Source organism: Hyperoodon ampullatus, assembly GCF_949752795.1.
Source record: "Hyperoodon ampullatus genome assembly, chromosome: 11".
Taxonomy (NCBI): domain Eukaryota; kingdom Metazoa; phylum Chordata; class Mammalia; order Artiodactyla; family Ziphiidae; genus Hyperoodon; species Hyperoodon ampullatus.
In genome coordinates this window covers 20,228,409-20,366,814 of record NC_136924.1, presented here as the reverse complement: position 1 = coordinate 20,366,814, position 138,406 = coordinate 20,228,409, and the positions used below count along the sequence as shown (strand labels likewise).

At 42.0% G+C, this 138,406-nt stretch overlaps 5 protein-coding genes across 5 annotated transcripts; 3 read left to right on the top strand and 2 right to left on the bottom strand.

The window, feature by feature from the left end:
- Positions 1 to 3,165: 3,165 nt before the first annotated feature.
- LTA4H (leukotriene A4 hydrolase) lies at positions 3,166 to 30,265 on the top strand (the record flags this gene model as incomplete). Its single annotated transcript, XM_079714245.1, has 19 exons — positions 3,166 to 3,177; positions 4,364 to 4,494; positions 6,377 to 6,497; positions 8,802 to 8,870; positions 11,750 to 11,854; positions 14,422 to 14,474; positions 16,872 to 16,944; positions 17,215 to 17,355; positions 18,543 to 18,566; positions 19,058 to 19,128; positions 19,583 to 19,694; positions 20,249 to 20,393; positions 21,359 to 21,462; positions 21,894 to 21,964; positions 24,175 to 24,229; positions 25,939 to 26,034; positions 28,503 to 28,585; positions 29,239 to 29,343; positions 29,983 to 30,265. The coding sequence occupies 19 exons, from the start codon at positions 3,166 to 3,168 to the stop codon at positions 30,098 to 30,100; spliced, it is 1,689 nt and encodes a 562-aa protein (XP_079570371.1). The 3' UTR covers positions 30,101 to 30,265.
- A 4,480-nt stretch (positions 30,266 to 34,745) lies between these two features.
- HAL (histidine ammonia-lyase) lies at positions 34,746 to 57,960 on the top strand (the record flags this gene model as incomplete). Its single annotated transcript, XM_079715264.1, has 20 exons — positions 34,746 to 34,992; positions 35,685 to 35,745; positions 35,852 to 35,879; positions 36,216 to 36,290; positions 36,383 to 36,455; positions 36,548 to 36,614; positions 36,908 to 36,945; positions 37,792 to 37,917; positions 40,539 to 40,678; positions 42,547 to 42,594; positions 43,246 to 43,393; positions 44,388 to 44,483; positions 44,581 to 44,639; positions 45,515 to 45,595; positions 48,011 to 48,076; positions 48,153 to 48,318; positions 50,839 to 50,973; positions 55,324 to 55,432; positions 55,533 to 55,602; positions 57,820 to 57,960. 20 exons carry the CDS (start codon positions 34,746 to 34,748, stop codon positions 57,958 to 57,960), a joined length of 1,974 nt encoding a protein of 657 aa, XP_079571390.1.
- A 6,931-nt stretch (positions 57,961 to 64,891) lies between these two features.
- Positions 64,892 to 81,395, bottom strand: AMDHD1 (amidohydrolase domain containing 1; the record flags this gene model as incomplete). Its single annotated transcript, XM_079715036.1, has 9 exons — positions 64,892 to 64,979; positions 66,519 to 66,679; positions 67,285 to 67,378; positions 72,090 to 72,214; positions 73,189 to 73,414; positions 75,486 to 75,763; positions 77,728 to 77,792; positions 79,170 to 79,276; positions 81,259 to 81,395. The coding sequence occupies 9 exons, from the start codon at positions 81,393 to 81,395 to the stop codon at positions 64,892 to 64,894; spliced, it is 1,281 nt and encodes a 426-aa protein (XP_079571162.1).
- A 237-nt stretch (positions 81,396 to 81,632) lies between these two features.
- CCDC38 (coiled-coil domain containing 38) lies at positions 81,633 to 128,106 on the top strand (the record flags this gene model as incomplete). Its single annotated transcript, XM_079714244.1, is given in 21 exon segments — positions 81,633 to 81,669; positions 81,786 to 81,915; positions 89,542 to 89,644; positions 92,122 to 92,287; positions 93,966 to 94,030; positions 95,618 to 95,781; positions 95,893 to 95,973; positions 107,483 to 107,531; positions 107,533 to 107,587; positions 107,590 to 107,628; positions 112,091 to 112,148; positions 115,253 to 115,322; positions 116,874 to 117,025; positions 118,305 to 118,348; positions 118,351 to 118,445; positions 122,310 to 122,315; positions 122,319 to 122,419; positions 122,421 to 122,496; positions 123,484 to 123,685; positions 125,769 to 125,890; positions 127,993 to 128,106. Coding segments are annotated over 21 exon segments (1,929 nt in total).
- Positions 128,107 to 129,174: 1,068 nt separating this feature from the next.
- SNRPF (small nuclear ribonucleoprotein polypeptide F) lies at positions 129,175 to 137,001 on the bottom strand. Its single transcript, XM_079715744.1, has 4 exons — positions 136,873 to 137,001; positions 134,834 to 134,959; positions 129,907 to 129,971; positions 129,175 to 129,305 (listed from the first exon to the last, which is right to left on the bottom strand). Exons 1-4 carry the CDS (start codon positions 136,873 to 136,875, stop codon positions 129,239 to 129,241), a joined length of 261 nt encoding a protein of 86 aa, XP_079571870.1. The 5' UTR covers positions 136,876 to 137,001; the 3' UTR covers positions 129,175 to 129,238.
- Between the last annotated feature and the right edge of the window lie 1,405 nt (positions 137,002 to 138,406).

Sequence of the window (138,406 nt, the reverse complement as noted above, 5' to 3'; positions counted from 1 at the left end):
CCGCCTGCTTTGCGCATCCCTCGGTGCTCCTCTGCAGCCCGCAACCCGTGTTCTGCACCTCCTCTTCAGCCCACACTCATTTCTCAGCGCCCCCTTCTTCAGCCCCCACGCACCCCATATCGATCCCTCCCAACCCAACTTGAGTCTCTGCAGTCCTTCCTCACCCACTACGTATACCTGCCTTCTCCTCCATCCCTTCCCCCAAAGCCTCCTTCCCAGTCCCTGGACACATCCCAGGGCCCATTCCACGCCCCGCTTCTCACCCAGCGCTCAAGTTTCATTTTAGCACGAATCCCTCTTCCCCCGCTAATCCTAGTTCCCAGCGCTAATGCCCCCTGTGGTCTCCCCATATCCTCGGCCTGCAGCCCAGAACTCCCTCCTCAGGCCCCAGAATTCTTCCAGTCCCCAGTGCACCTTCCTCAGTCCATAGTCTCAGCTAAGTCTCGGGCCCTATATCCTGCCGATTCTCAGTCCCACCTTTCCCTCCCAGGACCCTTTATTTCAACCCGCAGGTCTGCCGGATACGACCGATCACCGTCTCCCTGCCAGTTCTCAACCGCCCTAGAGAATTCCCAGCCCTGCTTTGATACTTGCAGTCTCTACTTTCTAACTCCACATGCACCTCTCTCTGGGTTCATGGTCCTTCCTACCTTTGATTCTTATCACTCTTCTCTTCTAATAATTTAAGCTCTTCAAGCTTCCTAAGGATGTCTCAATACAATTTATTAATAGTTGGTTCCCAGAAGCAAATAATATTGCGCTTCTTAGAAAATGACTTCTACAAGCTCTCTAGCCACTTGAATGACAAAAAACTTGTTTAGATTTGTGGAATGTTATTAAATTATTTTATCTGTACAACATAACCTGTTTTCAGTGTTCTTACTCAAATTGTCTGATAGTATTTGGATTGTACCTTTCACCTGAAGAATTTCATAGATAAGCATTTTAGAAATAAGAGGAACAGGAAAAGGCCAGTCACAATGTATTTTGCATAGAGTAGTGTGGCGATAGCTACCAAAGCCCAGCAATAAGCAATCAGATAAGGTATGTTGTAGACTTGATGGAGGGAAATGAATAGGGTCAGTTAATTGGGCATAATAAGTTTAGATAAGAGTTGGTGGTTTTCATGATTTATTCCTGCTTGAGTAATAGGCCTGTATTTTGAGTTCATTAATATGAACTAATATAGCATGTAACTTTCTTACTTTGTGATTTAGCAATTTGCTAATTATGATTTGAAAAATAGGTCGACTCCTCTATGTATTGATTTGCAGTCACCACAAGTACTATAAGGAAAATAATTAAAGCATTATAAGCAAGATGATAACTATTCAGCATTATAAGCAAGATGATAACTATTCAGCATTATAAGCAAGATGATAAGCAAGATGATAACTATTTCCCTATAGGCTGTACTTTGGTCTGCTTCAAGTGCCAGGCTATCATTTATTGCAGACAGCTTTGCCCAGGCAGGATCAGCTGAACTGAAGTCCTGTTTCAATGCAATCTCTCTTTTTATTAAAAGAAGGTGAACTTTGATAGTTTATCACTGCTTAATATGACCTTGCACTCTCACTTATTTATAAAAATAAAACCTTTACGTCTGTTCCATGAGTAAGCAAGAGTCAGGGCGCTTACATTTTGAAAAGAATGTCCCTTCAATGTCCCAGTCTAAAAGCCTACCTGTTTTTGCGTTCCCCAAATCTCAAGAGAAGATTTTTAAATTACTAATTCCAACTTGTCAACTATCCAGTTTCCTTTGTTTTTCTTTCTTATTACTATTATTGATCAATTGCTTAATAACATTTATCAGTGAAATTTGAAGGGAAATTTCTTAAGTAATTTGGGAGTTATAGCTGAGGTGAGGACTTGAGATATAGAGCTTAAACATTGCATTTTCTATTTTCTCTTGGTCCAGGACTTGCTCCATGCATTACTTGGCATGTGCTGTTTCTCCGGCACTGTGTTAAACCCTGGGAATGCAAGCCTAAGTAACTTTTTTCTTTTTAAGAACCCTCAGTCTAATGGAGAAATAACTCATTATAATGTGGTACAGTAACTGCTACTGGAGAGGGTCGGGCCAACTGTTATAACAAACACAGAGGATATGAAAATGGTTTCACAAAAAATAGGTATAGTAGTCTTCTGATTCAGAACAGATTTGAGAAGTTTAGGAAATACAGAAAATAGAATGTGTTCCACTGGGAAATGACCCAAATAATTCACCGTTATGGTTATGAGTAGTATAAACGTAAGTAGTTTATATACATAAGATACTCCAATCAAGTTTTTACAACAAATCAGATATTCAGAAATAGGTGCCAAAATATAACAAAGGAGCAACTTATTCTTAAGCTATAAAATCTAATATTTCTGAATATGCAAATGCAGGAAGATATATCAGTCTAATTTAGAGTAAGGGCAACAGTTGAGGGACCCCAAAAAAAGAGAGTACCCCAAAAGAAATAATTGCCCATTGGGAGGGAAACAGATGATACTCATAACAAATTTGGCTGCTCTTAAAAAAAAAAGAAAAAGAAAGGGAAAGAATAATACAACCAGGATGGACATTTCTTCCCAACCAAAAATTGTTGACTCTAGAGAGAGAAGAATAAAATTGTTAAAATTTCCTGAGCTTATCACCACAGTTGACTGATACAAAAGAAAGGTGACTGGAAAGTGGCTGTTTCTTGGCAGTCTAACTCCTCATGCTATTCCAGGCCAGATTTCAAGGGAAAGATGCCAGAGGTAGGAAGGTTAGTGAGCGGTTCTAATAGTCCAGGGCCTGACCTAGGGTGGTGGTAGAAGAAAAGAACAAGTATGAGGACAGTGTAAAAGAAAAACTTGTTAACTGGCTGTGCGAGATTGGGAAGTGGGATCAGTTGTGGATTAGTTGAATGTTTCAAACCTTAGGTAAGTTGAGGATTTCCATCAACGAAATAGAGAAATCAGCAGAGAGCAAACTTAGGGGACACAGTGGTGGCTTTGTTTTTAGAATTTCTAGAAGCCTATTGAACATGAGATGACATTTCCCATGGAAATGTCAAGCAGGCAGTTAGAGATATCTGCTGAAGTCCTGGGCAGGGGATGAAGCTATGAAATAGACGGGTAGTCATCTGCACAGAGGTTCTAGGTGAAGATGTGGGCATGAGTGAGAACTAGGGAATGAAGAATACGGTAAGAAAACCAAAAGGCCAAGGCTAGCACATAGGGACGTATCCATATTTAGGAGTTAGAAAGGAGGGGGAGGAAAAAAGCATTAGACAAGGAGAACCATTGATGCGTAAAGTCAAAGCAGCCAAGGAGAGGGCTTCGAACAGATGCTGCGGTCCATTAGGGCTATGAGCTCGGCAGAGGTCAAGGTTACTGAACAGAAAAGACCTGCTGTTCAGGAGGACTGCCCTTTCTGTGGCAGAGGAGCTAGAAGCCAGATTGAAGAGGGGCAAGGGAGGAGAGATTGATGAGGAATTGGAAATAGCAGCCATAGATTGCCCCTGAAGATTAAGAAAGGAAGGAGAAAAATAGAATAATTATCAGAGTGGACAGAGGATTGAGTGAAGTTTTAAAAAGAATATGGAAGGCTGGTTTAGGTTGCTTGGAAACAGTCTTGTGGCATAGGAAGATTGAAGATGCTAGAAAAGTAGTTGAGAGATAATGAAAGGGTATGGTTTCTAGGGCTCAGGTAGAGGATTATTGGGATGGAAAATCCTCAGACACTTGCTGACCCTCCCTTCCTGCCCAGAGCAGTTGTCTTTAATCGGCCATAGCAAGTATATAGGCTCTCCCACTCCTCTATTGGGTCATTTGGTTACACTTGCCATACCATGTTGGGCTTTTTCTAGATACACAACAGCAGTGAGGTACAGTCTACTTATTTGCCTAACAGGTGCCAAGGTTTGTTTTAATTTGGGGATATATGAAAGTAGTACAGAGCAGTAGGACTATATGAATTCTAGGTAGAAATATATGGTAAGATATATTGAGGAGTCATGATGAAAGAAACAAGTTATAGATGGATTTTTTCCTAGTAGAGAAGTTAAGTTTTAGGAGACAGAAGCAAAGGCATTTTAATTTAGATCTGACTTTTACTTAAAGCTGGGAATTTGTGTGACTGTCCCAGAATTACCTAACAATATATATGCAAATCTTAGAGCCCCCCTCCAAATTTAGGGAAGTTTAAAGTCCCATGAATTGGGACCTATGCTAACTTTCAACTCCTTTAATTCCTGTCTTTCACTATCTTACTCTCCCTAGGCAACTAGTTCTACTCTGTAGTCATTGTAGTTAGCCTATGTGCTGTATTAGTTTTCTCTGGTGCCTAAAACTATATTCTTATCATATAAAAATATTAATTTAATTCTAGATTCTGGATACAAAGGACCTTACAATAGAAAAAGTGGTCATCAATGGACAAGAAGTCAAATATGCTCTTGGAGAAAGACAAAGCTACAAAGGATCACCAATGGAAATCTCTCTTCCTATCGCTCTGTGCAAGTACGAATGTTCTCATCTTTCTCTTTTATAGCTAAATAAGGGGGATATATATTTTTATTTAATTTAGATTTTTTTTCATTTCCTATTTTTAGTTTGTGTGTATGTAGTAACTGATACACTACTCCTACCAATCTGCTGTTCCGATTGAGGCTTATAGTGAAAATTATATGTTCTTAAGATAGTAAAGAAATTCATTGTATAAGATACTCCAGAATAGGACTTTTGATAACTGTTAACTTCTTTACTCATCATTTTAGTAATACCTAGAGTGATGGTGGGAGCACGCCACTTAAGGAGGCATTTCAGAATCACCCGGGAAGCTTTACAAGCTGCACATTTTTCACCTTCTCCCAGAGGCCAGCCACTTTTATTAATGGAATAACAACAGTGGCAAACATAGAACCATTTCTATGTACTTAAAAAGTGCTGGAGGGCTTCCCTGGTGGCGCAGTGGTTGAGAGTCCGCCTGCCGATGTAGGGGACACGGGTTCGTGCCCCGGTCCGGGAAGATCCCACATGCCGCAGAGCGGCTGGGCCCGTGAGCCATGGCCACTGAGCCTGCGCGTCCGGAGCCTGTGCTCCGCAACGGGAGAGGCCACAACCATGAGAGGCCTGCGTACAGCAAAAGAAAAAAAAAAAAAAAAAAAAAGTGCCGGAGATGTATTCTTTCATCTAATCTTTATAGTAACCCTTTGTGGTATGATCTGCATTTTAAAGACGAGGAAAGGGAACCTCAAAGAGAGAAGGTAACTTATTTAACAAAATGGTAGCCAGAACTGTCATACTGGGAGTATATCCCACTCCTAGATATACTGGGGAAGGAAAAAAGGGTCGAAAACCATTGGCCTAGAACAAGGTCAATCTACCCCACCTAGGGCTTCCCTGGTGGCGCAGTGGTTGAGAGTCTGCCTGCCGATGCAGGGGACACGGGTTTGTGCCCCGGTCCGGGAAGATCCCACATGCCGTGGAGCGGCTGGGCCTGTGAGCCATGGCCGCTGAGCCTGCGCGTCCAGAGCCTGTGCTCCACAATGGGAGAGGCCACAACAGTGAGAGGCCCGCGTATCGAAAAAACAAAAAAAAGAAACAATCTACCCCACCTTTCAGTGGTCAGTGTTTTCATGCATTCTCTTCCCATTTAAGAAAAAGAAAGGAAACTCTCACACATAATTTGTGAGATCATTAACCATATTGTACAGATGAAGCAACTACCGCATAGGGATGTCAAATAATTTGTCCAAATTCACAGCACCAGTTAGTGGTAGATTCAAGCACAGGCACAGCCACTGGTCTCCAGGACTCTTGCTGTTTCCTCGTTAACAGTGCTACTCAATCTATCTGGGGTGAAGGACCAGTTTTTGTTAGTTCCAGTCCGCCACAGGCTGATACTTTTGTGAAATACAATAAAAATAAATTCCTAGGAAGAGATTAAATACAAACACATACATTTTATTATAGGTTCAACAGACATAAGAATTTATTCTCAAGTTCTTGACTTAACTTGTCCAGTAACAGTTTGCAGACTAGCACTACCCTACGTTATGCTCTGGCACCCACCACGGTGGTAGGTGAAGTTCCAAAATTATTTCTTCTACCTTCCCACCACTATAAAAGATTACATGATATCACAGAAAAAAAGTTGGGGTATTCAACTAATATTAATTCCTGTTACATCTTCATAAGCAGTTACCATGTAGAGAAAAGAACCCACAGGCTGGCATTCAAGTTGGAACATGTGAGGCAAACATTCCTAAAACTTACTCTCAATCAGTGATGAGACCTCGTAAAATATTATTTATATTATTTGTGTTATTTATGTATTATGAATTCAAATTTTAGTTAGATTGAATTGTACTCTACTAATGTATTTGTTCCTTTTATACAGAAATCAAGAAATTGTTATAGAAATTTCTTTTGAGACATCTCCAAAATCTTCTGCTCTTCAGTGGCTCACTCCTGAACAAACTTCTGGGAAAGAACACCCCTATCTCTTTAGTCAGTGCCAGGTAAAAAGGACTTGGAATGATTTATTATCCCCAGCTTATGCAGTTGAATGAAGCAAAGTAGACAGTGGTCTTATGGATACATGGGTCTTACCTAAGATAGTACTTTATTTTATCTTATATTATTAAAACTATATATATTTTCATTTATACCTGTCATTATTGACACATTCATATATTACTTTTAAAAAGAAACTCCCTTCAAATTTGAAAACATGTTTACCTAGATTGGACCATCTAGGTCATATTTATATTCACATCCTCAGCACCTAGCATAGAACTTGGCATAGAGTGAGAACTCAATAAATGGTCATAAAATGAAAGGAAAACATTGTTAAACAAAGTAGGTACCGGTTATGAAAATTGCTAATAATAAAGAAGGGGAAAGGGAAAGATCAGATTTCCCATTCCTCTCCAGACACCATTGCCCAGAGGTAACCACTGAGTTGGCGTGTAGCCTTTCCAGATTTTTCTTATACATTTACAAGTGTACATATTATGTAAATATATTGAATATACCTTTAAAATGATATGATTTAGACTACATCTGTTTTCTGTTTAACAACTAAGAATAAAGAACCACATAATTAGAGACAATCTGTCACAAGGATAATAAGTATCAAACTTTCTTCTGAAAAAAAAAGACTAATTCTTTTAGTAATCAAATAGTTTACAATTAAAGGAACTCGCTTCATTAAACATTGACTATATTTCCAAGCACTGTGTAAGGTACTTCATGTATTTAATCCTTTTAATATTCCTCTGTGATAGATACTATGGTGGGCTCACATTTGAAAACAAGTCTATCAAAAAGGAAGCAATGTTGACACCTGTATAGACGTGTTTACTTTCTATTGCCAACTGAAATTTTTTTTTCCTAAGAAACTCATAGTTCAGTAATCTGGAAGAGATATCCTGTTCTAGGCAAGAATGTACCAATTATGTACACTCTGTCTCTTATCTGATTTTCATCAGTAATTCGTATGGAATGTCCGTTGGCAAGAAATGCAAGATTTGTGAGTCAGAAGAATGTGAATTTTGAACATACTATTTCATTTCTTGTTGGACACAGTTTTTGAAATAGAGGAAAGAGATTTCAGTTAAATTAAGAAATTACTATAGTTGATAGGAAGCAGGTAGACATGATTTTGTTTGATGAGTTTGCTTACGGCCATTCTCTATGCATATTTTTCTGGGTTTGGTCTTACCCAGTGAAATACATATAAACCCCACCCCTGGCATTGCCGAGCCACATAACCAGGGACCTATAAGGAACCCTAAAGGCATGGTCTTGGAAACTTATTTTGGGAGAGAGAACCAGGTGGTTCTTCTAGTTCTCCTTAATCCATCTAGAGGTCATTTGGGATTTCCTATCTATGGAGAATCTATTAGATTTGAAGTGAAAAGGTTGGAGTTTGAGGATAGAAGGAAGTTTGCAGAGGCGTGAAGTAGGTCTGGGATTTATAACAACTTCAGAGAGAGATGTTAGTATCAGTGTTCCTTTAAGCTCAGTAGACCATCTCAGTGAGGCTGGGATTCCTTTGCTCACCAGCAATAGATGCAGACTTATCTGTAAACAGGCCAGGGTATAAAATCATAGGTACTCTGGTCATTCTTAATGGAACTGATCTTTATGACAGATTGATACGGAAGCAAAGAAACACTCTACATATTATGTGAATGAATATGTCTAGATGGTATTGAAAGAGACTTTTCTTTCTCCTTCCTTGTCTTCCTAGTGTTTACTTTTCAAAGTTTGCTGCAAGATCAAAATGTCAAGACTCTAACCACATTTCCCAAGCAGTGTTCCTTAGAACACTGGCGCCCCATTAGACGTTAATAATTAACCAGAGGAAAATGGGTTTTGTGTTGAAATAAAGTATGAGAATTCGAACAGGTTTCTTTATTATCGGTCTTTTCAGAGCGTTCAGGAGGCTAATGTTCCTAGTGACTCTCCCAGGCATGCAATATGCCATGGTTCTCAAATTTACTTCACCAAAGAGCCCTTTTTGTCAGGGTTCCTAACAGCTTCTCACTGGGCACTACTGTTACTCAGGAATCACTGCTTAACATTGCTTCATGCATCAGCTGAAATGTGAAGGTTGACCATTACATTAAAAGGGAAAACCAGATTTTTTTAATCCACAGATCTACTTTTGCTACTTTAAAAGAGCTGAAGAAGTGTGAGACATTTTGATCTTTAAAAGGAATGTGTCTAAGAACAATGCTGCAATTGTAATGATTTCTTAATGACTTGATTTATGAGACAGGGAAATAGCTGTTTCTTTTTTTTCCTCCCTCTCCCAGGCAATCCATTGTAGAGCAGTTCTTCCTTGCCAGGACACTCCTTCTGTGAAATTAACCTACAGTGCCGAGGTAAACATCACTGAAATTATTCACTGAATTAAATGATCCATACAATTATTTTAATAGGGATTACATTAAATCTGTGGATTTCTTTGGGTAGTATGGACATTTTAACAATATTAATTCTTCCAATCCATGAACATGGGATATCTTTCCAAAATGATCCATATAAGTAAATGTGGTATAAATGATAAGCAGAGATAAGAATTGAATTTTTTTTTTTTTTTTTTTTTTTTGTGGTACACGGGCCTCTCACTGTTGTGGCCTCTCCTGTTGCGGAGCACAGGCTCCAGACGCGCAGGCTCAGCGGCCATGGCTCACGGGCCCAGCTGCTCCGCGGCATGTGGGATCTGCCCGGACTGGGGCACGAACCCATGTCCCCTGCATCGGCAGGCGGGCTCTCAACCACTGCGCCACCAGGGAAGCCCAGAATTGAATTTTTATAGCTAGAAATACTTTACTTAATTAAATTCTACCTGAAATATGTTAGAAAAAGGCTATGGATCCCATTTTGAATCTCTGTTTTTTTTTTTTTTTTTTTTTTTTTTTTTTTTTTTTTTTTGCGGTACGCGGGCCTCTCACTGTTGTGGCCTCTCCCGTTGAGGAGCACAGGCTCCGGACGCGCAGGCCCAGCGGCCATGGCTCACGGGCCCAGCCCCTCCGCGGCATGTGGGATCCTCCCGGAGCGGGGCACGAACCCGTGTCCCCTGCCTCGGCAGGCGGACTCTCAACCACTGTGCCACCAGGGAAGCCCTGAATCTCTGTTTTAAAGGCAGTTTCAAACATAAGTATTAAAAAAAGGGGTGTCAGGGACTTCCCTGGCGGTCCAATGGTTAGGACTCCACAGCCGGGGGTGCAGGTTTGATCCCTGGTTGGGGAACTGAGATCCCACATGCTGTATGACGCAGCCAAAAAATGAAATGAAATAAAATAAATCATTCTGATTTTAAAAGGAATTCAGAATTCTGGACCTGAAAACAAGAATTTGGGAGCAACTCTTTTTAACTTAAAAAAATTGACATTTGTAGGATTAAAGTTTCTATAAATGTACTTTACAGCCATGTAACTATCTATCTAGGTATCCTAATGGGCATATATTGCAGACTTATCTGTATACATTTCCAACTTATTCTTGTTGTAGGTACTGCTAATCCTTTTAGGAAAAGGTAGACTATAATTAATAAATAAATACTATCCCAGAGGCTATACTTACTTAGACCAGGCAAATAGAATTGAGGACCAACCTATATTTATGGGGCCTTATTGATTCCCACATCGTTCCACAACCAAACCACCCCTAGCATAGTGCTGCAGAAAACTTTACTTGGAGGCCAAGAATCCCTGGACTCCAGTGCTTTGTGACCACCTAGAGTGGTGGGATAGGGAGGGTGGGAGGGAGACGCAAGAGGGAGGGGATATGAGGATATATGTGTACGTATAGCTGATTCACTTTGTTATAAAGCAGAAACTAACACACCATTGTAAAGCAATTATACGCCAATAAAGATGTTAAAAAAAAATTTTTTTTTAAAGAATCCCTGGGGCTTCCCTGGTGGCGCAGTGGTTGAGAATCTGCCTGCTAATGCAGGGGACACGGGTTCGAGCCCTGGTCTGGGAGGATCCCACATGCCGCAGAGCAACTAAGCCCTGAGCCACAACTATTGAGCCTGCGCGTCTGGAGCCTGTGCTCTGCAACAAGAGAGGTGGCGATAGTGAGAGGCCCACGCGCCGCAATGAAGAGTGGCCCACACTTGCCACAACTAGAGAAAGCCCTCGCACAGAAACGAAGACCCAACACAGCAAAAATAAATTAATTAATTAATAAACTCCTACCCCCAACATCTAAAAAAAAAAATCAATCAATAAATAAATAAAAATAAAAAGAATCCCTGGACTCTTCTCCACCACTTAATAACTGCATGACCTTGGGCAAGTCTTATGCCTCACAACCTCAGTTGTCTCATCTGTATAACCTATCACTGCCTAAATGAAGGGAGGAAGCAGAACCAAGGTATTTCCTGAATAGTTTTTAGCTCTAGGATCTATGGTTGTTGCAGCACTGATTCTGGAGGTCCTAATTCTGTGCCTGCCTCAGTAATAGCTTTGAGGACTGGGCCATGCAGGAAGAACATGAACGCCTAGCATTGTTGGAATGGATGTTTGCTAGATCATTAATACTCAGGTGATGGTCCTTTATTCTGGCATTCATTAGAAGTAAGACTTGGAGAATCATGGAGATAGGGTACACACTTAAGTGACCATACAGTTTGCCCCGTAAGGACCTTTTCCATACAAACTTCCAGAGAAAACTATTTCACATTTCTCAGCAATAAGTTTAAAAGTTTCTCACACTCATGACCCTTAAAACGTAGAATTTGTAACTCCAAGTTTATGCTTTAAATATTTAATTTTTCAGAATTGTATTCTCATCTAAAGTGAGTATAGCATCCTTTTGAATCTCTTCTGAGGGTGTGGAAGGGAGCAGGGTGGGTGGCTGCCATCGCCAGGCATGGTGCTGAGCTCTTCATTTATATTATTTATTCCTTGCAACAATCCTATGAAGTATTACCCTCGTTTGATGGGGGAAACTGAGGCTCAGGGAAGTTATTTGCCCAAGTGCATGAAGTTAGTAAGTGCAGAGCTGGGATTTTAACCTAGTTTCTACCAAATGCTCTTAATATGGGTGGATGAATGGATAGGTAGATAAGTCACCATCATTTTTAAAGAAGCCAGTTTTACATATTGCCAATTCTGTTTATCAAAGTGATACAGAGCAACGTATTGGGTTCATAGTCTATTGTATCGATAGTCAAAAAGCGGGGGGAAAGGTTATTTTACATAGAACTTTTCATTTATATCTTTATTTATATCTTTTCCTTCTCAATTAGGTGTCTGTCCCTAAAGAACTGGTTGCACTTATGAGTGCCATTCGTGATGGAGAAGCACCTGACCCAGAAGACACGAGCAGGAAGATATACAGATTCAGCCAAAAAGTAAGATCTTAGGGTCTAGATTTTGTGTTTTAGTTGGTGGTGAACTACAAATAGCTTTTACCCACCCAGAGAGCAAAATGGCTTTTGAAATATTTCAGAATTTAGAAAGCAGCTCCTGCTTTTTGTTTTCTTCATTTCTTTTTCTTTTGTGCTTTTAAAATATTTGGTTCTGCTAGCAGTGTTGTACTGAAGTAGGAGGGTGCTGGATAGGCATGGCAGGGGGCGTGCCTGATCCCATTTCCCTACATCCCAGTCAGTAGCAGGTTTCCTGTTTCTAAGTTACACTTTGACCTGCCCTGGTACCAGAGCTCCGGCGTGTGGTGGTGTAGTGTTTACAGATGGAAGAGCTGTCTTAGACCAGAAAGCACTGTTACAGTCCTTTTAAGTTAAAATTCCTAAGTAGCTGGTAGTTTGACTTGCATCTTTGACCTTTAATGAATTGTGTGTGTGTGTGTTTACTGATGCTTTTTAAAATATATATATATATATGTATATATATATATATATATATATTTTTTTTTGCTTTATGCGGGCCTCTTGTGCTGTGGCCTCTCCCGTTGTGGAGCACAGGCTCCGGATGCGCAGGCTCAGCGGCCATGGCTCACGGGCCCAGCCGCTCCGCAGCACGCGGGATCCTCCCAGACCGGGGCACGAACCCACGTCCCCCGCATCGGCAGGCGGACTCTCAACCACTGCACCACCAGGGAAGCCCTAAATATATTTTTGTTGGAGTGTAATTGCTTTACAATGTTGTGTTAGTTTCTACTGTACAACAAAGTAAATCAGCTATATGTATACATATATCCCCATATCGCCTTCCTCTTGAGCGTTCCTCACACCCTCCCTATTCCACCCCTCTAGGTGGTCAAAAGCACCGAGCTGATCTCCCTGTGTGATGCGGCTGCTTCCCACTATCTATTTTACATTTGGTAGTGTTTATATGTCAGTGCTACTCTCTCACTTTGTCCCAGCTTACCCTTCCCCCTCCCCGTGTCCTCGAGTCCATTCTCTAGTAGGTCTGCGTCTTTATTCCCATCTTGCCCCTAAGTTCTTCAGGACCTTTTTTTTTTTTTAGATTCCATATACACGTGTTAGCATACGGTATTTGTTTTTCTCTTTCTGACTTACTTCACTCTGTATGACAGACTCTAGGTCCATCCACCTCACTACAAATAACTTAATTTTGTTCCTTTTTATGGCTGAGTAATAGTCCATTGTATATATGTGCCACATCTTCTTTATCCATTCATCTGCTGATGGACACTTAGGTTGCTTCCATGACCTGGCTATTGTAAATAGAGCTGCAATGAACACTGTGGACATGCCTCATTTTGAATTACGGTTTTCTCAGGGTATATGCCCAGTAGTGGGATTGCTGGGTCGCATGGTAGTTCTATTTTTAGTTTTTTAAGGAACCTCCATACTGTTCTCCACAGTGGCTGTATCAATTTCCATTCCCACCAACCGTGCAAGAGGGTTCCCTTTTCTCCACATCCTCTCCAGCATTTATCATTTGTAGATTTTTTGATGATGGCCATTCTGACCAGTGTGAGGTGATACCTCATTGTAGTTTTGATTTGCGTTTTTCTAATAATTAGTGATGCTGAGCATCTTTTCATGTGACTTTTGGCCATTTGTATGTCTTCTTTGGAGAAAAGTCTATTTAGATCTTCTGCCCATTTTTGGATCGGGTTGTTTGTTTTTTTGATACTGAGCTGCATGAGCTGCTTGTAAATTTTGGAGATTAATCCTTTGTCAGTTGCTTCATTTGCAAATATTTTCTCCCATTCTGAGGGTTGTCTTTTCGTCTTGTTTATGGTTTCCTTTGCTGTGCAAAAGCTTTTAAGTTTCATTAGGTCCCATTTGTTTATTTTTTATTTTATTTCCATTACACTAGGAGGTGGGTCAAGAAGGATCTTGCTGTGATTTATGTCATAGAATGTTCTGCCTATGACATCTGGGTTGTTTCCATGTCCTGGCTATTGTAAATAGAGCTGCAGTGAACAGTGGGGTGCATGACTCTTCTTGAATTATGGTTTTCTTTCGTCCTCCTTAGCAGAACAGGTAACTAAGCCACAGTGGACAATTTTGCCCCTACCCCAGCTTCTGGGATTCCAAAACCTTCAGCATCCTCTCGTTGCTGGATTATTTTGTATGTCTCTCAGATATACCAGGAGTGGTTTTAAAACAAAGTTTTTTAATTCAAGAGAAAATGACAAGAAACTTAAAAGCATAGTTGCCTTTTTATACGTTAATTTTTGTGAAATGCTTAAAATGTACCTCGTAATACTATGTGCAATCGTGTTTTTCACATTTCAGAATCTTCCCTTGCTAATGGGATAAAAGGGAAATAGACGTTTTGAAATGTTTTTATATCGCAGTTTTGAACTATTTGACCCCCTCAAAAATGAGAACCATTTGAGAAGTACAAGAGGAAAGTAATCCACACTAATGTTTGGAGATTTGAAAGGAAATTTACTTACTTCTGAATATGAATTGTCTTATTCTGTCACATTTTTAAACACTAATTCGAGCATTTGGTGTGTGGTTTTTTTTGCCGCCTTTAGGTTCCGATCCCCTGCTACTTGATTGCTTTGGTTGTTGGAGCTTTAGAAAGCAGGTGAGCCTTTGAACACATTTTGAAGTTTATGAAAAGATTAAACCTTAGGTGTCTTGAACCTCTGTCAGGATTAATTGGTAGATCATTTTTGTATTTCTCAAGATATCAAGCCAACAGCTCTAGAAACATTCAAATCTAATCATGAAATGTTAAGTAACAAATTAATTTTAAATTTAAAAAATCTTTACCACTCACCCCTTAGACTTTCCAAGTATTATAGAATGAGCATGGTCTTACCTACCTTTATAGATCTGGAATCTAAGTTTGAACAAGTCACTTCTCATAACCTCCATTTCCTCATCCTCGAAATTATAATATCCCCTTTCCTACTTCATTGGGTGGTTATGTGCAACAAATGAGATAAATTATTTTAAAGCACTTGGAAACCTATAAATATTACAGATATAAGATATTTCGTTATAATTTTACCAGCAGCTAGAGTGCCCTTCTTTCTTAATTTCTTGTTTGTTCTTATTTCTAAACAACTGAAAATTAAGAATGGCTATAGTAATCACATTCTTTAAATTGCCAGGGATGTGGACACAGTGGACAAATCAGGCAAATATAGATTCCAGTTCCAGCTGTAGCAGTTCACTATCTATATCCTTGGGCAACTCACCTCTCTGAGTTTAACCTTCTTCGCCTAAAAACTAGAAATAATCATGTTTACTTCAAGGGATTTTTGTGAGGATTAACAGACCTAACATATGTAAAGGTCCTGGCCTATAGGAGGCACTCACTAAATGATAATTATAATAATTGTCACAGCAGCTGACAGTTATCAGGTCTCATTAGGTACCAACTCCAAGGCATTATGCCCTTGAATCCTCACAACTGTGTGGAATGGATACAATTACTCTTTCTCATTTTACCAATAAAGAAACTGATGTTCGGTGAGTTTAAATAACTGGCTCAGAGTCACAGAGCTAGGAAATGTCAGAGCCAGGACCCATCCTAGACCATCTGACTTTAGAGCCCATGCGGCATAGAACTCTGCTGTCTGGAGTGGCAGCTACTAACCACATGAGGCTTGAGATGTGCTGGAAGTGTAAAATACACACTGGATTTCTAAAGACTTCATATGAAAAAGAAGAATGCAAAATATTTCATTAATAATCTTTCCTGCTGATTACATGTCAAAATGATACTATTTTGGATATATTGGTTTAAACAAAATATATTATTAAAATTAATTTCATCTGCTTCACTTTGCCTTTTTTTAAAAATGTGGCTACTGGACAATTTATAATTACACATGCGGCTCTCATTCATTTATATTGGCTAGCACTGGTTACCACTGCTACTCACTGTGGTCTACAAACCAATAGCTTTGGCATCACCTGGGAGCTGGTTAGAAATGAAAGTCCTTGGGTCCTACCCCAGACCTACTGAATCAAAATTTGTATTTGAACAACCTCCCCAGATAGTTTGTATGCACACTGAAGTTTGAGAGGCCCTGCCCTAGAATCCACTGCCTCTCTGGGCCAGGATATCAAGGCAAAGACTTATTGTTTGGGGTTTGGCATTGCATAACAGTTTTAAGATGAAATTTACATGAAAAAAATATTTTTGAGTTCTAGTCCTCTATAAATGATATATAGTTCTATTTGTTTCTTCTTTTTTTTATTGTGGTTAAAAAAACCCCACAAAATTTACTGTCTCAACCAGTTTTAAATGTATAGTTCAGTAGTCACTAGTGTTAAGTATATTCATGTTGTAATGAAACAGATCTCCAGAACTTTTTCGTCTTGGAAAACTGAAACTCTGTACCCTTTAAACAACTCCCATTTCCACCTCCCTCCAGTCCCTGGTAACCATTGTTCTATTTTCTGTTTCTCTGAGCTTGACTACTTTATATACCTCGTAAGTGGAATCGTAGAGTATTTGTTCTTCTGTAACTGCCTTATTTCACTTAGCATAATGTCCCTAAGTTTCCTCCATGTTACAGCATGTGACAGGATTTCCACCTCTCTCTGTTTGTTTCTTCTTATTTAAAAGTGTTCAACCTTTAAGTGCATAACAGAGTCTACATCCACCCCCTTCTGGAATAATCTCCTACTGAGCCGTGACTGGGTTTCTATAGTTGTAAGATTGAGGGAAGAAACTAGATCCCTAAAGGTCTTACCAGAACCAGTAAGCTAACCTTTGGGGGCGCTTCACGTCAAGTTCTCACGTGGCCCAGACTGCACCCCCTTATAGACACGCAGACTTATTGCCGCATTCACAACAGGAGGTTCGTACCTCAGAGAAGCCGTTTAGCCTCACCTCCTCCTCATAAGCACGTAGTACATCACACTGCTTCTGTAAGGATTTGTGTACAACAGTTTAAATCGTTCCTAGAACCAGGTGAGTAATTTGCGTTGAATTTCATTTTTATTAAGCTTTTCCATTTTGCAGGCAGATTGGCCCAAGGACATTGGTATGGTCTGAGAAAGAGCAGGTGGAAAAGTCTGCTTACGAATTTTCTGAGGTTTGTCATAAAGTTCCCCTTTTTAATAACTGTGGTAGATGGTAGATTTAAGATTTTGAGTATGAAATGCAGTGCTTTTAAGTAATGTGGTAAAAGGATCTAATAGCATATCTTACTTTAGGTGTTTGCGGTTGATGCATTTTTGGGTATCATTTCCATTTGAAATAAGCATCATTAACTCATAGCCTTCAGAGAAAGCAATGTACACTTTTAAGAAATTTATTATGGCAATGATTAAGACATACAAATATATATACATTAATTTTCCAGACTGAATCTATGCTTAAAATTGCAGAAGATCTGGGAGGCCCATATATTTGGGGGCAGTATGACCTATTGGTCCTGCCGCCATCCTTCCCTTATGGCGGCATGGAGCATCCTTGCCTCACTTTTGTAACTCCTACTCTGCTGGTAAGTGTAAATCTTTCTTCATTTGAAGTTGACTTTTCCTCAAACATAAACCTAGATATGAAGAATCTTAGACTCCTAATAATAAAAAGACTTTTTTAAATAATAAAAGTCTTCTATTTATGTGGGCCTAGCCGCTCCGCGGCATGTGGGATCCTCCTGGACCAGGGCACGAACCCGTGTCCCCTGCATCAGAAAGCGGACTCTCAACCACTGCACCACCAGGGAAGCCCTAACCCTTGTTTCTTATTTGACTGCTTATTGTGGTTATTATCATCACCTCAACTTTCTAAAGAAAATAATTTGGCCATTTGGGAGAAAAGAACATGGTGTTCAAGGTGCTTTGGGATGCTGGGGGAGGAGGGCTGTGTAACAACAGTCTATTGATGAATTGTGTGTCCAAAGAAACTATACCATTTACACTTGGCATATAGGTACTGGTTAAAAAACAAAACTCAGTTTACCATAACTAGGAACGAATTAGCCCACAGTATATAGCTGTATTTTATATGCCTTTGTTCACTACTTTAAACCCTTCCTAGAACCAAGTGAGTAATGGATTAGCAACTAAATAAGTAAAACGCACTATAGGACACTACAGACTTTTCTTAAATATACTGCAGGTAATAAGAAGAGAATGAAGGTACCTAAGAATGCATAAGAGTGGATATAAAAAAATAGAAGAGGAGGGCTTCCCTGGTGGCGCAGTGGTTGAGAGTCTGCCTGCCGATGCAGGGGACACAGGTTCGTGCCCCGGTCCGGGAAGATCCCACATGCCGCGGAGCGGCTGGGCCCGTGAGCCATGGCCGCTGAGCCTTTGCATCCGGAGCCTGTGCTCCACAACTGGAGAGGCCACAACAGTGAGAGGCCCGCGTACCGCAAAAACAAAACAAAACAAAAAAATAGAAGAGGAGAAATGTTTCCTGCAAGTTAATTAGAGACAGGTATACTGGCTCCTGTGGTATTGGAAAAATTCCCAAGATTTGGGAGAGAAAGAATAATGCTATGTTTTAATCCTGCATTTAAAAAAAATTTCTTCAGTACATGTTGCTTTTGAACTCTTTGGAGTGCCACAGCAGAAATACAGTGGACCATAAATGGTGGAATACTATGTCTTGACATAGGCAGTCTTTTAGATATAGTCTGTAATTTGATTTCTGAAATATTAAGGTAATTTTCTTCTTTTTTAGGCAGGTGACAAGTCACTCTCCAACGTAAGTTAAGATTTATTATCATGGTCTTATCCTCAAGAAGTATTAAGTCAAGTGATTTTAAAATATCCATTGTGTCATTATACTGAAGACATGATTATAAAAGATAACTTGGGGATTCTAGTTGCAAGACATTACTACATAATCAGTAGGAGTTAACAGATTTAAGAACATTTTAAGGTTTGATCTCTTCATATGTTTATGAAATATTTTTTAATGGAGTGATGTATCCATTTATTATTTTCTAAATAATATTTTGTTTCTAATTTTGTAAACTATACTATACTTTTTTTATCTTTGGCTAAATTGTGATTTTTTTTTTTGAACTGAATAATTCCTTGAATATCTCAGCTAATGTTAAAAAAAACTTGAACAATGTGGAAAAAAATAAATTGAACAACGTGAAATTGGAAGAACTAGAATGCTTACATAATGAGTTATTTTAGGTTAAGATAATCAATTTCACCATTAATCACTTCTACTATTTCCTTTAGGTTATTGCACATGAAATATCTCATAGTTGGACAGGAAATCTAGTGACCAACAAGACTTGGGATCACTTTTGGTAAGATTTATTATTACTATTTCTTTATTGGTTCTTGTTATTGATCTCTTTCCCTGCCTTCCACCACCTTGAATTGTTTTGTGTGTATACCTTTGTTATCATCTCTTTGGTAGACAGGGATTTTTTTTTAATTCTGTAATACTTATCACAATGTCAGGCAGAAAAGAGGTTTTCAGTTGATGCTGTTTAGTTCCTGGTATGGTCACATTTTAATACATGGACACATAAAACCAGAGCCCTGGCTTCATTTCCCCTACTTCCATCTTCTGGGCTGGGCTTCCCATTGTTCTAAACTGAATGCAAGGAAGCCATGCAGAGCAGTCTGCTTAGACTTGAGTATTCATACTTTACAATTGCTTTGCTCTGTAGAAACAGCAAAAAGAAAATATCTCGTTGATTGCAGTGCCTTTTCCTCTCAGCTATGTCAGTGTTTTTATTTTTCAATTATTTTCAGGTTAAATGAAGGACATACTGTATACTTGGAACGCCACATTTGTGGACGGTTGTTTGGTGAAAAGTTCAGACATTTTCATGCTCTGGGAGGATGGGGAGAACTCCAGAATTCGGTAAATGAGTCATACTTTTAAAAGCATTCATCCCAAGTTGTGTAGGTGTTCAAAAATTCAGTTTGTAAAGCAGCTTTACTAAGTAGCAGTAAGAAAGTCATTTTTACCAGTGTGGGAAATCAAGCAGATACTGGTATGATGTTCTGTTGTTAGCTGTTAGTCATTATCTTGTGTAAGGTCACGTTCATGACCAGTAGGACCTCACTGGGGCTTTGCAATAATATAGTTGGTTACTCTGTTTGAATTTTATTTGGTGTATTTATGTCATTTTTAAATGCTCTCTCCTGAGAGCTGAAGTTGCTAACCAGGCATTAAAACATTTTTCTAGTCTTTTATTGAGCAAGAAATATCACAGAACCTTGCGCTAGTAGGCATTCCATTAATAGACTTCCAGAAATGTGTACTAACATATCCTACAGTTTCCAGTCTCTAGTTTAAGTTCTAAATTCCCCTAAAATTATACCACTGAGTGTAGTAACACTTCTTACTAGCTTGTGTACATGGTGGTAACCAGACTTCATATTTGAACATTCCTCTAATTTTGCGTCTCACAGATAAAGACTTTTGGAGAGACACATCCTTTCACCAAACTTGTGGTTGATCTGACGAACGTAGACCCTGATGTGGCTTATTCTTCAGTTCCCTATGAGAAGGGCTTTGCTTTACTCTTTTACCTTGAACAGCTTCTTGGAGGACCAGGCAAGCAGTTGGCATTTTCTGATTTTTTTGTTTTGAGGGTAATAGAAAGAATTTTTAACTGTTGCTTTTGCTCCATTTTATTCTTCCAGTTCATTTTTTATGTAGCTAAGAAATCTGTATTGTTTTCTAATGTTACCTCTCTACTTAAAACCTTGACTAACCTCTGCCTTCTAAATTATGCTGCTTGACTTATAAAAAGCTCGTCAGTATTTTAAAAATTAGGAAACTAGTATCTGCTCATTGAAAAAAATTTTGTGTGGTACAGAAATTTGTAAGAGTCATAAGTGAGAGTCCTTCAGTTTGGTGTGTATGGCTCCAGATCTTTTTCAAAGTGTAAGTGAACATAAAGACATATATAGATATATATATACATATAATTAATTACAGAAAATGGATCATACTATATATTTCTTCTACATTTATTTTTTAATTCAATAATATTTTACATACATCCTTCCATGTCAGAACTTACAAATCTATCTTGTGCTTTTTAATGCCATCACAGTATTTCATTATATATGTGTGCTGAGTTTACGTAACCTTCCCCATTGATGGGCATTTAAAAGTACTCTCTTTAGTCAATGGACTTTGGATGCCCTCCATCATCTGGATCCATTCTGTCTGTCCAATCTTATTTTCCTCTTTTCAAGTTATACAAAGATCGTTGGTTTTGGAACTTGTGTTGTGTATTCCTTTTTTGTGTCTTGTGTCATCCCCTTACCTCTAATTAGGATTTCTCTTCTGCCTTCCAACAAATTACGTATGTTCTTCAATGTACAACTTAAGTCCTACCTCTGTTTTTGAACATTCTTTTACTCTTAAAGTCCTCATTGGTTTCCCTATTTTCTGAATGTTCTCTGTTCTCCGTGGTTTGGTACAACGCAAGGCACCAAAAAATGTGTTAACTAATTACCTTTCTATTAATTGACTTCTTTTTTCTTTTCTTCTTTTTTAAAAACTCTTAGAGGTTTTCCTAGGATTCTTAAAGGCTTATGTTGAGAAATTTTGCTACAAGAGCATAACCACTGATGACTGGAAGGATTTCCTGTATTCCCACTTTAAGGATAAGGTTGGATTCTAAAACCTTTCTTATTGTGCATGCTCAATATATCTTTATTTAATGGCTATGTGTTAGGTTGATTTGAATTACTTAATAGTAGAATTAGTTTAGAATTTAAGATTCAATCTTTCATTCAGTGTTTTCCTGTTTAAAATGTGATCTCAACAGTATGAACTAATTGTAGAATTTTCCTATTTCAGAGCAATCTACAGGGGTATGTTTCAGAAATTTGTGTGTGTACTTAATTTTCCTATTTTAATTATTTAAAAGAACATTACTGATTACCATAAATTTATTTTAGAAAAGAGACATAGAAATTATCTTGACATGTCAGTGTAGACAAAATTATAGATTTGAGGTCCTAAAAGTCAGTTTTAGATTTTTTTTTTTCAAGAGAAAAGATTGTTCTGTAGCAAACTGGGTGTTCCTTCTGTTCTCAGGTTGATATTCTAAATCAAGTTGATTGGAACGCCTGGCTGTACTCTCCTGGACTGCCCCCTGTGAAGCCCAAGTCAGTACTTACCTACTAATGCTTTTCCTTCTCATTCTCCTAAATCCTAGAGCTCCTCAAAATATCTGAAAGGGTTTTATGCCTTCCTTAAGGTACTACTAGTTTGTGATGAGAGTTGAGCTCATAGGAGTTAGAACCTTAACCCTGAGGTCAAAAAAGTCATTTCCATGATACTATAAATATAAAATAGTACAGTTCATTGCAGGTAATTATTGAGTGCCTCCTTTCTGCACAAGGATGGTGAGAGATACAGAAAAGAAAAAGATATTGCCCTTTCCTTGAAAACGTTTGCAGTAAGAAAAATAACATAGAAGCATCATGTTCCTCATTACAACAGTGTCGTAAGTTACCACCCTCACTTCCAGAGGAGGCACCTGAGGCTTAGCTAGGGTAACGTGTCTTGCTGAATGCTGCACAGCAAGTCATGAGAATTGAGATTCAAATCCTCATCGTCGTAAACGCTCCATTACACTGTCTTTTAAACTAAACACCTTCCTCAAATCAGGGACCTGAACCCTGGTCTTCCAAGAATCATATCAGGAGATGCTAACTACTCCATGTTGCCGCCAGGAACTTGCTGTCCCCTCCACCCTGAGTACTCTTTACCCATTAATTCCAATCGCAACTCAAGAACCACTTCCTGGGCTTCTCTGGTGGCGCAGTGGTAGAGAGTCCGCCTGCCGATGCAGGGGACACGGGTTCGTGCCCCGGTCCGGGAAGATCCCGCGGAGCGGCTGGGCCTGTGAGCCATAGCCGCTGAGCCTGCGCGTCCGGAGCTCCGCAATGGGAGAGGCCACAAGAGTGAGAAGCCCGCGTACCGCAAAAAAAAAAAAAAAAAAAAGAACCACTTCCTCACGAAAGCATTCCTTGACCTCTCTAACTAGGTCAAGTCTCCCGTTTTGGGTTTCTCGGTGCTGTGTGTCGCCTCTTCACAGCTCCACAGTCGTAATCTTAGATTTGTGTGAGTGAGTATTAAGTCTTTCTCCTTCACTATGTTGAAGCACCGTGAGAACAGGGCTCATACCTGATTCCCTCATTACTTTTCTTAGGACCCTGCCCTAAGTAAGGGTTGCTTCCCCTCCCTGGGCTAATCCTTATTTAATTTGTTTCATTACAATGAGAAGGAAGTTTCAGGCACCAAGAAACAGACCAGCCAAAGGTCTTTTTTTTAACTCTCCTGGTGTTCCTTATGAAATCAGTGCTAAGTCATGTTCTAATTGAAGGTAATGAACTGCCTGCACAGTCGAGGACCTCTGGTCCCACTTGGTCTTGAGGGCAAACAAAAGGGCTTGCCTACTGTCCACAGCCTACTTCATGAAGATAAACTGGAAGCTGATTCAAAGAAGGTCACTGCTTTGACCCCTTTATTATCTCCCCCAGGGCACAGACTCTCTGAAAGCAAGTTCAGTGGTCACTTCTAATCAAAACTTATCTCATTTAGGCCCTGCAGGGCAGGTACCCCTCTGTTCTCTAACAGTAGCATTTCACAGCAAGTAAGCACGACTTATGGACAAAGAGGGATGTTTTACAAGAATTTTGCACACATTACATGGTCTCTTCCATTGCTGCAAAATGTATGATTTGTTTTCCAAGTTGAGAACGCATAAACCTTAGCACAGCTTGCTTTGCTTAATGGTCAGAGTTCGTGAATTCTGCTTTCTTCTGAAAAGAGAGGATCAAAATCACAAGATTTCGGAGTCTCCCAAGGGTGTCACTGTTATTTCCCCATTGTCTAGAACAGTGCCTGTCACATAGCAGTTGCTCGCAGATCTGTTGGACGTTTAGATGGTTGGAACGACAGAAAGGAAAGGCCACGAGAGCAAGGACTTGGTGGTGTTTACCATGTTGTCCTGAGTGCCTGGAACTGTTCCTACCATCCGGGAAACAATACGCTCAACTCAGCCCCAGCCCCTTCAGCATACACTGCAGAAGCATGTGACGGTCTCTGCTGAGGTGTTTTGGCATTCTCTCCAAAGAATAATCCAGGGTTTCATTAATTTGGCATCCAGTTGGATTTCTGTGTTCTTAGAGGATACCAGTAATCTTTAAGTCAAGTAGAAGATTTCCTATTTCCATCACTCTGGAGTTGTTTATCTTTATTTTCAAAGAACTTTGAAATTTAAGTATGTTCTGTAACTTCAAAATGGCATTGATGCAAAAGCATGTGCCTTTTTCTAAAATGTAATCTCTAATATTCTGAATCTTTGCAGTTATGATATGACTCTGACAAATGCTTGTATTGCCTTAAGTCAAAGATGGATTACTGTGAGTAGTAATGTATGATTTTTGACTCCTTTTTGAATTGTACAAATGTGTCTCTACTCAATGAAGTGGGGGAGTGGTGCTTTACTTATGAAGTCATGTATTTGGAGTTACTATTCCTAAGTCAAGTTTATCCAAAATGATATTATACCAGCCGTCAATGTGTAAAGTTAAGTTTGAGGGGGAAAACAAATGGATGTTGATGGTATTAGTTCTGATTTTTCTTGCTCTTAAAAGGCAAAGGGTTGGGGGAATATAGGCCTCTTAGAGGAGAGTAAGTGATTTTTAGGAAAGATGAATGGGCTCTTAGAAGAATAGATAGGGAGGTATGATAGTTTGCACCAAAGTTTGTCTGGGTGTGGAGAATAAGAGAGAGGAGTAGAAAGCTCCAGGTATTGGGAGACCCACGAAGGGTCAGAGGAAGGAAGAGAAACCAAATCAGGAGCAAGGCAAATCGGGAAAATGGAACAAGAAACCATGGCAAAAGACACCCTAATTTTAAATAAAATATAAACATCTTTTTGGAGATTCTCATAACATCATAACAAAGTTAGAGCATTACTGACTTTTTAGATCTAAGTTCAAGATTTTTTTGTAAGCAGATATAAAATCTAACAACGTCTGATCAGAGCAGTAGGCTGGTTGTATACATATGTACCTCCTCTGTCAATGCTTTGCCCTCCCCATCCCATCCTTCTCTCTACTCACCTTGCCCTGCCATGTAACCATGACCATGAATTTTGGTTTATCATTCCCCTGCTCTTTGTTTTTACCACTAATAAATATATCCTCAATAGGTAGTTTAAATTTGCATGTTTTTGAGCAGAGAATGAGATCTGTAAGTTCTAATATTTAGGTGAGGTTCTAAAGAGGGAGGAAGTTCTGATATTACGGGTGTTTTGAAGGGGGAGGAAGATGTAAAATAATGATTCTTTACAAGGATGTATATGCATACATTAAATTTTCTGGAAGGATATACATATTAATATAGGTTCCTGAGGAGTGGGACTTGGAGACAGGGAGCAAAAGCAAAGGAATTTTTCATTTGGTCCTTTGATTTTTTTTTAACCTTTGCATATATTTCTTTTAAAGTTAAAAGAAACCCTAGTTTAAAACTATTTTAAAAGATTTTTTAAATACTTATTTTGATAAGCTTTTTTTAATGTTCCTCAATCATTTCCTCAAAGATAATTCGCAATGAATCCTAAATTGAAAAGTACATCCCCACTTTTTTTTTTCCTTAAATGATTCCCAAGATTAAGTGGGGAAAACAGAATGTGTGAAGATGAAGGGAAAGATCTGTTTGTGGCCTTACGAGTTCATTAGTGTGATATTTAAAAGAATATACAATTTGATTATTTACCCAAATTTTCAAATTGGCCTATAACTAGTTGACATGCTTTTTGTAGCATTTCTTTGCTTTGGAAATCTACATATCGTGAATTGTACAGACGTTGTCAAAAGTTTCCTCCACTGTTACTATTAATAGTCTAATTTTTCTTAAGTAATATAGATTTAGGAGTCATATCAGCTCTTTAAGTTATAGTTACGCCATCTCAGAATGATTAAAATAGCTAATGTTCAAATTTATTTTTTATAATCTTATGCATCCTTGTATTTCTCTTTCTTAACTTTTACTTTTATGTCAGATAAACCAAGACATATTATTGAATCGTACACGAATGGCAGTAATCAGGCAACATTTATTTCAGGGCAAAGAAGATGATTTAAATTCATTCAGCTCAGCAGACCTAAAAGACTTCTCTTCTCATCAGGTGAATGAATTTTTAGCACAGATGCTCCAGAAAGTAAGTACTAGCTCAAAATATTAGAAATTAAAATGGGCATACAGGCACAGCATTTATGGTTGAACCCCACTTGGAAAAGATATCCATGTGGAAGCTAACAGAAAAAAATGGTTTGGTAAAATCCATTCGTTTACTTAAAAACATTTGTTGAATGCCTGCTATGTTTACTATTGTGCTGAATATAAAAATACGTAAGAAAGAAATATGCCGGGTCCTCAAAAAGTTTATAATCTAGTAGGAAAGGTCTCAAGTGCAAAATTTAGCAATAAAAGGAGGGATTTTAGGTGTCATTTGAGAAAAAAGTGAAGAAGGACTCCCTTCCAGCGGGGGTGATCAGGAAGGATTTCGGAGGAGTGGGGCTTGATTTGAGAAGAGCAGAGTCAGCAGGGAGATGGAAGGAGCAGCGAGTGACAGAGCGTGGCAGGAGGAGGAAGCCGTGGCCCTGGGAGAGAGGTTAATGAAGAGAACGCTAGAAACGCTGCTGGGATCTGATGTGCTGAGTCTTGAATGCCAAGCTAAGAATGTTAGATGTGATTCCAGGCAGTTGCAGAGGATTTTTTTTGCGTACGCGGGCCTCTCACTGTTGTGGCCTCTCCCGTTGCGGAGCACAGGCTCAGCGGCCATGGCTCACGGGTCCAGCCGCTCCGTGGCATGTGGGGTCTTCCCGGACCGGGGCACGAACCCGCGTCCCCTGCATCGACAGGAGGACTCTCAACCACTGCGCCACCAGGGAAGCCCCAGGATTTAACATTTTTAACAAGAGAGTCATCTGATGAAATGGTGGATTGTGAAGACCATTCCGCTGGTGTTGGGGAGGCTGGATTGACATGAGGAACGCTGGGGGTGTAGTTGGGAGACTCAGAGGAGTACAGGACAGGCAGGAGGGAGCTGGCGGGAAGGGAAAGAGCAGGGCAGTGAGGGGGAGAACGCACAGGATGGAGCATGGGGTTTGGGGACTGACTGGAGTGGGGGTTAACAGGAAGGAGTCCAAGCAGATTTGAAGGTTTCAAAGCCAGGTGACTAAAAGAATATGCGAAGCTGAGAGGAGATGCTGTATGTTGGGAGGGAGATAGTGATGGGGTCTTTACTATTACGTGACAGGGAGCTCTTAGGTCTAAAGACCTTGAGAGGGATGGAAGAAGACTTTGAACAGAATTTCCTATGGAACTGATGCAAAATGAGGAACAGGCATTTAAAGCAACGGGAGTCTTAGAGAACCCATTAGTGCATGAAGCCATCACTGCGGTTTCACACATTTCTGTAGCCCCGCCTGCCGTGTGGCCTGGAGCCACGAAGAGAAAAAGCATGATGCGCGGACTGGCGAGCAGGCACAGCAAACATGGGAGAGTAACGAGGTGACCTAGGAGGTGACCTTAACCAGCTGGCCTACCCGGATGGACTTGGGGATTGGTTCAAACGAAACAATCTGGGAACGGTCCAGCAGTCAGTGAGAGCCGAGTGTGGGGGAGCGTTCTGTAAGACGGGAAGCGGCTGGAGCGGGAGGTTTCCATCTACCTCGGGATTCCTCCGCCTGCATCCCGCGGGCACCGCCGACGCTCCGCCTGCCCAAACTGCCCAAACTGAGCGCTGCTTTCTCTCCTTCACCCAAGCTTGTGCTCCCTTTAGCGCAGGTTAACCTGGGCACGGGAGTTTATGAACCCCCTGAAACTGTACATACAACTTGGTGTTTATACGGTAAATGTATCCCACCCGCCTCAGGAAAGGGTCCGTATTAGTCATCAGATTCTGAAAAGGGTCTGTAATATAAAAGTTTAAAAACTGTTTTTTTGGGGCTTCCCTGGTGGCACAGTGGTTGAGGGTCCGCCTGCCGAAGCAGGGGACGCGGGTTCGTGGCCCGGTCCGGGAAGGTCCCACATGCCGCGGAGCGGCTGGGCCCGTGAGCCATGGCCGCTGAGCCTGCACGTCCGGAGCCTGTGCTCCGCAACGGGAGAGGCCACAGCAGTGAGAAGCCCGCGTACCGCAAAAAACAAACAAACAAACAAACTGCTATTTTGTAGGGGTATAGATCATTCAAAAGGGATTTCGGAGGAAACATACAAAGATAAAGCTGGGGGAGTCAGTGAGGAAAAAAACTAACTGTGATTGAATCTGGAGAACAGAATAAATTTAAGATATTTAAGGTATAAGGAAGAACTTGAAAGACTCTGGAGAGGTTCGGAAAGTTACTGTTTACATATACCAGGAAGTCTGAAGAGAGTACTTCCCATTTACCTCTCCATGTACCTCGCAAATTAACTTATCCCTTGGCTCCTAGCAGAATATCCTTATTCAGAATAAATTTGCACAAAATTTATTTTAGTGTGCATTTGTTTCTTTTATTTTTATCTAACTTATTTCTATTTTATAAAATATTGAGGATTTTAATCTGGCTAAGAATTTCTCTCCAGCTCCTTTCTTCCAAGGAATCCTGTTGAAATGATACATTATACTTCTTTATTTTGCTCTAGGCACCTCTTCCATTGGGGCACATAAAGCGAATGCAAGAGGTGTACAACTTCAATGCCATTAACAATTCTGAAATACGATTCAGGTACATCATTTTAACTTGTCTCTGTGGAAGAAAGTGGAAAACTAGTTTAAAAAGTGGAGAAAGGAAAAGCAGCGTATGAGACATACATGAGTCTTGAAAAATCCTTTTCAAATTTACTGCATCTATATACATAATTATAATGGTCTTTAAGGAATAGTTGCAATATCTGTAAGATGATAGTACTAATTTTTTTGTTAGAATTTATTCTAAGCTTCTCTTGCCTTTAAAAAAATTAGAATTAAGGATTCATTGGTAAATAGGCATTCTTCCTATTGGACTCTGAAATGGGAATAGTTAGAGATCTTTGATTCTGTTCATCTTTTTTAATTCAAATTTGTAGCGTGAGCTTAAATCAAAGTTTTATTCCTTCTGAAATTGCATATGTAAGGTCTATGAGCACCTACATAATCCAAACCTTTTAAAACGTATGATCTTTTTCAAGAATAAACTCTTCTTCTTTCTCTTCTCCAATTATTGAATGGTATGTATAAGGATTTGAGATTCTCAGAATAAAGACATAATATAAAGTGGTGTACAGTGTAACTATAATGGGATTATTCATCATTACAAAAGTAATTTTCAGGTATACCTGTCATATCCTGCTTCTTCCTCCTAATTTCCTACCCCATACCCCCTAAAAACCCTCCTTTTAGATGGTTACGACTCTGCATTCAATCGAAATGGGAGAAAGCAATTCCTTTGGCTCTAAAAATGGTGACTGAACAAGGAAGAATGAAGTTTACACGACCCTTATTCAAGTAAGAACCAAGTCTCACTATGCTTTGACTTTATATAAGGAATGGGGAAGAAAAACCTTAAACAGATGTTTTTGATGTTGCTAAAATACTTTGAAAAATGCAATCTAAGAATTAATACTTCTAAATATTTAAAATTTGAGATGATTCCATTAGTTTTTTAGAAGGATTATATATGGATTACCTATTATGGGCCAAATAGGGTTAGACCCTGGTGAAAAGGAAATAAATCGAAGATAATCTTATATACACAAAAAGATCTTTAAAAGCAAGTAGAAGATAATTGATGAGTAGGGAAGGACAAGAAAAAAGTGTCTGAAGTTAAATGCAAGAAGGATCAAACAGGTAAAGCCAAACCTTTTTGATTCAAATGTTGCAATAAGGTAGACTAGGTTGCTTGACATATAATAAAGGAATGCTTGGTAAAAGTGAAAAAGGTTGTATCTTGGCAACAAGATACAATTTAAGAATACCTCAGTGAAGTTGTTTTGACTATGAATTTGTCAGGAATTCTGAAAAAAATATAACTAAGACATAAATATCTATTATTAATCTGTTTGCTTTGCAAGTATAATAAAATTTGCCGAAATAAGTCATTATCCATCTTTCTTTCTTTTTTTTTTTTTTTTTTAATAAATGCAGGGACCTTGCTGCCTTTGACAAATCCCACGATCAAGCCATCCGTACCTACCAAGAGCACAAGGCGTGTATGCACCCTGTGACTGCCATGCTTGTGGGGAAAGATTTAAAAGTGGATTAAGGACCTGTCCATTGCTGATTTCAGACATTTCTCTTTTTAAAATTGAATTCATAAAGAAATATAAAATTTCAGCTCACACTGTAACTAAAAATGCCTTTTTAGTTTTGGCTTTTTATTGTTTGGTCAGTGATTTTTTTTTTTCATAAATAAAGCTGATCTATCTCCCCTCCCACCCCTAGTGGCATGTTCTTTGTAAAGTGAATTTTAGCAAAGTTTAACCTTTTGATTTATAAATGTTGATTTTTTCATTAATTTCATATTCATTTTCTCCCACTATGGTCACAAGATATGTCAACATGTTATTTACCTCTTACTTTAAGTTCTTTAATTTGCATCTGTTGCACACCAAAAATTCAACATAATTAGGACTTTGCTTTTTAAATAACCTTAAAGATAAATACTTGGTTAGATTTGCTCATCACCCAGCTGGTGGACATAGGATGAATTCCCTTACCAAAATGTATAAACTAGCGGGAGCACTCTGCTTTTCATACCCGGATCCACCTGCTGTCCTGTTTTCCTGACTGTTAGGGTCAGATGGCCAACCTGAATACCACTGCTTCTCCCCTCAGTTATACCTGACAGTCTATTCAACCAGCCTCATCTCCTTAGTGGTCAGCAAACTTTCTCCATCCATAAACAGCATACAGCACAGAGAAAGAAAGAGTTAAAAATAACAACTTTATCCAAGTGAGAGAGTAACAAAGAACCCCTATGAGTGTAATGCAGTGCCCCAGGGTGCCTCAGCACACAGTTTGGGAACCACTGTTGTATTAGTTAGGATTCTTTGATTGTAAGTGACAGCAACCCCAATGACTAGAAGTCAGAAAGGGAAAAGGAGGATTATACTAAGGATACAGGGTAGGGGGAGGTTGCCAGAATCTGAGGACAGACAGATGGGAACTGACACCAGGACAGCAGAGACATCAATACTCTTATTTCCCATTTCTTTCTCTCTCTTTTTTTTTTTTTGCGGTACGCAGGCCTCTCACTGCTGTGGCCTCTCCCGTTGCGGAGCACAGGCTCCGGACACGCAGGCTCAGTGGCCATGGCTCACAGGCCCAGCCGCTCCGCGGCATGTGGGATCTTCCCAGACTGGGGCACGAACCCGTGTCCCCTGCATCGGCAGGCGGACTCCCGACCACTGCGCCACCAGGGAAGCCTTTATCTCCCATTTCTGTCTCTCTGGTCTACATTGTATAGTCTGGCTCCCCCAGCTTTACTGTTGCCAATAGTTCTTACCACATGGAGAGACTGTCTCAATTCCAAACTCCCGAAGGTGAGACTGACCTAGCTTTCGTCCACCCCTGGCCAAATAAACTCTAGCAAAGAAAAATAGTGTCTTAGAGCATAAATGTGGGTGGGGGCATATCATCGTTAAATACCCTCCAGAAGTGCTAATGTAGTGTTTAAAAAAAAAAAAAGTCTTAAATAGGAGCAAACACTCTGGCCCTTCCTGTAATCCTGACTTCTCCCCTGTTCTCACTCTCCCAAATGGTTCTCTCCTTTCAGACATGTTTCTACACTACAATGTGCTTCTGTTTCTCAGGCTCTGCTCTCACTTGTCTCCGCGCCAGGAATATCAGAGGAGAGAGTTCAGCTCAAATCCCTGGTATGTAATCACAGTCGAAGTGATTAGACTTTAGCAAATCCATGGACCCAGGTGATGCTTTGGGAGGCTTCCCCCCCCCAATAAGTGTACCCCATACTCTAAGCTAATGTCATTTTTCAGCTACACTAATTAGTGATACTGAAAGTGAATTGGGGCAAGGGATGCTTGAGGGTGGTCTTGAAGGACGCTATGAAGGAGGAAGAAGGTGCTAAAGACAAATGTTTGTAGGGATTCACCTGGGGTCCACGCAGTAGAGTCTACACTTACTTCAGCTAATGAGCATATGTTGAATGTCTTTGTACCAAGCTGGATATACACATAATTTCTGGGTGAACAAAAATAAGTAATTTCTACATAATGCTAAAGAAGTAAAGCAACCCAGAGAGGGCCACTTACCCCAATTGAAGCATTTAGGGAATGCTTCCTGGAGAAGAGAAGGCCTAAACTGAGTCTTACGGAATAAGAAATATCTAGCCAAGCAAAGAAATTTGGAAGTGTGTTCCATCTGGATGAAGAAAGAATAACATAAGTAAAAGTATTGACATGGGTTTTTTGTGTCATTAATTTGGACAGAGCCAGTGGAAATAGCTTGTCTCTGCTCCACGGTGTCTAGGGCCGGAGCTGGGAATCCTCAAACAGCTGGGCATGACTCAAATTGCTGGGAGCTGGGATGATCAGGTGGCTTCTTCCCTCACATGTCTGATGTCTGGCCTGGGATTACTCAGAAACTGGGCTCCGCTGGGGCCAGCAACTGGAGTGCCCAAGTAGTTTGGGTTTTCTCATAGCACAGGGGATAGTTGGACTTCTTATTAATCTTCTTTATACATCTGCATTCATCACCAGAGAGTAAGCACCAGGAAGGTGGAGGATGTATCTTATTTGTTTCATTCCCGGCACCTAGCATAGTGCTTGGGACGTAACAGGCATTCAAGAATTATGTGTAGGGTGAGGTAATGGAGGAGGACAGAAACTTAAGGCGCTTCACATCTAAGGGCCTCAGTTTTCTGAGACGTAGTTGGTAAGGGCTTCCTCTGAGAATTAGAGGAGGTAGCTATTGAGAAGGTCCTTGAGGACGGGGTGGGGGGGTACTGTTTGGGGAACTCTCTAAGGGGGAGGGGCATTAGGAGGCAGGGCCACCATGTACCCATCACAAGACTTTTTTTTTTTCCATGCTTAAAACTTTTTAATGAAGATAGTTCACAATAAGTTTCAGAGTCCTAGCATAGAAGACTCTTGAATATTTGGCCCCTGCCTATCTCCCCATTTTTTTTTTTTTTCACAAGACTTTCTGTAGCAGAGCCTGCCTCTCCGGATGAACACAGATGGAAGTTTGTTGTGATAACCCCGGGGGGTGGGGGACAGGTGGCGGTTTATTCAGAGTGTAGGAATAGGGTTAGGGTTATAAAGGAATGTCAAAATGCTGAAGAAAGTGGTCCAGGTGAGTAACTAGGGGGCCAGCTTCCAAGGGAAGGAAGGGAGAAAGCCAGTGGGAAGTGCAAAGAAGAAGGCACTGACCGGGAGCCAGGTTCAAGGTCAGAGATGACTGACGTAAGGGGAGAACGGGAAGGCGAGGAGGCTGTGGTCAGAAGGTGGGGTACCGGAATTTAAGATTTCTTATGTGGATGAAATTCAGGTGATGACGAATTCCAGAGTGTGGTCAGGGTGTAGGTGGCTGAAGTGCAAGTTTTAATGAAGCTCAAGGAGGGGCAGATGTTTCTTTGTACACTTCCCCGGGAGGGTTCTGGGTGTGGGTGTTTTCTGTGATATCACAACTGTGTCTCTATTCCCAACAGAAGTCTGTTTTAGTGGAAACAGACTTTTCAGGATTTTTCCACTGGAGTAATCCAATCTCTAGACACTGGCTTACTACTAAAATGCTGCCTAGTTAAAACAGTGCCAACATTTCCTTGATTCCCTTTTCATGCTCTTCAGAGTTCCTTAATACTACTATAATGAATCGGGTGCAGGGAGCAGTAATCTGTGTTGAAGAAGCTTCCTTGGATTAGGGATATCCGTTTGGATACTATGATGAAAGAACATTTATAAAGCAATATAGGTATATATTAAAGTCCAAACAATAGTCATCACAAACACTTCCACAGCATTTCCATCGCACCAGGTGCTGCTCTAAGGGCTTTACATATACGAACTCACTTAATCCTCCCAAAAGCCCTTTGATTTCGGTACTATTATCATCCCCATATTGTAGATGAAGAAACAGAGTTCCAGAGAAGTCAAGTAACTTGCCCAAATGTCACACAGCCGGGAAATGGCAGGACCAGGATTTGATCCCAGGTAGATACTGCAAACACTGCAGTGAGGAAATTAGCCCCTTTGCCTTTTGATGAGGAAACAGAGGCTAATCAATAACTTATTGCTCCAGGCTAATAAGCGGTGGAGCTGGAGTCCAAGCACGGTGGCTGTCACCCAAATGGTGACCTTTAGTTGTGAAAATGACCTCCGGCCTTACCCTCTCCCTTTGTGGAGGGACGGCTTCAGAAAACCTTCCTAGTGGGAAGGGCGGAGTTGCCCAACACGTATTTGGGAATAAACAAATGCATGAAGATTGCCACACTCCCTGGTGTCACAGTTGGCCAGTGAAGAGCATTTTACAGTTGAGTAATTCCAGATAAAGACAGGAACATGGTGTTTATAAGCTGCCCTTAATGGAGGAGAACGCAGACAGAAACCAGGGGAGGGAGGCATCAGGGCCCCTGCGGAGACAGGGCCGGCAGCAGGGTCGGCAGGCTCTAGGACCGAGGGCGGGAGAACCCAGGCCTTGCTGGCCGCAGACCTGGACGGCAGGTGGCAAGGCGGGCCTGCATCCCGCTCTCCTGCCCCTCCCTCAGCTGCAAAAAAACCGAAGGGACACCGTGGGGCGCTCAATAAATATTTGTCCAATGCGTGAATGAGTAAAGGCAAGGGAGGGGGCGTGTTCTGAAAGCCTATCCCACTTCTCCCTGTCAACCACACCTCGGTAGTCATTCCCGGATAAAACTCTCCCCTCCCAGTGACTGTCGCCAGCGGACGACCATGCCTAGGTATACGGTGCACGTGCGCGGAGAGTGGCTGGCGGTGCCCTGCCAGGACGCGCAGCTCACGGTGGGCTGGCTGGGCCGGGAGGCCGTGCGGAGGTACGTCAAGAACAAGCCAGACAATGGTGGCTTCGCCTCCGTGGACAATGTGAGCTTCCTCATGCGCCGCTGCAAGGGCCTGGGCCTGCTGGACCACGAGGACCCGCTGGAGGTGGCCCTGGAGGACAACGAGTTCGTGGAAGTGGGTGAGTGGCCGGAGGGAAGGGGTGCGAATCACTCGGCCGGGCATTCCCGGGAGGGATGGTCCCTTGTCCTCCCCAATTGGGGGGGGTGGAGCAGGGACGATGGGGACAGGATTCTCGCACACCCCTGCGAGGAAGGCAGGAGTCTTATCCACCTTTTACAACGAGGCAGCCGGCTCGGAAAGGAGGAGACTTCTTACGAGTAGCAAAGACTAGATTTGAACTCGAGACCACAGGGCTGAAGCCTTTTGCAGTTACTGAATCATTCTGAAAATCCCTTTGCCCTTCAAAAGAACCTCACCAGACTGGAGGCCAGTAGCATAGATTTAAAACAAAATTAAATCTATTTTGTTTAACGAAACTATCAAATATTAAAACACATAGATTTAAATATTAAATATATTTAAAATATTAAATATTAAAACAATAGAGTTAAAATAAAGCCGGTGATGGGGATGGAGGTGGGGTTGGATCTTGAACTTTCATTTAAACCCTTTCATGCCTGCCTGGCACCTACATCTCTGCCTTTTGCTCTCCTCCTTTGTAAATTTAAAAGCATGAGAAGTCGTTTTAAAGCAGCCACTTCTGTAGAATTTCGAAGGCAATTGAAGACCCCTTTTCTTGGTTTACCAGTAACGCCAAAAGTGGCTCTCCACTGTGATCCCTAAGGGGTCTCTCCTGCATTCTTGTTTCAGTTATAGAAGGGGATGCCATGTCTTCCGACTTCATTCCATCGCAACCAGAAGGAGTTTACCTGTATCCTTCCCTGCAGGCTTGTTGGTCTGCTCTGGGGGCTACTGCTGCCAATGACGGGGCTGGGGCTTTTCCACACTACCCAGTATTTTCCTTTACCTGGCTACAGATACAGCAAATACCGGGAACCCGAAAAGGTAAGTTTCAAACCACTTCCTTTTTTTAAGAAAATTAAGTTCCCCCACCCCTCATTTAAGGAGGGGGAGGGCTAGCAAAATTTATGACCAAGCATCATCAGTGAGGACACGGCTTTATCCAGCTCTGTGTAATAGGGAAAGGCATCATGCTTTTCCACTTCTAATTTGCCTTCCTCAACCTCCTCTTCAGCAAGCTGTCTTTGTAACGAGCACATTAGTGTTTGATAGTAGTGATAAAATCTCTGACGTGTCAGAGCTTAATTCTGCTTCAGGCTTCCCTACTCTTTTGTTTGACTAAGCTGTTTGCACTCACGGAGATTCCCTTCTTTTGTGTAGTACATTGCCTTAGATGGGGACAGCCTGACCACAGAGGATCTGGTCAACTTGGGCAAGGGACACTACAAAATCAAGGTATGCTGGAGGGAGGGGAAGGACATCCTCTGACCTTTTTCGCGGCACGTGTAAATCTTTGACATGTTCAGCTCTGACCAATGTTTTCCTAGCTCACCCCCACTGCTGAAAAGAAGGTGAAAAACTCCAGGGAAGTCATAGAAAGCATCGTGAAAGAAAAAACTGGTACCCTTTTCTCTTTGTATTGCGCAGTTCTTTTTATAGGCTTAAAAAATGCCGCCTGTGTCTAACTGTATAACGTCTGGTTTTTATTCTAGTTGTTTACGGCATTACTACAGGTTTTGGGAAATTTGCCAGAACTGTAATTCCTGTCAGTAAGCTAGAGTAAGTTTGATTCCTCCCCACCAAACACACACACAGTCGCATGCCACTTATTCCCATTTTGGAGATTTCTTTCAACAACAGAAATAATTAACATTTGCCCCAATTTACAGATAAGGCGGGTGAGGCTCGGATTAACTCACACATGAGTTGATACAGAAAACACAGACTTGCTGGTTTCTTCCATTGCCCCATCATGCCTATTCTGTCCCTCCAAAGACTTAATTATGTTCCCAGCTGAGGGAACATTTTCACGGTGAGGTATCTAAGAGGGTTTTTTTCTCTTTCTCTTCCAGGGAGCTCCAGGTCAACCTAGTACGTTCACATTCTTCAGGTAACTCACTCCAAACATTCAGTGCCTCCTAGATCTTGTTTGATTTGAATGAAGTGCAGTGGGTCCTCGGTATCTCCGGGTTCTGCATTCCCAGATTCAACCAGCCTGGGATGTTGGCTGAATCCACAGATTAGGAACCCGCAGATGCTGAGGGCCGACTGTACTACATCACTTTATATAAGGGACTTGAACGTCCGGGGATTTTGGTATCTGCAGGGGGGTTGGGTTGGGGGCCCTGGAACCGATACCTGGACAACTGCGTAGCACAGTGTCAGGCATCCTTTAACAGCGTCCAGAAGCTAGCGGATTCCAAGGAGTAGGTGTCAATTCTGCTGCCGGGGGTGGGTGGGGGCGCGGAGATGGGGGAAGCAGAAAGCATCAGACAAGACCACCTTTCAACTGAATCTCAGAAAAAGGAATGGGCCGGGGGAAAGGATGGGGTTGGGATGGGAGCGTGAATACCGTCGTGCCAAGAAAGTGATGCAGTCAGGGGAGAAATTAAGGCTGGAACTCGGGGAGGAGTTGTTCGGGACGAGGTGAGACGGGGAAAGTCTGTCAAGAATCCCATCAGACTGCAAGAGAGCTTGTGCTGAGGAGTCCAGACGCTATTCTAAGGGTATTGAGGAGGGCGGGGCGTTCACTGACGCTTCCAAGAAGGGGAAGTGAGAAGGCAAAACTGGATTCTCATATCTGTCTGGAAGATGAGACTTGAAGAAGCAAGAGAATCAGGAGAGAAAGCAGTGCAAGTATCTGAGCCAAGACGTGGTGAGAAATTTGAGATGGAGACGGCTGGGAGAAGGGAAAGATTTTGTTTTTCTTGGAGAAAACATCAATTCTGTTTTGTAGGTGTTGGGAAGCCACTAATCCCTGAGAGATGTCGGATGCTCTTGGCTTTAAGGATCAATGTCTTAGCCAAAGGATACAGTGGCATTTCCCTGGAGACTCTCAAACAAGTTATCGAAGTATTTAATGGTAATGCAACAGATACCCAACTGACCCTCCGATGAGGCTGTGTGTGTACCACAGGTAGACTTGATTGACGGGGTGGTGAGAAATTGGTGAGAAAAGGAGACATAAACTAATGGAGATGAGTGGAAAATGAACTTGGCAAGAAGTAGGTTAGCTAGATGGGGGTGCAAGGTAAGAGTGAGGCAGACTCTTTCTCCTGTGGACTTTCACCCATTCTCTATCAGCCTTCACTTAGCATGTGGCATCTTTAAGACTAGAACAAGCCCCTTAAGTTCAGGGCTGGAGAGAACCTTGGATTCAGTGGTGTTTGAATGTAGTTAGAGAAGTTGCATCAAATCATCTGGGCAACATAACGATTCCTGGATGTCCACCCCAAAGACGGATTCAGTAGTTCTGGTTGGTGCCTGGGAATCTGAAATCTTCATGCTCCCCAGGGGGTGGGATAGCCAGACTTGAATAACTGAAATTCCATCTCTTACAAAGGTAGAACAGAAATATGGAGACGAAAGACTTGCTTGTGATCAGGAAGCTGTCTAGTGCCAAGACAGGAGGCCGTTCAACTCTTCGGAGCTTGCTTCTTGGGATAATTCTAGGGTGGAGATGAGATCTGACATGCGTGGGAGGCCATTGTCCCTTCCTGCAAATAAGGCTAAACATTCTAGGTCAGTGGAAACTTGGGGACTCTTTGGGGTGAAGGAGAGGGAGGAAAAGCAGGGCTGGGCAGTCACACAGAGCAAAACACATGCTAGATTTTCTGTGCTATAGGCACAAGTGACCTATAAATGTGATATGCCCATCAGTGAATAGCAATTGAATGAACAATATATAGTATACAAGGCTGTGCTGAACCAACCAGCAGTGATTCAACACCTATTTCTACTCCCACCCAGTCTGCCTGACTATAAGCCTAAAATCCCACGTAGTGCAACTTCAGCTGTGAATCCACCTGTGCTTTATGGGTGAGCCCAGGGTACCTCTGGGTCCTAGCGTTCTGAGAATTCCCCAGGGTGAACTATGACCTGAAAGCTGACCTGTGGGTGGCACTGCTTTGTCTTACTGACATTACGTAGCAGTTGGAAAAAAAACTGCTATCCGTAGTCTGACTTTACCTTGGAAATGTCGCCTCCTTTTTGAGTAACTTAATGGGAATTTCCTCCAAAACAGAAAACGTCCATGTATAAGTGCTGGTGAGGTGGCAGACTGGGTGACCAGGAATTGGGCAGAAGAGAAGAGAGCAAATTGACTATGACGTTACCTCCCCAGAGAACCCGTTAAAACCGTGGTGCACCTTATCTTTCTAGAACAATTTGTATTACTTTTTTTTAATGTATTTTTTAAAGTTTTTATTGAATTTGTTACAATATTGCTTCTGTTTTATGTTTTGGTTTTTTGGCCGCGAGGCATGGGGGATCTTAGTTCCCCGACCAGGGATTGAACCCGCACCCCCTGCATTGGAAGGTGAAGTCTTAACCACTGGACCGCCGGGAAAGTCCCTGTATTACTTTTCTAATGTAGACATTTACATGTTTTCAAACATTCTCCAATAGGGTTTTTTTTGTTTTTTTGTGTGTGTGTGGTACGCGGGCCTCTCCCATTGCAGAGCACAGGCTCCGGACGCGCAGGCTCAGCGGCTATGGCTCACGGGCCCAGCCGCTCCGCGGCATGTGGGATCTTCCTGGACCAGGGCATGAACCCGTGTCCCCTGCATCAGCAGGCAGACTCTCAACCACTGCGCCACCAGGGAAGCCCTCTCCAATAGTTTTTAATGGCTACATACACCCATCAGTCCTATGAAAGTCTCTTAATTTCCTATCTGGATCATTTTAAACTTTATGTTCTTAGAAATATGGCAGCAAAGAATAACAGCTAGCTCCTGATCACATCTTTAAGATACATTGCTAGAATTTCTAGAAATTTCTAGGTCAGATTAGAACACGCCCAGTAACAGTAAACAAAGAAATAAGGCAGCAAAGAATAACAGCTAGCTCCTGATCACATCTTTAAGATACACTGCTAGAATTTCTAGAAATTTCTAGGTCAGATTAGAACACGCCCAGTAACAGTAAACAAAGAAATAAGGCAGCAAAGAATAACAGCTAGCTCCTGATCACATCTTTAAGATACACTGCTAGAATTTCTAGAAATTTCTAGGTCAGATTAGAACACGCCCAGTAACAGTGAACAAAGGGGCAGAGGACCAAGGAGAAGGAAGAAGTGAAGGGACGAGGTGGTCGTTATGGGGGTACGGGCTCCAGACCACCTTTCTTCCATGCGTTCTGACCTTAATTCTTTATGTACAGCGTTCTCCCAACCCCTTCACACAGCATATCCGAGCGTGTCCTGGCAAAAACCTGTAACGCTTCCCGTTGTCCTCAGGATAAAGTCTAAACTTAACGTGGCTTACAGAGAAAGCTTTGCTCCCGGGAGGGTCCTCCTTCCTTCCCTCCTTTCTTTCTCTCTTCCCTGCCTTTCTTTCTCTCTTTCTCCCCGTCTCCTTTTTCTTTCTATAGCAGTTCAGCCAGGTCCCTTGAGCATTAGTTGTGCTTGAGGAATTGTCTTTCCCTAAAGCGAGGATGGCCAGAATGAAGTTCTCTTGAAGTAACCGGTGCCTCCTTCTCTCCCAGCCTCCTGCCTGCCCTATGTTCCAGAGAAAGGAACTGTTGGTGCCAGTGGAGACCTTGCCCCACTCTCTCATCTTGCTCTTGGGCTAATTGGGGAAGGGAAGATGTGGTCTCCGAAGAGTGGCTGGGCTGACGCTAAATACGTAAGATTTTAATAACAGCTTCCACCTGCAGTAATTTCCCGAGGCTGGACACCAGGTGTACTTGCATGCTTTCTAGCACTCCATCCTTACAGCAGCCCGACAAGGGAGCCAATGTTATCCCTAGTCTATGGCTGTGACAACTGAAGCTTAGAAGTGTGGACAGAGTCAGGAGCTCAGCCTTAGCGCAGTACAGATGTCAAACCAGGCAAGGCTCTTAGCTTCCATATGCAGCTGTCAGCCTTCTGGACTTGGTGACCACCTTGGTAAAAAGGTACAGCAGCCAGTGTCAATTGCGGGAATTTATTCTGCATCTAAAACATTTCCAGTGCCTATCCAGGAGGTCACATGTTGTTGCAGGTTTATTTACTTGCTGGTCTAATAGGTACAGAGCTGTGGATCATAGCACTGACTTACAACCTCGGGAAAGGAGGCTCCACTCCCCGCTTTCCCCCCAAGCTCTCATCTGGTGGCCAATCAGAAAGGCTTGTTTTTGATAAAGCTTTAACGTTTTCTTCATTCATCTCCAAATTCATCAGAGCAGCCCAAAGAATTGTTTGAAATGTCATCTCTGATCTCTTGCTGGGAGGAAGAAGTTAAGGGAACAGATAGGCCTTCGGGGGGTTGGGTTCTAGATCACCTTCCTTCTATGCAGACTGATCTTGATTACTTCTCTATGTACAGTGTTCCCACGACCCACTTCACACAGCAAATCCAAGCATGTCCTGGCCAAAACATGTAATGCTTCTTACTGTCCTCAGGATGATGTCTAAAATGAAAGTGGCTTACAAGAGTCTTGCTTGTCACATCCACACCCCCCAGCCAAATCCTTCCCCAGCAACATTGTACATCACAGAAGCGAGAGGTGGCCCGCGGCTGGAGTGCCCTGTGTCCTAGGCAGAGGGACCAGCCATGTCCCTTCTCCTCTTCCTGCTTCTGATAAGTCCTCTGAGAAACTTCCCTCTCTGCTCTTCTGGTTCTTTCCCCTATAGGCCCACCCTGTCAAGTCCCTTTTGCCCCTCCTTTGTGCCCTCCCAGCATCTTATGTGATTATTTTCCACGGAACCTTACCCACTTCCTACCTCCTGTTACACTTAACATACTATGACTGTGTTTGCCCTTGAGCTTGTCTGTCTCCATTTTTCCTACCCTCAGCCCCACTCCTGGGACAGAGTTAATCATGTGATAGATATTCTAATAAGCTTGTGAAATTGACAGAGTCAGTGGTCCTGCCTCTGTGTCTTCCTTCTTCCCTAGAGGGACCTTAGCCTAGTGATTGCTTTCACTTCTTTTATTTCAGGGGAAGATCATTCTGCCCATTTCCCCTCAGGATTCTGTGTCCATCTCTTGGGCCCATAAGTCCCTCTTCACTGGTGCTCACACATTTGCCATACAAGTGAGAAGCCCTGCTCTGAGGTTCTGCTAGTGTTCAGACAAGTAGGACGAGGGTGGAGGACTTTTTAGGTCAAGCTCTGGAGGCCAGGGAATGTGGACAGAGTTTGGAGCTCAGCCTTAGTGCGCATGCATCTGGATGTGCATCTGCTCAGGAAGCAGCAGTTAAAAAAAAAAAGTGAATCACTAAAGTGGAAACGGAATGCAAAGGACCTAGAAACCAACATTCAGGGTTGATTCTGTAGACACTAGCCCCGATGTAGGTACAAAAATTACTCGAAAGCTAAGTCTGCTTGCAGAGTAAAGAACGGAACCAGAGGATAGACCAGCGAAGATAAACAGAACCAATTCACATAGGTCTAATCTTTTATAAGACAGACCTTTGGGCTTAAAAATTCTTTTATTGGATTCCACATGAAATTAGAAATACGCTGGTATTTCATTTGATACCCATTTTTACCTTTTAAATCATTCTACAGGTCCTGGCAGCTCATGGATTGAAACCAATTGTTTTGAAGCCAAAAGAGGTAAGGAGACTAAGGAAAGTTTGTTCGTTTTAACAAATCTTTACTTAATAGCTATTTTCAGTCTTAATATCAGCCTCACTGGTTTCTTAAAATAAACATAGCTTCCACGTTTGCTTAAGTTGGGCACTGAAGAAAGGGCTCTGCCATAAGCACTGAAAAGACTCTTCAGGCCACAGATGCCTAGGGGTTCTCTTACAGAAGAACTTAAACTTCAAATCGGGATCTCTAAGGACCCCTAAAGATGCTGTAAGCCAACATCCCTTGGGATGCTCTAAGCCAAGAGTCTCGGACCAGAAATTTTTCAAGGTGTCTTATCTATAATGATGAGAAGTTGAAGAAGAAATGCAGCATAATTAAGAGCTAAAGATTTGATATGCCATCTACATTGGACCACCATTGCTGCCTTAATGACGGGGATACTTAACAGCTATTCCATTTGCTAGATTTATACTAATGATTTCACATATGATGGCACTTCATCCTTGCATACTTAAGTAAGCATTACTGCCCTGCACTTTAGAAACCATGGATCAACATCATTCAGCTGACAGGCTAACTTTTCTCTTATGAAAGCAAAAGATATGAAATCAACTCGCACATACACTTGTTACAACAAACAGCGTTAGGAAACTTCTCTCCCCTTCCACAAAGGGTCTGGCGCTCATCAACGGGACGCAGATGATCACCTCCCTGGGCTGTGAAGCTGTGGAGAGAGCCAGTGCCATTGCTCGGCAGGCTGACATAGTGGCGTCCTTGACCCTCGAGGTGTTGAAGGGCACCACCAAAGCCTTCGATACTGGTCAGCATCTGGCTCTTTTGTTGGTTTGCTCTTCATTCAGTCAGAGCTCAGGTGCGGGGGGGAGGGGAGGCTGGTCAAGGAGTTCAGACGCGGGAGTGGTGGGGGTAGATGGTAGGGAAGAAGAAAATCCAAGTGCCTGTGCCGTCGTAGGACTGCTGCAGCTTCACCTAGGTTACGCCACACTTGACCCTTCAAACGACCATGTTTCACAGACAAATGCTGACCCAGAGGGTTAAGTGACCTTCCCCAGATCACCAGCTCTGACTCCCATCAAACTACATGTTGTCTTAGGAATCTATGGGCAGGATTTGAGAACTAGAGTAGGATTAGTGCTGATCCCCATTTGAAAATCGGGAGAAAAAAAATTGTCGAAGTGGTAGCTTTTCTAGAAAATAATGACTTGGAAAGACTCCCTACTCTTGTATATAGTAGGACCAAAAAAACTGTCTAAAAATGACTTAGTTAAATTAGGCCACTATTGAGCTCCCTTCCATTATGAGCCTAAATCTTTTTAGGGTAGGCCCAGTGTCTTGAGTTGAATTCCCAAGAGATCTCAACACGTAGTTTGCACTCAGATATTTAAAGTAGAAAGAATAAAGTCCATAAGGAAAATCTTGCTTTGGAGTTAAGTTTCTAATCCTGAGTGATGGTTAAGGACCCCTGGACTTTTGAGGGCTGTGTCAGCACAGTGGATGGTTCTGTGCCAGTGATGGTAGTTCATTCAATATAAGAATTGCTCAGGGCTTCCCTGGTGGCGCAGTGGTTGAGAGTCCGCCTGCCGATGCAGGGGACACGGGTTCGTGCCCCGGTCTGGGAGGATCCCACGTGCCGCGGAGCGGCTGGGCCCGTGAGCCATGGCCGCTGGGCCTGTGCGTCCGGAGCCTGTGCTCCGCAACGGGAGAGGCCGCAACAGTGAGAGGCCCACATAACGCAAAAAAAAAAAAAAAAAAAAAAAAAAGAATTGCTCAGACTTTTCCTCTTTCATTAATTCTAGACATTCACGCTGTTCGCCCGCATCGTGGGCAAGTTGAAGTCGCTTTTCGGTTTCGGTCCCTCTTGGACTCAGATCACCACCCATCTGAAATAGCAGGTCTGGGCGTGCCTATGTGAGTGAGCTTATTTGCTTTTGGAAATAATTGGAAAGAACTGCTAACATGCCCCCTGCCATCCCTGTATCTTTTCCACAGAAAGTCACAGGTTCTGTGATCATGTTCAGGATGCTTACACCTTGCGCTGCTGTCCACAGGTAAACAAAAAAGCTAACAAGTTTCTATTCTTTCCCCCAGTTTGTCGGGATGGGGAATAGAAAGAGAGGAAGGTGTAAGAAAGTCATGTAATGGTCAGTGGTAGTCCAGGTTTCATTCCTGCCTCTATTAAAAATGATGTATATGTAATACTTCCACTTTCCAGTTATCGTAAAATTTCTGTTCTATATGGTAAGCTGCTTGTTTCCCTTTGAATTACTTTGCTCAACCCCTGTGTAGAGAAGTCCAACGGACAGCTTGTTGTTTTGGTTTAGTGCCCTAACTTTAAAAAATTCTTAGTAATAGCATCATCCTAACCAGTTAATGGAGTTTTACTGGCTCTACCTGTTACATAGAACTAGAACCAGTCTGCCAGGAACGTTCACGGGAAAATCTAACCACAATTCAAGGGCATATCCATGGTTAGATCTTAGCGGCATTTAACAGGCAGACATAAGCCATTATAAATGAATCTGTGAGTCATAACTTTAAATATAAAATGCAGATGACCTGGGTTGGCATGAGGCAACCTATATTGCAGATGTTCCAACTCATCTGCAAATGGCAATTAGTTAAGTGACGGACTAACATGCATCTCAAGAGTGAAACAATATTTCAGGTTGTACCAAGTTCCAATCTGTAGGGTACTAAAGAGTCCTCCCTAGCATAAATACCCTCCTGTCCTTGTTCTCAGCAAGTTCTGTTCTAGCTTAGCTAGATGGAAAACGTCTATGGGGAAGAATTGCCAAATTAGCTCTACAGTAAGAATAAATCCCAGTTTAAATGTTCTTGCTATTCTAATAAGAATATCAGACTATGTGACAGGGACCATTATCAGTGTCTTCCATGTATTAGCTCATTTGATCTTGTCTTTTAGGTCCACGGTGTGGTGAACGACACAATAGCATTTGCGAAGAACATCATTACCACAGAAATTAACAGTGCAACAGATAATCCTGTATCTTTTGATGGTTTACTAAGCTGTGATTATAGAATTCCAGCTGGTCATTTTAAGATCTAAGTGATCATTTTGTGTAGCCTCTCTGTTGCTCCGTGTCATAGACTAAGTACTTGGGCTCCGAGGTTAAATGCCTTGCTCTAGAGCCGAGCTGGTAAGTGGCAGAGGCAGGTGTGTGAACCTAGTCTCAGGTTCGGAGTCTAACGTGCTGTGCTTCCAAAACTGACAGGTGAAAGATTAAAAGGGGTATTTCCAACACTGGCTGCAGGGTTTCACGAAGACCACTGCCCTAAAACCCACTGCTGAGGTTGTTGGTAGAAGGATGAAGGTCTACATCACAAGTGTGATTGTAGAGACCCTGGGTAGGATGGCATTTATGTGAGCCTTCCTAGGGCTAGTGATACCATGGTGCACTAAACAGAGGCAACCTTTTTAACACTTAGCTAAGTATTGATCAAAGAGTTCTGGCTTTCCTCATCCTGAGTTTATTTCTGACATGGAGTTTACTCCAATCAGTGTTCCCATATTTGTACAAAGAACAGTAACAACGCTTCCGTCTCTCAAGGATGGAGCCCTTCTTTTCCTGGGTATCTCAGCGTCCTCTTGTTTTTGCTATGGAAGGTTCTGTGATGGCTTAGTTCCCCCCAGAAGTCGATGTGATCGGTCAGGAGGCACACAGGCAAAGTCTTCACAGAGACAATACTGCCTTTGAAGACCATCCAACCCCTTAGGAATCTATTTCTCCTATTCCACATCTGCCTCAGTTCTTAACATTGGAGAAAGTAGCCCTAAAAGTCTTGCACAGCCCGGGCTAGCAGAGAGCAGCTGTATAAGGTTTCTCACTAGACCTTTTCAATGTGGCTTCTCTGACAAGCTTACTTCAGGATGTGCGTTTTATGTCCTCTCAGGTTGTTTTACAGTTAAGTCAGACCCAAGCTAAATACCCCTCAACTCACTAACCCTCCTCAACACCATCCACCCCCAAATGGAGAAGTAGTTTTCATGAACTCCATGCATTCCTCTCTCATCCCTTATTTCTTGCACTGTAGAGCAGAGGTATCCATTCTACACTTACATAATTTAGACTTGAAAGGGTATCTTATGGAGTAATAAAAAGCAAAACAAATAAACAAAAATACCATTAAATTACTGGCCAAGGGAGGGAGGATCATTCCCTGCTAAATTCTTCCCCCACCACTTGCCTCAGCAAAAATTTCAGCCGAAAGTCCTTTACTTTCTCAGTGAAAGATTCTTAATTGTTGATGAATTTCCAGTTGGCTAATATTTGGGAGTTCTCCAGCAATACTGGTGTTACCCAAAAGAATATTTTTCTCAATCTTCTGTTGCATATATAGACCATCTATTACATAGTTGCTGGATATTATAGGAGTTAACTTCTAATTGCTATAACCTAATAGCCAACAAACAAATTTGGAACAACTAGAGAACAGATGTTGCTTAAGTTGTAAATTGGCACAGAGATCACTTGCTATAAGGATTCAGAGAATGGAGAGAAGACCAAGGCCTGTCGTTGGGGGCGGGTCCATGGAAAAGGGCAGGAGCTAGGTCTAAGAGGCTCACAGTTATATGCACAGAAAAGGGTAATTCCAAACTTGTTAAGTAACACATGCACCTCTACCTCTTTGGAAGTCAGAACCTTTCCTACACAGTGTGAGTTCCTAGTTAATAGGTTGTGAATAGTCTTTAGTCCAGTAGGTGAAAATTAGCTCTTTGGAAAGTCTTTTGCTGCCTTTGTCAGGGTTCCTGTTGACTTAAGTAAAATACATGATGGAGTGGAATGATCCCTGAGAGTCTTAATGTTCGGTGAGTCCAAAGTTGCCACTGACTTAAGGGGGTTTGCAATGACCTCTTGGCCACCATTTGCTGTGGACACTGGCACAGGATCAGTGAGTAGAAGGTTTGAAAGTTTTCCCAGAGTTGATTGTTCCAACAATTTGGTGGTTGCTCATCAGCAAAATCTTCCATTCAGCAGGTTCTTCGATGGAGCACAAGCTCGCAGTGCCCATTGAAGAAACAGAATTTGCTTTTAAACTGGTGTCCTGATTCTGTTCTTAGTTTCAGGTTATAAACTTTTTGAGGGCAAGTACTGACCACCAGGTTAGTAATGTTATGGCGCTTGAGGGTCTCTCATCCCAAGAGAAAACATCATTTCATGCTTCATGTTTCTTTGACCCCCAAGTTGGGTGGACACAATCATCTTTAAGGTTTTTGTTTTGTTCTGTTTACCTTTGTACCCCTTCATGTCAACACCTGCCTGTGGAAAGACTCTCCTTCTCTCCACCCTACCTTTGTACAAGGGCTACCACCTCAATGTTAGAAATGAGCAATTGGGGAAAGAGTTATACTTGAAGTGATCACCAAGTGTTCTGTGAAAGCCTTAACCTATTTTAAAAGATGGTCTTTGCCAGCAGGGGAGAGACTGTTTCTGGAGGAAACTTCCATGGTGAATATCCAGCCAAAGTAAGCTTTTTAGAATTGCTCCTGACCCTGAAAGCATATTCTAATACAGGCTAACTGAATTGAGACACTCTTTCAGGCCCTGGACTATTTGGCCATTGGCGTCCATGAACTTGCTGCAATTAGTGAAAGAAGAATTGAAAGGCTCTGCAACCCCTCCCTCAGCGAGCTGCCTGCCTTCCTGGTGGCTGAAGGTGGTCTGAACTCTGGATTCATGATAGCCCACTGCACGGCTGCAGCCCTGGGTAAGCACACTGCACTTTGCCCAGAATGCAAGCCTTTAGGTGGATACACCTAAAGGCCTTTCCATTTTACCTAAAAGTGTCACATTTTGTCTTTGAGATCTAACGTTTTCACCACCTCCATGTGCATCCTCAATACAAATGCTGCAGGTTTAGAGAAACAAATATAAAATAAAACCTAGGCAACATTATACTGAAACATAGTAACACACTAATGAGGTTGTAAATAAGGAGGTTTCCACGATTTCTCTGTAGGAAGCAATGTGACATCACATGTGAACTTCATCTTTGTCGTTTTTTCACTAATCTCAATTTGAAGATTATCAGAATGAAAAAGGCAAAAGATGTTTATAGCTACTGGTGAAACTTGAACTGATCCAAATGATTAAAGTTTGGATACATTCCATAAGACATACCAACCACTAAAAACGTAAGGATGTGATTACAACATGCAAAAATGCTTATAAGAAGCAAGATGCCCTCTATGAAAATTGAGCTTTAATACAGCAGATTTCTGACTCGAGACTGTAAGGGACAGAGAAGTAACATCGGAATAGAGACTGGCACAAAGGAAGTGCAAAGGGCTTCACTTATATTTACTCAATCGTCAAACAATACCAAGAGGCAGGTACTATTATTTCCTCCATTTCAAAGATGAATACTTGAACATCCAAGAAGTTAAGTGACCTACTCAATATTGCACAGCTAGTAAGAAGTAAAGCAGAATTCAGAGCCAGGCATTTTGGCTTGCAAATCTGTGCTCTCACTTCAATTAATGAGGATCTCTTTTTAATCAATATTTAATCCTAAAATATGGTTGCCAAATTTAACAAATAGAAATGCAGGCTGCCCAGTTAAATTTGAATTATTCAGCAAATTATCTGGTACTAAAAAATTATTTGTTTTTTTTTAATCTGAAATTCGAATTTAACTGGGCATCCGGTATTTTTTCTGGCAAACATACCCAAGAGGCAGGATAGCATAGTGGCTCATAAGAGCATAGACTCTGGGTCCGAATCCCACCTCTGCCCATTTACCAGCAGTGTGATATGGAGCAAGTCTTTTAATCCTGTTGACCCTCAGTTTACTCCTGTGTAAAATGGGGGTGATAAATTTACCCAACGGGGCTGTTTTGAGGATTAAATTAATGAATGCGTGGAATGCCTTAGAATTGTGCCTGGAGTGTCATGAGCACCAAATTAATATTAGTTGTTGTTACTATGACTACTCACCCCTTCCTCAGTTAAGTCTCACACTAAGACTCAACACAGCCAACAAAGAGCCACTGAGTTCATTTTCTGTCCAGTATTTTCTATTTACTCACTTACCTCCTTAGTAAAATATCCCTCTAAGGGGCAGCAACTTCTCACATTAACATGGGGGGTGGTAATTGATTTTCAGAGAAGCGTTATGAATTTGGGAAGCCTTGTTTGAATGTGTTTCGCTGCCCTAGCTGTCATCTGAAGTTGCTCAGCTTGCTTTCATTGTAATAAAACTGGTGGTTTTCTTTTTTTGGCCACTTGTATGTTACGTTTCTGAACAAGCCCCACCAAACCAGGTGATCCACATAGCAGGTTCAGGGGCCCAGGACTTGCAGTGCTGAAACCTGAAAGTTCTGGGCAAACCAGGATGAGTGGATCACCATTGTTTATAGTATATTATCTCAGGATCCCCTATAGCATAGAAAAGAACTGCAGCTTCACTCAGAGCTGCTCTCAAAGTTCAAAAAAAGAGGGGAAAAAACTCTTTGCGTTTGACCTTTCCCAGCTTCTGAAGCTGGGGAGAAGGAACTCTGTAATCTAGGTTCTTGCTACTTAAGGTGTGGTCCTCTGGCCCAAAATACAGCCATCACCAGCAATTTGTTAGAACAGCAGAATATCAGCCCCCATCTAAAACTCAACATTTGCACTTTTAACAAGACCAGCGATTCATCTGCACATAACGTTTGAGAGACAGCAACCTAAGCCAACTCTAGACTTCCCCCCACCTCCCCAAGACATCCCCGCAGTCATCAAGCCCTTGCTTAAACCCAGTACATCCACTTATGTCATCATTGAACAGTCTCAACTGTAAATCTTCTCGCTCAAGATCTGTGGGTCCAGCCTCAATCCCCAAACGCCACGCCTGAATTCTGACCCCGCCTCCTCTGGTCACATAATCAGATTGTCCTCCAATACCTGGAAATGACCATCACCTTTTTTATCTCAAGTCTCCTTGTCATGCTAAATGCTCCTAGTGTTTTCAACTTGGCTTTGTAATATGAGGGTTCCCATCCCGGTCTTATCTCAGAACTCACTAGAGTTTTAGAGTCCTTCTCACTTTGGGAAAAAAACAACAACCCAACCTTCTTCCTTTTCCCAAAGTAACTTTGGAACATCTGGTGCTTTGCTGACGACCAAGAGCTCCTGGAGAGGGTATCCCATGCTGAGGGGCACTTTGGGAAGCCATGTGTCACTTTGGCAATTTTTCTATTAGGAACACACATAAGTATGTCCCTAACTTAACTTCTCTGGCCTCTTGCAGTTTCTGAGAACAAGGCCCTATGCCACCCCTCGTCTGTGGACTCTCTCTCCACCAGTGCTGCCACGGAGGACCACGTCTCCATGGGAGGGTGGGCAGCAAGGAAAGCCCTCAGGGTCATTGAGCACGTGGAGCAAGGTAACCCCAGCCAGCCCGGGACGCAGGCCTCCCTGATAAACTATACGCCAGTGGGCCTCAGAGTGGGATCCCCACCGGCCGTATCAGAATCACCTGGGAACTCAGGGCCTGTCCCAGACCAGCTGAATCAGAGAGCCTAGGAAAGAGAGCAGAACAAGCTGGGTTTAGCAAGCCCTCCAGGTGGTTCTGATGCTCGGTGAAGATTAAGAACCACGCCTGCTGGCTAAGCCAGTTCATCAGCTGGCTTTTTTTTTAATATGAAAATTTTAAAACATATTCAGAAGTGGCGAGATGAGTACCAGGAACCTTCACATGCCTCACTCTAATTCAACAGTTAACACATTTGCTTCATTTTTTTTTCTTTTTTTTACTTTTCCCAAATTATTTTCAAGCAAATCCCTGTTGTCACGTTTTCTTCCTGCATGCTTTCTCTCTCAAATACAAACACTTTCTTATCCACCATGATGCCAGTATCACATCCGACAAAAATCAACAATAAGCCTTGGTATCATCGAGTACATATTCAAACTTTCCCCAATTATCTCAACGTCTTTACAGTTTGTTCAAATCAGGATTCAAGACCCACCTGTTAAACTTGGTGGCCAAGGTTTTAAGCTTCTTTTCATGGACAACAGTCCCCTCTCCTTTTTTTTTTAATTCATACCATTGACGAGTTAAAAAACCACGTCAGTTTTCTGACAGAGGAGGACGTTCTGGATTTACCTGTGAGCTTCCTTGTGGTGGTACTTCTGTGCTCTGTCCCGTGATTTCTTGTGTGTTGCGGTTGGTCCTAAAGACTTGACAAGGGCTTCCCTGGTGGCGCAGTGGTTGAGAGTCCGCCTGCTGATGCAGGGGACCCGGGTTCGTGCCCCGGTCCGGGAAGACCCCACATGCCGCGGAGCGGCTGGGCCCGTGAGCCGCGGCCGCTGAGCCTGCGCGTCCGGAGCCTGTGCTCCGCAACGGGAGAGGTCACGTGAGAGGCCCACGTACGGCAAAAAAAAAAAAAAAAAAAAGACCCACGTGAGAGGCCCGCGTACCGCAAAAAAAAAAAAAAAAAAAAAAAGACTTGACGAGATTTAAATCCAGCCTTTTCAGCAAAGAGAGCTCATAGGTGGAGCCGTGTTAAGTCAACCTCTTCACTGCTTGTTTGGTTTCTTAAAGAGAAACTGCCTTCCTTTAGGCATTGTTCTCTAAATTCCTAAATTTTTGCAACTGTATTGGAAGCAATTGGCTGACAAAAGAATACCACTATTTTAAGATAAATGTGAGAGAGCTGAGTATTCTTTTTTTGGTAACCGCTCTGTTGACATATAATTCATATACCATACAATTCACCCATCCAAATTGTACCTATTCAGTGGGTTTTAGTAGAGTTGTGAACATATCAGAGTTGTGAGTCAACCCCACAGTCAACTCTACAACATGTTCATCTTCCCAGAAAGAAACCTTGTGCCCTTTACCATCATTCCCTTCTCCTCCCTGTCCGGCCTGATTCGGGTGGAAAGGCATGTATCACTGAGCACAGTTGATTAAGTGGTGAATGAGGTGTTCTCTGCCCTCTTGGAAATTAGAGTCTATCTAAAGAGGAAGACATTGAACAACAACTTGGCAACTCTTTGTAGCACTTCACAAAATTCTGACTAAAGAATTGAGTTAGGGCTTCCCTGGTGGCGCAGTGGTTGACAGTCCGCCTGCCGACGCAGGGGACACGGGTTCGTGCCCCGGTCTGGGAAGATCCCACATGCCGCGGAGCAGCTGGGCCCGTGAGCCATGGCCACTGAGCCTGTGCCTCCGGAGCCTGTGGTCCGCAACGGGAGAGGCCACAGCAGTGAGAGGCCCACGTATAGCAAAAAAAAAAAAAAAAAAAAAAAAAAGAATTGAGTTATAGGAGGCTATAACTGAACCTGACCTAGTTTGAAGGGATGAGAAAAGGCATTTCCAAAGGAGTATTTATGATGAAGACCTGAAACGAATAGGGCCAGCTAGTTGGGAAGAGGGGAGCAGTATTTAATAAGGAAAGGGGATGTGTGTGCACAAAATACATTGCTCTGGGCTGCGTGGCAATGATGTACAGATGCCCACACTCAGGAAGGAGCTGGGATGGATGACGAAGGGGCAGTTCTCTACGTGGAGGCAGCTGACGGCCGCAGGAGGTCAGGTGAGAAGAATACCAGCAACAGGGAGGCGGTTGCCCTCCGGGGAAAAGAAGACCTGAAATGTTACCAGCCCACGGGAGGAAGGAGGGAAAACTTTTCAAAGGGAGCAGCTTAAAAAACCCAGTGTGGGGACTGCCCTGGCGGTCCAGGGGTTAAGACTGGGCGCTTCCACTGCAGGGGGCGTGGGTTCATCCCTCTGGCTGGGGAGCTAAGATCCACGTGCCCTGTGGCGGTCCAAAAAAGAACAGGAGTGAGAGGGAGTCTGAAGCCCCAGCACGGACATCAGTCAAGGCCAGGGGATGGTGGGGAGGTGGGACGGAAGGGGATGTAAGGTCAGGAGAAGCAGCCTTTTCTTAGTGAAAGGGACACAGGTATAAATTAGCCTCAGATGTCCATAAAGTGAATAGCGTCAGTTTTGAAAACTTTAAGAACGTCCTTGAAATATATCTAAGTAGAACTATTACTTATTTGCTCAGGATGGTTTTAGTTCATGTGACTCATACTCTGTTAAGGTGAAGAAAATATTCATGGGAAACTAGAAGGTACTTCCACGATTCTAAGGATATTTTAAGTGTATTTAAATTTTTGGAAGGGAAGGACCAAGGTGGTTATTAGGCCACTGAATATCAGCTTATTTCAAAATAAATGAGAATTGTATTTTTTAAAATCCAGGTAAATCAAGATACACTGAACCCTTTGCATCTGTATCAGTGAAGTGTGTGGTTTTTAAATCCCATCTGATGGCATCAGGGAGAACTTATGGTTGTAAGTGGCAACAAAGAGCAGTTAGCAGAATGCTGGGAGATGGTTACTCAAGGTTTTCCTGACATGTTTCACGTTTATCTTGCAAACCCATCTAAGAAGCTGTCTGTTATATGCATTAGCAAAATCTGCCATTTTCCTACTCACATTTCTCCAACCAAGAGGCCAGGTCTGTGTCATGTGGGTGAAGGCAAATCGGGAAGATTAGCCAGTTCTGATCTTGAGCTCCAGCTCTATGAAATAAGCATAAGCACTTATTTAATAAGATGCCTTACTTCTCAAAGTTTCCAGTTCCTTACGTGTAAAGTGAGGGGACTGGACTAGAAGATGTGAAGTTTCTTCCAGGTCCTAATGGATTCTGTAACTTCATCCTCTCCCATTGTGACCTGTCTGTACTCACCAGAGTTTGGAATGTGCTTCATAAATTTTAAGACAAGAAGTCAAATGTTTTGGGGTTTTTTTGTGTTTTTTTTTTTTTTTTGCGGTACGCGGGCCTCTCACTGTTGTGGCCTCTCCCGTTGCGGAGCACAGGCTCCGGACGCGCAGGCTCAGCGGCCATGGCTCACGGGCCCAGCCGCTCCGTGGCATGTGGGATCTTCCCGGACCGGGGCACGAACCTGTGTCCTCTGCATCGGCAGGCGGACTCTCAACCACTGCGCCACCAGGGAAGCCCTCAAATGTTTTTAATACTCCATTTTGGTTAACCACTTAAATTGCCTCTAAATTGTCTTCTTGGCAAATAACAGAACCCAAAGTGGTTTAATTTTGAATTGTATTTCTATAAAAAATTCTTCATTAGACTGTATCAGATGTAGAGAGATTTAGATTTCAATATTCAGAGTGGATCTCAAGGTATGGTACATTCCACAAGCGTTCATAGCTAGGAAAAGACAGTGTAAAGACGGTTTTATCAAGAATCTTAAAGTTGGCAAGATGCCAATGGCTAGAATTTCAGTTTTAGTGGATTTGGGAGCCTTTAAGTTTGAAGGTTTGAAACAGACATTGGAGAATTAGTTCCAGGGCAACCAAAGACTCATCTGCTCATTCACTGGCTCCTTCAATCCTTTGATGAAAGTCTATCTGCCAGGTATTTCAGGCCATAGGGAACAGCAAGACTGAAAACAAATTAAAATTTACCCGAAGGTGGAAATAGGAAACAGGTCATCCATCTTGATCAGCTGAGGGCAGAAGGGGAAAGCTGATTTACCTGGATAGTCCTCCCCTTCTCACCATTAAAGATGCAGCCAAGGGGTTAGAAAAGCACATTTAAGATGGTAACCAAATACCAAGGGATCTTCATTCTCCCCATAGACTGGGAGAACCAACCATCTGTTAGTTGGCTGGCGATGGCCGTCAGCTTGCATGGGATTTATATCCCTCAAGCATGAAGTCAGACTCTAATCAGCCGTCCCCTCGTCCTTCCTTGTTTCAGTGCTGGCCATCGAGCTTCTTGCAGCCTGCCAAGGGATAGAGTTTCTACGCCCTTTGAAAACTACCACTCCACTGGAGAAGGTCTATGACCTGGTGCGCTCAGTTGTAAGGTAAAGTCAAAACAGATTCCTGGAAAGTGACACTGTTTTAGAACTTTGAACCCTGGCAGCAGTTAACGTTGGCTCATGGTTTGATGTGCTGTCTCTGCAGGCCCTGGATAAAAGATCGCTTCATGGCCCCAGACATTGAGGCAGCGCACAGACTGCTCATAGAGCAGAAGGTAAATTGGCTACTTGGCTTAGTTCTTAGTTTGGGGTCGTTATGGGAAAGCAAAGTGGGAGTGGAGAGTGGAAAAACATTCATATTCTTTTGCTTCCTGGCTGTTCCTTGGAAGTGAACCAAAAGGTACTCATGCAACTTTCAGGGTCACTAAGAAACTATTTGATACACTCTTAAGTGTCCCATGTTGCACCCAAACATGGACTATCTAAGGATTAGAAGCTGGAATGAATTTTAAATGGAATTTGGGGACAAGTATTTGTGGGAAGAAAATGAGATAAAAGGTTCATGGATCCCTCCCCATCAAGAAGGTTCTCTCTTATTAAAAATACATTCTCCTTCTGTAATGCTATCGCCACCACCACCACCTGGTTCAGTGACTGCATAGACCTGAAGAGAAAACAAATTTCCCGAGTTTTTATTCAAAGGGATCTGGATGTGTCTAGTGCACTGGTGTGTCCTTCCCCATCACACTGGGTGAGATACAGGGTCTCTTTATTGCTTCTTCCCTCTGGCTACATTGACTGCAGACGCGTCTGATAGGGACAGATGCCTAGAATGCGGACTCATTTTTAAAATATAGTTTTAAAGTTCTTTAAGCCTTTCATTTGTAGGTATCATGTTCCCTAGAATTGCTTGACTTTCCCCTAGAACCACTGCGCTGCTCTTGGGGAAAAATTTTTTTCCTTTGACCTTCACCCCTGTCATTTCTAAGTGTTCCCTATACCCTTTGAGGGGAATTCCCTTGCTTGCTGCCAACTTTGGTGCTAGAAGAGAGGTGTGTGAGAGCTCAGCCTTTTTTAAAATTGAAATAGGATTGACATATATCATTATATTTGTTTGCAATATAATGATTTGACATTTGCATATATTGCAAAATGGTCACCACAGTACGTCTAGTTACCATGCACTACCACACACAGTTACCATTTTCTTCTCGTGGTAAGAACTTTTAAGATCTATTCTCTTAGCAACTTTCAAGTATACAGTGCAGTATTATTAACTATAGTCACCAAGCCGTACATGACACCTCCAGGAGTTGTTTACTTTATAAGTGGAATTTTGTACCTTCAGACCCCCTCCACCCACTCCCCCAAACCCCTGCCTCTGGCAACCACCGATCTGTTCTCTGCATCTATGAGCTCATTTTTTTTTTTTTTGTAGATTCCACATGTAAGTGAGATCGTACGATATTTGTCTTTCTTTGTCTGACTTATTTCACTTAACATGATGCCCTCAAGATCCATCCATGTTGTTGCAAATGGCAAGAGTGCCTTCTTTTTTCAGGGCTGAATAAAATTCCTGTGTGTGTGTGTGTGTGTGTGTGTGTGTATCTCACAATTTCTGTATCATTCATCCATTGATGGACACTTAGGTTTCTTCCGTGCCTTGGCTATTGTAAATAGTGCAGTGAACCTGGGGGTGCAGATATCTTTTCAAGGAGGTTAGCTTTTGAAAGAATACATTTTCTAAGGTAATACAAAAGAATAGGAAATGCTCCTTCCCTGTCAGCGGCAACCAGATAAAAAGCAGCTATAATATAAACGAAAAGCCAGACTTTAGTTTGAGAGATGTTATGCTTGAAAGGAAATAGGTTGGTGGGTAGAGGTAAACACTAAACAAGGCTGTGAAACAGTGCTTTTCAAACTGAAAAGTGCACGTGAATTTCTAGGGGATCTTGTTAAAGTGCAGGTTCGGATTCAGTAGGTCTGCAGTGGGGCTGACATTCTGACTTGTCCCAAGCGATGCTGATGCTGCTGGTCCAGGGGCCATGTTCTGAGTAGCAAGGGTCCAAAGAACAGAGGGCATGTGGCATGGAAAGAGAGCAAAGAGTGAATCCACTGCCTCTTATCATTTAAGGCTTGCCTTAGAAAACGCACAGTACCATCCTTGAGTGACTTTCCTTAATTCCATCCACACTGAATTCGCTGGGTTTTGTTTGTTTCCTGGCTTGTTTTGCTTTAGAAGAGTAAGCAGCTGAAAACCTTCATGGTAACTTTAGAAACATTTTGGACTTTGTATTTTAAAAGCTGTTAAAGCAACCAAAGACTCATTGACAGATCATGTGTCAAATGGCTTATAATAAAAGCAAGCAAACAGCTGCTGTGTTATCTAGTCAGTTAGAGATAATGTTTTGACTTCACATGAAGTTGATGTTTAATGGCATGTGAAAACAATGTGGTCAACACTTTGACTTTGTTTTGTCCTTGCATTTCAGGTTTGGGGAGTAGCTGCGCCATACATCGAAAAATACAGAACGGAGCACATTCCGGAATCAAGACCTGTTTCTCCAACAGCATTTTCATTGGAATTTCTGCACAAGAAATCGACCAAAATCCCAGAGTCTGGGGATCTTTAATGCTTTTTGTCACGAATTAGCAGATCAGATGGTACTTAGTTTAACAGCAAACAGTATTATGCTGAAGGAGAGACCTGAGAACTTTCTCAGGTGGATCAATCAATTATATAATTCAGTTCTAATACCTGCTCTGGTTAGGCTGGTGACAGTATTACATTTACTAAATCTAGCACTGGTTACAGATGCAGCTGGTGTTTCCAGATTATAGGAGTTTTCTTGTTTCTTAACGAAATCTACAGGCCACTCACTCTAAGGGTGAGAAGACTAACCACAACTGCATGGACCTTTGACTCAATATTAGATGAACTCAAATCTTGAGACAGATTGATGGCATTGTTTTCCAAAAACATTAGACTTTTGTGAATCTTTTTTTTTGTTTTGGGTTTGTTTGTTTTGTTTTGTCAAACTCTCCACTAGTTAACTTTGGCTGATTGTACTGTGCCATGCTATGATGAATGTTCCTTAATATGTCTTTGTAAACAATACTTTTTAAGACATAATTAGTTCTTAAGCTGCTTTTTCTTTTATTCATTGAATCATAGTAAAGAATAGTCAATAGGTCAACAAGAGATTCTGTGTAAAGGAGTTAAGGAATGAATATAAAGATTGCTGTTGGAGTGGTTCTCAGTGAATTGTGCATTTCATATTTATCAGATGTCACTACACATATCAGAAAAAGGATTCAGATGCTTAAACTGGAGTAGGAGGTTAGTGTTATTGCTACTTTACCATGTGTTAGTACTCTATTCACATTCTTGTAATAACCCAGCTTAAGACGCCTCCTCATTTCACAGCTAAGGAATCTGATGTTCAGAAGTGAACCAACCCCCTCTCTATAATGGTAATCATTAAAACAAGGCCCCGTTGACAAAGGTCAGATGCGCCCTAGGATGTTACCCAATCTGTTCCCTCCCCTCCCCCCAAAGAAGATAAAGAACCTCCTGGAAAGGCTTAAGTGTAATTGTCCCGATGAAGGATGGGTCACATGACTTCTTGGCTTCCCGAAGCTGTGACTTTGCACCCTTCTGTGCAAACATGAGCAAGGCGCTTTCCAAGTGCAGGAATGTGAGACCATGGCTCTAACAACTGCAGCTGGTCAAGGAAAGGACAGGCACACTTGCCAGCTTGCCTACCTGATTACAGCCTTTTCACAGTGGAGTCTTCTCTTAGGTTGCAGCCTGTCCACAGGAAAGGTAGAGACAGGAGTGCAAACCAAAATTCAGTGAAGCAAAATGTGCTGAGGAACCTGTTTGCCAAAAGGTGGTTCTTGATGCTGTTCTTTGCTGAAATGTAAACACACAAATGAAGTTTATTCATTCTTATCCACGAGCGGCAGTGGAGCCAGTAAACCCAGTGGTTTGATGGCTGTTCGTCACTGGTATGGGGCGGGTTGGTTTCCCACAAGCCCGCGCAGTCCTCTGGGGCCCTCTGTCATTTTCTATACAGCTCTGTACTATGCCATCAAGGGAGTTTCAAGGTAAATGTGGAATAAACTAAGTCTCAATTGTCTTATGTCATTGCTGTATTCTTAGATTTTTATAACAAAGTTTAACACTTTGTCAGGGAAAGGTTATTCTAACTGCAGTTAATTACATTTCTGAAAGATTTCGTCAGTGAATGTTCACACGGTACAAAGTGTCTTTAGAAAATGTGATTGATTCGGTATACATTCTCTCTCTTCCCCATTGAGCAGCCCAGAAGAGCTGGAGGCATCATGATTTCTGCCCCAGTGAGCTCACCTGGGCTTCTTCACCTGTTCTCTCGGGGCAGCCACAGAGCAAACCCCAAAGTGCAAGGGATTTTCAAGCTTCTTTTGTGCCACATTTGCTAATGTCCTGTTGGCCGAAGCAAGTCACGCATCAAGCCCAAGTCAGTTTGGGAGAGTAACACACAAGGGCGTGGGCGTGTGGTTTGGGGGCTGTAGCTGTCACAGTCTGCCGCATGCATGAAATTCTACACATAACCTGAAAACTTCCCAGGAAGCTACTTTTCATTACTACTTTAAACTTGTGTCTCCTTTCTGAATCTGGTCCCTGGATTATTAGCTTTTTTATTAAACCTTCTAATTATCTCATGAATAGCATGATCATTCTGCATTTGGGGGTTTACTTTGGTTGAAGGTATTAACTTATTAGATGGAAACACTGAAATTATACCAAAAAACAAAACCACAAAAAGAGTTGGAGGAAATTCATTTCAGCTCAGGGCACAGGCCTGGTTCGTCTCAAGGGGGTCCCATTCCCTTTACTGAGTGATTAGTTCAAGAGACAGCGGAGGTTGCAATTTGGGCCAGTGAGACAGAAGACTTTTACTGCAGGCTTGAGAAAACGCTTTCTCTCCTGAGAGCCGTGACAGCCAGGCTTTCTCCCTCTCCTGCTTGACCCCAGTGAGAAGGCACAAAGCCCCTCTGACTGCTGCGAGTCAGCCACACCTGGGGGGACCTGGCCTTGGGGCGCCGCCAACACTGGAGGACAGAGCAGAGGGAGGGAAGGGATGTGGGTCTTCAGGATCACAGAGTGGCTGCGTAAACCACTCCCGAAGCCTGTCCTTCCTGTGAAATTCCGAGGGGGAGCTAATGAACTTCCTTATTTTTTTTTTAATATCTTTATTGGAGTATAATTGCTTTACAATGGTGTATTAGTTTCTGCTGTACAACAAAGTGAATCAGCTATATGTATACATATATCCTCATATCCCCTCCCTCTTGCATCTCCCTCTCACCCTCCCTATCCCACCCCTCTAGGTGGTCGCAAAGCACCGAGCTGATCTCCCTGTGCTATGCAGCTGCTTCCCACTAGCTATCTATTTTACATTTGGTAGTGTGTATATGTCCATGCCACTCTCTCACTTCATCCCAGCTTACCCTTCCCCCTCCCCATGTCCTCAAGTCCATTCTCTACATCTGAGTCTTTATTCCTGTCCTGCCCCTAGGTTCTTCAGAACCATCTTTTTTTTTTAGATTCTATATATATGTGTTAGCATACAGTATTTGTCTTTCTCTTTCTGACTTACTTCACTCTGTATGACAGACTCTAGGTCCATCCACCTCAGTACAAATAACTCAGTTTCGTTCCGTTTTATGGCTGTGATATTCCATTGTATATATGTGCCACATCTTCTTTATCCATTCATCTGTCGATGGACATTTAGGTTGCTTCCATGTCCTGGCTATTGTAAATAGAGCTGCAATGAACATTGTGGTACATGACTCTTTTTGAATTATGGTTTTCTCAGGGTATAAACCCAGTAGTGGGATTGCTGGGTCATAAGGTAGTTCTATGTTTAGTTTCTTAAGGAACCTCCATACTGTTCTCCATAGTGGCTGTATCAGTTTCCATTCCTACCAACAGTGCAAGAGGGTTCCCTTTTCTCCACACCCTTTCCAGCATTTATTGTTTGTAGAATTTTTGATGATGGCCATTCTGACCGTGTGAGGTGATACCTCATTATAGTTCTGATTTGCATTTCTCTAATGATTAGTGATGTTGAGCATCCTTTCATGTGTTTGTTGGCAATCTGTATATCGTCTTTGGAGAAATGTCTATTTAGGTCTTCTGACCATTTTTGGATTGGGTTGTTTGTTTTTTTGATATTGAGCTGCATGAGCTGCTTGTAAATTGTGGAGACTAATCCTTTTTTTGTTTGTTTGTTTTTGTTTTTTGGGTACGCGGGCTTCTCACTGTTGTGGCCTCTCCCATTGCGGAGCACAGGCTCCGGACGCGCAGGCTCAGCAGCCATGGCTCACGGGACCAGCCGCTCCGCGGCATGTGGGATCTTCCCGGACTGGGGCACGAACCCGTGTCCCCTGCATCGGCAGGCGGACTCTCAACCGCTGCACCACCAGGGAAGCCCTGGAGACTAATCCTTTGTCAGTTGCTTCGTTTGCAAATATTTTCTCCGATTCTGTCTTTTCGTCTTGTTTATGTTTTCCTTTGCTGTGCAAAAGCTTTTAAGTTTATTAGGTCCCATTTGTTTGTCTTTGTTTCCATTTCTCTAGGAGGCAGGTCAAAAAGGGTCTTGCTGTGATGTATGTCATAGAGGAACTTCCTTATTTTTCAAACCAATTTTAGTCAGTGCGTTCACATCTCACTGTGCCATTTCCAGAGCTTTCCACCCAGATTTCTAGCACCTGATCCCTCCTACTGTCTCCACCAAAGGACTTGGTTAAGGTGTCTTGCCAGAGTCCACTCACACAGCACATACCTGAGTGCCTACTCTGTTCACTAAAACCAGATTAATCTTTCTACCACAACACTCTTGTCCTGGGCCTAACCTGTTCAGAAACTTGCAGTGGCTTCCCCTGACTTTAAGAATGAAGTTCTGGGACTTCCCTGGTGGCGCAGTGGTTAAGAATCCGCCTGCCAGTACAGGGGACACGGGTTCGAGCCCTGGTCTAGGAAGATCCCACGTGCCGCAGAGCAACTAAATCCGTGCGCCACAACTACAGAGCCTGTGCTCTGGAGCCTGCGAGCCACAACTACTGAAGCCTGCATGCCTACAGCCTGTGATCCGCAACAAGAGAAGCCACCGCAATGAGAAGCCCGTGCACCACAACAAAGAGTAGTCCCCGCTCGCCGCAACTAGAGAAAGCCCACGCGCAGCAAGTAAGATCCAACCTGAGTTGATCTGACCTTGTAGTCCCCGCCCCCACTGAACCCTCCACTCTAGGAAGACTCAGGCAGCCCCCTTCTGAACACCCCATGATGCTCCATCTCCGGAGCCTTTCCCTCACATCAAAATCTTTCCAACCTCTCACGCTGAGGATGGCCATGCCCCTTTCCACCCAGCCATGGAATTGTTTCTTGCTGGGTTTCACTTTTCCACTTTACTCCCCCATAAGCATCATCCATTATATTCAGGAATTCATATGCTTTTTCCAATATACATAACAAGTATTTTCCTTAACACTGCATTCCTGGGTTGGCCTGCTGAGTGTGTTTTAATAAGCAGTTTTCACTAGGACCGTCTGTATGCTTGTGCAGCCATTCATTAATTCATTCACTGATCGCCTACTATGAACCAGTCACTACACTAGATCCTGGGGACATGACCAGGCCCCTGCCCTCTACTAACACACAATCTAAAGGGAAAGACAGTTTGATTGCAATGCTATAGAGGCTATCATAGAGGGATGGGAGCTTGGTGTGGGGGGCAGTGACTAGCTCTGATTTCCCACTTTGAGAAGAGAGGGCAAGCACTCCAGGCAGAGGGAACAGTGCTGCAAGGCCTGGAGCAGCAAAAACAAATGGCGATTTTGAGGCACAGTGTGAAAGTTCACGTGGCTAGGGTCTAGACCACAGCCCTTCTCAGACCTAACGGGCATACAAATACCTGTCGGCTTCTTAAGACCAGATTCTGTTTCAGCAGGTCTGGAGTAGAACTGAAGTTCTGCATTTCGAGCCAGCTCCTATGAGTTGCAAGAGCTTACAGGACACTGCCCTGGGAGGACTAAGGCAGTTCCAGGTGGGTATCTTCTGCTTTCATTCAAAAAAGACATGAACACTACTTGTGTAGAGTGAATATCTCCTAGAAAGAAAATAGGAAGTGCTTCACCTTTTTATTCTGTAGTTATAAGGATATACTTCTCCGTGGCTTGGGTTCCAGGACAGACCTAATCTTTACTTTTGGCCTTTATATGTACCTCCTGCATCCCAAACTCCCACCATCGACTGGGAAACCGGTCCTAGGGGAGGCGTCTCCCACAGCAACTCATGCTTTCCAGACCCCCTCACGGCTTCTTCGCCAAGCATGTGAAGGGCAGAGCTCCAGGTACCCCACGCTACTAGCTCGTGATGGTGATGTGCACTGTTACCCTTAACCTTCTGACAAGGGGTATCTTGAGTTGATCTATGTTGAATACAGTAAAGCCTCATTGGTTCAGGCTCTACTAACTTGAAATAGGTGATAATTTGGGTTCTTAATGTTTACTTCTCTAGTCATTTCTTCATAAATAGGACGAAGTTTTAGCATGCAGTTGTGATTTTAAGAATGATCAAAGCGTTTAAAAACATTTCAAGTAAACACATGGCTTTAGAAACACTCGTGTATATAATCATCCACTTTTTCTTTATGTAATCTACTTTCTTCTGTAATTTGTTCATTTCCTAAAAGGTTCTAATAGACAACACCACTGACTGGCTTCCAGGGCTGTAAACAACAACAATAGTGACAGCAAATATTTATTGAGAGCTATAGATTTTTTTATACATTTGTAATGTGAAGAATCAAAAACTTTAAAACTTTTTTAAAAATTACATTATTGGATTTGGTCAAAATGCATCCATTACAAGAAGGTCCCTGTACCTGTGTACAAAATGACAAGTCTTGAGCTCTGCTGTGAAGCTCTACTGCAAGGGTTGAGAAGAAAACAGAAGAACACCCTCCCTCAGAGGACCCTAATGCATTCGAAGAGCATCTAGAAAAACTATTTGAAGATAGAAAAATAGAAATAGAAAACAGAAATAGAAAAACTATTTGCTTATTACAGATGGCTACATTTTAGCTTAGTTTGTAGCATTTGACTTGGATTTCCCACTCCCCCCCGCAATTTTCAGTAAATATAGTTTAAGAATTGAAATTTGAAAAGTAGAAACAAAATGGGAATTTTAAGCCATGTCTACCTATTTGCCGATCTGCATTTCCCCACAAAGGCATTTCTGTGATACTCCATCATACTAATCTGCAGAATATTTATAGAAAATCTTTGTGAAGTAATTTAATCCTTTGAGATTATCATCACAAATGGTTTACTTGCTTATACGTCCAGGTGCACATGTTAAAATAAGTGAATCCCCTGGGTTTTTCAAGTGGATAAACAAAATACAGAAATAGATTTAGGTGACATCATTCTGGTAAACTACTAAGGTATTTTAACTTTTAATATAACTGTATTGACTTAAACAGAACAGTGTGCTCTTTCCTTACAGATCAATCATTTTTTATAGATGACTTTTCCTTTAGCTATAACATAATCAATTAATTCGTGATGGCCTCCAAACTGGTAAATCAAATGCTCCCATCTAGAAAGAAATCAGACATAAACGGATACAAGTCAAAATTATCACTCTGTCAATAAATGCTAATTTCAAAATACATTCTCTAAAAATTTTTTTACACTTAGTAGTTAATATTTGGGCTTTATAAAAAATGGTAGAGTACTATGATAATTAGTCTATGATAAATCCAATATTGTTTAATGATATTAAGTATTTGATCTTAAAATATTTGATTCACATTAGAACAATGACTCTAGATGAGTGCTTCTCAAACTTTAGCATGTATCTTTCTCACCTAGAAGAATTTTTTTTTTTTGGCCCTCAGGGTACGCGGGCCTCTCACTGTTGTGGCCTCTCCCGTTGCAGAGCACAGGCTCCAGACGCGCAGGCTCAGCGACCATGGCTCACGGGCCCAGCCGCTCCGCGGCATGTGGGATCCTCCCGGACCAGGGCACGAACCAGTGTCCCCTGCATCGGCAGGCAGACTCTCAACCACTGCACCACCAGGGAAGCCCTAGAAGACTTTTTAAGACAGAGATGCTAGGCCCACTCCTGGAGTTTCTGGTTTGGTAGACTGTCCAAGAGGCCTGAGAATTTGCATTTCCAGCAAATTCTCAGAGGATGCCCTTGCTGCTGGGACTGCACTTTGAGAACCACTGTTCTGGACTAGCAGTTGGCAAACTGTGGTCTGTGGGCCAAATCTGGCCTGATGCTTGCTTTTTATTGTTTTTGAGCTAAGATAGTTTTGTTTGGGGTTTTCTAAATTATGACTTAAAATGAAAAACAAAGACAATAATATTCTGTGACATAAAAATTATATAAAATTCAAATTTCAATGTCCATAAATAAAGTGTTATTGGGACAGTAAAAAAAAAAATTTGCTTCAGTTAAATGATGCATGAATGGTAACATCAGCATCACTTTCGATAGAGACGATGGCTTATGACCCTTGAGAGTAGAATTATGGAGCCACTCTCTTCTGTTGAACATGAGGTCCAAGGCCTGGCAGAGGCTTGCTAGGGTCCAGACACCGTAGGATTCACAACTTTAAGATTTAGAACAATAAAACTCAACTTGTTACACTGGAGGCCCAGGAGGCAGCAGGCTGTGAGTGAGTAATACAAAACAAGAGGCAGGAAAACTGAAGCAAGGCTTTTGGGATCCAACAGGAATGAGAAGTCAGAGAGGTAATGAATCAGAACCAGGATGACAAGCCAGAGTTGGGACCTGCGTGGCCCAACACAAGCAGAAAAGGTCAGAACTCAAGAAGAAAAACAAACACAGGCCAGAGGGCACAAGTCCAAAGTCCAGGTAAACAGAGCAGAAACCTGGAGATCTATGAAAGATATAAGATGGATGAAGAGACCAGAAAAGTTGGTCTACCCTGCAGTTTAGGACCTGGAGGGAGACTTTTTGCCTAGAAAGGGGTGACACTGAGAAGACTGTGTAGCTGCTGAGCTTATACAGAGCCTGACACTAATAATCAGTGGAAAAGGGATTTAAACCAAGTCTCCATATTACAGTGGGCATACAATAAAATGGCTCAGTTGGGAGAACACTCACCTGGATGAATTGATGATAATGAGATCTCCCTGTTTGCCTACTTCCAAAGATCCATGAGTGTGAGATTTTCCCAGGGCATAAGCGGCATTGATGGTGGCAGCGGCCAAGGCCTCGGGCATGGACATTCTCATGTTCACACAGGCCAGATGCATGACCATCGGCTAAGATGGGAAAAGAAAAGCATTGGAGAAAAGCAACAAAGCGGCAGGTGCCACCTAGGACATTTCTCAACACAGCACAACAAATAATGATAGTTAAATGTATAAGTGGAGCTGGCTAAATTAGTATGAGAAAAGTTAAATTTACATTTACACATAAAGATTCTTATGCTTTGGGAAAGATTCATTTATTATAGAGATTACTTACCCACCCACCCTCTGTATGTATTTAATATTTATTTATTACTTTTCAAGGCCACTTACTGTGTACGATGAAGCTCACCTCCACATTTACTTACTAAAACTTACTAAACTTCCTTGAGCTTATGCAATTCTGAGAGGGGAAACAGGTTACTATAAAACCACAATGCCCAAAGGCTGCATCAAAGCATAGTATCAATAGAACCTTCTCTCTTGTCTCTCAGCCTGGAGGCATTCAAGTGGCACAGAAATATCCAATTACACTGCTGTCAACACTCTTTTCTTGTTTCACAGGAAAATCTTTTCAGATCTTTGAAACATTTTAACAGTTAGTGAAATACTTTTAAGTTATTTATATGCTTGGTAGAAGTTTCATAGACTATGAAAGGCACATTAAAAATAATTACCATTGAAAAACAATATGCATTAGGGTTGAAATCGCTGCCCAGAGCGACTATTACCCCTTCATCTAACATTTTCCTGGCTCGAGGTTGCTTCAGTCTAAGGAGAGGGAAAAAAATGATGTCAGTCTCTAGAAGTGGAACTTTTGAAGAACAGATGTTCAGAGTTGAAGCAGACTTAAAGATATCCAACCCTTTCGTGTTCTGGAAGAAGAAACAGAAACTCAAGATTAAGTGAGTAGTGGTGGCGTCCAGCAGAACCCCAGGACTCCTGATTTCTATCATCCTGCTTTTGAAATCACTTGGCTATGGCCTACTTTTTAAATTTGGGATTATCATGACAATCTTTATATATATTCAGAGATTCTTGCAAAGGAAGAAAACTTAAAATTGTTTTCAAATGTAATAAACTTTTTTTGACTCCCAAATATAAACAATGGGGTTTAAATAATGCTTTTTAAATTAACATTTTGCAATTTTTTTGTTCATCTCTCTCCCTCTCCTTTTTTTGTGGGGGAGAGGGAGTCTCAGACATTATTATAGGTCCTTTAAATTTCTGAAGGCCCAAGAAACTAAGACGTAAAATATTTGTGCTCCTTCCTGGATTGGGTATCTCCCTGACCTCCTTGTAAGCTTTTTAAAGTAACTGCTCTAAGAGGAAGCTCAGAGGCCTATCTGCCTATCACCAAGTTTTACTGGAACAAACAGTTAATTTTCCTGGCAGGTTGGGCTTTCTCAGACAGGTATTCTAAGGGGGCCTGGGCTCATTCTAGGGAGGCATCCTGGAGCTGTTAGAAACTATGCCAGTGTTTGTTCAAGTCTCATAATGTTGGGGAAGGTGGGTGAATAAAATCATTTGTGCTAAGAGCCTGTAGGTTTATAGGCAAGATTGAGGCTTAGTGGAGAGAGGGGCTCAGAGGAGCCTGAATAAAGTTTGGTCAAGGAGAGACCTCCGCTGGAAAGCCTTCCCAGTCACCTTGTTGGCCCTCATTTCCTCTGGCTTCCCCAGCACCCCACACCCCTCCATTTTAGAAACAATAGCTCTTGTTTCATGACCATGATAGTGGACTGGTACTCAGCCATTATGAACCTGTACTGCCCAGGAGCTGTCTTTTAAAAAAGCCCCTGAGGGTAACCCTGATCCCCCCTTTGAGACCCTACTCTAGCCTTAAGTTCAATTTGACTGATCGGTTGGTTGTAAAGTATTGAGACTATTATACCCGCCCCTCTGCTGGCAAGTCCAGCAGGGGCTAAGGATCACTGAAAGGATTATTTCTTTTTCTTATAATTTGTCCCAGCACCCAGTCCTGTCTCTGGCTAATTAATATTTTTGATTGAATGAATGAATGATACTGTTATAGTCTAGGAGTGTACTAAATATGGCAAAGAATAGAATAACTTTATAGCTGTGCTCAGAATAGGTTCTATTTATGTTTTATACAAAGTCCACCTAAGTTTGGCATTCGAGGCTCCCCACAAACTGAGCCCACACTTCTTTCAGGGCCTCCTTTCTCATTCCTGCCCTACCCAATACTGCACTCGAACCACTGGGGTTTTCTATTTGTACATTTCTGAGTCTGCCATTCTCTTTGCCTAGAATATCCACCCCTCCCTGAAATGCACTCATATTCCCAGGCCCAGCTCACATCTCACCCACCCGTGCTCACTTTCCCTGGTCACTCAGCCAGAAGTGATTATCCTTTTCAATACCTCTATAGGTCTTACTGTCTATTCATTTATCATGTTTCATATGCTTAGACTGCAAATTCTGTGAAGGACCATGTGTGTCTTATTCACCATTGTGTCTCTAGTACCAGTACAGTGCCTGGTATTAATAGCTGATTATGTTTTGTTAAAGGAATTCTTTAATTTTTTATTATTGTGTCTTCATTGCACTTCAGTTTTATTTTCTCCCCAAAATACAGGGACTTCTTGGCAGCCTCAATGAAAAGCATATGGTATCTAACACATGGAGAGCAATAAAACTTGCCTGGTCATTAATTCAGCCAGTCATTCTAAAACCATCCCATTAGTGAAAACTCTGTGCCAGGTACTAAAGCCTCAGAGTCATCCTTGAGTCATTTTTCACAGTCCACATCCAACCCATCAGAAAATCTTGTTGGCTCCCCCTTAAAACTATATCCAGAATCCAACTCATTTTTATATCCCTCTGCTACCACCTTGGATCCAAGTCACCATCATTGCTTGCTAGGATATTTGTTAAGACCATCCTAACTGGCTTTCCTGCTTCTACCCTCAAGCCCCTTAAAATATATTCTCTTCCTAGCAGCCAGAGGGATTTTTTTAGAAAAATAAGTTAGATCATGTCGCCGTGCTTTTAACCACTCTCAGTGGCTTCCCATGGGCTTCCTGTCTGCACCATGAACTCAGCCCTTCAAGAACTGCCCCTCTTTCTGGCCTCGTCTCCTATCTCTCCCTGCCTGGCTCGTGCCTCTCTGGCCTCACTCTTATTGCTCATCAAACACTCTCAGTGCATTTCTACCACTGCACTCACCATCCATCCACTCAGAACACTCTTCTAGTTATCCTGGCTCCTTCCCCCAGATATGGCTTGCTCCCTCACTTCCTGGAGGTCTCTGCCCAAATGTCCCCGCCTCCAAAAGCCTTCCCTGACCACCCTAAAAACACAGCACCCTCCCCTCAAACACTCTCTATCCTCTCGCCTCACCTGGATTGTTTTCACGGCACCAAGCATCACCTGACATTTTCTGTGTTCGTTGGTCGGTTTGCACATCCCCATTAGAATGTAAGCTCCTTGAGGACAAGACTCTGTTTTACTTGTGGCTGGATCCACAGTGCCTAGAACAGTGCCTGACAAGTAGTGGCCCCCCAACACGCATGTTGAATACAGAAATTAATCAAGGATTGGGGGTACAGAGGTGACACTTGCCCTTGAAGCATTCCCAGTCTATGACAGGCAGTTTCCAGGACCAGTTAAAATAGTGTTTCTCTGCTAGGACAATGCGTGAGAGAGGTGGGTGAAGCAGTGATACAGAGTGAGGAAAGGGTAGACGTTAAAATTTCCCTGCTGCTCACTCTGATGGCCTCCCCTCCCTTTCCCGAACTACTTAAGGAGGAAAAATATATGTATGTATATACAAAGAAATAAAATTATAAAGGGGGCTCCAGATAAACTAAGGTGAATGTGTCCTGAATAGATTTAAATATTATACACAAAGATGCATAAAATAATGATTAAAAGAAGCCCTTGAGTGGCATAAGGCAATGGTTATTCTGGAAATGAGAGTCAAGAGAGTTCAGGGCGCAGCGGGAAACCTGCAGCTCCTCCTGATGGAGAGATCAGAGAAATACAGAAACAGAGAAGCCAGAGAAGAGCGTGGCTTTCTCTATGGTTGCCCCTGTCATCCAAACAGGATGTTAAACCCATCTTGTGGTGACGGCATGTGGCAGCTGCCACTGGCATAGGGACAAAGTGCAGACTTTTAATGCTGAACTGCCCTCCAGCACCACAAGTCTCAGATATTTGCTCTGCCTTAAGAGATTCAAGGTGAGTTAAAGGAATCCTTTTCTTTTGTAAAAACTTATTCCTTGGGTGGTGGAAAACTAACCAGATTAAGTCTTGATTGATGACTCTGATGACTACTGAGATTTCCAAGAAAAGCAGCTGATCATACTGAGAATAGTTATTGATGGATCTTTCCTGACGGTAACCTACATTATGTCTACTCTTTAAGAGAACAGTAATAAGAGAAATGTATAATATTTTATATATATATGTATATAAAATCATAATAAATTTGAAAAAAGCACTGCAATATTCCTTTCTTCTCCCTTATCAAAGTTACTTGAACTTGTTTTTCCAATCCCTCAGGCAGAGTTTCTCAATCGCAGCACAATTAATGTCTTGGACTGGATGATTCTTTGTTGTAGAAGGTTTTTCCGTGCACTGTAGGATGTTTAGCATCATCTCTGGCCTCTACCCACGAGATGCCAGTGACACCCCCTAGTTGTGACAACCAAAAATGTCTCCAGATACTGTCAAATATCCCCTGAGGAGCAAAATCACTCCAAGTTTGAGAACCACTGTCCTAAGGCCATAACTGCGGAACCACGCCCCTCCCCACAAAAAACCATGTATCACAACCACAGAGAAAGCACCCAGTCCTAAGAGGAAATCAACTGCCTCTTGAATGCTGGACCTTCTGACCACAAATTCGGTGGCTGTCATGGAAGTGGTTCAATGAGTCAGGAGACCTCAGGTCTCATATTTGAACTGGAGCAACGGCAATGATAAAAGATGGACTACATGGACTCAATCCATTGAGGGCACACAGCCAAAGCCCCAGGGAGATGTCACAAAATATACTTAGACATCTCCTCTTTCCTCCCACTCCCAGGATTTATGAGGATTATGGTCCCCACTTGTATCCTCTTAGAAAGCAGCTCATTCAGATTCAGAACACTGTGAAATATCCCTAATACCTTATGCGTGTTTTTTAAAGTATAAAGCCTACATCACTATTTTCTAATTATAAAAGTAATGCATATTGATTTTTAATTGGAAAATTCCAAAAATGAGGAAGAAAGAAAAAGAAAGCGCCACTCTCCCCAGTAATCCCACCACTCAAACACAATTTGGGTCTAAGCTCCTTCCTCGGGGTAATTCATTACAAATATCATACCAGTATTAGCATCTTCCATGAGCTAAGTTTTCCTGATCTGCATTTTTAAGGGATTTGTAAGGGTGATGAATATTTGGGCATCTTGGAAGTCTGTGTCTCCACAGCTTATACTTGCAGCTCTCATGTTGGGGGGAGAAACAACCTCACCTCAGCATGTAGGCCGTGGTGGGCAGGAGGACAGCAGAGCACCTGGCCGCTGCCATGGCAGCAATGCCTTCATCACTCACTTCTTCCAGGTGACTGATTGCCTGGGCTCCCAGTTCCGCCCCGAGCTAAACAGAATGGGCAGAGAGACAGAGAGAAGTTTCACCAACAGCAACAACAAATCGATAACGTGCCAGCAAATGGTTTTTCCTGCAAAAATAAACAGCACTCTATTATTAAGATTTCTTGCCAACTACCTCTCACGAGCACAAGCTCGGCGATCTGAAGTGGGCAGTGTGAAGTGGATCCAGAGATATTTAGGAGGAGAATTGGGATGGCTTGCTGGTTGGCTGAAATGCAGTAGGTGAGGGGGAGGGAGGAGTCAAAATGATACCCAGGGTCTCGACTTAGGCAACAGATGGATAATGACATCATTCACTGGGGCAGGAAACACAGGACAAGATTTGGACGTGATATTAAGAGATCATATTGAACGTGTGGTGGTTGAGACACATGTAGACTATCTGTATTTATGCCCCAAGGGCAGTTGTTTATGTAGCTCCAGGGCTTAGAGGAAAGAGCTAGACCCCCAACTGCAGGGATTTTGTGCGTCTTACTGCTGAATTCTCAGTGCCTAGAACAGTGCCTGGCACACAGCAGATACTCAAATATTTGTAGAAAGCATGAATAAATTAATCTGGAAAAGACACATAGATTTGAAAATCATCCTGTGGCTATTAATGGTATGCTCTACTCAAAGTCCTCTGGATGCTGCCACAGAAAGACCCTAGAAGCTACATGTGAAATTAACAGACTGAGCTGGGGTGGCTTTGTGTGCCAATCAAAATAGGTTGTGAATTTAGTAAATGAGATCACAAAGGTACTTCTTTTTTCTACTAGTATCACCAGGAGGAAATAATAAAAGTAAATAATCAGCAAAAAAGTCTGGGATTCCAAGGCTCAACCACACCAACCTGCACATATTTCAAACAAATTTCCCCATTCTCTATCTTTTCAGATGGTTACTCCTTCCTTTGAACAAACTCATTAAGTTTTCCACAGCACGAGTGTTGACAAAGGAAAAGCAAAAGGTCACCCATACCTCAGCAGCCTTCATTGGGTGGAGTTCATCCCCATGGAAGTTAATCTGTAACCCTATATCTTTCCCACTTTGAAGAATCCTTCTGGTGGAGTCGAGATCAAAGACGCCCTTCTCACAGAACACATCTATATTGTCAACGTGTATTTCCCCATTTCTGCCAAGTTCCTTCAGCTTTGGGAGGTGGTTATTGATGATGTCATCAGCGGCTTCAGTAGCAGTTTTTCCTCTGAGGGAAGAAGAAAGTGAGATTACTGTGGACAAGTTTTTTTTTTTTTTTTAATTGGAGAAAGGGGTTTTTTTGGCACTTGGAGTACCTGAGAAATTGTAGGTAAATGACCCCGAGCCTCAGAAAGGTAAAGAGATCAAAGCTATAACTCAGGACTCTTAGCAATCGGGATGAGCCTACATAGCAGAGGTATTGATAAGACTTCTGTATACACTGACCCTATAGGCAGAGACTCAGATGGTTCATCCATTCTGGCACATCTGGGTTGCCTTTGGGAATGCCTGGCTGAAAAACTGAATCTTCTTGCCAAGGACACGTAGAGGACATCCTGGATGCTTCCCTGACAATCCGTGAGCCCCTTACCTGGGCCAAGCTATTACCCTTTTTCTTCCTCCTCACTGTTTCTAGGGGCATCTGCCTAAGGCTTTCTGTCTCATCAGACATAGGGGAAGAAGATAGTAGAAGGCCCTGAAATTCTTTCTAAGATTCTGGGGTAGTTATATATGAGAAAGGTATGGGCTTTGAAGTCAGACACAGAGCTGCGCCACTTGCTAAGCCATATAACTTTGTACACATGATGTAGACGTCATTTGGCATCCTCTGGGCCTCAGGCTTTATCTTCGGGGATCAAGATCAGACCTCAGAGGCTCACTGGCAGATGGAGAAATTTTCTGTAAAACTTCAGCCTTGTGTTTGGCACACAAAAGGCTCTCAGCAAAAACCATCTGGGTGGGTAGATAGAGGTGGGCTCTGAGGAGACACGTACTTATATATGCTGTTTCTAATTCTCGAGACAACCATATAGGATAAGCGTCTTATTTAGCTGGTTTACAGATACGCAATTCATGTTCAGAAAAGTTAAGTGATCAAAACTTAACTCAAAATCACCCAGCTGGAAGTAGCTAAGCTAGACTCGAACCCAGGTCTGGTGTCCCTCCAAAGCATGAGACTTTTCTGCCATGTCACACTGTCTTTCCTACTAAAAAAAAAAAAACAGACTATAATAGACAGGATATCCCAAAAGTCTTAGTGCAGTTTCAAGCCATAATAATTTTGGAAGTATAAATGCTAAAAACATACAACAAACATCATTGGAAATATTAAGTATTTATATTTCTTTTCTACTTAGTTCTGTAAATTTTTCATAATAATTTCAATGTTAATTTTTTTAGTTCCTTTGAATAAAGATGGTAAATGAAATATTAACATTAAAATTTTGTCAAAGTTCACAGAACTAAATAAACGTAAAACTTTTTTAATGATTAATCTTAAAAGATTTAATTAACTTATTAATATGACTTAATTAAATGGCCTATTTATGTGATTAAACCATTTTTGTAAGCCTGCAGCATTTATTATCTAAGTTAGTTATCACAACTTAAAACTGCACTAAGACTTTGGAGACGCCCTGTGAATTTTCAAGTCCTGGATTTCTTTTGGATCGTTTGGTTCTGGGACTGCGGGCCTTCTGATCTAGTAATTCCGGGATGGATGAGATGCAGAAGCAGAAGGGGAGAGAATTCTCTACAGCAAATCCATACAGGAGGAACTTTCCAGATAAAGAGGAGAGCTGAAAAAAATATTTACAGCAATAAAACAAAAATGTTTGCTGATAAACAAGCAAACAGATGAACAAAAATAAAAACCTCCCTAAGTCATCTTGACGTCAAGATTTGATCTACCTCCCACGGGGTGTTACTCAATTCCTGAAGTGCCTTTTTGCTCACTGTCATGGGAAACTATTTAAATTAATATCTGTCATTTTAAAGGACCTATCAGGGGAATTTCTTTTTGTTAACCAAGAGTTTTGAACATCTCCTCTTCCTTCACTATTAAGGGACTTGCAAACGAACGGGTCTGGTGGGGCCCGCCTTCCTAAACCCATGTGTGTGAGATGCCTGAAGGTTGGAATCAGAACACCTTTCCAAAGGCTCTACTGGTCCCTCTGCAAGAGCTAACGTGCTGGTGCACCTTCACTCCCTGGAGAACGCAGCCCCACTCAGGCACCACATGAGCCCTTCTGCATTCTCAGTACCCTGAGTTAAACCCCGGTCCCTTCGGCTGAGGTTACTTTGGCACCGAGTGAGCCCCGCAGTAAGTGGCTGAGATGCCAATGTCCAGCTCCCGCTGGGCGCGCTCAATCACGCGTAGCATCTTGATCTCCGTCTCCAGGCTGAGGCCGTATCCGCTCTTGCACTCCACCAGTGTTGTCCCTGCCCTCATCATGCACCCAAGCCGCTGCTGGAAGGAGCTGAACAGCTCCTCCTCCGAGGCCAGGCGCGTGCGCTCCACCGTGAAGTTGATCCCTCCTCCAGCCTGGTGGATATCCATGTATGTGGCTCCTGCCAACTGAACACACGGTTCGCCCTTAGGTCTGCAACATGCAGCGAGGTTGCAGGCAGGTCTACAGAACCTACATACAGGGGTGATATTCGACATGACTGACCATCGATATGGCACAGACACCAACCGATCAGGAAGGATGGTGGGGTCCACAGTTCTGGAAGTCCCTACTCTGCCAGGGTGGTGGGGAGTTGCAGGGGTCAGAGGTGTTTCAGGAAGGGACTGGGGTGGCAGAAATGGGAGATGTGGGGAGAACTTGGGGCCTCAGGCTAGCGACAGTTTACCAACAGGTACAAAAGTACTGTGGTATTTTAACAACCCAGTCAGTCTCGGTGTGTACCAGCTAGTCTTGGTACCTATGAGAAAGCAAAGCTTAGGCGATTAGGGACCTCACTGTGGTTATTCAAGTCCCCACTAAGAGACCCAGAGCATTTCCACCCCTCAGTATTTGGCCACCTACAGTTTCGGGCTTGACCTCTGTCACTCAAGCAAATAAAGAGGCTCTTTCTGGGATCCCACTGGACTCGTTACTCTGGGCAGCAGGGAGTGTGGTGCAAAGTGTGCCGGCCTGCGGGGCTCCCTTAGTCACACCCTTCCCTTCTGTTCTTAATTCTGTCACGTTCAAGTTATTGCAAACTCGAGCTTTTAAGGAAAGTTTCAATGGTTTTATAATAAATGATCTTCGTTCATTTCGTGTTAAAAAAAAAAACACCACCACCTGATGGGTTCGGCCCTTTTTGAATCACTTTCTGCATCATAGAATGAGAGAATTGGACCGTAAATCTCTAAGGTTGATTTCTGGCTCTGAAATTCAAAGATTTAAGAAAGTCTTAAAAACAGTTCTAGGTTGTTGAGAAAGGTAGACAATTTTTGAAGAAATTTTTTCTTTTTCTGAAATAATCCAATTTAGCTGTTAGGCTGCACAGGTTTTTAAAAAAGTGTGAAGAAAAGACATGAAGGGAACAACCTGAAAAGGCTACGTACTGTAGGATTCCAACTCTATGACATTCTGGAAAAGGCAAAACTATGCAGACAGCAGAAAGATCAGTGGTTGCCAGGGACCGGGGGGAGAGAGGGATGAATACGCAGAGATTTTTGAGGCAGTAAAATTAGTCTGTATGATACTACAATGGTGGGAGCATGTCATTATACATTTGCCCAAACCTAAAGGATGCCTAACACCAAGAGTCAACAGTAATGAAAGCTATGAACTCTGGGTGACAATGATGCGTCAGTGTAGGTTCATCCATGGTAACAAATGTACCACTCTGGTCAGGGATGTTGAAAATGGAAAAGGCTGTGCTTTGGGCAGGGAGCAGGGAGCAGTGGTATATGGGAAATCTCTGTACCTTTCATTCAATTGTTCTGTGAACCTAAAACGGCTCTAAAAAATAAAGTCTACTAAAAACAAGGAGATAAACAATGTGAAAATGGCTCAAACCAGGGATTTGAGGGTTGACGGCAGCTAATTAATGACTGACAAAGACTACAATTTATGTTTCTTAATAAGTCTCATTTTTCTGGAAAAAAAGTGGAAACAATATAAGACATTTTATTTTTGCGATTAATAATATGTTTTTCCAAGTTTGACCCCAATGAATGGTGATTTTCAAACTTTCCTGGAGTCCCTTCAAAGGTTACCAAGGGATGGAATGAGGAAAAGAAAAGAGAGGAGAAATTAATGAGCAAAGCAGGTCAGCTCTATTTTAAAAGGAGGATTCGGCAGCTAAAACATCTTGAAAACTATTATACTTGAAATGACTGATAGCCCTGGGCACAGTATAAAGATTTGGTACCAAGTTATAAATTGGTTAATTTTGTTGTAATTTATTTCCGTAGTCCAAGCCAGTAAAAATATCCATTAAAAAGACATGCAGACATTTGTTGTAAAGCCTAACAGCCTACAAACTCTAGAAAACCATGTCTATATTTGTGCTTTATTTTGATTTGCCATTGTTTATTGCAGTTACCTTCATCGCAAACTCATGAACTCTTTCACCAGACCATACTGGATGTGTGTGTGCATCCACTAAACCTGTAATCAATAAATCAAATCACGTTTAAAGTTAAGAAACAGAAAGCACTTAGACAGCACGCAGACTCTACTACACAGTTCTTAGGAAAGCATGAGGGTGGTCAGCCATCTTGGAGGAGGGTGGAGAAGGGAGAATTTGTCTGAGGAGTTCCAAGAAGACTCCCTGCATGGTTGGTCTAGAAGGCTCTAATGGAGGAGGGTGACTCAACATGATGAAAATATCCCCTAAAGAAATACAGCTCCTTTTGCCCAATAAATCCATGCTCACCAAGCAACCTTTTAAAACAGGATGTCAAATCTATTAGCTGAGCAAAACCAAGGACTATATGAACAAGGAAGAATCTGGGTGTGAAAAAGAATAATACTATCCCTACCCTCAACTTTGAGCAGGAAAAGTATAAAATCAGAAAGATGAATCTTTCTTTAAGAAAGAAAAATATTTTAATTAAAGAGAAACTATAAAATGGTCACTTGAAACTTTGATTTATCCCAGTACAATTTGGTAAAGTCTGTCCTTCCAGAACATTCAAAGTGCCTTATGGATTAAATGGCTCATTAGTGGTTCCGACCGGAGTAAAATCAGAAGTCCCCACCATATATTCTCTACCATATTCTGCTCTTTCTCCTGAGGTTTCACCCTGACTTTCTCTCCTGACCCCCAAGGGCCAGAGAGTAGAAGCTCTGTCAGATGCGCACAGCACACAAGTATAAATCCTAGCCTCTGTGTTTGTGCAGAACTCAAAATTTGGGAAATTTGTTTCAGAGGATTACATAAAGCCATAAAATATAGAAAATGTAGGAGATAATGGTTAATAAACTGATTCTGTTATCAATCACTGAAGATACAAATGAGCTTCAGTGAAATCTCTAGGGTTTCTTGGTTTATGTTTTTTCTGCCTGGAGATGGGTCCTTTGTTTCATACTCTATACAAATTTAGAGTATATTCTGGAATTACAGAGAGCAATTTGCTGTCTTTGCCTCCCCTATGCCATGGATTAATAAAATTCTTCCAACAGCTTTTGAACCCAAGCCCAGCACAGCTGGTTCTCTTCAGCATATGAGTGGGAAGAAGTGGAGTGAAAGAATGGGTGTGACTCCCAGCTTGCCCTTTACCTGTTTAGAGATCTTGGGTAAGATATTTCACCCCTAAACATCAGTGTTCTAATCTGCAATGTGTAGATAATGATACTTACCTTCCAGGGCAGTTCGGTTTCATTCAACATGAAAGTGCATTTGTAAAGCAGCTAGACATTTACTAGTAGAAATTCAATAAATGGTAGCTATTATATTTTCATATTATTGTGAAACTTAAAACAAGCTACTACTCTTCCTCTTTACACTACTAAAACTGCTTTCACTGAAAAAGAGGTTAATACCTGGCAAGATGCATTTCCCGGAACAGTCAATTCTTTCTTGAAATGTTTCTTCTGAAAACTGTTTTTGGATAGCATCAGCAGGACCGATGGCTTTTATGAACCCATCTCTGAATAAAAATCAAGAAATTATTACTAACTTTGGGGGAAATATTGTGAAAATTTTGACCAATGTTCACGATATCAATGCCTTTTGGTGTCAGTCAATATTTACTGTATTTCCTTCTTGAGTGTGTGTCTTTGGAAATTGACTCTAGCCACATGCAAGGCAAAAAGTCAAATCAGGTGTAGCAGAGATTGCTAATTGTTCCCCAAGATCTATGTTCCCTTTTCCCACAGTGCTAGATTCCTAAATTTTAGTTGGAGGCATGACCACCCAGAATAAAGACTACCTTTCTGTGTCTCCCATCAGCCAGGTGTGGCCATGTGACTAAGTTCTAGCCAATAGGATCGTTCTCTCTGCCTACTTCTTACTGGCTGGAATGTAGACACCATAATGAGAGATGGCACAGCAATCTTGGATGTTGGAGTGCCCGTGAGCAAGAGGGCAGTGCTCAGCTGAGCAAGACAGTAGGGGTCTGGATCCTCAGAACTCCGTGGAGTACGGCCATCAAGTAGCCCTAGGTTCCTACATCCAGGCAATTCTGCTAACTCATTTTAACAAATTTTTGACAGTAACACTGGGAATGTTTTTATTGCTTTGTTAATTAAAAACAAACACACACAAAGTCCCTAAAAGCTGGGCTCTTACACAACCCTAAGCAGCCTCAGATAAGGGATGAGACTTGTGTAATCGCAGTGCCATGGGCTCTCCAATTCAGATGGGCACCCAACCCCCATTACCACTCCAAGTCCACCCTTCCAAACTTTGGCTGTTCTTTTATTCTCAGAAGTTTAAATGAAAATAACTGAAAATGTCCTCTCTTTCTGGTGGCTGAATCTTAATTATCTATCACCCCAAACCATCGCCATCTGAATGTTTTCTGTGGTTCTCAAGCTTTGGGGTGCAGGCGAAGGGGGTGGGAGACATGCTCTGTAAAAATTCAGATCTCAGAACTTCACCCATAGAGATCCTGATTCAAAAGACCTGGGGATAGGTGGGGACTGGGCTGAGGGGATTGGATGAAGGTAGTCAAAATGTACAAACTTCCAATTATAAGATAAATAAGTACTCGTGATGTAATGTACAGCACGATAAATATAATGAACACTGCTGTATGTTACTTATGAAAGTTGTTCAAAGAATAAGTCCTAGGAGTTCTGGTCACAAGGAAAACATTTTTTTCTACTTCTTTGAATTTGTATCTATATGAGAGGATGGATATTCACTATACTTACTGGTAATCATTTCATGATGTATGTAAGTCAAATCATTGTGCTGTTCACCTTAAATCTATACAGTGCTGTATGCCAATTATATCTCAATAAAACTTGAAAAAAAGGGGCTTCCCTGGTGGCGCAGTGGTTGAGAGTCCGCCTGCCGATGCAGGGGATACGGGTTCGTGCCCCGGTCTGGGAAGATCCCACATGCCGCGGAGCGGCTGGGCCCGTGAGCCATGGCCGCTGAGCCTGCGCGTCCGGAGCCTGTGCTCTGCAACGGGAGTGGCCACAACAGTGAGAGGCCCGCGTACCGCAAAAAAAAAAAAAAAAACTTGAAAAAAAGAAAAAAGATCTGGCGATAAGGGGGGGGGCGGGATCAGAAGTCTGTCTTTAAAAAAAAAAATCTCAGGCCGTCTGAGGCAGGTGGTCCCCCGTCCGCACTTCAAGAAGCATTGGAGAGAACCCCTACGCCTTCAGATTGCTGCAATTATATTTTATCAGCAGAAGCGGGATCTTGATGCTCCCCAGTGGGATGTGCAGCTTGAGAGAGGTTTCCTTCAGCTGAATGACAACCGGAGGCGGCCAAATACATTAGCAACAGGCGCCTAAAAGGCAGGCGTGCCAACGACTCCCTGGGTGCCGAAAGGCTGTTACCGCGTTCCCCTCCACAGCGCACAAGTTACAGAAAGAGCACCAAGCTGGGCCTTGGCTGACCGGTCCCCCCAGCACACGACCCGGGGCGCCCGCAGCTCCAGAGCGCGCGGCCACTTACGTGCCCACCACCAGGCTGGCGCCCTCCAGCACCGCCAGGCTGCGCAGCGCGTCCCGCGCCAGGAAGCGCTCGCCGCGGGCGCACACCAGCACCACTTGCCGCGCGTTCTCCAGCAGGAGGCGGTGGCCGCCCGCCATGTCGTCGCGCACCGTAGGTCTAGCAGAGGCTGCGCAGCTCCCGCCGCGGGCGGCTGGCGGCAGAGGGGGCAGGTCCGCAGGCGGCGCCGCCCGGGGCCAGCAGGGAGGGGAGGGGAGGGGACGGGAGGGGAGGGGAGGGGACGGGAGGGGAGGGGAGGGGAGGGGACGGGAGGGGACGGGAGGGGAGGGGACGGGAGGGGAGGGGCTCGTAGCAGCTGCCAGTCCAGACCGCTGGGGATGCGCACCTCCTCCCGCTATCGAGCCGGCAATAAGAGTACCAGCAACGAGAATGATGATTAGTAATAAACGTTATAATGGAATCATCTCTTTCCTGGTCGCTTTGTCATGCTCTGGGTAAATGTGGTAGAGAGTCCTGTCCCTATTTTACAGGTAAAGAAACTGCGGCTCTGCGGAGGGGAGAGAGAAAGGCGGGCTGCGACGATCACGTGACCTGGCGGAAGGGAGTCACCGAGGGCGAGGGAGCCCGGAGGGGGGAGAATGGGGGAGGAGGGGGACCTGGGTAGGGGCAGGGGCCGGACCTGGGACAGAGTCCCGGGAGGGTACAGAGTGGGGAGAAACCTCTGCCCAGAAACTCGCGGCAGCCTGGGACTCGGGGGGCCGCCCTCAGAGGGAACCCGGGGATGGAGAGGAGAGGGAGGTGGTGGCGGGGGGTCGCTCCAGGGTCCGCGCGGCCGCGAGTACCACGGGTGCCGCGCACTTTGCGGTTGGCCCGCTCCGCTCTCGGATCCCCTACCACACGGTCCCCGAGATGAAGCGGGAGCGGGGCAGGGGAGGATAGAGCTGAGACTAAAAAATCGACTGGCGCCTTCGCCCATCTTCCCCTATCCTTCCGCCTTCCTGAAGGATAGGTTGGAACGGCTCCTGAATGCAAACTCGTCGAGGTAAGATTGGTTTCAGCTCAGTGTCGCGCACCGCAGCTGTATCCGGTGGGGCCTGCCCTCACCGAGATTGGAGACCGAATTAAGTTTGTTTAAGGAAGACGGTCTGTAATTCTTAGCCACATCTCTTCCTGCCTGTCAGTTGCTGTGAATACACTGGCAGGCACTGGGTTTTGAGTTTCTCAAATATTTTATTTTGTTTATACACTGTTATTAGAAGCTCTGTGTTAGGCCTTGCAGGACATTCGAAGATAGGAAGGCCCTTTCCCTGCCCAGCAAAAACTTTACAATCAAAAGGAAGACACTTTATGGACGCAAATAACATACGATAAAAGAAAGCTGCGGCCAGCAAACCCACAAAATCTAAAAGTCCATTTTTTGTCACTATAAAGCCATTTAAAAACGAAGAACAGAAAGCAAAAACTCCTTTAAATGAACACAATAAATGCGAATATGCCTAAGCTTCATATTATGGCCACGAAAGAGACAGATCAGACAGGTAGGAAAGAGAGAAAAAAGAAGAGGGGGGTGGAATTAAATAGATAATGTGAATAAAAGAGACCCTAAAGGGGAAAAAAATTCTTAGATTACTCACAGCTCAGACACACAATCAGAAACAGATGTGTGTCTTTCACTGTTTTAAAAAGAAAGGTATAATATATACAGAGAAATAATACTATAAGAGAAGTATAAAATCCAAACGGAACTTTTTGGCCAACCCATAGAAACAGTGGAAAATAGAAACACATAAAGTCACTAATTCATAGAGAAATATTAACATTTTGTTTATAAAATTTCTGCTAAAGACTTGAATCTGCTACATTTTGCAATTATAGGCATATTTGCAGATGTTGCAATTAGAGGTATAAACTAAGCACGGGGTGAAATTATAGGCACATAGAAGGCTGTGGGGTTCAGTAAATTTGTCATAATCCCACTTCTGTAACTTATGAGCTATTTGACCTGGGGCAATTTACTTAATTTCTCTAAGCCTCATTTTCCTCATCCGTATCATGGGAATAATTGATTCTACTTTATGGACTTGTTGGAGCTTTAAATAAGATGAAATGTAAATGACTCGGCCCAGTGCCTAGCTCTAAAGAAGTATTATTATTATTATTATTATTACTATTAGTTTATTTTAATCCTGCTATTTGTCTTGCTGGTCAATTAAGTTAAAGATTGGATTTCAACCAATAGTCCTTCAAAGAATATACCATGTTCTTTAAGCTTACAAGCTCTTGGTAAGTCTAAAAGAAATCATACTTTTTCTTCACAGGAATTTATATCTGTGGATGAACTGAGTGTATCCGATTACAGTCCAGATAGACAACATTCCCCAAAAAGCTCCTGCAAACAAGAAGTTTGCAGAAGCAAGAAGGTTAAGAGTGGACTTCTCTCCTCCGGTCATTGTTAAACAATTATAGAGGGGTGAGGATAACACAGTTTTCCTTGGAAATAACCAGCATCCCTGTAGCCCTTTTTGGTTTACAAAGTACTTTTCACATCATGGGACTCAAACTGGCTGATTTCTTTCCCCTACTCTTCCTTCCTCTTGAACTCCAGTAACATTTTCAGGTTGCAAAAGGTGCAGTCAGAAATGTCAACAGAAAAGCCCATACCAAATAGCTAGCTTGACGCCAGCAGGTCCTTAAAGGTCAAGCTGAAGGTAATTTCCTCACCATCACGCTCTGCTTCTGACCTAATGAAAAGAGGCGGGTCACAGAGCAGGCCAAGGACCTAGTGGCTCCCGGCCTTCCTGTAAATAAAAAATTGCTAGTGCTGGTCTCCACACACTATCCCAGGACACAGTTCACAGCCCTTTCTCCTAGTATTTGTCCAACTGGGCCGGAATGAGGTGGGAAAAACTTGAAAAGCATTGAGTCTGAGAGAATCTGTCTAAATCTTCTTTTGCACGTGGGGGACAAACAGAGCTTTCTATCTCCTAGTAAGAGAATCTGCAAATCCATTTTCATTGAATTGTAGAGAGAGTTGTCGAGAAAATCAAACACAAACTGCTTCAGATAACATGTGCTAGATATTGTTATTGTGAATTCATTTAGAATTGGTCTAGGACTTTAGGTTTGGACATTATAATACCCCATTCCTAGGGCTTCCCTGGTGGCGCAGTGGTTGAGAGTCCGCCTGCCAGTGCAGGGGACATGGGTTCATGCCCCAGTCCGGGAAGATCCCACATGCCGCGGAGTGGCTGGGCCCGTGAGCCATGGCCGCTGAGCCTGCGCTTCCGGAGCCTGTACTCCGCAACGGGAGAGGCCACAACAGTGAGAAAAACAACCCATTCCTCTTTCTCCACTTCCACAACGACTGGAATAATAAGAATCAGCCCTAACGTGAGTCAGATTCCCCACATTTGTATGGATATTGGTGGTCAATTCCTCTCAAACGACCGGGTTTCAATAACTTTAATTCAGGGTTCCTTAGGAAAGTTAGTTGTCACTTACCTCTCCTATTCTTTTCAAGTGCTGTGGTTATTCACAAGACAAAGTGGACCAGAAAGAGGCCAGATCTGGATATCTACTCTGAAGAAAGTATAAGCAATTATTTCCCTATCAGTCTACCATCAGTAGGCACTTCCCATACATAAGCTGTGCTTGGAAATTGCAACAAGGCTGTAAGAAAGGTATGAGTATCCATACTTGATAGAAGCAGCAGCTGAGGTGTGCTGAGTTTACTTGGGTAGGCCTAAGAGAAAGAGCTGGGTGGAGTCAGAGGCAGGATTCAAACCTGCCTGTTCCCAAAGGCCAGGGTCTTTCCACAGTGCCATTCATGCTGCCCCTACGATGACACGCATCAAAGGTCCTGACTCAGTCTTTTATATAATGTGGTGACCACGTGTGATTGAATAATGTTAGAAGAATGCAAGAATTAAACCAACCAGCATGGTGTTCACTTGGAAGAACAGCATATTTTATACCCACATCCCCTTAGATGTCTAATATTGATAGATATCTCAAACTTACCATGTTCTAAACTGAAACTTTGCTCTTCCCACCCACCCCTTTCCCCAGAGACAGCCTTCTCTGTCTCTGTTGATGGCAACTCCATTCTTTATTTCCTGGGCTCTTTATCTCATACCCCACATCCACACCATCAGCCAGTCATGTAGTCTCTACTTTCCAAATATATCTAGAATTTGACCACCTCTCACCACTTCCACTCCTATCCCAAGAGACCCCATACGCTCTTGCCTCTCAATGGCTGTAACCTCCCAACAGGTCTCCCGACTTGACCCTCAACCTCTTCTATAGTCTCTTCTCAGCTCAGCAGTCAGAGTGATTCATTCAATGATCTTTATTCCACTGAGTAAATGACCTACAGGGCCCTTGTTGTCTCTTTGACCTTGGCTGTCACTCCCCTTCGTTCACTGTGCTTAAGCTCCACTAGTTTCCTTGCTGTTTCTCAAACACACCAAGGATCTTCCCTCCTTAGAGTGCTTTCTCCATGAGCTTACACTTATATAACACTTACTGTGCTCCTGATGCTGTCCAAAGGGCAGGACATATGCTAACTAACTCCCCTAACAATCCCACAAGGTAGGTGCTATTCTTACCATCTCTTTTGAAAGATGGGGAAATTGAGGGGTGAGGATGAAGGAGCATAATGAGAGTCCATGCTCTTAATCACAAGCCTATAAAACTGATGGCTTGCAATCACACACCACCATTTTCAATCCATGGTTTTCTGAGATCTTTATCTTTTTCATCCATCAGAAGTTGGATTTGTACATGTATTTTAGATGTGAATTTGCACGCATTTGCTGTGCAATCCAACATTTTCCCTCTCATTTGGGTACAGAGCCTTTGTTTAGTCATTCTGCTATTTTTGTTTTGCACAACAAAGACATTCACCAGCTTCTACTTATTTTTCCTGATTGGTACACCATATTGGTTTAGTTTGGGAACTTTATAATCCCTTCCTAAGCATAGTTGGTTCTCTTCTTCTCCTTTATGATCATCACCAACCCCTCATTAATCAATAGGGGGATTAATACATATGAAATATAGAAGTATAACAACTTCTAGAGACCACTGATTCTCTTTACGTGTACTATGAATTACCCAAGAGATGGAGTAAGAGCAAATGTCTGCTATTAGCAGTTGGCTTAGAGGAATGAGAACTTCCAGTTTTTCTATGAGTTAAAAAGTGCCAGAACCCATGGATAAAGATGTTTATTGCAGATAGACTTTTAGGATAAAGGGAATCACAGTAGGAATGAGGAAGGGAGTGAATTTAAATAGGTAGAAGGATTGAAGAGAGGGGACATGTGACAAGAAAGAGGTGAGTAGGATCTTAAGGGTGGGGATGAGTGCTGAGCATAAATTTAAGAAAATCTCCTGCAAATCTTTAGTATTAGCCATCCAAATTCCAAATACATCAACCCAACAGATTGTTATCAATTTTTCACCAACCTTTTCTACCTGTCAGAATGAACCTAATGCCTGTGAAAAAACTTCAGTAATCTGGAAAAGTATAGTATCAATGTTGTAGGTTTTTATTAATATTTTCTCTTTTATATGCTTTAACATAGTTTCTTTGTCTCCTGTTCATCTTTGTGTTTATAGTCACTAGAAGTAAAATCACAGGCTAATTAGTAACTATTAGCACCTGGTAGCTCCCATTTACTGACTTCATCCCGTATTCTAGGCATCCTGCTTGGTTGTTTATGTGCACCCTCATTGAATCCTCATGAAAACCTTAAGAGGTGGAACTGTTATTCCCATTTTATGGAAGGAACCTGAGGCTCAGAGATGCTAAGGGATTAAAATGTAGGCTCCATGAAAACAATGGTTTTTGTCTTTTTTTGTTGTTGTTCTTTTAAAAAAAAATTGCCTTCTCTCCAGCACCCAGAACCGTGCCTGACACACAGTAGGCAGAAATATATTTTGAATGTTAACTGAACTTGCTTACGCATCTGTAAGTACCAAATCAAGAATCAAAATCAGATTTGTCCACTCCAAAGTCTGCATTCCTGATCACCTGCTACAGTGTTGCTGGGACATTTGGGTCTTAAACGTGACTTGTTGAGATTACGGAGGCTTATGTCAATATTTAAACGGGCAGGACTTCCCTGCTGGCACAGTGGTTAAGAATCCGCCTGCCAATGCAGGGGACAAAGGTTCGATCCCTGGTCCGGGAAGATCCCACACGCCATGGAGCAACTAAGCCCATGCACCACAACTACTGAGCCCATGCACCACAACTACTGAGCCCTCACGCCACAACTACTGAAGGCCGCATGCCTAGAGCCTGAGCTCCACAACAAGAGAAGCCCCCGCTCACTGCAACTAAAGAAAGCCCGCGTGCAGCAATGAAGACCCAACACAGCCAAAAATAAATAAATTTATATATATATATATATAAAAAAAGACTGTTCTAAATGCCTCAGGCATAGATCACATTATTTGCTTTTGCTCCCAGACCCGTCACTATCACCGCTGTATCATTTGCCCTATTGTATTGTATTGTATAGTATAGGTCCAGGGTGCAGAACTATGTCCTATTGGTCTTTGTGTACTCAGAGTCTTAAAACGAACCCAATATATTGTATGCCTCCAATATATACATGGTGAGTGGGGGAAGAAAAGAAAATGGATGAAGAACCAGTGGATTCTACCACTGCCATAAATTACCATCTTAAGCTTTTAAACTGATACTGGAACACATATTACTAAAATGTCTTGTCAAGGGATGTTATTTAAACTGAGTGACCTCTATAGTCAAGATTTTAAAGAGAAGAAGACATTGACCCCACCACCTGCTTCCTCCACCCCCCTCCCCTACACTCTACTCCAGATCCTCTAACAGGCAAAGTAATATGTCTTAAATAATTTGGGTCCTAATTGGCCTCACAGTCTGAAGGAACTCACTTTCTCAATCCGCTGGCCAAGTGCACTTATATCAGGGTTGTTTCTGGGCAGGCAGATTGCACTGTTGAGCTTTACCTGCACCACTAAATACCTCCAGTGGTTGACAGCAGGATAAAGGAGAAAAGGAGTCACCAGAAGTCAGCCTGCATGGGGCGGGGCGGGGGTGTGTGTGTGTGTCACAAACTCGAATGACTACAGGGCAGGGCAGGCTGAGGCTGAAGGCATTCTTGGAGCTGATTATGGGCATGGTAGAGCTTCCTCGGTTTTCCCAGTTACTTCCCTGAGTTACTGGCCAATGGCAGTCACCTGGTTGCCATTGACCTGGTTTGCTGGGCCCTGGGAATGGGTCCATCAATACCAGAAGGCAGGCCTGAACCAGAGGAATGAGGAGGTCCAGCCAGGAAGGACCTCAGGGGATGTGCTAGTCAGCCAGGGACAACTCGTGCCAGATCCTCTGCCCCTGACTTCTCTGCCAGTGCTGTGCATTCGCCCACCTCTCTGAGTTTTGTAATAATGTCGAGAGAGAGAAACAGAACTCCTAGCTCCCCAGGATTAAGGGTGATGTGGACACTACCCTCTGTTTTCCAGGTTAGTTTATAAGTCCTGGATCTCCACTTTGAGATGGGCACCTTTTCTGGCTTTGTTTTTGTGAGTGAAGTGCCAAAGCTCCAGTGTTACCTTGGCTACCCCTTCCCAGAGAAGAGTCTCCTGAAAATGGTATCCTCCTGGACTCCTCCATGTTACCCTCTCCTCTCCTTGTACTTAATTCTAGAACAGAAAATAAACAAGGTGGGGAGGGGGGAACACTTCTGAGGATGACAGCTTTGTTTCAGGGTGAAGGTAGAGTTATTGTGAAAACTTCCAGGGACAGAAATTTAAGATGGGGACATGGTAACCAGCAAATGTATTATGCAGACGGCCAGGGCTGGTCTCTGGAGCAGGCGGGATGGATGAGAACTGACCTGGGGGGCCTGAGGAGGTCTCTCTTTCCCATATCAGTCTGTCAGAACCGCTAAAATCCGAATGTTAGCCATTCACTCCTCTGGACTGAGACGCACTGCTTTCTGAGCATCCTCTAGTTAGATGACAAGTCTAGGAGCACTGAATCTTAAGTTGTCAAATGCAAACACTTCTCAGTTTTCCTTTCATGGGTTTTCTCTCTTGTCAAACATCATGTATTGAGTTTAACCCAGTGTCATCACTGTGCTTGATACTTTATACACATGATCTGATTTAATCGCACTCAGCACAGTGAGGGACACAAGAGAACTGAGCAGAGCAGCCACCCCTGGTGTGCTGATAAATGTTTAACAACCGGCTCTCGGGGGAAAAAGATTCTCCCTGATTTGTAATTTGCAGATTTCAGAGTGTGAAAGCTCTCACACCTAAGGCTCAGGATCAGCTCTCAGCTGAAGAATGCAGACCATCAGAACCCTCTTTCTGTGTGGCTCTCTCCCCTCCAGTACTCTGCTCTTGGAACTCCAGCCACCATGTCCTCCCTACCCCCAGCTCTGCCTTTTCAATCCATGGGGACTGCTGAGTACCAGGGAAGCCCCCCATTACATTCTTGCTTCAAAAGTATTTGTTTATCTTTCTAGATGAACCTCAGAATCATTTGCAAAGTTCTACCTAACCCAACACCCAACTCCCTGACCAATTTTTTTGTAACATTTTTATTATAATTCCATAAAACTTATAATTAATTTCAGAAAAGTTGGCAGCTTTACAAAATCAACCTTCCTATATAAAAACATGACACATTTCTCATTTGTCAAATCTCCTGGTCACACAATTAAGGTCATTATTGCTTTCTTGGATTTAATTCCTTTGTATATTTTCTAATTAATAAAGTTAATCTATTTAGCTTGACATATTAGGTTAATAAAGTATAATTGACTCTGTGTCCACTTACTCTATAGAATGCTTTAATAAGTCAACTTGTTTCCCAGGTTTTTGATTGGGGAGAGGTTTGTAGGTATGCTATCATACTATCTACAAATAAAGTATTTTCTGTTTCTCCATGTATATATTTTTATTGCTTCATATCTGAAATTAACCTGAGTTTCCAAATTAATAATTTATAATATCAGAGATAGTGGGATAGTGGGATTGTTCAGGTTCTGCTTAAAATAAAAATTCTGACGATTTAATAAAAAACAAACATAGAGGCAGAATATTTTAGAATTAGGGATATTTACTTAATTGAATTTAAGAATATGGGACTTACTTGTCATCATACTTGGAAGCATGACATTCACATTTTCTTTATTCTTTGACACCCTTTTCATTGCTTGCTGGATTTGCCATTGTTTTGGAGACAATTTCAGCAGAAAAAGTCTGTAATTCATGTACTCTTTAAGGAGGAATTCTGTTTTTGCTGTTTCACTACTCAAAAGAAATATAGATATGATTAGATGTACCTGTGTGAAAGCATGTTCATTTTTTAAAAAAGGTTTTACAAAAGTCATTTTCTTGGTCATGTATTTGAATAATAATTTGCTTAACAAATATTGTAAATATGGCCATAAAAATATGGGCTTCAATAAGATGTGAGACAAGAGGCAAGAAACCTGTAGGACGGCTTCCCTCGTGGCACAGTGGTTAAGAATCCGCCTGTCAATGCAGGGGACATGGGTTCGAACCCTGGTCCGGGAAGATCCCACATGCTGCAGAGCAACTAAGCCCGTGTGCCACAACTACTGAGCCTGTGCTCTGGAGCCCATGAGCCACAACTACTGAAGCCCGCGCACCTAGAGCCCATGCTCCACAACAAGAGAAGCCACTGCAACGAGAAGCCCGCGCACCAAAACGAAGAGTAGCCCCCGCTCACCGCAATTAGAGAAAGCCGGCATGCACTAATGAAGACCCAACACAGCCAAAAATAATTAATTAAAACCAAAAAAATTTAAACGGGTGGCCTGAGATAGGATGTTTTGTCCCATTGTTCCTGTTGTGAGCACACCCTTTTATATAAACTCCTGAATGCCCTTTTTCCCTCAGATGAAAACATCATTGCTATTTTTTTCATTGTAAAAATTACATAAGCTCATTGAGAAATTTGAATGATACAAAAAAAATATATAAAAATCTGGACAAGGATTAGCGTGAGGTAAGTGAGGTACTTGCCTTGGGTGCAAAATTTAAGGGGGAGGTAAAAACTCAGCAATCAGAATAAGCAACATTTTAATTCACTATTGTAAAAAATTAAAATTAATGCAAAAAAATCCATGATGAACAAAATATCAAAATTTTAAATAAAGACAAGATCAGTGGGCTGGGACAAAGGTGTGGCAAGTAAGGCACTCACTCTCAGGGTCATACAAGTACAGAAGCAGATCCATGGTTTGGATTTCATGAGGTTTGCTTTGCTTATCACTAGAAGTAAAGGTTGATTACAAAAATTTTTTTAAATCCTAATTAGAATGAGGGGAAAAAAATCTAGAAATGCTTACTAACCAATTCAGCTGTGAGGTCATGGTTTTCTGCATGTGTTCTATAGTTTGAAAGTATCCGATATTGAGAAAAGATTCAAGAAATGGGAAGCCTGATTTTTTCTAATGCCTACTGGGGAGGTGCATTTGCTCTCAAGTGTTCAGTTCCACAGAACCAATCCTTTCAAATCGGTGGAATCTCCAAGAGACCTGCATTTTGAGCAAGAACGAGATCGTGAAAACAAAACCAGAACACTTTCCAGCCTCCTGTTTGTGAAGTTTAGGTTTAATCAAGGTTGAACGTTCCTATCTTTGTGCTCAGCTTCATATGAGAAGGAATAGAAAACTGGCACAATCCTTCAGACAAAAGAACTTGAAGTTGCTTGTTTAACGAATTAGTAATGAGAAAAGGGCTTGTTGCAGATGATAATTTTATATACAATCACTATTTTAACACAACATTATTTTCGTATATTCGAAATTCTGTTAAACTTTTTCGCTTGGGCAGGAAAAATTTATGAACCGCAGCATGAAAATCTACCAAAAGTCTACTTTTTCATCCCGAATGAAGAATGGTTCACACCTGGGCCAAATAGGAATCTTCGCTGACACAGTTGGTACCTCAACTGAAAAACTGGGGCTAGATCCCACTCTTATTCTCAGATTAACAGAAGGTAAGGCTAAATTACTGTTTGATTAAGAATATTGTTTTGAATATTTACTGTTAATGTTAGGTTTGGGGGCTTTTCTGGAGGTGAGAAAAACAAAGTATGCAGTCTCATAATATGGTAGGAGGTCTTTGTAAACGGGGGTTGAGAGTTGGGAGAAAATCTATTTTAAATAAGAAAACATACCTTTTCCAAGAAATAGACTTGGGCTTCCCTGGTGGTCCAGTGGTTAAGACTCCATGCTTCCACTGCAGGGGGCACGGGTTCCATCCCTGGTCAGGGAAGTTCAGTGGCCGCGAAATGCAGCCAGGAAAAAAATAAAAAGAAATAGACTGTGACTCATTTTCGTGGCTCTAAGGAAGAAGGTCACGGCCAAAACGATACAGTATTAGAGCTATTAGCTCTGGCCTTTTACACTCAGTTCTACCTTTTACACTCGTCTCATTTCAGATTTAGAACTACAGAAACTTTCTAAAGTGGAGCCTTGACTGTCCAGGCCGTGAAACTCTTATGTCCAGAATCGGGAAGCTCATAGAATTAAGCAAGTTTGCCTGTTGTTGAAAAAAACATAACCTGTTTTAATGTTATTTGAAGGCAACCTGTTAAAATACTACAAGCTATTCATTATTGCTCTATGAATGAGGGCAATCTGGTCATCAAAATGTGATGGGCGTTTCTTACTCATCAGATCAAGAGGTGTCTATAAATAAGATTGATAGCAGTTTGAAGCTAATGAGGCTAAAGTGGTTAATGGTACGATGATGGAGTCATAACATCTTCCCCCAAATGTATCTTGTCCAAATTTTTAAATTGAAAATTAAAAGGAAGGAAGGATAAACACACATGGAGTGCCCAGCATTTGCTGTGGTAACTAAAAAAGAAAATTTCTTTGGCTCCCAAAATCCATGTACTTTCCCAAATTGTGGGAAAAAAAAAATCTTCAGAGAACAAGAAAATCACTTAGGAAAGGACTTTGAATTCAATAATTAATGTAGAAGAAGGAAGCCATGTTAACTTATTTAGAAGCTCTTGGAGGTGCATATTCTGCACTATAATTGTATGAAAAAGAGGCAAATGCTGGGCAACACGGTGATACCAGTGACTATACCTTTCTGCCACTTGTTAGCTGTGCAGTCTTGGGCAAGCATCTTGACATCTCTGAACTTCAGGACCTCACATACAGGATGGGGATAGTAATAAGAACCTTACTGGGGTTATTAATAGATTAAATTATATATTTTAAAAGTCTAGTGAGGGACTTCCCTGGTGGCGCAGTGGTTGAGAGTCTGCCTGCCGATGCAGGGCACGCGGGTTCATGCCCTGGTCCGGGAAGATGCCACGTGCCGCTGAGCGTCTAGGCCTGTGAGCCATGGCCACTGAGCCTGCGCATCCGGAGCCTGTGCTCCGCAACGGGAGAGGCCACAACAGTGAGAGGCCCGCGTACCGCAAAAAAAAAAAAAAAAAAAAAAAAGTCTAGTGAAGTTCCTGGAATATGGGCATAAAATAAATGGTAGCTAATATTATTAAAGTAATTTTTCAGTGGTTTGGAAGAGGTTTATCTGAAGGTATTTTTTTAAGTCAGATACATACTGTATGCAATAATTTAATTACATACCTTTTATTTTATACAACATCTTTGAGGGATAATGAATCAAACTTAAGTCTATTTCAATTTTCTTTAAAGGTGCAGACACAAAAAGGACTGTCCATGAATTTATTAATGACCAGAGAGACAGATTTATGCTCGAGGTAGGTAAAATAATTTCTTTCTCCCATTAGCCGAATAGAAGACTTCCTGCATATATCTGCCAAATTTTCACCTGGACATTTTATTTTTCCTTCATGCCCCAGACACATTGCCTTTCCTACCTTGAAGATCAGGGCTGTTGTTCTCATCATTCCACCAACACCACTTCTGTTGCCAAATTCAAATGGTCATTTCACAGTCTTCCTTCTACTCACTTCCAGCAGGTATTGGCCCAGGTGATCACCCTCCTTTGAAACACCTTCTTCAGCTGGTTTCCGAGCCTCTCTATGTCTTGGTTCTTCCACAGCACTGGCAGCTCACTCCTTCATAATTTTCTTGTTCCTCTTCACCCTGATCTCCAAATGCTGGAATGCCCAGGGCTCACACCTCACCCCACGCTCTATCTACACTCCTCCAGGCTGGAGGCTTTAAATTCTACTGCCCTGTTAACAGCTTCCAAGTTTACTTCTCTAGCCTGATCTTCTTTCCTGAACTCCGGACTCACAAACGCAACTCCAGACTCAACAACTGTAATTGTAGTTCTTAACATCTCTACTTAGATGCTCCATAGGCATCTCAAACTTCGCATTGCCAAAGCTGCCCCTGCTATACCCTTCCCTGCCCCTGCAGATCTGAATCTCAGGCAGTGCTCCCTATCTCTGTAAACAGCAATTCCATTTTTCCAGTTGTTTATGCCCAAAATATTGGAGTTATCCTCAACTCCTCCTTCTTACAGCCCACACCCAAATATCCTTTGGAATATATTTTATTCCAACTATATCTGTAATCATGCTACTTTTCATGATCTCCTCTGCTGCCACTGTAGTCCGTGTTGCCAGTAGCTCTCGCATGAATTACTGTTAGACCTTCTGAACACGGGTCTCCTGCTCCCACGTTTGCTTTCTGTACTCAGCCTGTCCTCCACACCTGACCACCCTTTGCTGAAGACCTCTGGTGACTTTTCTGGTCCCCAGCTGTGGGGATTCTTATATTATGTACTAAAGTGGATTCTTATATTATGTACTAAAAGAAAAAAAAAAAAAAGCAGCTAGCTATCAAAGTTGTATTTGGGGATCTAAACAGGATGCTCTGAGGCTGGTTAAATACCCCCCCACCCCCCTACCCTCTTGGAGGAATCACTGGAACCTGACTCTCCCATGGTACTTCCTACAGGAAAGCTTTTGTGGCTACAGAGAGCCCAATTTCCCAAGGCCCAGAAAGTATTGGAGGGACACTGAATGATACTAAGTAGACTTGCTCTCTGGAGGGATATGGACGCCCCCCCGCCTTTTTCTTAGGATAGAGCCTGAGGGGATATGTAGCTATTTTGATCTGCGGAACCATTTTGGAACAACATTGAGCCTCTTTATAAAAGTGAAAGAAAGGCATGAGTCTCCATTCTAACTATCCTGAAAATAAAATTCCTACATGCAATGAAGGCTGTAGCCCCAAGATTGGGCATACTGTTATTTCTAATACAAGTGATCACAGACCAGGCCAGTTATTTTTCCCTTTGTTGTGAGACCGTTGAAATGTGCTAGAAATGTGGAATCATGTTCTTGATGCACTTTTGTTTTCAATATTCCTAGTATGCTCTGTCAACCAAAAGAAACACAATTCAGAAGTTTGAAAAACACACAACAATGAAGGAAAGACAACTCATGAAAGCAGAAAAAAAGCTCGAAGAAGATGCAATGGCCTTTGAAGAGTTCCTTCGAGAAAACGACCAGAGATCTGTAGATGCTCTTAAAATGTTCATCTTTTCACTCTGGCCAGATTGCCTTTTTCCCTCCTTTTTTCTTCTTTTTAGTTTCTCAGAACACAGCCCAATACGAAACAAACTAACAAATCTGTTTCTTTTCAGTGCAGCGCACGAAACTATAAACAAACTCCAAATGACAGCAGAGCTGAAGAAGGCGAGTATGGAGATACAGTCGGTGAAAAGGTGAGGCCAGGCACCATCTTCTCCTCCTCAAGTGTCCTCGCCCCACTGAAACCTACTTGTGCCTGGCAAGACCTCAGTGGGACTGATCCTGATCAGTTGATGATTTCACAAGTATTATCACATTATAAAAATAAGTAATCTGTCGATCAAGGATTATCTCTACCTGGGTGCCAGGACACAGTGACCTCTGGCTGAAACATTTCTCTAACTTGTCATTACAGAAACCAAGAAATTAGTTGAAAAGAAGTAAACCAATGTTGGGGTAAACAATAAATTATTTTCTAAGTGTCGTTTTTTCTTCATTCTAAGGCACTGTTCTGTTCTTCCCCCATTTTAACATCTCTGAAATTGGGGTGCTTTTATATTTTTACAGTCATCTTACAATTATAATTGGGAGTATTTTTTATATTTATACTTACACTTGGTTGAAACTAACTTGGTTGATATTAAAAACCGGATTTATGTACCAATTTTTCTTAAGTCAATCTCCCAAGACAGTAGAAATAAAAGCAAAAAATAAACAAATTGGACATAGGCAAACTTACAAGCTTTTGTACAGCCAAAGGAAACAATAGACAAGACAAAAAGCCTACAGACAGGGAGAAAATTTTTGCAAATGATGCAACCAACAAGGGCTAAATTTCCAAAAATTACAAACAGCTCGAATAAGTCAATAACAAAAAAACCACCCAATCAAAAAATGGGCAGAAGATCTAAAGAGACATTTCTCCAAAGAAGACATACAGATGGGGACTTCCCTGGCGGTACAGTGGTTAAGACTCTGCGTTCCCAATGTAGGGGGCACGGGTTCAATCCCTGGTTGGGGAGCTAAGATCCCGCATGCTGCACGGCGCAGCCTAAAAACAAAACAAAACAAAAAAAAGACATACAGATGGCCAACAGGCATATGAAAAGATGCTCAACATCTCTAATTCTTAGAGAAATGCAAATCAAAACTACAATGAGGTACCACCTCACAATGGTCATAATGGCCACCATTAAAAAGTCTACAAGTAACAAATGCTGAAGAGGATGAGGAGAAAAAGGAATCCTCCAACACAGTTGATAGGAAGGTAAATTGGTATAGCCACAATGGAAAACAGTATGGAGGTTCCTCAAAAAACTAAAAATAGAGTTACCATATGATACAGCAATCCTACTCCTGGGCATAAATCCAGAGAAAACCATAATTCGAAAAGATACACACACCTCAATGTTCATTGCAGCACTATTGACAGTAGCCAAGACACGGCAACAACCTAAATGTCCATTGACAGATGACTGGCTAAAGAAGCTGTGGTACATATATACAATGGAATACCACTCAGCCATAAAAAGGAATGAAATAATGCCATTTGCAGCAGCATGGATGGACCTAGAGATTATCATACTAAGTGGAGTAAGTCAGAAAGAGAAAGACAAATACCATATATCACTAATATGCAGAATCTAAAATATTACATGAATGAACTTATCTATGAAATAGAAACAGACTAACAGACATAGAGAGCAGGTTTGTGGTTGCCAAGGGGGGAGGGGGGAGGAGGGGGGAAGGATTGGAAGTTTGGGATTAGCAGATGCAAACTATTCTATATACAATGGATAAACAACAAGGTCCTACTGTATAGCACAGGGAACTATATTCAATATCCTGTGATAAAACATAATGGAAAAGAATATGAAAAAGAATGTATCTGTATATATATAATCGAATCACTTTGCTGTACAGTAGAAATTAACAAATTGTAAACTATACTTCAATCAAATAAAATTTTTCAAAAAAGAGTAAAAAACTGGGATTTATAATGACAAAAATTACAGGAGCAGGAGTTGGGATAAAATTATTCTAATACCAGCTACTCTTTTTAAAACCCGGGTATTTTCTCCTATGGTCAAGTGGATGTCAACTTGATCTAATTTTAAATATCTCAAGCTTCCTTCTGTCACATCCTTAAACAGAAATTTCACGATCCAGGAGACACTTGGTTTTGGTATCGAGTCATGCTAAAACTTGTTTTTTCTTTTTGAGGACTCAGTGTTTCTCTCTTTTCTAAAACTAAGTCCTAGACTTACATCCCAGACTTTTTTGGGAGGAAGACAATAGCTTGTCTGAAACACAGCAAATGAACTGGATGACAGTTTCTTGGAAACTACTGCTACTAACAAAATGTGTGTTTCAAACACATTCTGGCTTCAGCAGCCTCTTTCGTCAGGAGCCTAAGGTTGAAAGTGCTCCAAGATGAAGAATCCTGACTTTCCTTCCTTCCCTCCATGATGTAATTAGAAGATTCTCTTTATAGAACTAGAGTACCAGCCTCTATGTTTGCATAACTACAGTAATTATACACAATTGCCACCCAGTTAAACCTTCCAAACAGCCTGGCCATAGAGAACTTGCTTTTTGTTTATGTGTCTTGTCACCCTAAAAAGGTGCAAAAGGCCAGGAAAAACAGGCTGGTAACAGAGCAAAGGGATGCAAGCATCTGCTATTTATTTCCTTTTCTCTTTTTGGGCTCAGGATGACCCACGGAGGTCCTCTGCTGAAGGGAGGGCTGGACATCTGTTTACAAAGAGAAAAGGAGCTTATTCTGAAGTTTTGCTTGGAAGCTGTGCAGTTCTAGCCATTTTAATCCTGTTCTTTGTAGCACATCAGAGAGGCTTTCAGTCTAAAAATACTGTGGTGGTAGAATGAGGGGTTCCCAACATCTTTGGACGGCTGATACATGAGCCCGCCATTTACTGACTCTTGAATATCACTCCCAGCAGGGCTTAAGGGAGGTTCTGAGCCAAAGAAGTACTGAGGCTGAAGATAGAGGAGTAATATTGATAAGGGTATTGACAAGGGTATGGATAAGGCAGGCTCTGAAGGATAAGAGTGGAGCTCCCTTTCACAAGGACCTTCACTGTTATTTTCAACATTCCTTCTGGGTCCATTTTGTAACATGATTTTATGGGAAAGCAATGCGAGGCTGGGGGAAGGCTTTCTGTCCAAGTCACTGGGTATTGTTGAGAGCATGAGCATCTGAGTCAGACAGACCCAGGTTTGTGTGCTGACTTTGCTCATTTACCACACAGATGACTTTGCAAGTCATTTATTTCTTTTTCCAAAAGATAGGAATAATAAGATGTATTATTATTATTATCATCAGTATTATCCTGTACTGGGGATGAAATCATACATGCAATGTGCCCTGCATGTTACCTGGTACATGGATGCTCGCTGAGTATTAGTTTCCCTTCTTCTTCTTACATTAGTGCCACCTTTTGCTGTCTTCTAAGTTCTCCCTATGTCTAAAACTTAATACAATATTTCCCTCAGAAATAAGGAGAGTAAATCTATTGTTACCAAGCAAGGGCTCACTGCCTGATGCACATAGCACCCAATACTATGGCATGGGCTTTTGAGAAATGAAAGAACTTTACTGCGAGGTCGACTGACAAGGAGGCAGGAGGCAGGGCTAAAATCTGTTTCCCTGATCCAGGGTTTGGGGCGAAATGTGAGGGGTTGGGGGAGTAAGCTGATTGGCTAGTCTTAAGTCAGTCCACATAAGCTACTCGTGCTGCTGGAAGCCAGATTTCCCTCATTTAAGGACTCTTCTCTTTGCAAAGGGCTCTGGTGGCAACATTTCTATTATTTAAGTGCGTAGACTGAAGATTCTTTGTTCTGGGGTCATCCTGGAGACATGGGTTCCTGTCTTGCACATGCGCGCTGCTATCTTTAAAATAACTCAAGGTCTGATCAATCAACAACCTATTTGAGGCAAACCAGTTTAAGTTGGTCAATGTTTTACATGCTGTTTCAGTTTCCTTTTTCTTTGTACACCTCCTCAGTCTTGAGGGAAAGAGGGCAAGACCACCCTACCTGCTCCCTGCTGAGTAAAGGGCTTGGATTTTTTTTTTTTTTTTTTTTTTTTTTTGCGGTACGCGGGCCTCTCACCATTGTGGCCCCTCCCGTTGCGGAGCACAGGCTCCAGACGCACAGGCCCAGCGGCCATGGCTCACGGGCCCAGCCCCTCCGCGGCATGTGGGATCCTCCCGGACCGGGGCACGAACCCGTGTCCCCTGCATCGGCAGGCGGACTCCCAACCACTTGCGCCACCGGGGAAGCCCAAGGGCTTGGATTTGTGTAAGAGGAATGAAATTGTTTTGCACTTAAATGTGACTATTTATGAGTCCCACCTTGAACTCTTACGTCTTGGCAATCATCATGCGAGTTGGGGAGGCCTTTTTAAATTAAAATGTAGGACTTCCCTGGTGGCACAGTGGTTGAGAATCTGCCTGCCAATGCAGGGGACACGGGTTCGAGCCCTGGTCTGGGAAGATCCCACATGCTGTGGAGCAACTGGGCCCGTGAGCCACAACTACTGAGCCTGCGCTCTGGAGCTTGTGCTCCGCAACAAGAGAGGCCACGACAGTGAGAGGCCCGCGCACCGCGATGAGGAGTGGACCCCGCTCTCTGCAACTAGAGAAAGCCCTTGCACGGAAACGAAGACCCAACACGGCCAAAAATAAATAATAAATAAATAAATAAATTTAAAATAAAATGCAGACAATAAGTACAAAATTTTATGAGTAAAAGGATTAACTCTGGGCTTCCCTGGTGGCGCAGTGGTTGAGAGTCCGCCTGCCGATGCAGGGGACACGGGTTCGTGCCCCGGTCCGGGAAGATCCCACATGCCGCGGAGCGGCTGGGCCAGTGAGCCATGGCCACTAAGCCTGCGCGTCCGGAGCCTGTGCTCCGCAACGGGAGAGGCCACAGCAGTGAGAGGCCCGCGTACCGAAAAAAGAAAGAAAAAAAAAAAAAAAAAAGGATTAACTCTAAGATACACAGAACTATAACTCCTAATTTTAACAGTCCTTCAAAAATGGACCTTATTTCTTTGGGAATGCAAGAAAATATGTTATTTTTAACATTTTTAGTGATTGAATTTGGATTTATATAGGCCTGATCTGGACTCGGGTTGAAGATGTCTGCCTTTCTCTTCCTGGCCAGGTGGAGCCTTAGCTCTCCTGTTTCTTTTGGAAAAGTAATTTAAGGTCAGTTAAGAGTTCACAAGTGTAACAAGGGGCGGGGAAATCGGTAGTGGGTTTCCCTCCCATGTTACGACGGTGGGGTCCTCCTGTTTCCTCCAGTCCATGGAGAGTGTGCCCTGTTTGGGAATTGTCCATTCCACTCAGGTGGCAGCTGATTCTCAGGGTGTTGCTTTTTCCAAGTTTAAAGGAGGACCCAATCCCCTGAGATTATGCAGTGCAGGGGAATGTCTGTGGGAAACATTTATGGACTAGAAACATATTTAGGTATAGCAGATAAAGTAACACCTAGAGACTGTACACATTCTATAGTATCTAATTCTTTTATAATACAATCATTTTCAAGACTACAATAATACTTAGTCTTCAGGAAGTGTCTCCCATATAACATTTCATAAGGGCTCAACTGGAAATTACTTCTAGGGGCTACCCTTACCCTAAGCAGGGAAACTGGTAATAAGACCTTATCCCAAGTTAAGTGGATTTCTTGACATATTTCGGCAATCGTCTTTAAAGGTACGATTCATCTTTTCAGTCTTTCCCGTAGACTGAGGTCTCCATGAAGCATGTAACTTCCATGGTATTCCAAGGGTCCCAGACACCCCTTGAGTTACCTTGGCTATGAAAGCTCCTCTGTTGTCATTTAATTGAATGAAGCAACCCAAAATGAGGGATAATTTCTTTCAGTAAGGCCTCTGTTACCTTGGAAGCTTTGTCTGTCCAATGTGGAAAAGCTTCGACCCATCCTGTGAAGGTGTCCACAAATACCAGCATATATTAAAGTCTATTTGCCAGTCATTTCCTGGTTCTGTCTGTTGGGTTTGCACCCCTTTTATTACTGTGGGTGGCCCGGTTTTAGTATTGTTTCTGGCACAGATCCTGCAATTCTGTATTACCTTTTATTTGTTTTTTTTTTGTTTGTTTTTTTTTGCGGTACGCGGGTCTCTCACTGTTGTGGCCTCTCCCGTTGCGGAGCACGGGCTCCGGATGCGCAGGCTCAGCGGCCACGGCTCACGGGCCCAGCCGCTCCCCGGCATGTGGGATCTTCCCAGACCGGGGCACAAACCCGCGTCCCCTGCATCGGCAGGCAGACTCTCAACCACTGCGCCACCAGGGAAACCCTGTATTACCTTTTAGATGGTCCTTTGCATCTGTGGACCAACAATAAACTGTCGTAGACAATGATAGGTTGCCTCCCTCCCATGATGCATTCCTTGATGTAGATGAGTAGCGATTCTTTCCAGTAAATGAGCACTAGTCCCTATTCAGTATAAATCCAGCCTTGTTTGGCTGTTTGGTACTGATCACCCTCTAAGTCTTGAGAATCAGCATGAAATCCCCCTTACTCTGTTCTCTCTAAATCCATTTCTAAATACTGAGCTTAAACAGGAGTAAGTGGAGTGAGTGCTAGGGCCTTAGGATCTGGGTTTGGGGTTCTGGCTGCCCATTTTGTAGCCTGATAGCCAAAATATTTCCTTTAACTGTATTAATATCAGTCTTTTGGTGGCCCGGGCAATGTACTATGGCTACTTCTTCCAGCATTATAATAGAGTCTAATAAGGCCAGTATCTCCTCTGTGTGTTTAATTTCTTCCCTTCCTGATGTTAGTAGATGTCTCTCTTTCCACATGGCCCCATGGGCATGCATGACAGAGAAGGCATACTGAGTATAAATGGTTACCTTTTTCTTAGCTCTGAGGCACAGGGCTCTTACGAGGGCCGTGAGCTCTGCCTTCTGGGCAGACGTACCTGGAGGGAGGGCTTCTGCTTCTAAGACTTCCTGAGGAGTTACTACTGTGTACCCCGCCTTCTGGAGTCCCCAGTCCACGAAGCTGCTCCCGATCATAAACATATCCATATCTGCATTTTCTAAAAGCTGATCAGTTAGGTTAGGACTGCTAGAATAGACTTCTTCAGTCATTTGTATGGTATGAGATGCCTTATGGCATTCCACAGTGCACTTAATGGCTCACTGTCATTTCCTTTTAGAGCCTCATATAGGGGTTTGGCCATGAGTCCAAAGTTAGGAATCCAAATATTACAAAACCCAGCCATTCCTAAGAATCCTAGCAACCGCCTTCTGGTAGTGGGTACAGCTACCCTAGCTAATGCTTCCCTTCGATCCAGCAATAAGGGATGATTTCATTTTGATAACTCAAATCCAGGGTATTTTACAGTTGGTTGAGAAATTTGTGCTTTTCCCCTGGAGACTTTGTCCCCAGTCTGCCAGAAAGTTTAAAGTGAGGGTTGCATTTTGGTCTGAAGCTTCCTTAGTTTTACTAGAAGCAAAGTATAAGGATTTGGCATCACAGGATGTATGTCCCCTACAGTTTGGTTAATGGATTTCAAATTCTGTACAAAATGATAATCTCTGGCCCCGGGTTTTTGTACCAGCAGGATTGGAGGGTTATATGGGGATTGACGAGGTCCGATTAATTGGCATTTAAGAAAGGTGGTTATCAGAGGGTTTATACCTTTCTTTGAATGCCTGTTTAAAGTGTATTGCTTTAAATTTGGAGCCTTGGTGCCTGGATGGAGTTTTACTACTATTGAGTCAGGCATCTTGACTCTTCCTGGCCTTCCTGCAGCCCAAACATCCGCTCTTACCTTTTGTGGAATTTCCTCAAGGACGGGTCTCCCAGTTGTAATAGTGCAGCTCAGAGGGCACAGGTTTGATCTGGGAGTACTTTAATGCCTGGTGAGAAAATCATTTAATTTTGTTAGTAGATCTTGCCCCAACAAGGGAACAGGGGCATCAGGCATGTACAGAAAGCTGGGCTTTAAATATGTTTTTTTTCCAGTTATATAGATCAGAGGTAGAAAAGGGGGGAGTGCACAGACACCAACCCCCTGGGTTGACCTTGGTCATCTAGATCGGCAGGAACTTGTCTTAAGGGATATTGCCCTGCCTGAGGCAGAGGACCACGTGGACTGAATTGAATACGCTGGCATGTACGGGGAGGGGAGTTGATCCCTTCTGACTGTCTGGTAAGGAGGGTACGAGGGTAGAGCTGGTTGTGGCTGTAGGAGGATTGCTGGTAGAAGTCTTGGCACGCCACACAGGACTTCCCCCTTCATATGACGGGAGGGCCACAGGGCGCCCAAGGCGGAGCCAAATGGAGTAAGTTGAGATCATCATTAGGCTCTCACTGCAGGCAAGACAGGCTTTTTCTGAGGGTCTTGCCTCTGAACCATGATTTTACATCTATTCTGCAAATTCTTATTCTGATATAAAGACCTAATTTGGTTACGCTGCTGAAAAAATTGCAAAATAAGTTATAAAAAACAGTCAAATGACTTGTACCTGCTTCCTCTTGATCTGAGGAAAGTTGATATTCACAGTGCAAGGCAGAGCTGATGGTAGGATAGCCAAGATTTCTCCATGTGGAAGTCCATCCTCTGGAGGAAAAAAAAGCCCCTTCGTGAAGCAGGAACTCTGTTGTTGGCTGACCAGGCTGCCTCCATCGTTGTGCTCCAAGTACTTTACTTCTTGGCCAGCAAAAACACGGAAAAGCCTGGAACAACTGCCGTTAGCAAACGCCTGCCGCCTCTTCCCAGCCTCCATGGATTAGGCCTGACGCCAGTCTTATCAGACTCGACGTCCGTGGGATGCAATGCTGGCTGCACCTGGAAAACCCTTGAGTTCATGGGAGATGAAGGAAAGCACCAGGATTTGCCAATCTGGAGCTCAGGGCACACTTTGTTCCTTTGTAGGAAGCACCTGGGCACACTCGGGGCTTGCCCCCTCAATGACTCCACCTTAGTGCTGATTCTGAGGGGTTAGCTGGCCCCCCTGAGAATGGACGTTTGGAGAGAGTGTGCAAACAAGCAACTCATAAGTCAACAGTTAACCAGTACCCCAGGTTTCAAACCCAAGAGCCGAGAACAGTCTACGGATTGCAAACCTCTAGAAAATGGCCTTCCCTCACTCCCCCCGACCCCACCCCACCCAGAACAGTAGACAGCCTCAAGAGGTGTGAGGGAGAAAGCAAGAGCCGTACAATTTGGGAACCAATTCCATCTCCTAGTTTGGTTTCTGGAAAGAAGCAAGCAAATGCAGTAGTGACTATTCACAACTTGGCTGTATGAATTCCCCCGAGAATCCAATGAGGAATCAAAGATGGCCAGCGTGGATGTGAGGGTTCCCTTAGGGAACAATGGAAACTTTCCAGTAGAGGTGATTGCCAAGAACTGTGGCTTGAAAGTCACGCATGCTACCAGCTGCTGAGGAAGCTGCCCAGCAGCTCCAAGACTGTAGTCAGAGGCTCCTAATAATTTTCCCCTGTGTGCTAAGGGCAGGCTTGCCTATTGCAGAGGGGCCTGTGAAAGTCCAGACTGTCTCCCTTGCCAGCTCAGAAAACTTACCTGATGAGGAGGAGGATGAAAGAGGTGACTGTACCACCTTGAAGAAAGTGAAGTGAGGAGGCTGTCTTAGACTCCGTCGGAGCTGAATTTGAGAGAGGAATTCAGGAAGATACAGGCTGAAATACCCAAGTCCTCACTTCCTTTCTGAGCATGTTGGTGTTTAATCTTCCTGGTAGACGACCAAAATATTTTACCTCCCCAGCAGAGATCACAGAGGAGCTAATCTAGACGTCTGGGCTATTTCTAGGTGGAATGCATTCAGCCCAAGGCCTCCATGTATGTAGCCCATGGCCTTAAGCACCACCACCAATGTTTGTTCCTCCAAGCAAACTTTCCTTTTATATATAGAAAGACCTAAAAGCAGTTCAATGCTAACTCCCTGTTAGTTTGGCTCATGCAAAATAGGGTTAAAATTCTCAGTAAGGGAAAACCAAAATGTGTCCAATTATATAGAATTCCTTTAACCCAAGAACAGGGTATGTGCCTCTGGGATGGAGGATTTTCCTGCTTTACACGCCCTCATTTCTCCTTTACCCTCTCACCCCAACAAGGTAATCAGGGCTGGTTCCATTAAGAATATACTCATGTATCAATACCTTCAGGCAATCATATTAGGGACAAGTGAGAAAAAAAACCCTACACCTCCATAAGGCAAGGTTTCTAGTCAGGGAGCAATGTCTTTGGTCTCCTGAGTCAGAGGGCCCTCATTCATATCTGGTTTAATAAAGTTTTGCTACAGTCATACAAGAGCCAACCGCTATCAGCCAATCCTAACAAATAAAACAGTTAGACATAGACAAACACAGATAAACAATGAAACCAAAGGCCTGGGACTCTAACCGAGGGTTTGGGACTCTAACCCCATCCTTTGAGTACCTCAGTGGCTAGAACCTTTTACATTGTCTCCCTTAGTGTGGGACTCTAACCCATGATCTTAGCCTTGGGACTCTAACCCAAGGTTAGGGAATCTAACCCAACAAAAATCTCCCCAGGTTGGAGCTCTAAACTATAATCCCAACAAGGTTATTAGACAGGCACAGGTGCATTTTAATGAGCTTACTCACCCAAAAGACCTCTGATCCAGGAGTTGCTTCTTTTCTCAAAAGTGAAAGTAGCACCAAGGAAGCTGGAGTGCCAGGCTGGGGAAGCAGGAACCTGACAGGTGACCCTCTAGACAGATTCGGTCTAGGTGGCCACTCTGGATTGGTGGCAAGGCACACACTCCACTAAGGGCCACAGTGCCTCTGGCAGGCACTCAGAAAACCTATGTCCCTTTGTGGTCGCCAAAATTTTTCCAGGCAAGGGCTCGCTGTCCGATGCGCATAGAAGCCAATACTATGGCACCGGCTTTTGAGAAAAGAAAGAGCTTTATTGAGAGGTTGACAGGCAAGGAGACAGATTTGAGAGCCTTGCCTCCTGTCGTCTTGCCACTCAACCTCTCAATACAGCTCTTCCTTTTCTCAAAAGCCGGTGCCATAGTATTGGCTTCTATGCACACTGGGCGGTGTGTCCTTGCCCAGTAAAACGATCATCAGTCTATTCTATGTGTGCATATCCTTGGGCATGTTTTATTCAAATAACATTCCTACAGGTTTCCTTTTTATATATATATAAATTTATTTATTTATTTATGGCTGCATTGGGTCTTCGTTGCTTCTTAGGGGCTTTCTCTAGTTGCGGTGAGTGGGGGCTACTCTTCGTTGCGGTATGCAGGCTTCTCATTGCAGTGGCTTCTCTTGTTGTGGAGCATGGGCTCTAGGCACATGGGCTTCAGTGGTCGTGGCACATGGGCTCACTAGTTGTGGCTTGCGGGCTCTAGAGCGCAGGCTCAGTCGTTGTGGCACACGGCCTTAGTTGCTTTGCGGCATGTGGGATCTTCCCGGACCAGGGCTTCTTAACCACTGCGCCACAAGGGATGCCGTCCTACAGGTTTCTTGCCTCTTGTCTCACATCTTATTGAAGCCCATATTTTTATGGCCATATTTACAATATTTGTTAAGCAAATTATTATTCAAATACATGACCAAGAAAATGAATTTTGTAAAACCTTTTTTAAAAAATGAACATGCTTTCACACAGGTACATCTAATCATATCTATATTTCTTTTGAGTAGTGAAACAGCAAAAACAGAATTCCTCCTTAAAGAGTACATGAACTATGGATTTTTTTCTGCTGAAATTGTCTCCAAAACGATGGCAAATCCAGCAAGCAATGAAAAGGTGTCAAAGAATAAAGAAAATGTGAATGTCATGCTTCCAAGTATGATGACAAGTAAGTCCCATATTCTTAAATTCAATTAAGTAAATATCCCTAATTCTAAAATATTCTGCCTCTATGTTTGTTTTTTATTAAATCGTCAGAATTTTTATTTTAAGCAGAACCTGAACAATCCCACTATCCCACTATCTCTGATATTATAAATTATTAATTTGGAAACTCAGGTTAATTTCAGATATGAAGCAATAAAAATATATACATGGAGAAACAGAAAATACTTTATTTGTAGATAGTATGATAGCATACCTACAAACCTCTCCCCAATCAAAAACCTGGGAAACAAGTTGACTTATTAAAGCATTCTATAGAGTAAGTGGACACAGAGTCAATTATACTTTATTAACCTAATATGTCAAGCTAAATAGATTAACTTTATTAATTAGAAAATATACAAGGGAATTAAATCCAAGAAAGCAATAATGACCTTAATTGTGTGACCAGGAGATTTGACAAATGAGAAATGTGTCATGTTTTTATATAGGAAGGTTGATTTTGTAAAGCTGCCAACTTTTCTGAAATTAATTATAAGTTTTATGGAATTATAATAAAAATGTTACAAAAAAATTGGTCAGGGAGTTGGGTGTTGGGTTAGGTAGAACTTTGCATAATGATTCTGAGGTTCATCTAGAAAGATAAACAAATACTTTTGAAGCAAGAATGTAATGGGGGGCTTCCCTGGTGGCGCAGTGGTTAAGAACCCGCCTGCCAATGCAAGGGACACAGGTTCGAGCCCTGGTCTGGGAAGATCCCACATGCCGCAGAGCAGCTAAGCCCGTGCACCACAACTATTGAGCCCATGTGCCTAGAGCCCCTGCTCTGCAACAAGAGAAGCCATCGTGATGAGAAGCCCGCGCACCGCAACAAAGAGTAATTCTCGCTTGCCGCAACTAGAGAAAAATCGCGCGCAGCAACGAAGACCCAACGCAGCCAAAAATAAAATAAATAAGAAAATGAATTTAAAAAAAAGAATGTAATGGGGGTGTTGTTACTTATCCTTTAAAATGTTATATATTATCACAGAGTCTCAGAAATTAAAACAGGATGGTACTGGCATTAGGAAGCCAGCTCAATGGACCAAGAATAGATCCTATTACATGTAAGATTTCGTAAGTGATGAACCTAGGGTCGCAAATTGAAGAAGACTTATATTTCCAGCAACCTTGGGGTAACAAGGACCAGACTTACCCTCTTGCCTGAAAAATATATGGAACAACAGTTTTAAGACATCAGACATCAAGGAGCAAAGCACAGTAATCCCTGAGGGAGGGGAAACAAATGAAATGAGTCCTGTGCTGGCCTCAATGTACTGCCTGGAGAGCATTTCCAGGACACAGCAGTCCCCATGGGTTGAAAAGGCAGAGCTGGGGGTAGGGAGGACATGGTGGCTGGAGTTCCAAGAGCAGAGTACTGGAGGGGAGAGAGCCACACAGAAAGAGGGTTCTGATGGTCTGCATTCTTCAGCTGAGAGCTGATCCTGAGCCTTAGGTGTGAGAGCTTTCACGCTCTGAAATCTGCAAATTACAAATCAGGGAGAATCTTTTTCCCAGAGAGCCGGTTGTTAAACATTTATCAGCACACCAGGGGTGGCTGCTCTGCTCAGTTCTCTTGTGTCCCTCACTATGCTGAGTGCGATTAAATCAGATCATGTGTATAAAGTATCAAGCACAGTGATGACACTGGGTTAAACTCAATACATGATGTTTGACAAGAGAGAAAACCCATGAAAGAAAAACTGAGAAGTGTTTGCATTTGACAACTTAAGATTCAGTGCTCCTAGACTTGTCATCTAACTAGAGGATGCTCAGAAAGCAGTGCGTCTCAGTCCAGAGGAGTGAATGGCTAACATTCGGATTTTAGCGGTTCTGACAGACTGATATGGGAAAGAGAGACCTCCTCAGGCCCCCCAGGTCAGTTCTCATCCATCCCGCCTGCTCCAGAGACCAGCCCTGGCCGTCTGCATAATACATTTGCTGGTTACCATGTCCCCATCTTAAATTTCTGTCCCTGGAAGTTTTCACAATAACTCTACCTTCACCCTGAAACAAAGCTGTCATCCTCAGAAGTGTTCCCCCCTCCCCACCTTGTTTATTTTCTGTTCTAGAATTAAGTACAAGGAGAGGAGAGGGTAACATGGAGGAGTCCAGGAGGATACCATTTTCAGGAGACTCTTCTCTGGGAAGGGGTAGCCAAGGTAACACTGGAGCTTTGGCACTTCACTCACAAAAACAAAGCCAGAAAAGGTGCCCATCTCAAAGTGGAGATCCAGGACTTATAAACTAACCTGGAAAACAGAGGGTAGTGTCCACATCACCCTTAATCCTGGGGAGCTAGGAGTTCTGTTTCTCTCTCTCGACATTATTACAAAACTCAGAGAGGTGGGCGAATGCACAGCACTGGCAGAGAAGTCAGGGGCAGAGGATCTGGCACGAGTTGTCCCTGGCTGACTAGCACATCCCCTGAGGTCCTTCCTGGCTGGACCTCCTCATTCCTCTGGTTCAGGCCTGCCTTCTGGTATTGATGGACCCATTCCCAGGGCCCAGCAAACCAGGTCAATGGCAACCAGGTGACTGCCATTGGCCAGTAACTCAGGGAACTGGGAAAACCGAGGAAGCTCTACCATGCCCATAATCAACTCCAAGAATGCCTTCAGCCTCAGCCTGCCCTGCCCTGTAGTCATTCGAGTTTGTGACACACACACACACCCCCGCCCCGCCCCATGCAGGCTGACTTCTGGTGACTCCTTTTCTCCTTTATCCTGCTGTCAACCACTGGAGGTATTTAGTGGTGCAGGTAAAGCTCAACAGTGCAATCTGCCTGCCCAGAAACAACCCTGATATAAGTGCACTTGGCCAGCGGATTGAGAAAGTGAGTTCCTTCAGACTGTGAGGCCAATTAGGACCCAAATTATTTAAGACATATTACTTTGCCTGTTAGAGGATCTGGAGTAGAGTGTAGGGGAGGGGGGTGGAGGAAGTGGGTGGTGGGGTCAATGTCTTCTTCTCTTTAAAATCTTGACTATAGAGGTCACTCAGTTTAAATAACATCCCTTGACAAGACATTTTAGTAATATGTGTTCCAGTATCAGTTTAAAAGCTTAAGATGGTAATTTATGGCAGTGGTAGAATCCACTGGTTCTTCATCCATTTTCTTTTCTTCCCCCACTCACCACGTATATATTGGAGGCATACAATGTATTGGGTTCTTTTTAAGACTCTGAGTACACAAAGACCAATAGGACATAGTTCTGCACCCTAGACCTATACAATACAATACAATACAATAGGGCAAATGATACAGCGGTGATAGTGATGGGTCTGGGAGCAAAAGCAAATAATGGATCTATGCCTGAGGCATTTAGAACAGTCTTTATATATATATATATATATATATATATATATATATATATATATATATATTTATTTATTTATTTATTTATTTATTTATTTATTTTTGGCTGTGTTGGGTCTTCATTGCTGCACGCGGGCTTTCTTTAGTTGCAGTGAGCGGAGGCTTCTCTTGTTGCGGAGCTCAGGCTCTAGGTAGGCGGCCTTCAGTAGTTGTGGCGTGAGGGCTCAGTAGTTGTGGTGCATGGGCTCAGTAGTTGTGGCACATGGGCTTAGTTGCTCCATGGCGTGTGGGATCTTCCCAGACCAGGGATCGAACCTTTGTTCCCTGCATTGGCAGGTGGATTCTTAACCACTGTGCCACCAGGGAAGTCCCAGAAGACTCTTTAAGAGGAGGTGATGTTTGAGCTGGATTTTGAAGAATAAGTAGGAACTTCCCAGGTAGAGGGTGGGAGAGTGGGATCTGCTGTGGTTTCAAGACAGAATAGCAGAAAGGGTGATTGAAAGTCATGAGAGCACAGGCATGAGGAGGCATGGCCTGGCTGTGGGGGGGACCTGGGGGTCAGTGGATGCAGAGACCCAAGACCAGTTTTGCCCACTTCTCAGTTTCAGACCAGGGTCAGGCCCAGACATTGGTGTCAGGGGAATGAGTGCATGGGCGACGTGTATGGGCCTATGGTAGGTTTCTCCACAAGATGTAATAATTGAAGTCCATCATTTTTATTTTATATATTGATCTTTTAAAATCTGTGATTAGAAATATGTATGATTAGGTAAAAATAGAACCATGGTTTATATTTCACCATTTATGTCCCTGATTTGTGACCTTTAATAGTTTTGCCATGTTTTTGATAAAATGCACCCCCCCACCCCAAACAGTACCTTTGATTTTATGCTTGGAACCAAAAGTAGTAGAATAAAAGAGCTCTATTTCCTATACGATTATTATTCTAATAATAATTTTTAAAAAGTAATGGGCATATCGGTGCAGAAAAAATGAATATCCTGTACCAAATAACAAGGACTCACTTCTAATTACGTTACTTTTTTCACTTCCACCATCACCAGTGACATGGACTTCGCCTGGACATTTTGAACAGCAAAACTGCACAAGATGACCACTCCCACCCTAGAGCAAAAGAAATCATCCTTATCAAAGTACAGTACATATTGATTAACTCTCTTGGAAACTGTGAATTTTTTTTTAAGCAAATATTTCTTTTAGCCTTTCTTTAACGTATGTACCATGTATCCACACCCACCATAACAGATGCCGGAGGTAGTGGTTCCATGTGCTCCTGAGGTGACCAAGTTCTCATAGGCCTCCCTGCAACCTTTGATGAGGGCCTACAACTGCTATTTGCAGAAACTGCCTGCACCCTGCATCCTGGGTCTTTGCCTCTCAGAATTCACTTCCCAGTTGTTTGAATCCACTGCTGACTGGTGTGTTTGCAATTTTACCATGTCATTCAAAATTGCTGCAATGAGACTATAAAGCATTTTTTATTTCTTCCCTTATTTGATTATTGACTCATTTATACTCATTATTTCATAAACTGGTAGTTCTCAACCCTAGCTACTCCAGGGGAGCTTTTAAGAAAATATATTGATGTCTAGGATGGGTACACCAGCCCCAAAGGAAGGATCTGGGCCAGCACTGTATTATCCATGACAAAAGCCAACACAGACACTGTGCTCTGAATTCCAGGGGCCCTGAGGTGACTGCACTTCTGTGGCATTTAGGAGTCACTGTTTTGTTGTGTTTTTAATTAAATTTTCATTTTGAGATAATTGTAGATTCACACGCAGTTATAAGAAAAAAATACAGAGAGGTCCCACTACGGTTTACCCAGTTTCCCCCAATAGTAACATCTTACAAAATTGTAATATCATATCACAACCAGGATATTGACATCAACAGAGTCAAGATACAATCAAATACAGAATATCATAAGGATTCTTCATGTTGATGCACACAGTAATACTCAAACGTCACTTTCATTCTCTCAGAAAGCTCACCACTCTCCTATTCATTTACTCAGCACATATTTATTGAGTGCCCCGCAGGGCCAGCAATAAATAAAAGACAGTCTCTGCCCTCCAGAAGCTTATCTAGTGAGGGAGACAGACAAGGAATTCATCAGTTACACTATAATGTGATAAGGCTATTGGAAGGATAAGCTCAGGGTGCCACAGGCATGCAAAGGAAGGACTCTCAGCCCAGACAAGAGGTGAGGGACTGGGAAAGCAAGGGCAGGATCAGTGAACACCCTCCAGATCAGCTGGCATCTAAGCTGCTCCTGGTGAGGAGGACGGGTCAGTGAGGACACGCTCTGGAAGAGGGAGGGGACTTCTGGGACAGGGGTGACGGCATTTGGCTCTGTTCAGAATGGCTGGGCCGTAGGGTGCAAGTGGGCGAGGCTCGAGGGGTAAATAGGTATTGGATCACGAGCAGGGAAGCAGTGGTGCCATCCAAAGGAGTCTGTTTTGTTCCAAGTGCCCTGGGGAGCCACTGAGGGTTTTAGCAAGTGTGTGAGAGACCCAATCAGATCTGCATTTTAGAAAACTGGATATGGTGGTATTTTAGAGAATAAAATGGACAGAGATGAAACTCCTAAATGGACAGGCCAGTTAGGAGTCTGTTGTCACAGTTCATCAGGTGAGAGATAATGGACTGCCTCAACCAGACAGTGGCAGCGGGAACAAAGAAGGAAAGGCTGTGGGACACATCAGGGAAGTGGTATTGACAGGCTTCCCCTACACTTTGGGGGAAGTGTGAGGAAAAGAGAGTGGCCACAGATAACTCCCAGATTTCTAGTGTGGCAACCGGGTGTATGATGTTGTCATTCAGCGATACTGGGAACACAGTAAGGGGAGCAGGACTGGGAGGAGGATAAGGAGTGTGATTTTGGATGTGTCTGTTTGAGCTCCGCAGGGGACACCTAAGTGGATACTGGTGTCCAGTTAGAGGCTGGCCATTGAAGTCCAGAGCTCAAGAGGAGGAGAGAGAGATGTGAGGGTCAGTATATTAGCAGTGGTTGAATCTGTGAGAGAGGATGAGATCAGCCCAAAAGAATGGTTAGAAGGAGAGGCAAGAAGGTTGAGGAACCACAGACCCAAAGAAAAGGAACCCCAAAAGGTAGAAGAGTATCAGAGAGGTGGGAGAAGATTGATTAGAAAATGCTATCACTGAGTCCAAGAAGAGTGGCATGGACAGCAGTACCAAATGCTTTCTCAGGGGATGTTTCCCAAATATTCATTTACTTCTATGGCCCTTTCTCAGTTTTCCTACAACTTATTTCCCATTGCCTAACGGCAGCTCCAGGTAGGTTATTTTGTCCCCTCAAACTCAACATGAACAAAGCAGATCTTAATCTTGTTCTTATCCCATCCTTTAACCGTTTTCCTTCCTGTTAGTGCAACCTCCATTATTCCAGGCTCACAAACTACAAGCGTTGGAGTCATCTTTGTCTCTTCTGTTTTGGCCCCAGTAGCTCTTTCTATTCTTGGTTCCCATGAATTCTTTCTTTCATGCATCTCTAGATTCTCCTCCCAAGCCCCACCCATTTACTCACTTTCCCCATCATCACTACCCTCTACTTGAAAGTTACTCACCTCGATCACACCAACAGCCGCCTTACTCTCTCCTTAGTCCCTGCCCCTTTTAATATTCCAATCATTTTCAATTTATCCTTCTTAAAGGATTTTTCCAGAGCCACCTTAAAAGCCATATAATTATTCTTTAAGGATGTACCTCATCACCCGCCCCCACAACCAACATTTCCTCAGCCTGATCAGAAGATATTTTAAAAGGTAAAATCTACTCTTTAAAAGACAAATATTGTGTTACTTGGAACACACATTTTGTTTTGAGCACTAGAGCACATGTTTAGTTTCTCAAGAAGACTGCCTTAAAAAGGACAAAGCAGATGTAGCAATGTAGATTGTCATGTGTTTGTTTTTTTTTTAATTTTTTTAAAATTTGAAATTTTATAGATGCACCTCAAATAATTGGTATCATGTGGCATGGCCCTTCCTTGTGGTCTGTTTGCATATGTCACCCTTGTCTGGGACTAAATCTGATTTTCTTTTGCATATTCATGGAATCCATGGATTCCTGCAATCAGCAATTCTCTAAAAGGCTAAACAGGCTATTGAAAAGAACTATGTTACAGTTAGGTTCCAAAGACAATTTAGAAATGAAAGCAAATCTGTTGACAGAAAGTGGCTCAGAAATCAGGCATTTTCTTTTTCTTTTACAGCCGAGCTGTAAGTATCAGTTCAGAAGACAGTTTGGAATTCTTTTTAGATGATGATATGGACTATGATCTGGTAACCAGATTATCTTTCTTGATTTAAAAATTGTGTTTGGTGAAAAGTATAGATGCTCATTTCTTCTTTTGAAATTAAAATGTCCTATTCCAAATATTCCACAACTTTCCAGAAGAAAATATGATTTTGATACTGTTCACCAGTTATATACAGTTCATCTTTGTCATCAGACATTTAATGAAAAATAAATGTCAGGACTTCCCTGGTGGTCCAGTGGTTAAGACTCCGTGCTTCCACTGCAGGGGGCATGGGTTCCATCCCTGGTCAGGGAACTAAGATCCCGCATGCTACACGGTGTGGCCAAAAGATAAAAAAAAAATTAAAAATAAATAAATAAAGGTCTATAAGAAGGTAACAATTTAGGAGATATACATTATCTACAATCTTCCTGTAAAAATAACCACCTTCTGACTGTTTATCATTTTACTGGGGCTAAAGGTATACTGGGTCGCTGGACTGTGAGATAAATTGACCTTCAACAAAACAGCCCTGTATGGCTACAACCCTGAATTTGAGCTACAACCCTGACTTTGAGCTAATCCCACCCTAAATACAACCACAGAAACTCAAAACGAATGAAAACCACTTGAAAACACCATCCATGTATTATGTATAACATACCTTATCCAAGTCATTTTTTTTAATTGTAGAAAAAACATAATTTACCATCTTAACCATTTTTAAGTGTATGGTACTGTAGTGTTAGCTATAAGCACATTGATGTGTAACAGACCTCTAGAACTTTTTCACCTTGCAAAACTGAACTATACACCAATTGAACAACTCCCCTATGCCCACTCCCTCTAGCCCCGGGCAACCACGTTCTACTTTACATTTCTAAGAGTTTGATTACTTTATATACCTCGTAAAAGTGGAATCATGCAGTATTTGTCTTTTCACGACTGGCTTATTTCGTTTAGTCTCATGTCCTCATGTCTTCCAGGTTTATCCATATTGTAGCAAATGACAGGATTTCCTTCTTTTTTAAGGCTGAATGGATATACCACATTTTCTTTGCCCATCCATCCGTCTATGGACATTTAGGTTACTTCCACCTCTTGGCTACAGTAAATAGGATGAACATGGGTGTGCAAATATCCAAGTCATCTTGCTAATAATTAAATTTACTTCAAGTAGTATAAACTTATACTTACAATTTTGGAAAATAGAACATCATTAAACTGTGGGGAGAAAACGACCTTCACTTGGCCTCCCGTCTTTCTCGTTCTTCTGTTCCTCTCCCCTTCCCTTTCCGTAGACCTGCCTTTCCCTTTCTCCTGCCCTTGCCTCCTCCTCTGCTGCATCCCTTCTTCCTTCTCGTTTCCTCACCCTCTTCCTTTTCCCCTTCTCTAGTAACCTTCATCTCCCCCCAACACCCAAAGTGCTCTCTTCCTGAAGGCCAGCTCTCACGTGGAAATAGGCTCCTTTGTCACTCTCTGCCCATGTCTCCCTCATAATCAGAACGGTATTCCTTTACCCCACTGTTTTTTCCACAAGTACACAGGTAGCATGTTTTTAAGCGAATTATATTCTTCATGATTGATTGATTAGGAGCCAGAACTTTATTTCCAAGAACCCGAAGAGTTACTTCAGGTCCTCACAGAGCTGGAAGAGCAGAATCTTACTTTGGTACAATACTCCCAAGCTGTAGATGAAAATCTTGAAGATGTAAATAAAAGAGAAAAACTTATACAGGATAAAATGTAAGTCATTCAAAACAAGCAGACTTATTCTATTAACTGATTTCTAACCAGAGATAAAGTCCAACTCATTTATGTATGGCCCTTCCTTGTGGTCTCTCTGGATTTAGGATGGGATTTTTGTTAATAGTTTACACTGAAGAGTGGAAAAGGTAGAAGTTCTATCTACACAGAATAGACTGGCTTTAGTTTAATTTTAGTCCCTACTTTCACTTGTCAAAATATTTTCCTAGCTAGCAATAATAAAAGACAATTTAAAAGATTAAAAAGAATTGAAATGTCACCTACTCCCTTAATTTTTGTTCAATACAGTTTTATGCTATCATCTGGCTAATCAATTCATGCTTTGGATAATGCTAATAAATGCATTTTCCTTGGCTGTGACTCTCAGCAAAAGTTTTTTTTGTGTGTGACTTAAATATTATATCATTTTATAATGTACATATTGATATATCAGGGCTATTATAAAAAAGCATTTCTGTTGGGAAGGAGGCTGGATTTGATGACTCACAAAATTCCTTTCTACTCTAAAATTTTATAACTTTGGAAAATAGCTTCAAGTTGCAGAGAATAGATCTTTATATCTACTCATTCTAAAAATGTGTAGAACCTTTTTTGGGAAGAGTCTTCTGGATCAGAAGACAGCAATCTTTTAAAATAGTTAAGTCAAACTACATTGAACTTCGGAACATATTAACTTGTTCATAAGTTAAGAACCTAAAACCATAATCTCATAACCACCCAGTAGACTACTGTATCCTTTTAATCTTTGTCTCCTCTCTCCCAGTCCTCAGTGTATGGGGCCCCCGCCCTGACAATATGATTTGGGGGGATCGGGTGGGTTGGGCAGGAAAAGGGGATCTATATCAGAATCTCTAAGTGACTAGTCAGGAGTCTGTACTTTACCCAGTGTCTCCTCAGATATTCTGATTATCAGCCAGGTTTGAGAACACTGACATACTAGGTCACACAGCTTGGGCTCCCGATACCTCAGCTCTGCTGCTTTCTATTTGGGGGACTCGGGGGAACCACAGAAGTGGGGGTGGGGTGAGAAAAATGCTTCCTGATGGAAGTTAAAAAGCATCTGTGCATTTATTTTTCTCACTTGAACCTGAAAAGTTGCATGTACTTTGTCAATGTCTTAAAATATAAACTTGTATTTGGCTTACTAGACATAGGATGTTGACACATGATCTGGAGGGAGTGCTGAAGCTCCTGACTGATGGCTTATTTCACTAAACCACAAATTACAGACAAGGGTCTCTTTCTTCTTTTGCAACAGAAATACCAACATAGAGTTTCTTTTGGAACACAAGGAAATGCTTAAGGCTGTGTAAGAGAAGAGGAAAAAGCAGCAGAACTGGAATTAAGGTCCAGGCTATTTAGTTTTGGAGAATTTAATTCAGGTAATCATTCTTTGCCTGTAGTAATTTTATTTTGGCTCATGATAATAATCTGCATTCCCTGTGTATTAAGCATTGGAATAGGGGAATTAAAGCAAACCACAAGTCCCAGGTTGATGGTAGAGCCTGGAAAGCAGCTTGGAATTAATTACCTTGTCAATATGTAATAGGTTATTTACACAGTAGATAGAAAGCATTCAAATTGGCATTGGAGTTCTCTTAAAATGTTACAAAGTATGATGCTGAGATTTCCCCGCCTATAAATACATTTCTTTTAGTCAGTATACATATTACCATACATGTGAAGTAGTTCACTACCTGTGATCATTTTGGTATTAATTTGAGGGGCAAATAATTAACAGAGGAATCACTGAATCAGCACTGAAAGGAATTGTCTTCCCAACAGTGAGCTTGTAACAGATTGTGGCCTCTTTCGGGTCTGCATAGATCCACGTGTGCTTATCTGTTTGTGTGCTGGTTTCTCCCAGCTCCACGCAAACCCCAGGGTAGGGATTGTCTTACCCTATCTAGTCAGCTAAGTTTAGTGTCCTCATAAAGTAAGTGCTCAATAAATGTTTGTTCAATGGATGATTAGGTTAGTTTTAAAACCCATAACAAACTCCAGCTAACATTGGTTTTCTTGTAAAAATCTCCAATGAATAAAATTCAAAACTCATATGTGAGACTAATATCACAATTATAGTTATGAACTTGATTTTCAAACAGAGGTAGATTTAAGGGGACTCTATCAGAAGATGACTGTGCTCCTCTGCCCATAGGTGGGCAGGGTTATAAAAGACAAACCTGTTTATGGCTCCTTCACAGCCCACATTTCCTAGGGTGGCATAACGCCCGGAGGTAGGAGGGGATAGGACTGTGCACTGCCAGAGCAGGAAGTGTGATGACAGCCACCTCTCAGTTCTTCAATGCTGGGTTTTTTTTTTTTTAACATTTTTAAATTGTGGTAAAATATACATAACATAAAATTTACAATTTAACCATGTTAAGCGTACAACTCAGTGGCATTAAGTATATTTGCAATATTGCATAAGCATCACCATTATCTATTTACAGAATTTTTCATCATCCCAAACAGAAACTCTGTACCCATGAAACAATAATTCCCCATTCCCCCACCTTCCAGCTTCTGGTAACCTCTGTTCTACTTTCTGTCTCTATAAAGTTGCCTCATATATATGGAAGCATACAGTATCTGGACCTCTGTTTATGGCTTATTTCACTTAGCATGTTTTCAAGGTTCATCCATGCTGTAGCATGCGTCAGAATTTCATTCCTTTTTACAGCCAAATAATATTCCGCTGTATTTTTATACCACAATTTATCTATCCATTCATCTGTTGACAGACACTTGGGTTGTTTCCACCCTTCAATTCTGTTTTAAATAATTCCGTAACTGATTAACATGAAAAATGTCAGGTAAATATCAGTGGTATCTCCCCGTGCCCTCCACCAAGCCCCTTTCATCCAAATTTAGGGTGGCTATGGAAAAAAGTGGCATTTCAATACTCAAACTTTGAAGCAACCAGAGCCCTAAATGGAGAAGATAGAATCGATCTGAAAATTACTTTTTTAAAGACTATGACATTTGGGTCACAAGTGTAATTTTGGCATCCGTGTATTATATACTCTGGGAAAATGGAGCTAATAATTCACAGTGTCTCCCAAAAATGTGAAATGTTGGGGCAGAGAAGCACAGGCAGAGCAGGACAATTGGCAGGGGAAAGTATTCTTTTCTAAGAATTTTCCAGCTTCCCCACTCCCATTCTTTTCATATGTTGAAATGTGCAAAACATAATCCTTTATGAGTGAATAAGCATAGCTGTGTCTAATTTTGATATTCATAAATTATCATAGGTATTTTGGAGCTATGAGTATTTTATTCTTTCAAAATTTCCACACTCTTAACTGTACTTAATCCCCTAAAAACATTTTCCTTGATTCAATATTTTACTTTTAAAATAAAATTTTAAACTCAACTATAATGTAATATTGAAAAGTGCACAGATCCTAAGTGTATCTCTCAAGGAATTTCCTCAAGGTGAACACACCATTACCACCTCCAGAAGCCTCCCGCATGCCCCGTTCCAGTCTCTACCATATACCCAAGATGACCACTATCTTGACTTCTCTCACCATCGATTAGCTTTCATGTTTTTGAACTTTATATAAATGGAATCATGTAATATGTCCAGCTTGTCTGGTTTCTTTCTCTCAACATTATGTTGGTGAGATTCATACATATTGTTTTGTGCGGTTGTTTGTTTATCGAACATGAAATGGAATGTAAGCTATTCCGTTGTTCAATTTGCAGAACATCCTCATCTCTCGTTTTATTGTTCTTGGGCACAGGGAGCTATCAAGTTCAATTGCGAACGTTGTTTACAGTCAGCACTCAGCAGAAGATAACATGGGTTAGAATTACAGAATCCTTGAGTTGGAAAGGACTTTAAAGGTCATCTAGACATCTACCCCCTCGCCTATCCAGTTGTGATACAACTATTTCTCCTAAACATTGCTCTGGTCAGATCACTTCTCATTCACTGCTGAAGGCATCCAGAGTTCGTATCCAGTATTCAGCCTTTCACGGTCCTGTCACGACCCTGTCCCGCTACTCAGCAGGAAGCGGCAGCTCCTCCCACTTCTTGCAGCCTCTCTTGGCCACCCCTCCTCCGAGGTGCTCTGGGCTGGGCCCGCCATCTGGTGGCAGCTCCAGGGATGGACTGATACTTTACTTCTCTGTCATCTGTAGGCCTGTGCCTTGAGCTCCCTTTTTCCTTGTCCTTCTGCTCTGTTGGGCCAGGCCCTCAATCTCTTTTTCATACATGAGTATTTTCTTTAACCTCATTCCCCAATCCTACTTCTTACACTGTTCTTAACTTGTTATCTTAATAAAAATCTCTCTTTGTCTTTTCCTCTCCTGTTTGACAGGCAGAACTTAAAAAGAAAACAAGACATGCTGAAAGGTCGCTACCCATCCATCTCTAAAGCTCTAAGTGTTCAAGAGGTTTCCCTACAAAACTTCCATCAACTACTAATCATTCTCATATTAAAGATGTTTTCTCAGAATATATATATATATATATATATATATATATATATTTTTTTTTTTTTTTGCGGTACGCGGGCCTCTCACTGTTGTGGCCTCTCCCGTTGCGGAGCACAGGCTCCGGACACGCAGGCTCAGTGGCCATGGCTCATGGGCCCAGCCGCTCCGTGGCATGTGGGATCTTCCCGGACCGGGGCACGAACCCGTGTCCTCTGCGTCGGCAGGTGGACTCTCAACCACTGCGCCACCAGGGAAGCCCAGAATATATATTTTTAATGACCCACACTGCAGTAATTTTTTTTTTATCCAAGTACAATATTTTAGCCCCTTGATGAGTTACTTATACTGTTTTCCTTTTATATTTTTCTATATATCTAAAGTTTCTAAAAGGAATGTGTTAATATAAAGAGGGAATACAATAAATGTTATTTAGAAAGGGAAAGAAAAAAAGAAGCTTTATGGCAAATAGGGCTTTTGCTCTTTTTTACTTTTTCCTTTTACATTATTTTGTATTTCTCCAAATTTCCTAGAAGCATGTTTTAAATATAAATAGGGAATACAGTAAGTGTTACTTCAGAAGAAAAACGGGGGACTTTATGGCAAACAGGACCATCAGAAAGCTTGTTAAACTAGGAAGTGGGACAGACAAGCTGTTTGAAGTAAACTATTGGTAACAGATCTTGACTTGTAATTAAGTGTTGGTGGCTCTGGAATGAGTCTGTGGTTTCAGGAGGGGTCTCCCATGGCTCCTGGAGCTACATCTGTCTTGAGTATTATTTGTCCTTGGCTTTATGGTGATTCTCATCTTCCTGAGCAGAAGCAGTAATGGGGGCAGGATGCTACCTGGAGAACGATTTACTTTGCCCAGAAGTTTACTGAGATCCTTTTATCCGCGAACGCCGGGTACACAGTGGAGAGACAGAAGGAGTTTCCTTACGGTCCCGAAACATGTTACCTACAAGCTCGAGCACCTCTACCAACAGTTAAAACGGCACAGTGGCCAGGTACAGGGATCAGCAAGGTTTGGCCTAGGCCTCTGCTTAAGACTAGAGTACTACAATGGCTTCCCAGTGGAGAGAATGAAAACTCCTCAAAAGGTTTTATAGGCCAGCTTAGGAATCTGTTTGCTTGTAACTTTTTTTTTCCTCTTAGAGAATGCATTCATTTATTCAGCAAACATTTATTAAGTGCACAGTTATGTGCAAGGTGCCGCTTTAGATATAAGTGTAAAAATAAGAAATAGCTCCTGCCTTCCAGGTGCTTACAGTCTAGGAAGGGATATAAGGCGTGTATGCAAATAACTATCATACAGGATTATAGTTTTAGCAAATAGAATAGTAAGTGCAAAAAAGGGAGCTCACACACTGTGCTGCTAGGAAATGTATTAGAGTGGGGAAAAAAAGGATTTAAAATGTTTATGTAGTGTCTACCTGAATGGGAATGATACACAAAAACATTCAAGCAAAAAGACAATCTGTCCTATTAAGTTACTTTTTATACCCAGACTGAAATATTTTTAAAGAAAATAATCCAAGGTGTTACTATAGTAATGATCTGACTATAAATTATAATATAAATTCAATGCTGCATTTTCTCACTGTTCTATGTTGTATTAAAGTTTTTCTTTTAAAAAAGGAAATATTTAGGGCTTCCCTGGTGGTGCAGTGGTTGAGAGTCTGCCTGCCGATGCAGGGGACACGGGTTCGTGCCCCGGTCCGGGAAGATCCCACGTGCCGTGGAGCGGCTGGGCCCATGAGCCATGGCCGCTGAGCCTGTGCGTCCGGAGCCTGTACTCCGCAACAGGAGAGGCCACAACAGTGAGAGGCCCGTGTACCGAAAAAAAAAAAAAAAAAAAAAAAGGAAATATTTAGAAGAACATAAAAGCCTTTTTCATTACAATATAGTAAAAGGGAATTTTATGTTTATTGAATGAACAAGAAAATAGTAATGAAATTTTATGTTTTCTGCTCTCCTTTTCTTCTCAACCTCAGGAAAAACTGATAGACTCTCTTAGTAAAAAAATTAATCAAGTATACAAAGTTTGCATTGGAGATGCTGAGGTTGGCAGCCTCAACCCAGTTCAAAAGTTGGTAAAAGTAGAGTCTCGCCTGGTGGAACTGAGTGATCTCATTGAATCCGTTCCCAAAGAAAACGTGGAGGCAATTGAGAGGATGAAACAGAACGACGGCAAAAGTACAGTCACTGTCTTATGATACAAAGGTAGTGAAAGACTTAATGAGAAGCTGTTTTTGCTTGGATTCCACACACATTAAGGAAGTCTGTTATATGGCAAGTCTCTATTATATCCATATAGACACACAGTGGAATCAAACCCAGCCCTGCCCTCCTCATGGAGCTACTATTTAGTGTGGAGACGCATAACATCCATATTCTTACAAAATAAATATCTCGTTATCAATGGTAAAACAAGCACTGTGAAGGACAGTTCATCAGGGGCAAATGACATAGTTTCGGATGGGCAAGCGGTCCTTCTAGACTGAAAAAGTGAATTTTCAGAGTGAATATTCACCACTTACATGAAAATTTTCAAAGGGCTATAATGTAGAAGGAGAATTATACTTGTGGTGAAGGGCCCAAGACTAGAATCAGGAGCCTTTCACTGGAAAACTACAGGGAGACTCAATCTATGAAGGAATTGTTTGAAAGTTAGAGCCATGTAATGAGGGTTTTCCTCAGTTCCTAACTGCCAACACTTACATACATCCTATTTACTCATTAACTCATTTATTCCTCAAGATAATCTCACGAGGATTATCATCCCTGGGACACATACCACCACCCTCACCTCCACCCCTGCCCAGCTCCCACGTCCCCACATCTTTGCCTAGCTTGGGGCCTTTCCCAGAGAATCCACTGATTTGCAGATTTCCATACCAAGTTAAATAAGGATTTTATGTACATACTACCTTTGAGGCAATGACTATTATAAATATAATATGATCCCTAGTATAATGTAGCATATAGAGAATGCTTATAGGTGGAATAATATTCACGTTATAGCAAAAAAACATGTTGGCAGGCATACTAGAACTATGGCTATGAGCATGGGCATTAGAGCTGACCTGCCTGGGTTCAATCCAGATTCTGCCATTCACAACTTTTGTGACCTTAGGCAGGCCACACAACCTCTCTTAAGTTTCAGTTTCCTTATCTGTAAAATGGCAGTAATAATGGAACTTATCTCACAGGGTTGTTGTGAGGATTAAATTAAATAATCTATGTAAAAGCGCTAAAGCATGCTTGGCATATAGTAAGTACTCAAATAGTAGCCATTAATATTAGATACTTTGTTACTGCTTACATTACTGGGGTGGGGGGGATATTGTTTCCTCCATATAAAAACAAAGTCCAGAATATATTAAGGTGATCCTGATGGGATTTTATTGAATATGAAGCAAATTTTTTAAGAAATCATAAATGAAAGATCACTCCTTCCAGAAGACAACCTTTGACTAATTACACTAAGAGCATTTATTTGCATCTTGTAATTACTACTATTTCCAGTAGCGATACATGAATCTAATTCCAATTACTTATCATTCTTATCAAAAGAATTTTACTGGATTTTTCCCATGGTTTGGAGGCACCTAACGTAACACCTAATTTTGCATAAAAAATGTTCAGTGAATGTTACATTGATAATTATATACAGCCATAAAAAAGCTATCACTTGTCCAGTGGTTATTCTGCACCAGGCATTGGACTAGAGAGTTTGCATAAGTCAGCTAATTTAATTTTATCCTCATAACAACCCTAAAGAGAACAAAGATAAATACTATTTCTTGGCCTTAATTTGAGGATAACATTCAAAAAGATTTGCTGGAAAGTATGTTTTTGTGGTTATCCATTGAACTATATACACTTGTGATCTGTGTACTTTTCTGCACATTATACTTCAATAAAAAGGTTTAAAAAGAGGGGGAAATAGCTGGAAATTAATTCAAGTGGCCGCCATACGGATTAACTGCGAAGTACTGAACTGTAAATGCAGATGAGAAAGCTTTGCTGAGGTGCTTGTTTTAGACCAAGATTTGGATAGATTTTACTTCTTCCAAAATGGTGACAGGCATTTTCTTCCCATTTCAACACAAACAGGATTTGTTGTTGAAATTTCACCTGAATATTCAAAACCCATAGATTTGGGTGAAGATGAAGTATTATTTTCATTTAACCTTAAAGGAAACTTTATAATATTTAGATAATTCTTTACCAAATAGTAATGATGTAGGTCTTTTTTACTTTCTGTGATTTATAGTTAGGACAATGTCTTCCCCTCTTGACAGGCTGCGTGAAGAGAAAGTGAAAGAAAAACAAAAACACCAGGAGGAAAGGCTAAAAGCTGCTCTGGAAAGAGCAGTAGCACAACCAAAGAACAAGGTTTGTGTTTTGTTATTAATAGGTTCCACTACATCAATGTGTGAGGGCTTCTGCAGTACAAAAACAAAATACCTAACTCATCTAATTTATCCAGGTTAAACTTCAGTAAGATTGCTAACAGCTAAAATTGATCTCTCTCTGGTTCCTTGCTACTTTTAGAATGATTCAAATTACTGGTTCTACAGTTCTCCATTAGACTAACTTTTTGGTAAAAGAAAACTCTCCCCTCTCCTCTTTTTCTTTAGCTCCAGGTGCCCTGAAACTAAAGAATTAAAAAAATAATAGTAAGTGAATTACATTATTACTGGAAGGGTCTTTTAATCCTCACACTGTAAAAATAATTAGACTTATAGTTGAAGTTAAAATAATTTACCCAGAGTCACTTCAGATTTAGCAGCAGAATCTGACCAGAAGCCAAGGTTCTTCATATTTTAAGATTACCTGTTCAATAAGTTTAGAATTGGGCAGTCACAGAGTGCATGTGGTCTATGACTCCCCCTGGGTGTGAAGGGCCTTTTGTTTCTATATGCCACTCTCCCTCCTCTGAGCTAGAGTCTGAAGTATATTCCAGGAAGGCAATCTCATAGTTATCTGCAAAGCTAATATGGACATTGATTCTCACCATAGTCACAGCTAACCTATAGTGAATGCTTCTGTGCCTCACAACCAGCCTTTGAGGTAAGTACTTAAAGTTCTGCAGTATGGTAACTGTTAATATGTACTATGTCAAAAAGTGATGATTAATTTTATTTAAATAAGCATTTCATCTTTAAAAGGGTCTGTACTTATCTAGTTCAACTCTGCCTATGAAGACCTAACTTCTCTTCTTCTAAGAGAGAATTAACCATTCATCACCCTGCTACATGTATATACTATTATTTACTAAACTCACCAAATTAAAGTGATTATTTTTTAATATATCCATCTTTCCTTTTAGACCATGAATGAGTTTTATGACCTTTGTATCCCCAATGCCTGGCACATAGTGGACACTCAATAAATGCTTACTGAATTAACAGACTAAAAATGAGAATGAAAACTAAATCTGGAAGAAAACTGGAGAAAGAATGTTGACAAGTCAACAATGTATGAAGACCTCTGAAAGAAGATTTTACTCTTTCAGAGGACATTTAGGACATTTCATCACTGGCAATTTTCTCAGACAGAAATTAATAACAAAGGTTATCAAAGGAGATCATCACCAGTGGGGGGGAAAAATGTGGCATTAGGAAAGGAATTCAAGGATTCCAGTCCTCTACGGATATTTTTGTTGTTATAATGAGGGGAGGATTGCTAGTGCTATTTAGTTCCCTGGAGTCAGGAATGTCAAACGTTCTGCAATGCAGGGGACAGTCACACACAGGGTTGGTGCCCCTTTTGAGGCACAATGGAAACGTCCCATCAAATTTCATGTCCAACAGAACAGTTTTCTTATCCATTTAATTTATACAAATTCAGATATAAAGGCAAAACAAAAAATAAATAAATGAATAAGGAGAAGGGGGAGAAAAGACTCAAAGAGAAAGATTAGTATGATATACTTGAGTATATGTTCCAGAAAGAATAAATAGGTATGAACTGGGGTATCCCTAAGCCTCTCCTGGTGGGACCAAGAGCCAACAGGATTTCTAGTGCCTAAGAAAATAGTACATGGTTTTCTCAGGTTTTTTTTTTTTGTTTAACAGGATTTTTAAATGCCAGTCAGCTGTTGCTTAGCAGAGGAAAGTGATCTCTTCCAACCAGTGGAGTAGAAATTAGCTATGGCAGTTGCTGAGAAATGAAGTGTTGGCCTCAAACATGGAGTTTCTCTAAGCTTAGCATATCTGAAACACAAGCTATCTGATGACTTTATCTAAATCCTCCCACTTCCCCATAAAACCTAACTGCCCTGTCTTCTGCATACCATGGTGCTCCATTCGTTACTTAACTTTGCCTGCATTTGGACATCCATTAGGTTATCAATCCCTTTGTAATTGGGATTATTATTTACTATTTTAAACTATATTATTCTTCAGAAAAATCAAGTTAATATTAGTATTTTAGTTACACTTCAATAGAAAATGGTTATATGAAAATATTAAGTACTTTTTCTTTTGTTTCAGCTGGGAAGACAACTTATCTACTGCTCAAAACCTCCACCTGGTAACAAACGTGAACTACTTTTAGTCAAGGATACAAGAACAAAATCACTGGAGGAAGAATATTTTTTCACTTGAATAGCAGCAGTAAGACATTTATAACCAGAATGCTTTAGGCATATTTTGTAGATTTTTGCTTTTCAGTAATGGCAATATTCTGCCCCACACGCAGGCCTAACCAATTTCAGGAAGACAGGTCCTTACTCTAAAAGGCTCTTAGGATTGGAAATGGGAGTTATTTTCTTTTGTTGAAGACCTTTATTATCCATATCCTAACCATTATTCTATATAGCTGAACATTTATACTTTCTGTTGTCCCAGGTGGGGATACACATCCATAGTGACCTTACTGATGTAACTGTACGGTGAATAACCATTTAAGTGCAATAATGGCATTCTGACAACATAAGACTTTAAATAATCTTTTTTTTTTTCAACTAGTCCACAGGAAAGTTCATAGTGTAAACTTTATCCCTGTGGAGTATATATTTTAACAATGTGCAACTCTAAAATATTGATTTGAGGAGTTTAAAACTTAAATGAAAACTACTAGATTATGTTCTCATGAGAACAAAATGAGACATAACCAACCATGAGACTGATTTTTAATTCACATCAAGGGGTTCTGTTCAGAAAACTTAATTCTCTTAAGTGAACAAACCATGTCTTCAGCCTAAATGTCAGTTCACAATTTCTGTTGTGTTCTATACTCAAAACCATTTTAATTTTCAGGTGATGTTTCAATTTTAGCTGTAATGTGCATATCATTTAGCTCACATTGATACAGAATTAACATGTAATTTTCTGACTACTAAGTAAAATAATACAGTCTATATTAACGCTAAGAAAATATTTAACTTTATGTGTCAAAAGTGGCTCAAAAATAACTTTAAAAGAAACAGTTGCTTTTAAAAGGTCTCAGTTAATATACAATTACGAGGGCTAAAATTGACTTTCATAAACATTTATAGAGCATATAAATAAATTTCTCTTATAGAAAAAAAATACAGCATTGGGCTTACATGAAAACCAACTTGAATAAAGTTGGGTGGCTTTTAAAGCATTAGTTCTGTGAATAACTTTTCAACTGTTTCAACATTTGAGCTCTGCATGTAAATATCTGAATATGAATAGCTCACAGTCAAGTTGAAAAACAAACAAATCTTTATTGTCTACAAATATATATAAAAAAAATTCCCCCCGAAAGATGCTATTCTCTCATTTCCCCATCTTCTTCTTCTTCTTCAACACCCCTGATATAAAGGACATTATTACACCTGTAAACAGAAAAACAGTCCATTTTGTTGTTCCAACAAGAAACCATGTAAGATCTGAATTACTACTTTTATTAGATTTTTTCATTCCAAAAATATTAATGCTAAAATTACAATACATTTCTTTTTAAAAAAAATTTACCTTGGTTTGTTAAAGAGCACATGACACTCATTTTTATACCATGCGGTTGTTATAAAATGGTATCTTTATGATCTTCCAAAGGGAATAATAACTAGAATTTGGAGATGTGAAGCTAGTTCTAGAAAATAAGTGTAATACGAATCCCTAATAGCAGCCAGACCCACCTAAAATTCAAAACCAAGCTCTTGCAACTAAAACCACTGAAAAAGGTACAGTTAAGACCTAGAAAGTTTAATATCAACACTAGAAAAACCTTAAGAATGAACAACTCCAAAATATTTAAATCTGCTTTGACAAGTTTAACAATTTCAAGAATCTTGAAGTCTAGATGTAGAATGTTATGTTAAATTAATAGTGATTAACAAAAAGTAATTCTGAGATTGGGGCACTAATAGTTTATTTAAACAGGTATTTTTACTGCTCACCAGTAACTCCTTATATAAACTACTGATGTTTTGTTACCTTATTAAAACTTCACCCAGATGTCCAGATAATGCTCCATCTATGTATTCTTCTGTGTTTGCAAGCTTTAAATAAAAAGAAAATATATTAGTATAATCACACAAGAGGAAAATAGTATTATACACCTAATATTGGTGAGAGAACTTATTAACTGAGACCTTTCGGTACCAACGACTCACATTTACCTACGATAATTAGAAGATTAGCTTTCTATTACTACTGTAGTACTTTTTGGTTTCATATAAACATTCAGTAAAGTTAACATTAATAGATGTAGAACTGATATATAATAAAGCTCGTTTCAACACAATTTTTTAAATATCTCAATAATGTAATATTTCTTTCTATTAAACATTAAAACAACATGTCAAGGAAGACAGTCTCCAATTTATGAATAAGCTGTGAATAATTCAGGTCTAAAGAAACAGACGTTAAATTTTCTCAGAGTAATAGCATTATATCATATTGAGGAACCCAATGGGTACAAAAGCTATGGCTAAAACACCAAGTACTCTTATATTAGTCAACAACCAAACTAAAGAACTGAATAAGAATTTTTAAAAATTATGTGCTAATAAACAGGAAAAAAATAAGTTCTTAAGAGGAGGTTTAATTAACAGTGACCTTTATAGTTACTTTAGAGAACTCTATTATTTCTAATTTTACATAAAAATGTTTAGCTTTCCTTTTACATAAAGATAATAAACTTTACTTATAATTAAAAAAAATTACAATCAGTGCTACTGGGACTCACAAAAGAAATGAACAAGATAGAAAGGAAACAGGGAAGTTTCCTTCATTAACTAGGCAAGTGGGCAGAGGGAAAGAAAAATAGGTCTTAGAGAGGATATAAGGTAAGGCATTTAAAACATGTTAATGAATTAATAATGCTACTGGATATTATTCCTTCTCCTATAGAGAACAAAAAATAACCTCTTATACTCAGGGGATATGGTTTTGTCTGAAATTGTTGCCAACAATTAGTTTTGTATGCAACAGCTCTCAGAAATAATGTATTAACATCATTTTTTTTTTTTTTTGCGGTATGCGGGCCTCTCACTGTTGTGGCCTCTCCCGCCGCGGAGCACAGGCTCCGGACGCGCAGGCTCAGTGGCCATGGCTCACGGGCCCAGCCGCTCCGTGGCATGTGGGCTCCTCCTGGACCAGGGCACGAACCCGCATCCCCTACATTGGCAGGTGGACTCTCAACCACTGCGCCACCAGGGAAGCCCTCAACTGATTTTTTTTTAAAGTGATTATTTCTGGCAGATGTACACCAACATTTAAACTGGTTTCTAAATTATAATAATGCTCCAAAGACCTTCTACCACACTTTAAAAAAATTGAACTATAGCTGATTTACAATACTGTGTTAGTTTCAGGTGCACAGCAAAGTAATTCAGTTACACATACATTTTTCAGATTCTTTTCCGTTATAGGTTATTATAAGATATTGAATATAGTTAAATTTCCCTGGTTTATACAGTGGGTCCTTGTTGTTTATCTATTTTATACACAGCAGTGTGTATCTGTTAATCCCAAGCTCCTAATTTCTCTCTCCCCACTCCTTCCCCTTTGGTAACCATAGGTTTGTTTTCTATGTCTCTGAGTCTGTTTCTGTTTTATAAATAAGTTCATTTGTATCATTTTTTAGATTCCACATTTAAGTGATATCATATGATATTTACCTTTTTCTGTCTGACTTACTTCACTTAGTATGATCATCTTTAGGTCCATCCATGTTGCTGCAAATGGCATTACTGCATTCTTTTTATGGCTGAGTAATATTCCATTGTGTGTGTGTGATACATATGTACCACATCTTCTTTATTCACTCATCTGTTGATGGACATTTTACTTCCATGTCTTGGCTATTATAAATAGTGCTGCTATGAACACTGGGGTGCCTGTATCTTTTTGAATTAGTGTTTTCTCCAGATATGTGCCCAGGAGTGGGATTGCTGGGTCATATGGTAACTCTATTTTTTAGTTTTTTAAGGAATCTCTATACTGTTCCCCATAGTGGCTCCACCAATTTACATTCCCTCCAACAGTGTAGGAGGGTTCCCTTTTCTCCACACCCTCTCCAGCATTTATTATTTGTAGACTTTTTAATGACGGCCCTTCTGACCAGTGTGAGGTGATACCTCATTGTAGTTTTGATTTGCACTTTTCTAATAATTAGTGATGTTGAGCATCTTTTCATGTGACTTTTGGTCATCTGTATGTCTTCTTTGGAGAAATGTCTATTTAGGTCTTCTGCCCATTTTTTGATTGGGTTGTCTGGTTTTGTTTTGTTTTTTTTGATATTGAGTTGTATGAGCTGTTTGTATATGATCACATTTTAAATAAAATCCAGAATTCTCACAGTCCCTTACAAGGTCTTCCATGACTACCATTCCAATCCTCCTATCACACTTCCTGTAACTCACTCTGCCCTCACCTTCTTGTTGTGCCTTGAAAAGAAAAAGCGTGTTTCTGCCGCAGAGCCTTTGCAACTTGCTGTTCCCTCAAATTGGGATGCTCCTTCCCCAAACACTCTCTTCAGCTGCTCACTCAATTCTGGTCTCTGTTTACATTTACTTCCTCAGAGACTTTCCCTGGCTATCCTATCTAATATTGTATACTCTTGTCACCCTCTTCCATTTCTGCTTTCTTTTTCTCCATAGCATCTATCATTACCTGATACCATATCACATTATATTACCATCTCCCATCACTAAAACACAAACTTCTTGAGGATAGGGACTTTGTTTTGTTCACTGGTGTATTCACAGTGCCAGGCACATAAGGGGCTCTCAGTAAATATTCACTGAGTGAACAAACTCAAAAGCATCACCAATGTGGTTAGTTACTCAGAGATACATTTCATAACTCTGGCAGGTTCACTAGGAAGCTATATTACTTCTAAAACCAAATATTTCGTGGGTATTCTTTATTCCTTTCTTTTAATAAGAAATAATTCTTATAAAATTCTCTTTTAAAGTATACAAGTCGGTGGTTTTTAGTATATTCATAAAGTTATGTAATTATCACCACTATCTAAGTCTGGAACATTTTCAGCACAATGGATATAGTCTTCAAATTTCTCTAGGGCCTTGGTAAATGATTCCTGCTTAGGGAATTTTCCAGGCCAAAACCATGCTCTATAAGAACTCTGGGGACCTGAGCATTGTCTGTTCAGGTGGTAAACTCTTAAATTAAGGAAAATCTAAGCTTTGGGCCTACAAGTGCTCCTATTAGTACTCTGCCTACAGCACTACCAGTTTGGAATACTTGGAGTCACGATTGGTTTGACCACCTATCTAGGTACCCTTTAAAATTCATTCATCAGCCATTAATCAGTCACATAAATAACTGTGCTTCAGGAAAATATAACCTCAAACTCTTTCTTCAAAAACCTGGCTGAAAACTACTGAATTAAGCAACAAAAAACCAAACACCCCAATTTAAAAATGGACAAAGGACATGAACAGGCATTTCTCCAAAGATATGTAAATGACCAATAAGCACATAAAAAGATCTTAACATCACTAATCATTAAGTAAATGCAAATCGAAACAATGAGACACCACTTCACACTCATTAGGATGACTATTTAAAAAAACCCCAGAAAATAACAAGTGTTGGTGAGGATGTTAAGAAACTGGACCCCTTGTACATTGTTGGTGGAATGTAAAATGGTGCAGCTGCTGTGGAAAACAGCCTGGCAGTTCCACAAAAAATTAAACAAAGAATTACTGTATGATCCAGCAATTCCACTTCTGGATACAGACTCAAAAGAACTGAAAGCAGAGACTCTAACTGGTATTTGTACACCTACGTTCACTGAATTATTCACAACAGTCAAAAGGTGGAAACAATTCAAATATTCACCAACAGAAGAACGATTAAAATGAGGTAGAGTTGACCCTTGAACAACACAGGTTTGAGACCGCATGAACAAACTGGTGCAGAACCACGGATACGGAGGGCCAAGTATGGACTCAAGCATCTGTGGATTTCAGTATATCAGGCAGGTCCTGGAACCAATCCCCCAAGGATACTGAGGGACCGCTACACACAATGGAATATTTCAACCATAAAAAGGAATGAAATTCTGATACATGCTACAACATGGATGAACCCTGAAAACACCATGCTGAATGAAATAAGCCAGACACAAGGACAAATATTGTAGGATTCCACTTATATGAGGTTCCTAGAATAAAGACAAAAAGAACAGTGTTTACCAGGAGGCAAAGGGAATGGGGAGTTATTGTTTAATGGGTACAGAGTTTCCCTTTGGGATGATGAAAAAGTTCTTGAAATGGATAATGGTGATGGATGCACAACCATGTGAATGCAGTTAATGCCACTGAGTTGCACACCTGAAAATGGTTCAAGTGGTAAATTTTGTGCTATATATATTTTACCTCAATTAAAAACAAAAAACAAAACCTGGCTGAAACATTTACAGAAGCTAGTTTAACAGACAAGTAGCCAGTTCATCAATTCTTTTGGTCGGTCTGTCTTTTCCCTCAAGAATTGCTTTTATCAAATTACTTTTGATGTTGTACATTTAGCATTCATCAAAAGACTTAAGAATTTCACTGGAAAAGTTTCTCTCAGAGCTAAGCGCTGGGAAAAGTTTTGCTTCTTCTGCGAACTCTAGTGTATCTGTCTTATGGCACTGTGAATCAAATGTCTGAGCTCTTCTTACTTTTAACCGCTAGGAGTCAAATCCGTGCTTGAATTTTGCTTTAATATGTCTCATACATAGTTATCACAGTTACAACACCCTCCTTGGCCTTGACTTTATTCCTGAATTTTGCTCTGTGCTTGTCAGTTAAATTAATTACATCTTTGTACGTCACACTAAACCTCTGAGGAGTCAGGTGAAGAAAAATTAATACAATTTAATGATCTTTGTAACTCTTCAGCTTACCTGCATGTTCATATAGCCATCTACAGACACCAGGTAGCCTTTGTACTCCATTCCCCACTTCAGCTTCACCATTACTGGCTTTCCTGTTAATCCATTGAGGAAAGGTTTGGGATTGAGGGGCAAACTCTGCACAAAGAACAAAAAAAGAACCCAACTGATTATTTTTCCGTAGTTTGGCTTCCATTACCTACTCTCTTCTCTATCAAATCACCAATATTTTATTGTATCCAAATGAAGCAAAACTCTTGTTTCCCTCTCACATTATTACATAATTTTCACTTTTGTTGAAGAGCATCAGAGAAATTTAAATACCCAGTTAGCCAATTTCACCTTCAATCCATCAAGACTTGTAAAAGTATTCATTGTTCACTTAAGGAACACTGAACACCTAATATACATCACTCACTGTTCCAAGGCCATAAAGAAACAACGGTAAAGGCAGAAAAAAGAAAAAAAAAAAAAGAAGCAGGTAACAGTCCCTGTCCTCAGGCCCACAGTGGGAGGGGGCGGGGCCAACACACATGCAAATAGACAATTATTTTGCAATGTAGTAAGAGGAGATATGCTATGTACAAGGGTACCAAACAATCAAACAATCCGGGGTTAAAAGAAAAGGAAGAGTTGCCTGAAATAAGTAATGCCTCTGTTTTAAAGGATGAGAGGTATTTCCAGAGGGAAAAGGGCTGATCTGGCGGGGTGGGGTGGGGGGTGGGGTACCTATGTAAAAGGAGGGAAGAGTGAATCAACAAGGGATCTCAGGGACACACAAATTAGTTTTGTTTGAGGCCACAGAAGGAGGCAGGGGCAGACCATGCTCCACGATCTTCAACGGAATTCCAGGAGCTAGGACTGCGTCTTCTTTGACTTTGCAGTGCCCCCTACACATGGGCAGTCACTTTGTGTTTGTTTATTCAGCAAACCGGTGAATTCAGTACCCCCAGTGAATTCAGACTTTTCTTCCTTTCCTCATCTGCTCACTCATCGGCCCAAAGAAAAAACAACCAAGAAACCTGGCTACTAAACCCCTCTAGAATAAGCACATTCACAGTGATCTCAAATGGGTCTCCAGTTTTCACTCTTGTCTTTCTCCAACTTATTAGCCACACGGCAAGTATTATTTTTATCATACCACGTCTCTGCTTAAAATGCTTCGATGGCTTCCAACTGCACTTGGAGTGGAACCCAGACCTCCTAAAACGGCCTAAGAGGTCTTGCCCGACCCTATCTCATGACCACTATCCTTGCAGGCGGCTGTGGCTTTCTCTCAATTCCTCCAGCTAGTCAGGTGTTCCTTCCGGTCTCAGAGCCTGTGCTCCTGTTCCCTGAGCTTGAGGTACACACGCTTCCTCCTGCTCTTCACGGGGCTGCATTTCATATCGCTTAGATTTCAGATTCAATCCCTCCTCCAAGGGATGCCATCTGTAACCCCTCTCCTAACACCACGGCGCCCCCACACAGCACCCTATTTGCTCCCTTCTCAGCAGTTAACGTTATTCGAAATTACGTATTTATCGTTGTTTGATTACTGTCTGAGTTAACCTAGAGCAGGGTCCGCATCAGTACTTTTTACCCTATATTCCTAGCACCTAGAACGTTACCTGGCCCTGGCAGGTGGCAGGCGCTCAGTAAAGCTTTGCTAAACGAACAGGAGAATGCTCAAAGCCTGGACTCTGTATTCCAAAGGGCTGCAGGGCCCCCCAACATCACGGGACGAAAGCGGATTGTGGAGTGTGCTAAGTGGGACGTGAAAAACCGCTGCATTTTTACCACAGCCCTGTGGCCCCAGGCAGCAAGGACACCTCAGGCTCGGATACAAAACGAAGAAGACGGGGAAGGGGGCAGGGGCACTCCTGGGGAGGGGAGCGCTTCGGAAGGAGAGCGCGCCTCAAACACCCAGAGCAGGGAGAAAGGGGCTGGCCACCCGGCGCGCCGCGCCTCACGCGGATGAATGGGGAACGCGCGAACCAACCACCAGGCCCGGCAAGGCTGGTCACCCGCCCTCTCTCTCTCACGGGACACTGGCCGCACTTTCTCCTTACCATCGCGACGACTACTGCTGCAGTAGTGGGCAAATGCTGCAGGCTACTCGCCGCCGACCCAGCTGTCGTCCGACCCTCGTGACTGGAGTAGCCACAGCAGGGTCCCGGCCGCGTAGCTTCCACAGAAATGGCCGCCAAATAGCAGAGTGACCTTTCACCTCCGACTACCGCTCTTCTGGCTTCTGTGATTGGACGCAAAGAGGTGCTTGCTGATTGGAGGAGGTGGCTGGGCATGTCTCCTGGCAACCAGCGGCGCCGAGTGGGTGCGTGCCTCCCGGGCAGTCCGCGGGCCTCTGGGAAACCGGCTGCTCCAAGCCGACGGGAGGATACCTGCGAGGCTGCAAAGGCCGTGAGGCGGCTTGGGTTTCTCATTTGCTCACCTACCTCGAGGGTGCACTGTGTACCCTGCAGAGTGGACGTGATGTCTTGCCAACTTGGCTAGTGGGGGGTTCCTTTGTCCTTGTACACCTGGGAGAACGAATTTGGGGCTCTCGGGTTTCCTCCTCACTTTCCCACAGAATCTGTGCTGGGAGGTCTCCTCTGACACGGTCCCCTTCTCTCTGTTCTGTAATGCTCAATGCTCATGTCAACCCACTTCAGGGGAAGCGGGAGAAGCAAGACTAGATAGGCTAAGGGACGTGAAACGCACCGAAGTCAGTCAAGTACAGAATATATTTCAGATGAGGTTAGATGGAGTCTAGAACATGGTGTGGTGGGCTTCCGCTCCATCTGTTTCTTTTGCGTTGTGAGTAGAGGCCCGCTACAGTCTTTATACTGCACGTATAGCGCAGAAGGTGGAGGATGTTTACGCTATCACGGATTGATCCTTCTAATGTAAGAGTGGAATTGTTGGGTCATACAGTAATCCTGTACTTGACTTTTTGAGGAGCTACCAAACTTCTTTCCACAATGCCTGCACCATTTTACTTTCCCACTAGCAATGTATGAGATTTCTAATTTCCCCACATTCTCACCAACACTTATTTACCATTAAAAAATATTATCATAGCCATCCTAGTAATCCTAATAATAATAAGCCGTCTCATTGTGGGTTTGATTTGTATTTCCCTAATGACTAATGATGTGGAGCATCTTTTCATGTGCTTATTGGCCACTTGTATATCTTTGGAGAAATGTCTGTTCAAGTCCTGTATGCCTTTTTATATGTTCTATTTCTGGAACCCTTGAATGTACTGCCTAATCTGAAAAGTCATGTGACCATTCTGGGTCTCAGTTTCTTCGCTGATAACAATGAAGGGATTGGACTCGATCGGGGTTTTCAACCTCAATACTAGTGACATTTGGGGCCAGACAGTTCTTGTTGTGGGGACTGCCCTTTGTATTGTAGAATGGATGTATTGCAGCAGTATCCCCAGCCTCTACCAAGTAGATGCCGGTTGCAACGCCCTCCCTCCAAGTTGTGACAACCAAAATGTCTTCAGACATTGCCCAGTGTCTTCTGGAGGGTACAGTCGTCCCCTGTTGAAAACCACTGGATTAGATCAATGATTTGTAAACACAGGCCACAGACTTG

Coding starts and splice junctions, on each gene's coding strand:
- SNRPF (XM_079715744.1), bottom strand. Junction 129,972..134,833: donor ATGGCTATATGAACATGCAG/GTAAGCTGAAGA, acceptor TTTTATTTAAAG/CTTGCAAACACAGAAGAATA. Junction 129,306..129,906: donor CTGGGTGAAGTTTTAATAAG/GTAACAAAACAT, acceptor TTCTGTTTACAG/GTGTAATAATGTCCTTTATA.